Raw genomic sequence first — 144,179 nt, forward strand, 5'->3', positions numbered from 1 at the left:
GGGCAACACGAATAAAATAATGTGTCTATGACAAAACATAACATATAAACCCATAGACAGGGCAACACTAATACAATCATGTGTGTATGACAAAACATAACATATAAAACCATAGACAGGGCAACACGAATACAATAATGTGTCTATGACAAAACATAACATATGAAACCATAGACAGGGCAACACGAATAAAATAATGTGTCTATGACAAAACATAACATATAAAGCCATAGACAGGGCAACACGAATAGAATAATGTATCTATGACAAAACATAACATATGAAACCATAGACAGGGCAACACGAATAAAATAATGTGTGTATGACAAAACATAACATATAAAACCATAGACAGGGCAACACGAATAGAATAATGTATCTATGACAAAACATAACATATAAAACCATAGACAGGGCAACACGAATAAAATAATGTGTCTATGACAAAACATAACATATAAAACCATAGACAGGGCAACACGAATAAAATAATGTGTCTATGACAAAACATAACATATAAAACCATAGACAGGGCAACACGAATAGAATAATGTATCTATGACAAAACATAACATATGAAACCATAGACAGGGCAACACGAATAAAATAATGTGTGTATGACAAAACATAACATATAAAACCATAGACAGGGCAACACGAATAGAATAATGTATCTATGACAAAACATAACATATAAAACCATAGACAGGGCAACACGAATAAAATAATGTGTCTATGACAAAACATAACATATAAAACCATAGACAGGGCAACACGAATAAAATAATGTGTCTATGACAAAACATAACATATAAAACCATAGACATGGCAACATGAATAAAATAATGTGTCTATGACAAAACATAACATATAAAACCATAGACAGGGCAACACGAATAAAATAATGTGTCTATGACAAAACATAACATATAAAACCATAGACATGGCAACACGAATAAAATAATTTGTCTAAGACAAAACATAACATATAAAACCATAGACAGGGCAACACGAATAGAATAATGTGTTTATGACAAAACATAACATATAAAACCATAGACAGGGCAACACGAATAAAATAAGTTGTCTATGACAAAACATAACATATAAAACCATAGACAGGGCAACACGAATAAAATAATGTGTCTATGACAAAACATAACATATAAAACCATAGACAGGGCAACACGAATAAAATAATGTGTCTATGACAAAACATAACATATAAACCCATAGACAGGGCAACACGAATAAAATAATTTGTCTAAGACAAAACATAACATATAAAACCATAGACAGGGCAACACGAATAAAATAATGTGTCTATGACAAAACATAACATATAAAACCATAGACAGGGCAACACGAATAGAATAATGTATCTATGACAAAACATAACATATAAAACCATAGACAGGGCAACACGAATAAAATAATGTGTTTATGACAAAACATAACATATAAAACCATAGACAGGGCAACACGAATAAAATAATGTGTCTATGACAAAACATAACATATAAAACCATAGACAGGGCAACACGAATAGAATAATGTATCTATGACAAAACATAACATATAAAACCATAGACAGGGCAACACGAATAAAATAATGTGTCTATGACAAAACATAACATATAAAACCATAGACAGGGCAACACGAATAAAATAATGTGTCTATGACAAAACATAACATATAAACCCATAGACAGGGCAACACGAATAAAATAATTTGTCTAAGACAAAACATAACATATAAAACCATAGACAGGGCAACACGAATAAAATAATGTGTCTAAGACAAAACATAACATATAAAACCATAGACAGGGCAACACGAATAAAATAATGTGTTTATGACAAAACATAACATATAAAACCATAGACAGGGCAACACGAATAAAATAATGTGTCTATGACAAAACATAACATATAAACCCATAGACAGGGCAACACTAATACAATCATGTGTGTATGACAAAACATAACATATAAAACCATAGACAGGGCAACACGAATACAATAATGTGTCTATGACAAAACATAACATATGAAACCATAGACAGGGCAACACGAATAAAATAATGTGTCTATGACAAAACATAACATATAAAGCCATAGACAGGGCAACACGAATAGAATAATGTATCTATGACAAAACATAACATATGAAACCATAGACAGGGCAACACGAATAAAATAATGTGTGTATGACAAAACATAACATATAAAACCATAGACAGGGCAACACGAATAGAATAATGTATCTATGACAAAACATAACATATAAAACCATAGACAGGGCAACACGAATAAAATAATGTGTCTATGACAAAACATAACATATAAAACCATAGACAGGGCAACACGAATAAAATAATGTGTCTATGACAAAACATAACATATAAAACCATAGACAGGGCAACACGAATAGAATAATGTATCTATGACAAAACATAACATATGAAACCATAGACAGGGCAACACGAATAAAATAATGTGTGTATGACAAAACATAACATATAAAACCATAGACAGGGCAACACGAATAGAATAATGTATCTATGACAAAACATAACATATAAAACCATAGACAGGGCAACACGAATAAAATAATGTGTCTATGACAAAACATAACATATAAAACCATAGACAGGGCAACACGAATAAAATAATGTGTCTATGACAAAACATAACATATAAAACCATAGACATGGCAACATGAATAAAATAATGTGTCTATGACAAAACATAACATATAAAACCATAGACAGGGCAACACGAATAAAATAATGTGTCTATGACAAAACATAACATATAAAACCATAGACATGGCAACACGAATAAAATAATTTGTCTAAGACAAAACATAACATATAAAACCATAGACAGGGCAACACGAATAGAATAATGTGTTTATGACAAAACATAACATATAAAACCATAGACAGGGCAACACTAATAAAATAATGTGTCTATGACAAAACATAACATATAAAACCATAGACATGGCAACACGAATAAAATAATGTGTCTATGACAAAACATAACATATAAAACCATAGACAGGGCAACACGAATAAAATAATGTGTCTATGACAAAACATAACATATAAAACCATAGACAGGGCAACACGAATAAAATAATGTGTCTATGACAAAACATAACATATAAAACCATAGACAGGGCAACACGAATAAAATAATGTGTCTATGACAAAACATAACATATAAAACCATAGACAGGGCAACACGAATACAATAATGTGTCTATGACAAAACATAACATATAAAACCATAGACAGGGCAACACGAATAAAATAATGTGTCTATGACAAAACATAACATATAAAACCATAGACATGGCAACACGAATAAAATAATGTGTTTATGACAAAACATAACATATAAAACCATAGACAGGGCAACACGAATAAAATAATGTGTCTATGACAAAACATTACATATAAAACCATAGACAGGGCAACACGAATAAAATAATGTGTCTATGACAAAACATAACATATAAAACCATAGACAGGGCAACACGAATAAAATAATGTGTCTATGACAAAACATAACATATAAAACCATAGACAGGGCAACACGAATAAAATAATGTGTTTATGACAAAACATAACATATAAAACCATAGACAGGGCAACACGAATAAAATAATGTGTCTATGACAAAACATTACATATAAAACCATAGACAGGGCAACACGAATAAAATAATGTGTCTATGACAAAACATAACATATAAAACCATAGACAGGGCAACACGAATAAAATAATGTGTCTATGACAAAACATAACATATAAAACCATAGACAGGGCAACACGAATAAAATAATGTGTCTATGACAAAACATAACATATAAAACCATAGACAGGGCAACACGAATAAAATAATTTGTCTATGACAAAACATAACATATAAAACCATAGACATGGCAACACGAATAAAATAATGTGTCTATGACAAAACATAACATATAAAACCATAGACAGGGCAACACGAATACAATAATGTGTTTATGACAAAACATAACATATAAAACCATAGACAGGGCAACACGAATAAAATAATGTGTCTATGACAAAACATAACATATAAAACCATAGACAGGGCAACACGAATAAAATAATGTGTCTATGACAAAACATAACATATAAAACCATAGATAGGGCAACACGAATAAAATAATGTGTCTATGACAAAACATAACATATAAAACCATAGACAGGGCAACACGAATAGAATAATGTGTCTATGATAAAACATAACATATAAAACCATAGACAGGGCAACACGAATACAATAATGTGTCTATGACAAAACATTACATATAAAACCATAGACAGGGCAACACGAATAGAATAATGTGTCTATGATAAAACATAACATATAAAACCATAGACAGGGCAACACGAATACAATAATGTGTCTATGACAAAACATTACATATAAAACCATAGACAGGGCAACACGAATAAAATAATTTGTCTAAGACAAAACATAACATATAAAACCATAGACATGGCAACACGAATAAAATAATGTGTCTATGACAAAGCATAACATATAAAACCATAGACAGGGCAACACGAATAAAATAAGTTGTCTATGACAAAACATAACATATAAAACCATAGACAGGGCAACACGAATAGAATAATGTATCTATGACAAAACATAACATATAAAACCATAGACAGGGCAACACGAATAAAATAAGTTGTCTATGACAAAACATAACATATAAAACCATAGACAGGGCAACACGAATAGAATAATGTGTCTATGACAAAACATAACATATAAAACCATAGACAGGGCAACACGAATAAAATAATGTGTCTATGACAAAACATAACATATAAAACCATAGACAGGGCAACACGAATACAATAATGTGTCTATGACAAAACATTACATATAAAACCATAGACAGGGCAACACGAATAAAATAATGTGTCTATGACAAAACATAACATATGAAACCATAGACAGGGCAACACGAATAAAATAGTTTGTCTATGCCTCCGATTTATTCTATCACTTTAATATAAAAATAGCCAACATTCATACAAATGTATATAGAAATGTCCTCATAAAGACTAACAAGTTTACATGATGAACTTAATTCTACGACTATTGATTAAATTAACAAAAGGGAGAAGGTTTTGTACCATTAAAACGTTTTAATTCCGCTGCAATCATTTGACTGTCCAAAGTCAGAAATCTGATGTTTAGTAGTTGTCGTTTGTTGCTGTGGTTCATAAGTGTTTCTAGTTTCACTTTTTTTATAAAGAAAAGGCCGTTGGTTTTCCCGTTTGAATGGTTTTACGGGAGGCCTTTATAGCTTGCTGTTCGGTGTGAGTACGGTTAAGACAATCAATGAATCTACCTTGTAGACAAACTGTATTTTTTTTTTTACCATATCTGTGGGATAAAGACCGTACCTAGATCCTATAATTGTTTAATTTTATAAATCGTGACCTGAATGAAGAGTTGTCTAATTGGCACTCATATCATCCTATATATATATATATTTCGCTAATTTTTGGTTCTTCCCTCGCCGGGATTCGAACCCATGCTACTGTGATATCGTGACACCAATTCGCCTGCACTGCAGCCGTCCCGCTAGACCACACGACCACATGGGCTCTCATATATATATATATTCACACAAGGAAACAACCCAGTTATTGTTGTTCAAAATTAATACTAAAAACATCTTGTTTAAGCGTTATTTTTTATTGACCATTTACTATAATATAAATAAAACACACTTTGAAACACCTTTATATTTTCCTTCATTCATTTCACACTGAAATTGCCAATCTATAGTTTGCACTGTTTGTGTTGTTTTTTTGTGTGAAATCTATGTTGATGAACACCCGAAAACGCAAAAACATGTCTGAGATGAATATTTTAAAGTTTAAATCACAATTATTCGAGTGCAAGGCACTGGTGGAATATATTAGTCTAATATCGTGATATTTGTCGTTTACTGCATACAGTATAACCATTATAAGTAAATAAAAAAGACATGTCAAAATTTCCCATTTCTAACAAAAACTTCCTTTAAATAGATGTTGTAACTATAAAATAACATGTATGTCAGAAGGCAAATAATGGTTTATTCATTTTCAAACATTTGTATTATTAAAATATAATGGGCGTGTTCAATATTTCAATTTTGACACTTTTCTTCTAAAAATTACATCACCACACAATGTGTGAAAAAATCTTTTTACACAATAAAGAACTGTTTAAACTGTGCTATTTCTCTGCAGTGAGAAAACTTTTAAATATATATGTATGTACATATTTCTCACAATTATACAACTTTCGTTTGAAAAAAAATAAATATCAACCTTCAAGTACTCTTTAACGTATTTGTATAAGAGTAGAAATTCAATAAAAAAAATGCATTCAAGGAGTGAATATCAAACAAGTTAAACACCGTTTAAAGAATTTAAGTAGATAACAAGTATAAGTTGAGTTTATTACTGCACTGAGTAAAGAGACGGAAACAAGCTGTTAAATATTTGTTTATGGTCACTGCAATCAGAGTAAAGAACTGATTTATGAAAAGGTGTTTATTCAAACTCTTGAATATAATATGTAACAGTACATAAAAGTGCATACTTTTAGAGAAGAACAAACACATTCGTAACTAGATATAGAAAGGTGTGGTATGAGTGCCAATGAGACAACTCTCCATCCAAGTCACAATTTACAAAAGTAAACCAGTATAGGTCAAGGCACGGTTTTCAACACGGAGCCTTGGCTTAAACCGAGCAGCAAGGTATAAAGGGTCCCAAAAGATTATTAGTGTAAAACCATTCAAACGGAAAAAAACGGCCTTATCTATATAAAAAAAAACGGAGAAACGAGAAACACTTATGAACTACACGAACAAACGACAACTACTGAACATCAGATTCCTGAATTAGGACAGGTGCATAAATAACTGTATCATTACCACTGCATCACGAAGATTTATTTTCTCTAATTGTTTGGAAAACTTGGACTCACCCCGTGCAGTTTATCATTATATATAAGCAACGTGTGGTTGGTCTGATGTCATTCCTTCATTTTTGAAAATTCTATTATTGCGTGATTTATTTCTTTCCTCTGAGAAACAAATTCCACCACTATATCTCTTGCAACTAGCTAAATTCTAATTTAATAAAATTAGAACATTTGAATGAATCGAGTGGAGAAATTTCGCATCACACTTGATCTGCAATTGTTAACTCCATATCTTATATTATGGGATAGATAAACACTTCTAACATATACCGTCTTCTTATGATATATTACAGTTTTACACAATGACTTTTCAGTTTTATTTTATTTAGTATAGATAAAACTGCGCCGTTGGAGGTCCTGGGACGATTGCGGTAGTCAGGTCTTTGGGTTGTTTACTATTAATGATGGCACGAAATACATGTAAATAACTTAAAATTACTTCACAATGCCAAATTTGAAATTTTTTTTTTGCTATTCGCCATCGAGAACGTCCAATTGTGAACTTTCCATGTCTATTCAGCAACATTCCAGCAGCGCCATGGTTTTGTCGACTGCTGAGTTTGAATGTCCCTTGGTATCTCCCATCTCTTTTATAATACCTACAATTTATTTTATGGTTTCTGGATGTATGGATTCAAATTAATTCAATCCTCAAAGCGATAGACAATCTTGAACGAAAAACGTTTTAATTGGAGATGCAACCTCAAACAAATCAGAATAAATGCGAAATAGCAAAATGTCATGTGTTTTTATTTTTCTAATTATTGAAAGCAGTATAAGGCAAATTGATGGGTATTAAACATGTTTACATTAGCTTTTGAAAACTTGGCATAGCAATAATGCAGAATTTATGTTTCATGTTGTGCAGATGACAACTGATAGATTACATAGCTTGCTACAGTATGCCCTTTCGAATAAATAAACATATTTTAAGTTTCAACTAAATAAATGTTTCAATAATGATTTATTTTGTAACATTTTTAAATGGTTCATAATTTGATATTTTGAAGTAAAAACGAAGTTTTTAAAGGTCATATATATGTATATATGACTAGCACAGGGAAAATATTAAAATCACAGGTCTTCGTTTTTAAAAATGAATCGTTAGGTTCTCAATTAAAGATGCCAAATTCTTATCAGGAATGTTATGATTTAGTTTCCTATTTTTAAATCTTATTTTAAAAATGACTATCCCCTATGCATCGATGACTTATGATTTTCTGATTTACTTTTATCATTGGCATTCCTGTGGGTACGAAACCAACTGATTATCATAAATTATCTGACTTGCAAGCACCTCATTTATAATTGCGCTAACGTTTTTACCATTTCTGTGAACCCATTTATTCTGCACTGTTTGTTGTGTTTTTGTGTGAAATCTATGTGGATGAACATCAGTGTACTGAAGATAAAAGGTAACACCAGAAAACGCAAAAACATGTCTGAGATGAATATTTTAAGTTTTAATTTAAAATTATACGAGTACAAAGCACTAATGGTATATATAAGTCCAATATCGTGGTATTTGTCGTTTACTGCATACAATACAACGATTGTATAAGTTTTTTAAAAAAGACATGTCAAATTTCCCATTTCGTACAAAAACTTCCTTTAAATAGATTTGTAGTACAAGTAACTATAAAGTAACATTAATGTCAGAAGGCAAATAATAGTTTATTCATTTTTAAACATTTGTATTATTAAAATATAATAGGCGAGTTCAATATCTCAATTTTGACACTTTTCTTCTAAAAATTACATCACCACACAATGGGTGAAAAAACATTTTTCACAATGTAGAACCGTTTTAACTGTGCATATGTTCTGTAGTGAGAAAACATTTAAACCTATTTGTGAGCAGATTTCTTCTTATTATACAACTTTCGGTTGAAAAAAAAACTAAATATCATCCTTCAAGTTCTCTTGAACGTATTTGTATAAGAGTAGAAATTCAATAAACAAATGCATTCAAGGAGTGTATATCAAACAAGTTAAACACCATTTATAGAATTTAAGTAGATAACAAGTATAAGTTGAGTTTATTACTGCACTGAGTAAAGACACAGACACAAGTTGTTAAATATTTGTTTATGGTCACTGCATATAGAGCAAAGAACTGATCTTTGAAAAGATGTTTATTCAAACTCATGAATATAACATGTAAAAGTAAATAAAAGTGCATACTCTAAGAGAAAAACGCGCAAATGCATAACTGTATCTACCACTACATTACGAAGGACAGTAAGGCAATTCTATTTTCTCTATTGTTTTGGCCGACTTAAACTCCTCCCGAGCAGATTATCATTTTCTATAAGCAACGTGTGGTTGGTCTGAACTCACTTCTTCATGGATGAACCTTCTTTTATGGTGTCATTATATTTCTTTCATCTGAGAACAATTTCTACCACCATATTTCTTGCGAATAGCTAAATTCTAATTTTACAAAATTTGAACATTTGAATGTCTCGCGTGGAGAAATATCGCATCACACTATATCTTATATTTTTTGGACAGATAAACACTGCTAACATAAACTGCATTATTATAATATATTACAGGTTAATTTAATGATCCTTAATGACTTTTCAGTTTTATTCTCTTTAGCATGGATAACTCTGCCTCATGGGAGGTCCTGGGATGACTGCGGCAGTCAGGTCTTTGGGTTGTAATATATATTAAGATTGTAAGACAGATACATGTAAATAACTTTCAGTTACTTCACAGCGCCAAATATAAGATAATGTATTTGCTATTCGCCATCGAGAACGTCCAATTATGAACTTTCCATGTCTATTCAGCAACATTCCGGCAATCTTTCGACTTATGAGTTGGAATGTTCCTTGGTATCTCTCATCTATCTTTTATAATACTTCAAATTTATTTTTGGTTTCTGGCTGTATGGGTTCAAATAAATTCAATCCTCAAAACCATAGAAATTTTAATAGAGAAAAAGTCCTTATTTGAGAAGCAACCTCAAACAAATCAAAAGAAATGCGAAACAGCAAAATGTCATGTGTTCTTTTTCTTCCGCTGTTTGAAAGCAGTATAAAGCAAATTTATGGGTATTAAACATATTTACATTTGTCATGTGTTATTTTTCTTCTGTTTAAAAGTAGTATAAAGCAAATCGATGGGTATTTAACATAATTTACATTAGCTTTATAAAAGTACATGAAATCTTGGCATGATAATATTGCCGAATGTCTGCTCCATGTCGTGTAGATGACAACTGATAGATCGCCTAGCTTGCTACAGTATGCCCTCTCGAATAAATAAACATATTTTAAATTTCAAGTATATAAATATTGCGATAATGATTTATTTTGTAACAATTTAAATGGTACATAATTTTTTTTTTTTTTTAAGTTAACACGAAGTTTTTAAATAAAATTGAGAATGGAAATGGGGAATGTGTCAAAGAGAAGGTCACTATCATAGAAAAATATAAACTATCGCAGGTCATCGTGTTTTAAAATGAATCGTCTAACGGTTCTAATTTTAAGATAGACAAATTATAATCAAGAATGTTATAAATTAATTGCCTATTTTAAAACCTTATTTTGAAAATCTCTATCGCCTTTGCTTTGAAAACTTTTGATTTTCTGATTTACTTTGAACATTGGCATTCATGTGTATCAGAAAATTATTTGACTTTCAAGCATCTAGTTTACTGAAACGTTTTTACCATTTCTGTGTATTAATTTACCCTTAACAATAAACATGTAAAGAATTTATAAATACATGTAGTGTGTGTAGTGCAGCCTTGTTTCTGTAAATGGCATTGCTTAAAAAGTCCGACTGGTATTCATTTCCATTAAAAGGACCGAGTTTATAAATAAACTTTATTGTGCATAATTGAAACCTAACGATATTATAAATACATGGAATAAAATAATCGAAAAGGATCTTGTAAATAGAAAAGTATCAAATCTCAGGATTTCATCTCTGTCAAATATTCTACAATAACGTAATCTGTGCATTTGAATCATACAAGAACCAACATATTTGGTACTAAACAGATGATACTCTATTGGGTTCTGATAGTCAGTATTATCAACATTGTACAGTGTAACAAACAAACAATTATGCGTTGTAAAAATTTCCAGATAAATGGTAAGTGTTTTTGGAACACTTAAAAAAACGTTTGGAAACCAAATTAACCGTGGTGTGGTTATTGCAACGGACTGCTATCACAAAGGTTCCTGATTCGATTCCAGGTTGAGATGAAAAATTTAGGAACTGAATTTTCGGCTCTCCCTTGACATCATTTGCGAGTATGGTCTCGAGGAATCGATAAAAGTCCATCGGAACGAAAGATAAATGGCTGATCCGTGTAATGAGAGAGCCATATATTTTGCACCTAAAAGACACCCTTGTAGATTTCGAAAAAGAGCAGACTAATGCCGCTACAAGGTAGCACTCGCACCAGCAAAGTGGAAAGGGATTAATATAAGCTGCACAACTTGTTTCCAAATCCACTATAAATAAATATGTTTAAACTAAACTAACCAAATTAACTAGAAGACTAGTACATATAACGTAAGTGATGTGTTTTTATTGTATGTCAGAATCACATTTGTCATTTCCCAATCATTGTATACCAGAACGTATCTGATTCTGTACCTTCTTTTGTTGCTAGTGTAAGTTAGTTAAATAACGAATTTTACACTGCTGTACGGGTTTTAAAACGTAGTAAAACGCGACAGAGTGACTGGGGATAGCTACACGTTTAATAGTCAAAATCTATGTAGCACTACGTAGCAGCTACGATATTGAACGCGGCCCAGTTATCATTCTGTTTTATATTTTATATCGATCGTCCAAAATGTGGGGAAGACAATCAATCCTCCTGAATTGCATGCGTAAGCATATGAGGATTTAGCCTTTCAAAAATTAGGTTTTTTTTTCACTTTTTTTGTACTATTATTATCATTTATTTAAGCGTTTACTTTTCTACATTGGCTCGAGGTAAAGAGGGAGGGTTGAGATCTCACAAACATGTTTAACCCCGCCGCATTTTTGCGCCTGTCCCAAGTCAGGAGCCTTTGGCCTTTGTTAGTCTTGTATTATTTTAATTTTAGTTTCTTGTGTACAATTTGGAAATTAGTATGGCGTTCATTATCACTGGACTAGTATATATTTGTTTAGGGGCCAGCTGAAGGACGCCTCCGGGTGTGGGAATTTCTCGCTACATTGAAGACCTGTTGGTGACCTTCTGCTGTTGTTTTTTATTTGGTCGGGTTGTTGTCTCTTTGCCACATTCCCCATTTCCATTTTCAATTTTACAATATTAGTTCAAAAATAAGAGGACATGGAAATTATTTTAAGGCAAAGTGTTCTCATTTGAAAACTCATTTTTCTTCTAATATGTATTTTCCTTGCTTACAGAATAACCATTAACTCGACTTAATCGATGTGCAAACGTATCATGTTATATTTGGTAAAATAATAATCAGAGTTCAGGTTTGTTTATACTCGTGTTCCTGTGTGTCCTTCCACCTATGAATCACAATGTTTAATGTAAAGTAAAAACAAAATAGACAATAATCTCAAACCACTGAGTATACCTTTATATCCCTTTACATGGCCTCTTACCATTCAGTCCCAGCTAATTTTCAAAAGTATTAAGCGATAATAACAAGTCTTTAAGATGAAATTTTCTCTTTATGTCAACGCACATACGGTTGTTGATTTCAGTGTATATACTTAATAAATAAATTAGCTTCACGTGGACAGATAAATTCTAAACTGGGATAATTCAACTAAAATTTAATAGAAAACCCTAGTCACGCAATTCTGTGGTCACAGAAGAAAGTGTTCATGTTAAAACTCATAACCATAAACGTATTACCTAATTATTTCTGTTGACGGTTTAAGTTCATTATTTGAAAATTATAGTGATTTACTCTAAAACATCGTTTTTCATAAGGTAAGTTCGTTTTATTACCTTCATTCTTAATTTTTAAATATCTTAATTCTAATCAGTCAAAAAACGAATTGAGACGCTATTTAAATACAACTATACCATTCTTTTCTCAGATCACTGATAATTTAGTAGTTTAAAAAATAACATAATAACTGTTATAATTGCATTTCAGCATAAATTACTGCAATTAATTCACGATTTAAATGATTCCTTAAATTGATGAATAGATAAAGTAAAATCACAAAAATACTGAGGAACATTCAATCGGAAAGTCCCTAATCACATGGCAAAATCAAATGACAAAACACATCAAACGAATGGACAACAACTGTCACATTTCTGCCTTGGTATAGGCATTTCCAAATGTAGAAAATGGTGAATTAAACTTGGTTTGATAGCGCTTAACCTCTCACTTTTACGAAAGTATCATCAAATTCTGTTATATTTACAACGATGTGTGAATACAATAAATAAAAAAGACAAAAAATATGTACAGCAGTCATCCCTGTGTTACAATCTTAAAACAAACAATTTACAAAAAAGCACAAAAGCATCTATCCAATTAAAAACACATCAATTGCTTCGACGTCAGAAAATTCAGTGGTAAATGCATTATCACAGAAGAATCTTGATTTTTTTATCATAAGCTTGATACTATATGTACCATTTATATGGCTGTATCATTCATACTGCTGGATCATCTATATGAATGAACCATTCATATGGCTGCAGCATTTATATGGTTACCGTCAACGTACATATAAGTATATATGCCCTACGATTACTTAATAAACTTCTGTTTTAAAAGTTGTGACTTTTTGGCGTTGGTTCATGTCTGTCATATTTGTTTTTCGTGAATTGTTTTGTTATAATTTAGGCTTTTATTTTTCTGTATTGACTTGTTTCCTATTTTTCGTGTTGTGGACTTTTATAGTCGACTGTACTGTATTTGGTATTCTCATTGGTGAAGGTTGTTACTGTTACCTATGATTGCTTTAAAAACATCCACTCAATTTAAGCTATGGTCGATATCTGTTTCATAGATGTCACCATACTTTGTCTATTTATTTGTATATTAGTATTATTCAATGAATTGTGTTACGTTTTTTCTACAAATGCTCGAAATATGGGTTACGATTTCCAAAACCCAGTTCACTCAATAGTATCTCAATATTGTTATATGACTGTCCAAAATGATGTTAACACCAAGCTGTCTTTTCTATAGATGGTTCTTAATTTGTCTAGAATTTGATGATGGATTCCGATATGTGCTTTCGATTGTTAAATGACTTCGGTACTTTCTAATACTTGGAGTATATGTATGATAGAACGTATTTATTAGGTTGCATCTATAGAATTCAGTTATGATTACATTGCGTATGGCTGGTGTTTTATTGACGTTTTTTCCACATCTCCTTTTATTCTGTTGTTTGCTAAGCGTGCAGTGGCAAATTTTTCATCAAGTTTCGTTTAGAAAGTTTAATTGTACATTAAACAATATGAAGCATGCATGAGCTTAAACGGTTGATGATTGGGAAACTCGATCTGCCACTGAAAATGATATAATGTTGGATAGAAACAAATATTTTGCCTTTCATCAGGTCGTACAACGGATTCCTCTATGGGTTATTACGAGGATTGCAACTACCTGAACTAACGGCTATATTTCAATCGGACGTGGCTGTGTATTTCTACATCCAACATAGCCAACTCATTCCTACCTATAAGCATTGCGAGATGGAAGATGTCTAGTATGTTATAATATGTCTATACCCCAGTCACCCTCGATGTCTGTACAGAAAAATCTTAATACAGAGTTTGAATAGTTTATATTGAAGTTAGAATTATTCATTCCTATCATGTATAAAAAATGTAAATACCCAATGAATAAACCTAATGGAGTGACTAGTTATCCTCTTTTGTCTGATTACAATTTTTATAACTACTTTTAAATGCTTTTTTATATTAGATTTATTGTGTTGTTGATCTTTTCGCTCCATCAAAATCTATTTGATATAAAACCATTTATACAGATTAAATATAAATATTATTTTTTCCAGAAATATGAACATTTAAGGACATTTGCATAAATATCTCTATAACTAATAATAAATTGTATAGAATATCAAACCTCATTTGAATAAATGTATTTATCGAATGAAAATATGTGTCCATGATTTTATCTTTATTTGTCTAAAGATTTCATTTTTTTGTAACGCATTCTTTCCAAAACACTATTTAATGCACAATTATGCACAAAATTAATTGGAAATCATGGATATATGGTAGGATTTAAACGGGAAGATTTCTGTTGCTTAGTCTCGCTTAGATACGAAACTGAATCGTAAATAATTCAACAGCTTAATGTAAGTACGATTTGACTCTTGGCATTACATTTTATTATTTCTTATGCTGTGGAGGTTCAAAGGTTTTTGATTTTCCTTGAGAACTTATTTAAGCTCGAAAACAATTAAACTTACCTCACAAGAAGTATGGTTTGAAGAAGGATGGGGGGTATTGTTTATTCAGTGTATCAGCACATTCTAAAACTAGTTGAAATCGAGATGAGGGGAAGACACATAATTATCGGTGTAATATAATTTTCAATTCTGAAACTATATATAATCTGATATGCAAGTCAATATTTATGTAACCACTACAGCTGAGGTAAATTTGAAGTCTTATACCACATATGTAAAAATATACTAATGTGTTTGTTCGATAAGTTTTAGATATATACATTGAGAGTAAGAACAGCAATAAAAGTATTTGCTTTTCGTGACTGTTTAGCTGTGTGTGTACTGGTTTTGTTCCATTGGCATATGGATACATCATACCTTTGTTTTCCATGTATATTTGAATTTATGTTTTTGTGTTCCAGTCTGCATACTCATAGATACACAAAACAATACACGCTGCATTATTCTATTCTTACGTCCAACATGGAGACAAAAAAACTTACAAAATGAAACACTATGCCCTCGTCCTTGACATGCATGACATATTTGCCACTGGACGCTAAGCAACCACTAATCAATCAAACTTTAACCGACAATTATTATAAACCAATCAATTAACGTGTCTAGAAAACTTTTATAACCTGAAATGACCATTTAATGATCTTAAATATTTAAGCTGCACATGTTTTTTAAATGAAAAATATTTTCACTTATTTGCGATAATCCTGTATTCATTAATTTCTATTTGTAGATGTCATTTCTCTATATTTAGCTTACTAATATTTCAAAAATCTTAATATCTAAGCTGCACATGTTGTTTACAAAACGAACACATATTTTCACAATTTGTGGTAATACTAAATTCATTACTTTCTATTTTGTTTTTTATGCCCCATTTATTAGCATTATGTTGTCTGATCTGTGCGTCCGTTCGTTCGTTTGTCCGTCTGTCCCGCTTCAGGTTAAACTTTTTGGTCAAGGTAGTTTTTGATTGAAGTTGAAGTTCAATCAACTAGAAACTTGGTACATATGTTCCCTTTGATATCATCTTTCTAATTTTCATGCCAAATTTATGGTGGCCGGTTAAGGACATATCACGTTTTCGTGTTTTCGCGTTTTCGACTTTTCGACTTCGTGTTTTCCCATTTTCGATTTCGCCTTTTCGCGATTTCGCGTTTTTTTACTTCGCGTTTTCACGATTTCGCGTTTATAGAATGAGAGAGGGAGTTTTTACCCCAATTTCACGGTCCACTGAGCATAGAAAAGGATAATGTGATTGGGACATTCGTATACTATGAACACATTCTTGTTTCAAAACTCTTTTGCCATTGCGTTGTGAGTTATTCTGGATTTATGCGTGTGATTGTCCCTTTGGCATATTTTGCCTCTCTTTTCAACTACGTATTTTACAAACTTTTCCGAAATCTTCAGACTGATCCTTACTCAGTAAGATGTAAAAGAAAGCGTCTGTGGGTTTTTTTTATACACATTTTCCACGACATATACCAAACGCCGAAAAATAGAACTCAGTCTTGGAATCGATTAGTAATTGATAATTTAGCTTATAAAATCGTTGTTCGATTGAGCTAATTTGGAATTGTCTAACAATTGGTCTTTATAAGGCACAATAACTGGACCAAAGTTAAATATATTTGTTGTTAAAGATGATGTATAACATTATGTATGACTGGATGCCTTAGTCTTATGTAGACTCATAGGAACCTTCGAGGATGATACTAGCTTTGTTTTAAGTCTTTAATACTAAGTCAAAGTTGAAACATTTGCTCCAGCGATTTTCAAGTAGTTTGTTTAGCAATTTTTTTAATACTTATTTAAGTGGATTAATCTTTTAATCCATTTACATGTTGATTTAATGGAAATATGTGTCTAAAAGGCTTCGCCAATTTACCGTTTAACACAAAACTATTTTCAAATGAGAAACTATCCTTCAGAAAAACATGCAAGACTAGAACATTGATTTACTATTAGGATCAGGGATAAAAAATTTAATAGCAATAAATCGCTAACACATCGAACATCTACATTTTACGTCATTCGATTCAAAGAGTTTATGACTTAAAAACTATTGGAACCATGTCATGTGATCTGACGAAAAATTTTAGTCAAATGAGAGAGAATTTCTTCTACGAAAAAAAATAATCAAGATGGTCTTCTGATATTTACTGTCCATAAAAGTATAGTATACATTAAATCTGTCCAATTAGTATACTATAGGGCTGTATGGTTGTATATAATCTGGTATATCTCGAAAAATCTACTACCACATGACAGCTGATGCAAAGCAAAATCACTAGACGAATTTATGTGTAGGCTTCTGTCAGTTGATGGCGACTGGTTGAAAACATAACTGCCCTGGATCCTAATTAAAATGGGCAAATCATCAGTAGCCCTTAGTCGAACAGGGATTGATATTTCTTCCGGAGACCTCGTTTTTTTCTTATTTTTCTGTAGAGTATGAACTGTTGTTTGTCTGTTCGTGTTATGATTTTTAGTCTTTTAGTTATTGTGTTATTTGTCTTTCACTTTAGTTTAGATTGACACCATGGTAATAACTCCCGTTTTAATTTGATTCAAAAACTTTTCCAATAAATAATCTTTTCTGAGGTTAACGTTTTTAGAATAATCATAACAATATATATACAGCTTTAATCTGTTTTATCCCTAAGGTTCACGACATTTTCTTTCGCCCTATACATTGTACGTGACAGTTTCCGTTTAATAGTTTAATGCACTCATTAGCCATTCGTAGTCTCTTATTAGAAAAATAGATTCGGATTACGTTGTGCTAAGTTTTTAATCCATTCCAATACATTGAAATACAATTCAAGGCCATGATAATCAATATAGAATCGGAAACAGTTCAATGATACGGAAGTTGATCGGTCGATTATAACTACTTTCGTGCTAAAACACTTTCGCAAAGGAAAAATATAATATAACAGAAAGAGCTACAATCATAAACTTTTTGGTGAGGTTCATATGTTTCAATGTACAAAATATACTATTACTTCATCATATGTTCATCGTGAAATGTATTGATTTCAATTGAAAATAGCAGACAACTTAAATAAAATAATTTACATAGTATATAGGAGATTAGTTTCACTCAGATGAACAAACATAGCAGTTTCCATAGAACCAATGGATATAACTTAAACTGTTTAAACGTGAAGTAGTCATCGTCTGGAGTCAATTTAAAAGCTATAAAATTAAATAGAATTGACCATTTGCTCGTATAGTTTAAACTTTTTCAGATCTGTATCAATCTTTTCATACTCGTCATTCATTGCAAAATGCAATGTCCATACTGATATTTTTATTCGTGAAAAGATAACAGCGAATGGATCGCTTAGGGGAGAGGGGTGTGTTTACACCATGTACAAAAAATTTCCATAGCAGAACTTCATATTCCAAGAGATGTCCCAATTCTGGTGTTTGGTAAAAGCATAAAACGAGCACGAATACTTGATTTTAAAATATCTATCAACATTATTTTTAAAGAGTCAAGTGTTTTGTTTGTAAATTAAATGATTTATTTTTGTTAAATAATGTATTCAATGGTTAAACCCTAGAGTTTGTACGATTAGAGAATAAGATTTAAAGCGTCTCCTATTAAAATAAAATTTCTGTTGAACTTTTAAGGTGAACCGATATTAATTTAAAACGAACTTGAGAATAAAGGACAGATTTTGAATTATGACCAATTACATACGTTCATCCAAAAACAAATCTATTGACGAGGAGAGACAGAACAATGCCAGCTGAAATTATGTTGATGTACTAAACATATCACTAACATTTTGAACTCGATATCTCAGTGAAACCATCGCATAACATATTTAAATGTCATTTAAAGATGGGATGGATGAACGCCTCCTAAATTTCAATGTTTGTTGTTAATTGTTTGAAGGAAAAACAATTTTGATAAAATATAGTGAAGTTAAAAAATCAAAACTATTACTGTTATTATAAACATCGTATTGGACTTACAAAATGGATCCAAATATAGACAACTATTCCGTAAGTTATATCATGTATGATATGGGCATGTGATGATAATGTTATCCCTTGTATAAAAATGCAATAATTTGTTCTGAATGTGTTCCTTTACCTGTAAGCAATGGATTCTTTTTATTTTGAAATCAAACATCTTAAAAGAATCTTGGTATGAATTTTAATACTAAAGGACAAGAAGTTAGACACCTATATTTTTGTTTATCATTTGATTTACTATTTGACAATTAAAATATTTCATCATAAAAAATCCATCCTCGTGAGGATATGTTTTACTGTTTTGATAATCAGTTATAGGAATAAATTAGCCTTTTGATGATATGTTTCTGTAAAAACTGTGACAATTTGTGTTTTTGTCTTTTCTCTGGATCCTGTTGATATATATATATATATTTAGAAATGGAATAATTTACACTCTTTAAACCTGTACTGAGTTCATCAATTATTACAGATTCAGACTATTTAACATCCTTTAACATAAGTATGTTTTAACTTCAAAGGACATAGCTTGTTTAGATCGATTCTTCACTAAAATAGATCTAAAATAAATCTAACGGTTCACACAATCGCTAAACATATTTATAGAAGAGTAAAACATTATGATGTTTGCTCATACTTGTGCTTCAAACAACGTATACTACAAATACATATCAAATTATCGTACTTGAAACATATGGCATTATAATATATAGTAAGTTCGTTATTGAAACATAAATAGTATTCCACTTTTACGTGAGGTTTATATATAGTTACAATTCAACCTTTCATCAACTTCATCAACTTTATACACGTATACGTATGTAAAAAATATAAGTAAAATATCAATGATGGCTACAAGCTGCTACAAGAAGAGATATTCCAACAAAATGCACATGTACTATTCTCTTAACGTTTGTTATGGCTGCTTAAAGGGACACAGGCTGTCAAATTCATATTCACCAATCTAACTCAAATTCTCATATTTGATTTATAACATTATTAAAAGTATATCCTAATTATAAAAAAAGTCTGAAATAAACAATTGACGAGGCATGGGCTCGATAACATGTTTCATCTTTTCATGTGTCTAGCCGTCATTAAATAAACTATTGTGTTGACCTCCGAAGACTGCCGACGTTAATATAAGTGATTTAGACATAAATACAGTCATATATAAAAAGGTAGCGAACTCGTGCATTTGGATTTTCTAGGTCTGTTTAATTTTATATCATAGGTAAAAATATATGTTTATCATCGTTTAACCTGTATAAGAATGTGAATCAAATCAGTCAACCAAATGATTTACCTTTGTTTCAATGTTGACATTCTTTGTCTTTTAATAACTGAACCAAATAATCCATGCACAATCCAGCTCTAGATAAGGGGTTAGATTGAAGGTTACATTAATAATGATTCAATGAGATCCAATTATTCACTTATCTTATTTTGAAACATTTGAATTATTATTTCACTATTTCACTTTCACTAATGATTAGGGAGGGGGTCGCTTTTCATATATCTCGTAACTAATGGCCCTTCACAGACGTAGCAAAATTATTTTAGTTTAAATTCAACTTGAATTGTATGGTATAGGTAGGCGTAAAATATTTACAGGTTTGAATAAAGAAACTGTTTATTTTTTTACGTGGAATACCTGAGACGAATGAAATTTTAAATGATAACATATTAACTGTTTCATAACCTTCTGTGTATTAAAGGGGTTCATATAAAAACATGTTAATTGCTCAGTTGACATTATAACGGCGATATAAATCAATAATAGTTTAAATGCGCACTTCATTTCTTTCGGATGTGGCAGTTTTATTTGCATGTTATTGCATGTTGACAAATAAGTCTACTTTTTATGTACTTCCAATAAGTAGATGTTCGTAGTAACATCAATATGATTCTTCACCACAGAGATGTAACTATTTGTTTAGAAACTTAGTAATGTACAATCTTAGTAACTAGTGACATATCTCCGACCCCCTAGATAGATGTCATCATGTTGCATATCATATATACATATTCATTTCCAAAGATCCACACGACCCCTCCCCAAGAAAATACAACGGCCATCTCTGTAATGCTTTATGAAAACCACTATTTTGCTTGTACTAAAAACGAATGCATAGTTTACCTTAACGATTCTAAGAGTTTTATTAAGTATCAATAAAGTGACAAACATTAGTTTTTTTTTTATATCTCTTCGGTTTTTTTTTAAACTAACATAATATTCGTCTAGAAAACCAGTCATCATTTGTATCAAGAGTTACTAATAGTTCATTTCGTACCTGAATAAATATAAGAAAGTACAAGTTCAAACTCAATATTTTATTTTACTGAAAATGCAAACATGCACAACTTGAAAGTAATCCTTTAACAATTGCTATCGAAAAGACATTATCTTTTCGTTTAAAACACCTCTGCACTAAAGCAGGATTCGAATAATTTGTTAAAGTGTAAAAGGATTTTTTCTTTCTATAAGTAAAATAGACGTAGACTTAAGCTGAGAAATGTGAAGAAATTCTGTATTCTAAAAGAGATCATGTTGGAAGACGGATTTTATTTTTATTAATATTATAGCCTGATAGAAAAAATGCTGTGTTAATTGTTCAATTATTACAGTATTTCTCTCTGAATATGTTTTATTTATGATTTACGACTGTTAATTCAACTGAATCTTATATAAAAATATCCAATCCAGTATAACTTCTTCTGGTATCATATATCAATATAGAAAACCCTCTTTTACTATACCATCAAACATGTCACGTGTTCATTCTGTATCAAATGTAGCAATGTTTTTGCTTCATATATATTTGACATCAAACATAGGACACTAAAAGATATATATATATAGTCTTCTCTGAAGACTCGGGTATTGGTGTTGTAAAAAACCAAAGGGCTGAAGTATCCATCAATGACACAAAAAAATGGACAACAACAATTTGCATGATTTTTAATTTTAGTTTTTATGCCCCACCTACGATAGTAGAGGGGCATTATGTTTTCTGATCTGTGCCTCCGTTCATTCGTCCGTTCGTTCGTCCCGATCCAGGTTAAAGTTTTTGGTCGAGGTAGTTTTTGATGAAGCTGAAGTCTAATCAATTTGAAACTTAGTACACTTGTTGCTGATGATATTATGATCTTTCTAATTTTAAAGCCAAATTAGACATTTGACCCCAATTTCACGGTCCACTGAACATAGAAAACGAAAGTGCGAGTTTCAGGTTAAAGTTTTTGGTCAAGGTAGTTTTTGATGAAGCTGAAGTCCAATCAACTTGAAACTTAGTACACTTGTTGCTGATGATATTATGATCTTTCTAATTTTAAAGCCAAATTAGACTTTTGACCCCAATTTCACGGTCCACTGAACATAGAAAATGAAAGTGCGAGTTTCAGGTTAAAGTTTTTGGTCAAGGTAGTTTTTGATGAAGTTGAAGACCTAACAACTTGAAACTTAGTACACATGTTCCATGGCATATGGTATGATCTTTCTAATTTTAATGCCAAATTAGATTTTCTACCCAATTTCACGGTCCATTAAACATGGAAAATAATAGTGTGAGTGGGGCATCCGTGTACTTAGGACACATTCTTGTTTCATATATTTCGGAGTTAAGTATGAAGTCCATTATCACTAAACTAGTACATATTTTTGTTTAGGGACCAACTGAAGCACGCCTTAGGGTGGGGGATTTTCTCGCTGCATTGAAGACCCATTGGTGGCCTTCGGTTGTTGTGCGCTCTTTGGTCGGGTTGTTGTCTCTTTGACACATTCCCGATTCACATTCTCAATTTTATGATAAACGTTTTCAAGTCATTAACACAAACAATGAAATACACGAGTATCATTTTCCATTGTTCTGTATGTGAATGTGATAGACGCTTTACTCATGTTGCTATCGATTTTTAACATATTACATCATGAGTCCTATAAATCTTATGCATATTGTATTCGTATGAAGAATTTCTGTATTCAACATAAGTCGAATTTATCAGCTAATAAAAGGGGGAGATCTTTAGATATCAAACATTTGTCATGACTTTAATCCCCTATGACACGGGAAGCAATGTATGTTTTTTGTTCATTCTTATCAATCATGTATCTTCCTTTATTATATGTGCAAATCTTTATTGATAAGTCTTAAACCACGATTTATATAATATTAAAGCTTCTTAACAAAATATCTTATTTATCATGTTTTTATACAAATAAAGCGCATCTCTATATGCATATATACAAAAGAACTTTTTGATACACTTTATATAGGACTAAAGTATAGATCTTTTTAAAGAAAAGAAAATATTTGCTTTTTATATCTCATTCATGAGGAAGATAATTGAACGTTAGATTAAATCATCTAGCATATAAATACATATATAAGCTGTGCATTTATTAGGACTAAATTGTTAGAAATAATCTCATATACTATTACTTTAAAATCTGATTGAGGTTGTGAAATGACCATACATAATTAGTTTCGTACAATCTAAGCTGTGACATGTGTCATTGTGTTACCTAAAGAAAGTTGGTCATTAACCGTGATAAACTTGCTATTGGTTACTGTTCACGTTCAACACAAGACAAGTTGTTCTGTGACAAATCTTACCAGAGGAATCTCAAATACTTAACTCAATAAAAGTATAACTGAAGTGTGATAAACAGTCGTAAACTTAATTGTTCACCATAAGGAGCTCAACTATGAAGTACACATATGTCAAAGGCACCACATATTTCCAATATGCCTATTTTCAGTCAGAATCGTCCTGACAAGGCATGAAATATTTGCCATTGACCGTTAAGCAACAATCGAGCAATCAATCCAAGTTAAGAACTCAGTAATTGTCTTTGATATATTTTAAAGCTTTCTATATTGGCATAGGTTATTAACATTTATACATTGTGAAGATCGTATGCCTGACTCTAGATTCTTTTTTCTTATGTTGACTCGTATGTATATCCAATCCAATCATCCTTAAACGTGGAAGGGTGCGTGCTCAGTCTCTATTCTTGATCATATTATTTTGGGTTTTTTTAGATTGTTGCTGGTCTTTTTGTCATTTTTCTTTCTCTCCCTTCGACTTTTGGGTTTGTGTTTTGTTTAGACTGTTGTTAGTCTTTTTGTCATTTATGTTTTCTCTCCCTCCGACTTTTGGGTATGTGTTTTGATTCTTCCTTCTGCATCTTCCGTCTCCATTTAATTTAAGGCACTTGATTAAATAGTTATGTTGCTTTCAAAGACGTGTTGGAAAAGATTTTACTGAATGTATCATTCCTGGTCATCTTTGAGAACCGGTACTTTGACAAGGTCAACCTTTAGAAATAGTTTCTGTAAGTTGGTTGGGTGTGGGGAATCATTGTTTTTATTTCTTTACAACTTATTTTATTTATTGATAAATTATCTGACTGTTTGTTTGTTTGTTTGTTTTATTAGTTATGTATTTATCGCTTTGACAAGAACTTGTAAATTTTCATAAATATTTTGCTATATGGCTCATTCTTCCATACGGTACACTATATGTTCATGGATTCCTCATGCACACAATTTTTTCTTCTTTTCTGTAAGATTATGTTTTTTTTCTACATAAAGTTTTCACAGTAGATAAAATGAATATCACTGTCACAACTATCGTCCCGTATGGGCAAGAATATTAGCAACTAGACAAACAACAGTCTTAACAAAATTCAATTTTCACAAACCAATAAAATTGCGTTGTTGTGAGTCTACCAGGACTCTTGAAATTGGGATATTTTTTTCGAGCGTCAATTGTACATAAAAAAAGTGTTCAAAGATTTTTTTCAACCTATATCATATACGCATATCACATACTAGTACATAATATGTACATTCATAGATTTTCAAATTGATTTAAAAAACAAACCCATGAGTAGTAACATAATAATGAGTAAAAATAATTACAAATATAATTCAATGTTAAGGTCGGGATATATATAGTTTTAATGTATTATACATAGTATCGTATATCTATTGATATTCATCAAATTAATGCATGTCATATTCATTTATAACTTACTGTGCTGTAAAAACTTTAAGACATTCAATAATTAACTGATGGTCGTAAAATAATACATAGTATTTGTGTTTATCAGTACAAATGCACCTGTGAAGATATCAATATTTCAATCAAGTTGGAGGTTTCAAATATCTATTTAGACAGGAACATATATATAGATATATTGTTTCCAGATTTAGAACACAACTTGGACACAATATCAATATCATGACTTTTTAATTCATTTAACGACAATAGAGCGTGTCTTTAGCATGCTGCAAATAAATTATAGTTCCGTAACAAGTAATTTGGTAAATCTTTATTGCCGTTGTCGTCTTCTACAAAAAAAAAACACTTAGGAATAAAGTAAAATGGTCAATAATTATATGCTGACATGAGAATCACACATTTGCCATTCTAGATGAATGTATCCGCCAATTCCATGTTTCACCATATAAGGCTCGTTATAATTCCATTAACTGCTTGTAACGTTAACATCTCTGATCAAAACAGTCTTAAAACGGAAACCAGGCGGCGGTGTTAGAACTGTTACTTTTCAAGTTCGTTAAGTTTTGGCTATATCATTCTCCTTTAGTAAGGAGCCAACATCCTGAAGTTATTTCAGGCATGTTCATGGTCATACATAAACTGAATATTTTCATGAGTTTTGTTATTAAAATGAAAGGCAGGTTAAATGAAAGCTAGTCTCTTTTAGAAGTGATTTGTATTGACTAAAGGTAAGTAACATTTTGTAGAAGGACTTTTCTAACTTAGTACATTCTCTCTCTCTATATATATATATATGTGTGGTCTAACGGGACGGCTGCAGTGCAGGCGATTTGGTGTCACGATATCACAGTAGCATGGGTTCGAATCCCGGCGAGGGAAGAACAAAAAATTTGCGAAAGCAAATTTACAGATCTAACATTGTTGGGTTGATGTTCAGACGAGTTGTATATATGTATAACTGGACTCTCATAAATTAAACGTCGGAAACTTTCTGATATTTTGGTAAACGAGAGAGAAAGATTGAAGATTTATGGGAACAATAAAAAAAAACGCAAAAACTATTGAGAAACTGACAGCACAATGGAAAATAATGATAGATGGCGAAAAGACAAACAAGACAACACCACAACATGAACAACTTAAGATTGCGCAACACGAACCAAACTAAAAACCTTAAATAAAGGGGTGATTTTAAGTGCTACTAAATGGTAAACAAATCCTGTAGCAGATGTGACACCCGTTATGCTAGTCATTGAAAGAATATTTTAAATTAAGTAGTTAAAAATCGAGGAAAAGAGGAAGGCATTGTGGTTACGATATTGGGAAATATCCGTGATCATCTGTAACACAAATATTCTATAACGGTCAATCAACGTGTGCTGGAGTTTTGTTTTTTAATTTATCTGTGTATAGCTTTAAATGGACATTTGTCTAAACAAATTAAATATATATATATATAACACTCTACTTAACATTCGCAACATTCTATTATCAGAGACGACAACAACATAGTTAAACTCTACAAATTAAATTGGAATCCAATTCAGGTTACATAATCTGCTTATGTAGAAATATGTTTTTCTTTCTTTCTATGGGATTTATCACTACCTTCTCGGAGCCAAAAATATACCCAGTAAATTGGAGATATTTATGTTTCAACTGTTGCATTTTATCGGCTCAGTTGGCTCAACTTGAATTGAATTACGTTTCAGGAGAATTTCATACTATTTGAATATAAATGAACTTGTAGGACCCTCTCAGCTTAATATATTATCTTACCGAATACGCCGAGTTTCCAAACAATTGATCCCTATCACTGTTCCAACAATTTTCCAGAGCCTATGAACTTATTAATGTATTATTATTATAAGGAGTACCATAGATTTATCTTAACATTATAAGGCTGCCTTTATTTTTTTGTATACAAACTATGGCAGTCTATATTTATTATAAAATTACGTCTAACAACTTAACATCTATTAATATTATGACCGTAGTACTAATTAATTCATATGTTTGAAGCAACATGTAGGTGCTGGATTTTTTTTTTTTATTATTATTACCTCTACTTGCCATGTGCGTTCTACTCTTATCTTAATTGATAAGGATTGTCAATTTATTGACGAAGATATTTGGTTTTCTTTGGCTTAAAGACTGACAGCCACGAAAAAGTTAGTATTAATGCTGAACGTTAAAACACCTAACAATAAATCAATTAATTTGTCATGCTTTTGTAAACAATATTCTACTATAAAATCATTCATTTTAGTTGATTAACATCTATCAAATCGTCTCTTGAATGTTTTTATACATGAATAATGCAAAAGCACTTTAAAGCTATTACAGTTATTCCAGAGACATGTAGTAAATCTCTTCACAATAATTCCCTGTAACCATTGTTCGTTCGTGGTTTCATGAGAATCGACGATATATAACTACAGCTATCACAGCAACAGTGTGTGTGTGTGCTTATATTTAAAAATGCGAATAACGTGGGAAAAATAGACAGAGTTGTGGCTATGACATATGCATGAAACGAATCTGACAAGTGTGACCATTTATGCCAATTTGTTTTATAAAGGTCAACTAAGGTCAACTAAATCATGATGGCAGCTTTTTTGTAATATGGCTTTAACTTTAAATTTAAAGTACCCTTGGATCAAAATCTGCGATGGAAACATCACACTTTCAATTAAATACCGAAAATCTAGTTCTATAACGTTAGAATTTCTGGCAACTTTATAATTTTAAAACTCGCGATTTAATTAAAGTTGATATTCCTCATATTGTTTTCACACTATAAAATAGAAAATGGCTTTCTTTTACTCAAGGTGTTACATTTTCATTTATATATATGTCAGTACCAAACCAGATTAAGTACATGACTCGTAGCTTTTATATATTGGTCAGGATTATGCCAATATACTAACGTTAACGTAGTAATGATTTAATTGGTTCAATGCGGCGGAAATAATTTCCTTAAGTTTTTATTCAATTTACCAATTATTCCGAACTATTGATCCGTTATAATTTTTCTATCTGGAAAGATTATTTAATGAATTTGATTAAAATATCTTGTTTATTCCACTTACATTTGAATTAGACTGGTTTAATTATTGTCGCTGTTTTTCACGTCTCTTGACTGACTGAATAATTAAATGATTATTTCAATCTAACTTGTCGGACTATCAGAACAATTGCATATTCTAAAATGAAGGTATGATTTTTTCACTATTACTGCATTTTCTTTCTAAATGAAAGAAAAAGTATTTCGTCGCAGATTTTGGCACTCATACATAATCAGGCAGTTATTTCTGCAACTTGAACTGAATTCAGATGTAAAATGACGCAACAAAGACAAAGTACTAAATTCACAGTCAACTAGCTAGTACTATTTCAGAAGCATTTCATTTATAACAATGCTTTCTTATAAACGTTTAGCTAGTGTAAAATAAGGTTTTCATTTGCACTATTTTCCTTTTGACATTGAGCAGTCATTATCACTATAAATATACAGAGGCAGAAAAGTGCAATATATGGTGTGAGCCACGACTCCATATTATATTAAAGACCGTACATTGACCTATAGTTGTTACCTTTTTATACTTTGTGACTCGGATGGAGAATAGTCTCATTGGCACTCATACCTCATCATCTAGTTTATATTGCTTGGTTATACTGGTATATCTTTTTTTTTCATATAGATAAGACCGTTGGTTTTTCCGTTTGAATAGTTTTACATTACTAATTTTTGGGGCCCTTTATAGCTTGATCTTCGATGTGAGCAAATGTGTTGAAGGCCGTACCTTGACCTATAATGGTTAACTTTTAAAAACTGTTATTTGGACGGAGAGTTGTCTCATTGGCACTCATACCACATCTTCCTATATCTATATACTTTATGAGACAAAGTATAGAAGACCAATAGTCCTATAAGACAGATGGTCTTTTGAAGCAGGTTAAATGTGTCTCAGATTATTTTGTATATAAGATGCGCTATACAGCGGGACTTTACATTAATGCTTTATTACACATGTTTGTTTTTTGTTGAACACCAATGATTTAGTAATTGTTTCATTCTTTCAGAAGGAATCATCGTCATCGCCTGGTGAGAATGTTCCTGTGAAAGGACTTGGTAACAGTGATATAATGCGACCGACAGATCTCGCTGCCGCTCACCATTATGATAAAGTTGTCGGCGTAATAACTAAGGAACCATGTGAAAGGTCCGATGCAGAGATTATTCAAATAAAATCATGGTTTCAAAAGAAATCAGATTTATTTAACCAGTTAAATGATGGTAGGTTTAAGGAAGATTATTTTTTTCTTTTTTTCTTTCTTTTTTTTTTTTTTTCTTTTTTTTTTTAAATTTTCTACTTTTTTTAATTCTTATTTCACTGCTACAATATATAAAAAAAAGAAGATGTGGTATAATTGCTAATGAGACAACTCTCCACAAGAAACCAAAATGACACAGAAATTAACAACAATAGGTTACCGTACGTCCTTTAACAATGAGCAAAGCCCATATCGTATAGTCAGCTATAAAAGGCCCCGAAAGTCTGTTAATTATTCTACTAGTCAGTTGGTTTATTATACTCCCAGCGACCTGGTAGTATAGAATGGTATTATCACTCAACTAAAATGCTTCTCATAATAATACAAGACGATTTGTGGTTCCTAGTGGTATAGTCTAGTTGTCAGTGCATGCATTTTTTTGTACTAATACGGTTTGGCATCCCCTTTGACAGATTATTGGTATATATGTGTAGTTTAACTTTGCCTTATGAATGAGTTTTGCGAGTCAACAGACTTCCGTTTACCGTTGCTATACTGAGAATGCAAAGTTTAGCAAGGTATGTTTTTAATGCCATATTTCAAAACTAAACTATCCTTCCAAAACAATAATAAAAAGATTAATGTTACAAAGAAACATGAACATAAGGTTAAATTTTTACTCGACAAAAACACGATTATGAAATTATTTCGGATATTTTAGAAGTTTTTATAAAAAATCTATATGTTGCTCAAATGTTTTTATTCAGTATATAATATGACTTTTTCAATTGTATTACATCAGTAACCAATTATCCAATTTTCTAATGTTTCGCACGTTATGTTGTCATTCATATCCTGTCGAGCTGAATGATGACATTTCGTCCCCAACCATTGTGTGTCAATCTCCCGTTGTTATCTACATTGCTATTGACTTTCTAACTATTATGTTTATTGAGCATCATTGAACACTTGTCAAGTTTCAATATTGTTCAATTAATCATAAAAAAATTGATTACGCTTTTCAAAAACATCACGAATTTCTCTGATTCTAGGAAGTGAAATGGCATCTATCGTTGTTGCCTGGCAACCAAGCTTAGGGATATCGAAAATGGATATAAAAACAACATTATTTCTATATGTCACTGTAGATTAGTAGGAAAACTATTGTCTGTGGTATTTTGTAATACAAAACTTTAATTGTTCGAAGTTCCTGTATAACAACGTACTTAACAAGTTAAACGAGCTTCATTCCATTATCATGCTATCGTCCCGTTAATGAATTCTGTTTGCAACAAATAGATCAAAGATTGTTTTCAGCTTACTTTGATGTTCACAGTCATCTTTATGTTGTATTTCAATGCATCATACGATCCTTCACAGCTAGTATGTGTGTTTTAATCCGATATTGTCTTTGATATGTTAGAACATGTTCATTTTTACACGACTTGACTTTGGTATATGGACTGGAGATTGTTCGTTCAATAATGTTTACTAGTAAATATATTGATAGGCAATTATCACTGCTACTAAACTTGGCCGTGCAAATAGTTTAAACATAGGCCACCCATCGCCTAACACTCACATATATACATGTATGAATTTAGATTATTGACTGATATTTCACTGTTTTTAATTTTACTATAAAAGAGTCCAGTTATAAATGTATTAAAGACTTTGACATGATCTTCAGTGGTGTTTATTTTATCACAGGTTTAACTTGTTATTGGGTTATGAATTGTTTCGAAAATGCATCAACCACAAACCAAAAACAAGAAGAAGCAAAACTATATCGATATTTTTGCAGATATAAATATAATAATGAATACAATTAACTTCGGAAACAAAAATACCACTGTTACAACATCTCGTTACATACAAAAGTTGAAGTACATGCTTTTGTATTATAATAATTAGAATTTTTATGCTTCTATTTCAGAAATAATTCATGACTTGATAAAAAATTGTGAGTTTATGACTGTAGAACGAGACTTTGTTGTCATCAAACAAGGCGAAAAGGGAGACTGGTGAGTTACTTAATATCTTGATTGATTGATTGATTAAAATTGAGAATGGAAATGGGGAATGTGTCAAAGAGACAACAACCCGATCATAGAAAAAAACCAACAACAGAAGGTCACCAACAGGTCTTTAATGTAGCGAATAATTCCTGCACCCGGAGGCGTACTTCAGCTGGCCCCTCAACAAATATATACTATTGATTGTGATTGATTGATTGATTGATTGATTGAGCACAACATTATAAATGAATATATACGTAGTTTTTCTTTTACTTTTATTAAACATTAACTGAATGAATCAACTAGAATCAACTCTTATAGACAAAAAGGACATATTTTATTGTAGTTTTCTTCTATCTATTCCCTTCATTTTACTCCAATAAAATCTCTTAATGTATTGATTTGAAATCATGTCGGAAAAGAATGCCAAAGACGACCCAGAGGTATACCTACCAGAGATCAAAATGAGGTTAAAGATAGTAAAAGTACTTCTCCGTCGATTACATGAATATATGTTGCAATATTCCAACACCGTAACAAGGAAAATAGATTTTTTATTCGCAAACAGTGATAAAATGTAGGTAACTCACTTGAGACAGATTTTAATGACGTTTTACACTTCTTTTATTGGTGTGCATAAAAGAAATACAAGTCAATAGTAGTGATTATATCTTTTAAACAAGATTTTATAGTAGATTGATTATATATATATATAAGTATAGTACGCGAGGCTTACTCCTAACTTATTGGTATTTATCTTACTAACAGTATAGTAATCCGGCTGGCGACGCCTTAAATGTCAAACTGCAAGATATAAAAGTGTTAATTCAAGTAAATGTAATTAGCGATACCATTAAATGCGTTATGTAAATATTTGTTAAAAAAATGGATTTATTTCATTGGAAAAAATAATTATGCATTAATGTTAAATAACCGAGAAAAACTTGTAAATCATATTACTAAGTCAGACACCAAGGTTAGAATAGGGTTATATATCAGGTGATTAAAAATGTAGCATTTTTAAATGTTTATAAAGCAAAATATAGAAAAGACATAGTAGCACGAACCTAATCCACACTTACATTTTTTGGTTTTTTTTTAAGAATAAATATTAGCAGGATGAATGAAAGATACGTCAATGAGGCAGCAATCTAATTAGTTTAAGTTATACACAAATAAGAAGATGCTTTAACGTTCAAACAAGCATTTAAAAAGTGCTCGTTTGAAAACAAAATTTAATACTTATCGCGTTATCTGGGAATGTGAGTGTCTTTAAAGATCCAATGACGTCTTGAAAATTGGACCTCGTTTGAAATAAATTAAGGGAAAATATATTTCTAGGTTTCTTGTAATTTCGGGGACTTTACAATAGCTGAGTATGCGGTATAGACTTTGTTCATTGTTGAAGGACGTACGGTGACCGCTAGTTGTTAATATCTGTGTTATTTGGTCTCTTGTGGGGAGTAGTCTCATTAGCTGTTACATTACACCACAACTTCTTTATACATTCACAGTCAATGTAGACTTATTTTCAATGGCAGTGCCCTATACATATAAATTAGTGACAACGAGCCTATGTCCTCAGTGTATATATCGAATAGCATATAACATCTTACAAACTATATACACTAAAAAGATAAAGTTAAACCAACTAGTGATCGACTGACAAAGGTCAGCATAACATTTTATCAATCTTTGTAGTTTATGTTTAATAAAACTCTTCAAGTCAACCAAACATATCTTAAAAAAGGATAAGACATATTTTGTTTTATACCAGGTCAGGAAAGGAAATAGATAAAAAAAAAATATATATATATATATATATATATATAATCCTGTGAAATGAATACAAATCATAAAATCTATAATTTTGACTGTATATTTCCCCAGTTTCTTCATTATCCTGAATGGATCTGTTGCTATTCATATCAATACGACATTGGATCTGGAGGATGACCGACAAGAAACTACAGATAAATCAGATCCATTGAAAGAAAGACGAGATAGTAGAGAAAAACAAGATGAGGAAAAACCAAAAGAATTGGATAGATCAAAGTTTGGAATATCTGTCGGAAAGATAGGTATGACACTTCTGTTTTCATTATATGATATACTTGGTCACTATACCTCTGAAAGATAGGTATAGGACACTTCTATTTTCTATATATGATATACATGGTCACTATACGTCGGAAAGATAGGTATGACACTTCTGTTATCTTTATATGATATACATGGTCATTATACGTCTGAAAGATAGGTATAGGGCACTTCTGTTTTCTATATGTGATATACATGGTCACTATACCACAAACATTGCAGAGAGTTTAACTATACCATTGAAATCAGAGGCGAGTCCAGGGTCAAGGGAAAAGGGGCGTAAATGTCATGCAAGAATGGTAAAGTAGTGCTGAGCGGATCAAAGGAGCAGTTTGGTTGACGAATTTAAGCTAACAAATTTTATTTTTCATCAAATGGGAGGGTGTGTGCCATTTGTGCACTTCCACCAGCGTAATGATTTTCTTGTTTTTTTTTATTCTTGAATTAGGAATGACATCATTTCTTTTCGGCTCGATCCGTTCTGTTCCGTGTTATATGTGGAAATAGTTTTATCTTAATATTTAAAAATAATAAATTAAAAATATGCACTACCACTATGTAAACATTTTTTTTTGTTTTGTTTACTATCACAAATATGTTATATTTCACTGTATATATATCTTCACAAAGCAATGCGCAGTACAAGTGACGTAAACTTCACCGTGTTACATAGTAGAAGTAGAAGAAGAAGAAGTACGATACAATTTCTATTTATTTTTTTTACTTCTGTTGACATTTAGTCGATTCTAAATTTTCTATTTCTATATTTATCAAAAGTATATTGTATGTGTTACAATAAATACAAAAACAGTTCGAATTTTGTTTCCCATTTCAGAATCTGGTAAAAGTTTTGGCGAGCTGGCTCTTATTAATACTGATTGTGTCAGAAATGCGACGATCATTGCCGACGAAGCTGTAGACTTAATTGTGATAGACAGGGATTTATATAATAGATGTATCAAATTGTTTCATGCAAAAGAGTTTGCAGACAGAAAACGTTTTGTTGAAACAAATCCTCTGTTCGATAGATGGCATCCGAAGTATAAAAAGCAAATGGCTATGAGTTTAAGAAAGGAGAAATTAAATTTCGAAAGCGTCATTGTAAAACAGGGAGCTATGTTTGATGGTTTACGGTTCATTCTGAGGTAATTTGTTAATATGAAGAGTCACTGTGTATTATCAACGTATTTGTAGATCTATCACTAACTAAAGGTGCTAATTATTTTATCAAAAATACTAAAGGTTTTTTTTGGAATACATATAGTAGTACTTCCAAGCTTAAGTTTCATTTATACAATCACCAAACAGATAGGCATGCAAGAGAGATAAGAAGTTCTGATTAACTTCAAAAACGTTCAATATAACAAATTCGTCTACATTTTAAGTGACTTATATCGCCGGGGTAATTGTTATATTCTTAATAAAATGGGTGGCTTAATATTGTGACGATTAAAAGTTGAACATTCCAGTATCTGAGAAAGTTATATGTCACCACGCACTAAATCCTTTTGAAACAGTTGTGTTTGTCGTAATGATATATATCTGCCTATGCATTTTACAGTAGTCAGACCAAATTTTGTGAATGTCGTAATGGTATATATATATCTGTCTATGTGTTTTACAGTGGTCAGACCAAACTGACATCGGATCCCTATTTACACTCTATGCAGTACCCTGATTATTATCCCTTACCAGATGTCGAAGACCTCGAGAGAGTAGAGGCACGAGAATCACTAAGAAGGTATAAGTTATAACATTGCAAATCATGTCACAACTGTATGTCCGTTACAAATTTCCATGAGAAAAGGCCTTGACAAACATATTGATATCCATAAAATATTCCAGTAAATGGTATCCATGACAGTTTGAGAAGCATGTTTCATTTTATATATTCAGTATAAATAATATCAAAATAGACAAACTTGATAGGGATTAAACAAACAGCACTGTATCATAAAATTCAACCAATTTACTTTTTGTAAGGAAATAAAATTGAGAATGGAAATCGGGGGAATGCGTCAAAGAGCAAAAAAAACCCACAAGCATAGTGAGAAAAAACGCACCCGGGGGCAGGCTTTATAGTTGGTCCCTACTAAGTTCAGTGATAAGACTATAATTATTAACATGATATCATTACAAGTATGAATTATCAAATACTAGTACATATTAGGATGTTTATGATATCAAGTTCAGATAGAAGAATCACATCTTTCCAAACTTTTCTTAAGATAAAAGTTAGGACATCAATGTAAGTTTTCAAGAACCAATAGAAAAACGGAAATAAAAGTGGAAAAATTTAATCTATTGATTGATTGATTGATTGATTGATTGATTGGTTTGCTTGTTTGTTTGTTTGTTTGTTTGTTTGCTCGTTTATTTGTTTGAATAGGTAAACGAGCCAAGTAGTGTGAAGTAATTGGTATTTTAAAACAAATGTGATGTTCCTTCAAAATCATTTCAAGAATATATGCTGGAAATGAGTCATATATGTTATGGATGATTTGATATCAAATCTTTCTATCGTCATAGGGAATTGAGCATGCATTCACAGAAAATGGATGAATACAAAACACTGGTGCCAAGTCGTCAGAAATATATTACACAAGATACTGGAAAGAACGGCAAACGATCACCCAAATTCATGAGTCATCGACAGATAGAACTCTGTCTGATTGGCTCGGAAGAAATTGTTGGTAGGTTGAGATACATTTTTATCTATATCGATTGTCACTTCACGACTCATGAAAATATCAAAGAAAGACAACTCCTATTAGTAGTGTAAAGCTAGGGGACCAATCGTGCGCTTTCTGTCATTTCGTCGGTTTTTTTCTCAAAAAGTTTAATCTTTACTACAACTGATATGTGTCAGAACGAAATAGGACATGTTTATAGTGAAAAAGACATACAATTAAGTCGAATGGCTATTTCGTTTCAAGTAAACCCTTTTAACAGTTATTTCCATGAAATGTCTATCTATTAAATGTATTTCATTTAAGTATTGAATGCTTCTTTTTGTAAATTTATTGGGGTGTAAAAGCGTTGACCGAAGTACATTTTGTATGAAGCGCGGCTTCATTCTAAAAATGTACACACGGTCGCTTTTACAACCCTATAAAGTTACAAAAAGAAGCATTCAATACTTATAATTACATTTTTTAGCTAGGATCATGAAAACACGATTTTTATCCAGTTTTATTTAATTCACCTGTGCACTTTATTGTGGGACCTCGTGTCATCATGTATGATAAATTTTATTGTATAATGCAACTGTTTACGGAATAACATGTGATGTGCAGTTAGCCAATCAGAATAACGTATTATAATGAAACTTACATCTAATGTAATTATTTTCTATTATTCAGTCATCATGGTTATTAAAGTTACATACATATATATCTATTTCTATATCAACAGTTGTCTAGGGGAAGTAAAGCTAAGATAAATAAATCTATTTCAATCTTAATAGATGTACCTCTTCATGTTCTTGGCGCATGAAGATCACTTTATACTGATGCCCTTTTTAGTCAAAAAGGCTTCGGGTTGGGTTTAGAAAAATGGTAAAATTTTAAAATCTGAACCTCTTTCTCTGTCAAAATGCCACGGTTTTATCAAGGTATGATTGCAGTCGTAATTAAATTATTAGTATTCTAAATTATTAGCCGTTTATTTAGTGTAAAAAAGTCTGACTTTTACAGGTGACATGGAAGTAGCTATGGACTTAATGACATACTCCTACTCAGTTACATGTATACAAGAAACGGAAATATATGTGTTGGACCAGAAGAATTACGAAAGGTTAATAGAAAAACGTAATCCACAAGTTGTTGAATTGATAAGGAATTCAGTGCTAGAGAAATACTCGTTAAGACTGTCTTGGATGCAAGACAAGAAAGACCTACCTCTTTTTCGTTATTTTCTTTACAAGATTGGAGAAAATGAGCGAAAAAAGAAATTAAAGAAAGAAGAGTTAATGCGACAGGACAAGGAAAGAGACATTACGGATGATTGGATGGTGTCTAGTCTTAAAAAGGGCCCCCTAATAGATATGTTTGGACCTGGAAGTGTGTTCTATTCAATTCGAATGAAAGCTAAGCAAAGAGAAATGGAGAAGTTAAGTTATAAAGCGCGTGTTGATAAAAGACGCTTACTTAGCGAACGCAAGTCTCCGGCTCAAAGTAAACCTGTTCAAGTACAAGGTGCTCCCCCAACAAGCTTTGTTACCCAAGCTTTCAAAAACAAATACGACGTAGATAGTGGTGCTTATGATTTTTCTAGTGAGGATGATGTTGAAAATGATTCAGTTGACGGTAATATAAACCGATCACAATTAATTTGTGACAAAAGTAGAAATGCACATTCTGTATTAAAAGAGACACCAGAAACAGACTTTGAAGACTGGGAATCTAGTGACGCTAATCTTTGTAAACTAGAAAACAGGTTACAGAATTGGTATAAACATTTTGGAGACAACGAGAAGAAAAGAGATGTATCCATTGTGAAATTACGTAGATATCAAACAGAGGTATGTTATCAGTTTTGAAATAACGTAAACATCATTTATAGATGTGATATCAATATAATTCCCTGTAACCATTGATATTTCGTGGTTTTATGAGAATCGACTATATATCTACAGCTATCAAAGGAACAGTGTGTGTTTTATTAGTTTCCAAATTATCATGATAATTATGACCAATGATAGTTATTCCTTTCGACATTTTAATATTATACAATACATTAATGATTCACCTATCTTTTTATTACGTATAGATGTCAATCAGAAGTAGATTAAACGAAGTTAAATTTCATATTTTATCAACGTCGTACTATACAAAAAAAAAAGAAGATGTGGTATGATTGCCAATGATACAACTCTCCACAAGAAACCAAAATAACACATGAATTAACAACATACTAGTAAGATATAGAAGTATGAAGCAGTTTTAAACCATGTAGAATAACATAAATACCAATTGAAAAACAAAACACACAAACAAAAGTACTATCATTAATTTATAAATTTAACATTACAAATTAAAATCGACATGAACCGATACTTTAGGTATGTAAAGTGTCTAATGTCAATGACATGGGAACCTTTGCATAAAGAAGTTTATATTACACGACACCTTGATCTATTTACAAGGCGGCAGGACATGATAATGTCTGTTTGTTGTCCTTTTAGGTCCTAGCTATGAAGCAGTTGAATTGTCTATTGACTGTAATTGTACACATTGATCTGTGAATAAATAAATATCAGGACACAAGCAATAAATACAGGCTGCAAAGGACAAGAACCTATTTGAAAAATATAGATATTTTTTCCGTTAATACATTCAGCTTGAAATAGGATCTTAGCATTGAATCCTAATAAACTGAATTTACATATGATTTGATACAAAAGAACATTGCTAACATTTCAATAACATTTTTTTAGGACCCAGGAAAGCCTCCCTTGCCAGGAAAGAAAATATTCATCAGAACAAAAGCAAAAACCACCACAGCATACTTAGATTCTCTGAAACATACTTTAGATGATGACCAGCATATATCTAGAATGCACAGGTATAATGTTCACCATAGTTGAATCAATAGGCACGTCAAATATATGTACGAAATCTGTCAAGCAGCATTAAAATTTAAAGGCTTTATTTCTGATCAATATGAAGTTAACATAATTGCACGTGTTTGCATGTGAAACTCATTACAATATGTATATTTTATGCATGATAATAAGCTTGCTGAAATAATTTTCTCCGTTTATAGAGAGTATATAAAATGTACAGTTCTTTCAAAGATCATTATGGAAAGTTTATTTCCGGTAGAAGTAAACAGTTTAAAACGATATATGAAGACAACTGTGTTGTGGAAATGTTAATACTCATTGTGTTGTGATTTTGTTTTTTTGTCAGCGCTCCAGCTAGGGTAAAATGTCATAGTGCACCGCCAGTTTTTAGACGAGGTGCGAGGTGTCAATCATAGTGCTATAATTTGCACATGGCGTGTTGACAGACCATTGCAGTAATAGTTGTACGAATTATTTTCATCCCGACCGAATTAAAATTTATCCCGACCGAAAAACTTATTTACATAATTACTTTGCTTTATTAAACATTGTATGGTAGTTTTTTTTCCAACTTGTTTTGACTAAATGCTTCTCATTCTTGTAACAGATACTTTTGAAACTTATGCTGTTTAAGTATATTTTTTCTTTGAAAGCATCGACTGTTGCATTTAAGAATAACATGCATGGCATGTTCAAGCATTGGCAACTTACAAGTCCATTTGAATTAAGTCGTCAATCAAAAGTCTGGTTCTGTTTTTGTTTTTGTTTATGAAGATCTATTTAAAACATAAATTACTGAAATTGCTTTGCTTTGAAATGGGTTTTAATTCTATGTCTATTTTACCCGAAGCAACCTTTTTTATCTGTGAAATTTCAATGTAAATTGGAAATACAAGGTTTACCCATATTCCTATTATATATAGGATAGTGTGGTGAATACTGCTGTCCTAAGTTAGGTTGAGTAAGCGGGGTTTTGTTATACCTTTGTTGATTTTTAATTAATACTACATGTTCGTCCTCCGGTCTTTACTTTCCAATTTTTGACTTGTGATTTTGGTTGAATCATTAAACAACCGAAGATCAAATATTATAAAACAAACCAAAACAGTATATCAAAATTCCAGAAGATATACTGCATTCAATTGAACTGTTTCAGCTATTAGAAATGAATATGACGATACAAGTTACTGCTATAAGTTCATGGTTTTGACACTTGCAAGCTAAAATTATCACATCTGAAATCTCAACTAACAAATTGTGTTTTTCCTCTCTTTGATTTCAGAACTATTTTTTCTTCAGTATTGACTATATACTTTGTAGATACTCTTGAAAATATTGATCTCACTGAAAAAGTTAATGCTGTTTTATAGAATGGTGTAATTCAGTGTAGAGATGCTTTGATAAAAAAAATTTGACTTGATAGATACCGTGAATATTCTTTCAAATAACTATTCATTCATGATTTGCTCTCTGTTGCTTATTTAATTATTTAAAGCATAAAGTTGTGAAAATCATGTATATTAAATGATTTAAAATATTTGGGGATTGGGTGGGGTTGGGTGGGGTTTGGAAGTACATTAAATCACATTTTTTTCTCTCATTATTTCAAAGAAACGTATTGCAATTACATTACAAAACCAATGATGTACAAGTACTGCAATGGTTTGTCTGGTGTATACCAACCATAGATCTCTGAACTGGGTCTTTTTGCTTTGTCTGGTGTATATAAACTATATATCTCTGAATTGGTTCCTTTTGCTTTGCTGAATCTATATCTTTAAGCTGGATTATCATAGAGCTCTCTATATATATCTATTTATAATAAATGCTATTTCATACAAATATATACTTGATATTTAGTGTAGATTTAATATGTAGTATAAATTCATATTGGAAGAAATGTATAAATGAATCTTTTCGAATACAGTGCTGTTTCGATTCCATAGACAATAAAGCATACAAACTCATTGATATAAATTTTATAGATTACTTTACTAGAGGAAAATTTGTAGACATAATTATAATACATGTTTAGAATTATAAATAATCAGTTGAAGTTTTTCGACAAAAAGAAAAAATAAAGCGACTAAAGAATAGAATGGTTTGACCTAAGTGAGATGTATCTTTTGTTTTAATTTTCAGTGATAAATGTAATTAAGTATTTAGTTGTTCCACGAGTATGAAAACAGCGAAGTTATATCATCTTATTTTTAATAGAAAATTTAAAGTAACTGTTTTAAGTTGTTCTTCGACTTTGAAATCGTCCAAATTGATTTGATTTTTCCCCTTCGAAATCAATTTGATAATGACTATATGAAAGTATTTTATTGCCATTTTACAGTCTGTTGTGCAGAGACGATGATGGACCAAAAACCCAAAGAAAAAAGACCAGCGTCCTCTTATAGGTCTCCTTTGACACCAACTCTTTGTGTCCGGACAAAAAGGGTAATTTATTCCTATAGATCTTCTCTGTTCAACATGTTTTGTTCTGACGAAAAGGGTTTTACATTTTTATAACTAGCGTACTCTTCTGACAACTGCACAAAAAGGATAAAAAATTCATAAGTCCTTTCTGACACCAACACGTTGTGCCCGGCGAGAAGGGTAATACTTAATTATAATCAGCGCTCTCTTATATGTCTACCCTGACATCAATTCTTTTTTTACGACGAAAAAGGGTAGTGATTTCTTAGTATATCAAATTTAGCAGTATTTGCTAAGGAAGGACGGTATGGTAGTTCGAAGAAGAAATCGTTAGGTTGCATTCAATACTGTTTTGAACACATTGAAAAATAACACGAATTTGTAAATAGAGGATTTTTAGAAATGCATTATCATGTTGTCCTGAAAACAACAAGTTTCAAATACGTCTAGTCTTTTAGTATATTTTAGTCTTTTATTGCTGTTGTTACTAATTATGTAAATCAATTGTATCTGATTTTATGCCCTTTATGGGCCCTGTAATTTGTGAAATAAAAATATTCTATTCTATTCTATCCATTTTTACCTTAATATTATGAGCACGATTAACGAAAAGCGTCAAGATCTCTTTTCCCACTCTCATTGTATATTGCCCACTTCTGCACGTTAGACAAAAATAAATCTAATATGCATATACATTGTTATTTTTTTCTGATGTTTTAGTTTTTTGTCATTGTAGCCCAAGTCAGCTCATCAATACACAGCTCAAGAATACGAAGCTCTGAAGACTGAAATGAAACAACGACAACGGTCTTATAGAACTATGTACTATGACCGACCAATGTCAGCTTATTTGTAGAAACAAAGAACGAAAACCCACCAATCATTTAGATTTTATACAACTGCCTCTAATCTTATATATCATCATGCTCAGATAGATTATTTTTCAAATACGGAGTCATAATAAAATAAATAAAGATTAAATATATACGACTTTGATTTGTTTTTATTGTATCCCACTCCAAGAGTGGGCTTTGTTTGATTCACCTTATATGTGTATCCTTTCTTTCGTCAGTTCTTCCAACAAATATTTTTGTCACACTTTACACAACATTTACCATATAATAGAGCTGCTTCATATTTGTTCAACAGCTTAAGGTAACACGATACCGAATGACGTTACGCCACGAGTTATCGTTCCTGACGTTATCGAATAACGTTCACACATACAAGCCAATGCATCAGGTTTTGCAATCACAAAGTGATAAAAAAAAATTAAAAAATGGGGTATTTATGTGACATTTTTAATGGTAACTTTTTCTGGATACTTGATGGAGTAAAGGAAAATAGATCCGGAACGGAAACGATTACTGTACGGAGTTTGACTAATGTCCTGACAACCTGACAATGTCCAGACAGAAATGAAAATGCTAAATACTTTTTTAATATTGGAAGGATTTACTTGAAATTTAGAACCAAGCAAGATGAGAACTTATATTTAATAAATAAAAGGGGAAAAAATAAAAAAAACATATTTATAAGAGTTAAAAAACTTGCCCTGACCAAATTGACTGTGAAACTTCTTATGTCCTGACAGCTATGAACCAGATATTTGTTTTATTATTAACAGGATAGACTTCAAATTCAATACCATGGCAGATTAAATTATTTAATACAATAATACAAGAATAAAAAGAAAAGAATGTTTTTTTTTAGAGTTAGAAAACTTGACCTGACCATCTACATCCTTCCCGTGACTAATGTCCTGACCGATGTAAATTGTTTATAGTTTTTTTTTCCTTTGAAGAATCGACTTCAAATTTGATATCAAGGAATATTCTGACATAAGATATAGAGATATAAGAAACGGATCATTTAAAAAATAATAATTTAAAGAGTTAGAAAACTTGACCTTACCAACATCGACTCTGCCCAGACTAATGTCCTGACCGATGAAGAAAATGTTAATAACTTTTTTCATTATTGCTCAATTTAAAATACTTTTAAATATTCTGTTTCTTTAAAATTTAAGCATCTGAACGATTTATATACATCTAATAGACTGTGTTTTATCACAAGTCTTTATTCTTGATATATGTTTGCAATAAATACTTTTTCATGATGAACGCCGTATTCCCATGAAATTTTGTGTTAAAATGGTCGTCAAAAACACCGCCCGGGCAAAATGGAAACATGAAATTTATCTGGATGAAAATACGGATAGAATTAGGCGATAATCCACAATACAAGCAGACTTTGCAACTCATACAAAAATAGTTTGTTTGTATGGAATGTTAAGAAAGTGGTTTACTTGGTTATTTTTCCGAATATCCATTTCTCATATCTCTGAGGAGAATAACGTTATATTCTTTATTCAATAACGTCACACGTTTTCGGTCAAATTCTAAGGGTATCAATCATTTTTGAAGCCATTTATCTCAAAAACAAGGATGGTGACATATGATTTTCTATACATGTATGAATTCAGTTTGTAATTCTGAATATTATGTTAGTTTTTTGTTGTTCTCCGTATATAAGAACATAGCCATCCATTGGAAAATCTAAAAAGGTGAGCCGAAAAACAGGCATTTCCCCTATATACCTAAGTAAATTTGTCGCCCAAATCGACGTTTTCCAATAAAAATACCAAGAAAACAAAAATGGTGACCCCCATTTTTTATTACATATTTCGATGTAACTCGGTGCAAAGAACGCGTATGCCAAAAAGTTTGGAAATCGGGAGATATGCCATTCGGTATCGTGTTACCTTAATTAACAGTGATGATATGTAACGTGGACCAACTTTTCCCATAACTCACCGTGATACATACTTTCTGTTTACAGAACTATTTACTCAGTGTAAAAAAAAATAGAATTTCATTCAAAACATTTTAAAGTAAGCGAATATCAAATCCGCTGGAACAGATATTTGGATTTGTATCAGTGTTCAAAGACAATCCCTTGAAGAAAAGGAAAACAACACAGTATAAATTCATATTACATATTTCATACGTCTGAACATGCTGAAGTGATTTTCTTAATTTCCCTTAAACCGGAAAGCTCAAAGCCGAATTTCAAAGAAATAGATGTACAAGAAACAATCGTAACAGTTCAAGAGCTATATATATGACCAAAAAAAGACCTAAAAAGATATCCAAATCCATCCACGGTCAACGTTGCCTAGGGCAGGTGAGACCTGAGATTTCTAACAGCAAAGATGCAACAAAAGAGATTTAGCTTGAATAATAAGATTTATAGAATAATTTGACTATCTTTTACCATGATAACGAAAACAAAATTTAAATATACACCTGTTTCATTTATTTACAGCACCCTCAAAAACTCTGTATGGTTTGATCACAGCAACTCGTTATAGACAGTCAATGTGCAAATAGACTTGATAACGGACATGGGGAGTGTGTCAACGAGACAACAACCCGAACAAGAAAACAGCTATTGAAGGACCAATTTTAAATATTTTAACATAAAACAATATCTGTATTTTATTATGATATGTAAGTGAGCGAGAGAATGGTATAGCTAGGTTGTTGAATTGCAATGATGCAAGTGAGGAACAGCACAGTTCATCGATATTATTCCAATAGCGTTTAAATAGATCTGGAAAATAAGAACTAAGAAAGATGGAAAACTTGAACTCTTAATACTGAACAAAAAAATGTCGAAAACAGCATTTAAAGAAACAACAGCATTAATTTCACATAATTCACATTTATTGAAAGACTTATAACAAGTTTGTTGAAATTATGAGTATAACTTTATATATATACAAAAAGATATTAGAAAATATGTATCTGAACTAGTCATTACAACATTATAAGCTCCTTTCACACTCTGATCGATAGATAGCCTTGTGCAATCTGTGGGTTAATTGTCGACTAAATGTTAGAGACAGGACTAAATCTAAATTGGGATACTAGCATGAGCATGAAAATTGGAATGCCCTACAACTGTAGTGTAAAATTCCTTTAAAGTCAATCTGCCTGAAGGAGTCAGAATCTTAGATTCTTTATCATGTATTTCTTGTGAATTTGGTAAAAGTTTGTTGTAAATCATGTCAGTATTAAGCATTGGTTCAATGTGGTTGATTCAACTATTATGTTCAAAAAAGGATAACTCCAATTTTAAAGATTTCTTTAGGACAAAGGAATCATTAATTTGGAACAGATATTATATTCCTCCACCTTCCACAAGTTGTGTAATTTTCTTCACAGGTATAACATCATTTTGTAACTTGAATGTCTGAGCATATATATTTCATTGAAAAATTTCTGAAAATCTTTATTTTGTGTATCTCAGAAATAATGATAGTACTTGGAAGATTTAAATATCAAGTCAGTACCATAGGGTTTAGATTGCATTTCATGGTTGACTGATAAATTATGGGGAAAATTCTACTTTTTCAATAGAAGACACATTCAAAAGTGGTGCATAATTTATTTGAAATGTAGTGGATAGTTTTCTCATTTGCAATCATACCACATCTCCATACTTTTGTAATTCTTTTGTTCTTATCCCATTTTCAAGCTGTATTTATCAATATTAAATGTCATATAGTTTATATAATAGTTTGGCAGATACTAAGTCATCTTCATTAGGTCTAAGCCTTAGACTCTAAGGATCAATTGCAAGGTGCACACATCAGTCTATCAGGAGATAACATTCTTGATGAAGTTTATATTATACATTGGCCCTTAAAATATTTTATGTTTTTTTTTTAATCATGTCACCACAACATGAAAAATAAAAGTGTTTTTTTTTTTTATCATAATTTTCATTTGAGGTGCACCCGAGACATACTGGCCGAGTTCACTTGAAACTATTCAATCGACTTCAGAGTTAATAGATTATCATGTGAACGCACTAGAGTTGATATTCGGAACAACTCTAAGTAACTCTAGAGTAAGGCCCCAACCAAGCATAACAAAATAAAATATATTCTCATTGGTTTGACGTCATTCAAGAGTGTCTCGAGTTTAACCCTGGCTCTGCCAAGATTAGAACTAGGGTCCGAGGGGTTAACTCGAGTGGTTTAACTTAAATCGTTTCGTTGAAACCCGAGTAAGTAAAGTTAACTCGAGAGTTTAAATTAAACTCGGCCACTGTTTTGTTGAGAAATACATTTTCATTTGAGGTGCACCTGAGACATAGTCTGTTTTGTTGAGAAATACAATGGTATCTATCTTGTTCAATTCTAGGTCTATATCAGGAAATATGTAATTAAGTAAAATTTCTCCTCTGCTCAGGGAATTGCAATACAATAAGATATTTTTCATGACCAAAAGAGATATATCACTATTAATACAAAAAAAATCTATTCGATCTATAGGGCAGTACCGCACCTCACTTTATAAATTACTAAAGAATTACCCTTGAAGTATGCATTATTTGTGTTTTAATGTCAGTTTTAGTCTGGGTTTTTTTCTCCATAGCATTTAACATTTTTCAGGCTTCTTTGGCTGCCAAAACTGATTTAGATAATTTTTGTCTAGGGATTCAATATAAATCATAGCTTATTTTAGTTGCAAAACATTATGATTTTAGGTTGTAGCAATGGTTTTCCTAAAGCCTTTAATTTTTTTTACCTGGCACTGGCATTAAGGCTTTTAAAATTGATGCATATAAGACCAAACTGTTAACTTTTCATATTTTATGATAAAGTAGAAATTCAATGCCACATTTAGCTAAAACGTAAATATTTGCTCTTTTGTGGGAGAGTATAAAAACAAAAAGTGGCTTTTGGTCTTCTGTGTCACTGCATCTTGGTTGCTGTCTAATTGCAGTATATAACCCACATCTGCATGGTAGATGTGGGTTATATACTACCATGTCTAGGTTCATTCATGTTTCCTACTAAGTCAGTATTGAATGACTATCATGTTTTAGGGTATACATTTACATTTATTTACATTATAGACAATATGGTTATGTACAGTGAAAAAAAGTATCAAATGTCTTCCTTGTATTTCTTCTGATGGTCCATTCTTTATTCTTCAATATAAATGTTCTTCTAATAATTGAGTTAAAAGTGGAGTCACTGTCAACTGGATTTCTGCAAAAAAAAAAGAAGTGAAAGACAGATAAAAAAAAAAAGTTTTAAATTCAAGTAATGACATTGAAACAATTTTATGCTCAGACCATTTAAAAATATTTGCTTGTCTCACCTATCATTTGTAATGTAGTTCCAACTAAGGCTCTGTACTGTTCTGTTTTCAAGAAAGTTTTTTTTATTTGCTTCAATTTAAATACCTTTACATGTCATGCATGTACCAAGGTTGCATTTTTTAGGCAAATTGGAGTGATGGCTGGTGAGGGTTCAATACTAAGCCCCTGACACATTTTAAAGTTCAATTTTTTTATTTATAACCTGTATTTTATTTATACCACAAAAGCCATATATGTAAACAATTATAATTTCTTATATCATACATGTTTTAAAAAAAAAAAAAAAAATATTTCTGATAATTTGTTTAAATCGTCATGATTATGAAGTCTAGATCTTGTCCAATCTTCCCTGTTTACAATAAAAAGTATTTACTACCACATATGACACACATATATTTATGGTTATGATTTTCAGTTTATGCGACCTCTAAAGAAAATGGTATGTCTTCTTAAAATTAAATAAATGGGGAAAGTGTTTATGGGACACAGACGATGATGCCCCTGCTTGCATACAATGTTATGAAGGGTCATACATTTGTAACTCAAGAACTGTAAAAGTAGTAATAAGTATTGTGTATCAGTTTCAGAACATTTGGTAGGGACAAACTTTAAAAAAGAGAATGGAAACGAAAAAATCAGCAATTTTCCATTTGTAAAGTGACATATTAACTAAAGAACAGTAAACATGGTAAAACTGTAAAATGGTTACTTTTTGGTAAATAGCATGGTGCATATATCTTTCAAAACATTTGTTTGATAAAACCTTAACATATATATAGAGGATGCAAATGTAAAATTCAGCAATTTGTCCATTTGTAAAGGGACATAACTCTAAAAATAGTATAAGTCATGTAAATGACTCCCCCAAAATATAAGCATTGTGTTTAAGTTTCATAACCTTTGGTTGAGGCACACTACAGTTAAAGAATGGAAACCAGTTTCAGGGCGTAAGGACCTAATCTGGATGTACAGAATTCAAGATTGTTCACTAAAACCAACATATTATTATTGTTGTCCAAGGCTTCCAAAAGATTTAGAAAAGCCATAACCAAGTAACAACTATAAGTATGATATAATTTAATGTTTTTATATCTGGTAACAACTTACATATGTATCTTGAAAAAGTATTTGAGGCAATAGTTTGTGTATTTTTCAAATAATCTTCAATAACTTATATAAATATAATCTAGTAAAACACTGAGATCTGTTTTCTGTTACTGGTTATCCTACAAATATATATATATATATACATTAACCCAACAATGTTAGATCTGTAAATTTGCTTTCGCAAATTTTTGGTTCTTCCCTCGCCGGGATTCGAACCCATGCTACTGTGATATCGTGACACCAAATCGCCTGCACTGCAGCCGTCCCGCTAGACCACACGACCACCTGGGCTCTCAAAACTAGAGGCTCTAAAGAGCCTGTGTCGCTCACCTTGGTCTATGTGCATATTAAACAAAGGACACAAATGGATTCATGACAAAATTGTATTTTGGTGATGGTGATGTGTTTGAAGTTCTTACTTTACTGAACGATTTTGCTTCTTACAATTATATCTATCATGAACTTTGCCCATTAGTAACAGAGAACTATATTTGGTAAAAATTTACATAAATTTACCAAATTAATGAAAATTGTTAAAAATTGACTATAAAAGGCAATAACTCCTTAAGGGGTCAATTGACCATTTAGGTCATGTTGACTTATTAGTAGATCTTACTTTGCTGAACATTATTGCTGTTTACAGTTTATCGCTATCTATAATAGTATTCAAGATAACCAAAAACGGCAAAATTTCTTTAAAAATTACCAATTGGAGGGCAGCAACCCAACAACCAGTTGTCCAATTCATCTGAAAAATTCAGGGCAGATAGATATTGACTTGATTAACAATTTAACTTCTTGTCAGATTTGCTCTAGATGCTTTGGTTTCATAGTTATAAGCAAAAAACTGCATTTTACCCCTATGTTCTATTTTTAGCCGTGGCGGCCATCTTGGTTGAATGGCCAGGTCATCGGACACATTTTTCAAACTAGATACCCCAAAGATGATTGTGGCCTAGTAGTTTCAGTGGAGATTTTGTAAAAGATTACTTAGATTTATGAAAAATGGTTAAAGATTGACTATAAAGGGCAATAACTCCTAAAGGGGTCAACTGACCATTTTGGTCATGTTGACTTATTTGTAGATCTTACTTTGCTGAACATTATTGCTGTTTACAATTTATCTCTATCTATAATAATATTCAAGATAATAACCAAAAACAGCAAAATTTCCTCAAAATTACCAATTCAGGGGCAGCAACCCAACAACCGATTGACCGATTCATCTGAAAATTTCAGGGCAGATAGTTCTTGACCTGATAAACATTTTTATCCCATGTCAGATTTCCTCAAAATGCTTTGTTTTTTGAGTTATAAGCCAAAAACTGCATTTTACCCCTATGTTCTATTTTTAGCGGTGGCGGCCATCTTGGTTGGTTGACCAGGTCACGCCACACATTTTTTAAACCAGATACCCCAAAAATGATTGTGGCCAAGTTTGGATTAATTTGGCCAAGTAGTTTCAGAGGAGAAGATTTTTGTAAAAGATTACTTTAATTTACGAAAAATGGTTAAAAATTGACTATAAAGGGCAATAACTCCTAAACGGGTCAACTGACCATTTTGGTCATGTTGACTTATTTGTAGATCTTACTTTGCTGAACATTATTGCTGTTTACAGTTTATCTCTATCTATAAGAATATTCAAGATAATAACCAAAAACAGCAAAATTTCCTCAAAATTACCAATTCAGGGGCAGCAACCCAACAACCGATTGACCGATTCATCTGAAAATTTTAGGGCAGATAGATCTTGACCTGATAAACATTTTTATCCCATGTCAGATTTCCTCAAAATGCTTTGGTTTTTGATTTATAAGCCAAAAACTGCATTTTACCCCTTTGTTCTATTTTTAGCCGTGGCGGCCATCCTGGTTGGTTGACCAGGTCACGCCACACATTTTTTAAACTAAATACCCCAAAGATGATTGTGGCCAAGTTTGGATTAATTTGGCCAAGTAGTTTCAGAGGAGAAGATTTTTGTAAAAGATTACTTTAATTAACGAAAAATGGTTAAAAATTGACTATAAAGGGCAATAACTCCTAAACGGGTCAACTGACCATTTTGGTCATGTTGACTTATTTGTAGATCTTACTTTGCTGAACATTATTGCTGTTTACAGTTTATCTCTAACTATAATAATATTCAAGATAATAACCAAAAACAGCAAAATTTCTTCAAAATTACCAATTCAGGGTCAGCAACCCAACAACCGATTGACCGATTCATCTGAAAATTTCAGGGCAGATAGATCTTGACCTGATAAACATTTTTACCCCAGTCAGATTTGCTCTAAATGCTTTGGTTTTTGAGTTATAAGCCAAAAACTGCATTTTACCCCTATGTTCTATTTTTAGCCGTGGCGGCCATCTTGGTTGGTTGACCGGGTCACGCCACACATTTTTTAAACTAGATACCCCAATGATGATTGTGGCCAAGTTTGGTTTGATTTGGCCCAGTAGTTTCAGAGGAGAAGATTTTTGTAAAAGTTAACGACGACGGACGGACGACGACGACGACGGACGACGACGGACGACGACAGACGACGACGGACGACGACGGACGACGACGGACGACGGACGCCAAGTGATGAGAAAAGCTCACTTGGCCCTTCGGGCCAGGTGAGCTAAAAAGAGCAGTAGCATGGGTTCGAATCCCGGCGAAGGAAGAACCAAAAATTTGCGAAAGCAAATTTACAGATCTAACATTGTTGGGTTAATGTTTAGACGAGTTGTATATACATTATGTACACAGCCATGTATCACCATCATTGATGGCGATCCGATGGATACATCTGTTGTAGGGTTGTCACTGACTCAGACGTACTTATGTATATATACATTATATATTTAAGGCTTCATATATAGTATTGTTAAGGCATTGCAATAACCTACCCTGATATTGGCTGTTTCCCTCCGTAGTTCCTGTATAACAAGAGCTAGAGCCTGGGGATTGACACCATTTTCACATAGTCTCACACATGTAGCCAACTGTTCAGCATCCAAACCAGTGTTTAACAACTTGGATATCTCTAGAAGAGCTGAAAGTGAAAACATACATGACAAAGTTTATATAAATATTTCCAACCAAGAAATATCTGTAAAATATTAAGCTTTTTGACCCTTAATTTTCTGTAAACTTCACACTAGTCTAAATGACAAGTTGTCCAAACAGCCTTAGCAGGCCTTAAGAATGAGGATTAACAGGCCTTAAGAATGAAGTTTAACAGGTCTTAAGAATGAGGATTAACTGGTAAGTACTGTGAATAACGGGGTGCTTAATTTTAACATGATAAAGACATTATTTTTTAGTCACTTTTAAATGAGGGCAGGAGCTGGCATGTCAGTTATTACTAGTAGACTCAGGGGTTTCACTTCATTTTGTTTGAAGGGGCCAATTAGAGATTTAAGCAGGCCCAAACCTAACAGGGGGGGGGGTTTGGGGGGGCTTGCCCCCCCCACGATTTTTTTAAAATTAGACGCAAAATCCTGCATTCTGGGCATTAAATTATAGTTCTGAAAATGTCACTTTTACCACTAGCCCACCTCAAAATTTTAACAAAAAGGCTTAAAAACCTGCATTCCTGGCATAAAACTATAGTTCTGAAAATGTCATTTCTACCACTTTCCCCACCATCAAAGATTAAAAAAAAAAAATAGACACAAAATCCTGAATTCTGGGCATGGCAGAAAATTATAATTGTTCTAAAAATGTCACTTTTACAGTACCACTGTTAATGTACAGTAGGCAACCTAAAGTTTTTCTAAGTAAAAAAATTGAATTTAAATATCTAACATCACTAAGTCAGAAAGTATAATATTGAAATATTTTCATTTATATCACTTCACTAAGAGATTAATTATTAGAATGATTGATGGATACAATTCAATGACACTTATGTATAAAAACATGTTATTCATGCCAAAATAGAGTTCACCAGCAACAATCGTCCTCAAAATCTGATCATCCTCAGAATAAAAAAATACTACATTGAGCATCATAATTTATTTCTGGCTATATAATAATTGTTGATAAAAGGTTACATGTAGTAGCAAAAACTCTGAACCTGAAAAGAGGTTTATTTTATTTAAATAGGGACATGGGACAATAAGAAAATTATGGTGCTATTTACATTTAAAACCAGATACTTGTCCTACCTTTGGGGACCCCTAAAAAACTTGAATTTGGACAGCACTTCCCCTGCACGCAGCAGTTTTAAATATCCCCCTTCCCATTATCCCGGTGGTATGAAAAGATGTGTTAAGAAAGAAAAAGAAGAAGTGCTGGCCAGGCTCATTTATAAGAAAACATGAGCTTCCACTTCTTCTAAATTTCGTTTGATAGCTTTTAAAAGGGTTACATACCTCACAACTGAAAGTATTATCACCAGAAATATATCTATGATTTGGAACGGGACCAGAAGTTCTGCCAAAGCAATTTTTCATCGATGTACCCTGCCCCCTTTTCGGATGCTTTGTAGTTGCCGGCAGATCGACGGGGTCCGTTGTAGATCACCTAAACAGTAAAACTATGTATGTATGTACGTAGATCCCTCCGTTTACGGAACACCCCATGAGAGCTGCGAGGGTACAGTGGAATCCGTGTACATTACTATTCATTCAATCATAACAACGATAAGCACGTGTGTCAAACAGGAAGTCTGAAATAACAGCCAATGAAAATCGTCGTTGCAACCGCATGTCGGTTTAAAATATAAACACAAATCTTCGAACTCCGTTGTCATGATTTTAATATAAAAAGATCTGATAAAAAAAATCGGACTTTTTTTTTTTTTTTTTAAGGACAACTGAACCGGCCAGAAATTGATTTGAACAGTTCAAAATGGCCGGCGGCCGGTTCTTAATGAAAACACTGAGTAGTCCTTTGTTAATTTATGTATCATTGTCATTTTGCTTAGTTTATTTTGATACCTATTCTAATATTGGACTCTGCCTTGGAGTTTTACTGTGTGTAAACTGCAAATGAACTGTACATTTGCTTATTCTAAATTGGCTTCATGTGTAAAGGCTAGGGGAGTTACTGATGAGATCTTAAAAACATGTTTAACCCTAGCCTGCCTCTTTTTTTGCAACTGGCCCAAATTAGAAGCCTCTGCAGTCAGGCCTTTGTTAGTCTTAAGGTCAAGGAACAGTGAATGGGCTATGTCGCAGATTTTGCTAAAAATGTACATACAACCTTGGCTTGTTGAACTACAACTGAAAATCGAAAAAATAATACATTTATCTCTTTTATTATCTGAAAAATTGCAGATTGATTTCTTTTAGTATGGGTGAATATTTGTATAGAAAGCACATAAAATCGGCGAATAACCTTTTAAAATTTGTCTTAAAATCACCAAATCTCTAATTCCACTCCATAGATTTTTCTTAAAAAACTATATATTGTACATGTTTACACATAAATTTTTGTTTTAATGATATAAAATAATCATAGGGTCACCGACTTTGATTTTTGTCTAATAATCAATTTGTTACCTTGTTGGTAGTGAAAAACGTCAAAAATTAACGTTTTACGGCCTGCAACGCGATAACGTTACGATTATTTCGACGTTTTGTTGGATTTTTTCACAAAGAACGCAACTTTAAATGAAGTATACCGTACAAACGAAGTCGGTGACCCTATCTTTATTTTGCATCATTATATCGGATTATGTATCAACAACATAGTTTTTTAAGAAAAATCTATGGAGTAGAATTAGAGATTTGGCGATTTTAAGACAAATTTTAGAAGGGTTTTCGCCGATTTTATGTGCTTTCTATACAAATTGTCACCCATTTTGTAAGAATTCAATCAATAATATTTCAAATGATAATTTAAATAAATGCAATATTTTTTTCGATTTTCAGTTGAAGTTCATCGAGCCAGAGTTGTATGCCAAATTTTATTGAAATCTGTGACATAGCCCATTTACTGTAACTTGACCTTAAATGTTTTTTAAGTTTTAGTTCATTTGTGTTTTTGAGTTTCATTTGTATTAAAGTATGATGTTTATTTTCAAGTTCAGAACTACATGTACAAATTTTATTTAGATGCTAGCTGGGACCCATCTTCTGGTGCTTGTTTTTCTTGCTTCATTTGAAGCAAACAGACTGCAAATATGGGGAGCAAATCTATTTGATTTTGATAATCATGATAATAATTTGACTTAAAAAAATGCACACCAAATTTATCTGACGATTTAATACTTTTTGGAGGAAAATGGCTCAATACGTAGATATGGCAGTGAATGGATGGTGAATCATTCATGTGTCATGCATGGGATTGCAATTATCAAAATGTATGCTTGAACTTATTAGCTTTCATCTTTTTTGTCCCATTGGAAAAATTAAATTTAATCTTTTTTTTCCCTATCAGCATAAATTGGAATACTAGCATGACTAGCATATATTTTATACACTTACAACATAATACAAGAAAGATTTTATTTGTGTTACATAGTAGATATGACAAACAAAGGTTTTGCGCTATATAAGAAGGTTGTAATGGGGGTACTTGCATGACAAACAACGGTAAAAATTCTTGCCAAATGACAGTTATGGTAATTTTTTGGAGTAAGATGATAAAATGTACACTTTTAAACGAAAAAACACCAGCTGATTCTGACAAATCACGTTATTTGTTTTCCCAAAAATGATGGTAACGGTAAATATTTGACAAATGTTTGAGACCTCTCATGAATCAGGGTAAGGCTATTTTGACGACTCAAGGTAAAATTTTAACCAATTTTATGCTACATCATGTACATATGTACAGTATCGGTAGCCGAAAATGACTGTTTGATGCCTGACGTTAAAGGGCATTACTACCCTCATATAAGTCACAAGTGCAAACAGAGAATATCTTTCACTGTACCTTTGTTTATAAATTAAAAAAAGAACTAGTCAACTTGCATACTCATCAGAGTCAAACTCTATATAAATGTTGGTATTGATTTGGTTCTAACAATACTTTATTCATTTAAAGTCGAGATGGCACATTTGAATGGTTTATAAATTGAGTTGTATCGAATCTGAATCTGTGTACAAATATATCTGCACTGAACATGCTGAATCCTTTACAAATCGCCCCACTGGCAAATCACCCCACTTTTTCACAAACTCGTCCCACTTTCTAAAAAAACGCCCCACTCTTGTCTACCAACTCGTCCCACTTATGAAAAGGGTAAACTCCCATTGCAAATAGGTATGAAGGCATGCCCCCTTATGAAAAGGGATAAAATCCCGCTGAAATACGGTCTGTCAACTGGCCCCACTCATGACAAATAGAAACCACTTATGCCCTGCCCACATCAATACCTTTGAAAACCTAAGTGAAGTGTTATAAAATCAAATTGCTGTTAAAAACTCTGTTTTTGCAATAAAGTTATATAAATGTTAATCACACATCAATTGTATGATTATGATACAATTTATAAAAGTTTTTTTTTCAATTGTTATACAAAAAACTAAGCTTACAATTATAAAGTTATTCTCCAATAATGATACGAAAATGTAATTGCAATTATATTTTAAGAATGTAAAAAAAATATTTAATAAATTTCCCGATTTTTTTTGTTTGGATTCTGGGTAGATTGCAAAAATCAAAATAAGTTTTCATTTAAGCACGGCTAGTTGATAGACCAAAAAAGGTATATAGAAGCTGAGACTCTTTTTTTTATAGTAAAGTGAGGCGATTTTTTTTGAAAAAAGTGGGGTGAGTTGGTTTAAAACCAGGTTGGAGCGATTTTTATTAATTTTTTATTAATGGGCGATTTTGTGGAAAAAGAGGGGCGTTTTGCCAGTGGGGCGATTTGTCCTGTTTCCATCTGCACTGATTGAGAGGGCGAACACGAACAGGGACCGAACTGACCACATTTCATCTTATTTGAGAAATAGATGCATGCCAAAGATGTCGTATCTACATATATGTAAGAATATTTTTTTTAAAAACTGTCATGTATTTTTAATGTCTTTTATCCTCTAACATTAACGTACTATCCATTGTTTCCCTGGCTGACGAACTTTTCTTTTTCCCTCTTTCCGCCATGTTTGTATTTTCGTCAATATACAACACAAATATTATTTAAATATATTTAATTCGTAAAATTTAAAATAATTATTACAATCCAATACTTTTCAAATTAATACTAAATTTTATATTTGAGAAAAAAATATTTATATTACGAATAATACTTAGTATTTTATTTATTTGTATGGTGATTCTCAAAACCGGAAAAATGTTTTTATTGGTGTTGCAGAGGCGGGTATTTGAAACTTCATTTGTACACACTCTGCAAGCCTGAACATGTCTTGTTTATATACACTACGAAACATGCAAAGAGAAGGTACATACAAATGATCAAAATATCAGTAAACAACATTTCATTTTTTTTTATAAATATAAGATATATATATCGATCGATAACACAAACATTGTCAAATGTTTTGAAAAAACAAAATATCAACATCAATAAATTTATTTGGACTGTCCATACAATACATATAAGTCAAAACGATGTAGAACTGTGGTAGGCAGAGTAAACGTAGGAACTCAAAAAACTGCACACGTAAGGTTAAAAACCTTTCTTACACATCACTTGTATGTCTAGTCGTCGAATACACTTCCCCTGCCTGCCTGCCTGTTGTACAAAAAACAACACATCACTCAGGTTGAGCAGGTACAGCGTAAGGCAGCCAGGTTTGTCTTTAATGATTATAAAGACAGATCACCTGGAGCAGTTTCAAATTTAATCAAATCATTGGAATGGGGAAATTTAGAAATAAGAAAGAAAAAGGCTAGAATAACTATGCTGTATACAATAAATTGGGGGTTAGTTGAAGATCTCAGGACAATTTAACAATGTCTGATAGATGTACTAGGGGGAAACATAAATTCAGGCAAATATCAACAAATAAAGATTTCTATAAATTTTTATTTTATCCTCGCACTATTTCAGACTGGAACTCACTTCCTGAAGCAATAGGTATGTCTGACACCCTGGAATCCTTCAAATGTGGCATATCCACTCTAACATTTGAAGGATCCACAGCAACTTATATAACTACAAAGCCACTGTACATAATGTAAACATGTTATTGATACCAATTTTTCTTTGTCATATTATTTTTAAATTAAGTCCATATGTTACTTTGAACATAGCACACAAGTTCCGGGAAGTTTTACACTCCTACCTAGGAGTCTACTCTCATATTCGGAAGAAGAAGCACAAAGAACTGTTTGGTCTATCTTAATATTGCAATGTAAAGTTTTATACATATATATGTCTTCATGGACATTATGTAGATGATTCTACATAAAAATTGTTTACAATATCATCTTTGTCCCAACTGATAATCAAGCCCAAAGACTGGTGTATATGTACAAAGTGGTTGAGGGTTAAATCTGATGAATTTTTGGTAAAAAGCTAAACCAAAAGGATAATGAAGCCGACACGCTTTGTGGACTTTAATTTGACAGCACAAATATAGTTAATAATTCAGTAAAAAACAACTCAAAGGCAATCAACTTCAAACTGTAAAACTGAGCATTTTAAGAACCCATTATTTATCAAGACTTGATTCACCATGTTCACTTGAACCAACATGAAGAAAACATACATGTAGTGTGCGCCAAGTCAGTTGAGAGCTTCAAAACTGCTCTCCAATTTACCAATAGACACTCTCTATCCCGTCGAGTTAAAGCCAGTATTGGTACATGTACCTTTGATGTACAGATACAATTACCCAAAACCTTTGTGTTACAAGGCAGCCACTTTACAAATGCCTTATGAACTGAGCTCAAGAAGTACTTCACATACTTAAGAGTGTACTCAACTTGCATGTATCAGCCGTGTTCTCCCCAGGATTTTTGGATAGCACCAGGGTGACGCGTGACGAAATGAATTTTACAGTATTTAGTGTCATGTTGTGTCGCTTATTTTTTGGGATACGATTGCTGTCAAGCAATCTGTAGACTTTTACCGTTGACCCTATGATACACTCCCTCACGTCATTCGTTTTATTCTAAACATTCAGAAACATCTCAGATTCTTATGATTGTCTTGCTTTAAAAGGTAAAAACAAGCAAAACAATTGAACATAAACAACTTTCCTGTAATGTTTTACTCATAATCTTCATGTGTGATATTTTCCTTGACTTATATGCGTGTTTTTAACAATACGGAAAATCAGAATTAAACAGTATTTATATTTAGTGTTTTTATAAATTTAGAAACACGTCAGAGGGAATTCCCAAATTTTGATAACTTGCGAGAGTTCTCTGAAAGCCGATCGATAATTAGAGACAAAAAGAATTGTAGAGACAAAAAGCGTCAAGAAGCGACAAGAAGAATAATATTAGCAACAAGAAACTATTGAGCGACAAGAAAACATTTTTTTATTTAAATTACTTATTCGAAATAAATATTGAAAAAAATATGCAAAAGAAATCGATTTCAGCGACAGGAAAGTTAATTTTGATAGGGAAAAAAATGAAACTTGTAAATCTAATTCAGTTGCTACATTTATTTACATGATATTTTATAAGGTATCACAGGAAGTATTACCTTTACCCTGTCGTTTTATGGTATTACTTTTACTTGTGTTTTAGAACATGTAGAACAATAATATATTTTTTCTTTTTATTTGTTTTTAAAACTATTTTTGTACAATATATTATTAACTTGCAAAATGCACTATTTGTGCATAATTGTCCAGAAAATACATACACAAATTGTGAAATACAAATTAAGAACTGAAATCAAACAAGAGGAACACATAATTAAAATGTGAATATTTTTCATCATTTTATTTAGTGTATTGTCTCATTTAACGATGTTTATCATTTTTATGCATATAGATTGAAGATTAAAGGAAACTGATGACAATCTTGAGTTTTCAACAGGTGTTCACTATTCGGTACAATAATTGTATATTCTGGTGCGTGTAATTGATGAAGGTGTTAATGGATGTTATTGTAGCAATAAAACAAAGGACACACACCTAGTTAATCTCATTTGATGCTCTTAATTGTGTATTACCTTAGAGTGAGGCCACAGCTAATGTTGGTCCTATCAGGAAAAATTAATTGTACAGTTAGGAAGCAAATTATATTTCATGTTTTTGTTTTATTAAATCCTTCAAAAGGAAGGTGACAAATCTTTGTTTTTATTTTCATTTTATAGCGTTTACATTTCCTTTGCTCTTACACATGTTTAATTTCTTCATCTATCAATATGATAATAAAAAGTACACAATCTCTTCCTCTATTTTTTTTTATTTCTTCATCTTTCAATATAATCCTTAAAAATTATTTTGATGTATGTGATCACAAAATGTATTCTTGTCGCTAATAGCTTCTTGTTGCTTTTTGTCACTAATTTTTTTTCTTCTTGTCGCTTCTAGACGCATTTTGTCGCTAATTAGTGAGACCCCACATGCGTATAGTTTTCCTGATTTCAAGGGGTATCATATTGAGTGATTCCCCGCTTCATTGATTAATTTGAAACTCATGGGATTCTTTCTATGTCTGTCTGCATATGGAGGGCTATTGTTGTTGCATAATTTAAATTAAAATAAATGTTTCATCGTAGAAATTACCTATAACACACCTTCAGCAGAAATGGAATCTTCCATATTATCGTTTCGAGTTGTCTCTCTTTTGGAAGTATTCGTCAAGAAGAATTAACTCGTTAATGCCGATAAACGTCGTATTAAATTAAGAACGATCTCAATGTAAACAAAGGAGTGTGTACGGAAAGGAGTCATGCCCTCTGACCCAAAGAAACTTCAATAATTAAAGAGTAAGAAATGGGGTTCCTCCTAAACTGGTCAGCCGTTCTATATATATATATATATATATAGCATCTCACCGAAGGTCAGTGTAGCGATAAGTGAACACAACAGGGGTCCAGTTTAGGGTTCCTCCTAGAATTACGGTGATGAGATACGGAAGCAAGTTAACTCGTACCACGGGATTGGAACCAAAAAAAGTTAACTTGTAGTACTGGGAAGTCGTATCATTCATTTTTATGGGTTTCTGTTTGTAAACTTAATAGAAATAAAGTTGAATTACTTGAATTTTACACAGGAGTTAAATGAAAACTTAGACAAAAATCAAGAATGTTTTAAAGCATTAATGTTTCAACTGATCTTTCAAACTAGAACATAGGCGGATCCAGGGCCCCCCCCCCCTTTTTCGTGGAAAAGATTTGGTTGATTATAAAGGGAATAATTGAAGCATGACTGGAGCGGGCCCCCTCTTAGGTCAGTCAGCGGGCTCCCCTTAGGAAAAGTTCTGGATCCGCCACTGTAGAACTTAATCCAGAGGAAAGTTAAAACATTGCTTTAACTGTACCTTATTAAAATGGAACATGTTGAATATATATATATCCAATTTAAGTTATAAATTAAAGCTGTAATCCATGATCACAAATTGAATGCTATGTTTACAATTGTTGAAAGCCATGTGCTTTTTTTGCGGGGGAAATGCGAACCCCCTTAACAGGAATCAGTTACATTTCATTGTTATTTATAGACAATCATTTTGACTAACTGCTAAGATTTAATTATTCATGAAAAATTTTCTTCGGGTGAAACTGTAAATACTTTAATTATCTACATCTGCCACAGTATTGTCTATCCAATATACAAGGAACATTAGCTACAAATTGGTCATTGTACTTTCAAATTATATACATTTTACAGACTTAAGAGGTATTGGGTGAAAGTAACGTATATCATGTATATTCATCATTTAGCAGCATTTGAATGCATTTAAATAAGTTGGTACGAGTTAGCAATGGTGCGAGTTTGCATTGGTACAATATTTTTTTAGTGGTACGAGTTTACAATGGTACAGGATAACTATAATTCGATAAAACACAATAAGTACATGGCTCATACACTTGTAACGGGGATTGACTATTCTTTAAGTTGAGTGACTATTCAGATTGTTACATTTTGCATGTGCAGTTGAATTAGTTTAGAGAATAATACTATCCAGCTGTACCAGGGTTACCGGCCAAAAATGCTTGAGACTCCCGCATGTTCATGCTTTTTTGCGGCAGTATTCTTGGATCTATTTTTTTCCTCTTTAATCTTTTCATTTTTGGCCAAATCTCATGCATTCGTTTAATGAAAATTTGGCAGAACTGCTATACATGTGTCAATGAAAACTATGGCAATCGTATCCCTCAGAGCATTCTGCTCTTTGATTTCTTGTTACTTTTTATCATTACCTGTTTGCCTTTGTTTTGTTTACTGTGGTACTGTGTCATAGGACTTTGCGTCAGAAAATTATTTGTATAAAAAAGTAAATCAATAAACAGTTTGTATACTTTAATATCTTTGAAGAATAGATAAAAGAAAGCACAATTAGTCTTTTAAGCTTGTCACTTCTTATGTTTTGATCAAGCCATTTTGTCCCGATACTTGTAGTTACACTACACACTCCCCCATGTTAGATTTCACCATAACAATGAACTTTGAACAAGATTTTGATACAGAACCTTCAGTCAATTAAAAAATATTTTCCATAGTTTTAGACCTGATTGTTTTAAACAACAACATTTTTATTTTTATAGTTTGTATGCAATTTATATGACATAATGGAAAATGTTATAAAAGAACCCAAGCAGCATGTTCCTCAAATATCAGGCAATTTCATTTTAGTTTTCTAGTATGGTGTTTAATAAATTTCGAAAATGGCCATGATGGAATAATTTAAACCTAGGCTAAATTACAAAAAAATAAACATGACAGCATAATTTCAATGCAAGCCCATCATTTTATGTAAGCTATTATTTTCTGTCTCTGTATGGCATGTACATATCAAGATAACATTAACGTTTGCAGTCTGTACCAAGATTACATAGCATTTTCTCTTACAACCTTGTCGGACTTCAGATATGAATTATATGAATTAATATTTAAGTTAAGATTAATCCCTCAATTGAGTTTCTATCTATATTTGTGCAAATGTTAACTCATTTCTTTGTGTCATAAAAATTTATTTTTTTATTTTTTTAATAGATTAAAATAAAAAGAAAATGGATTCTGATGTTTCATCACCGGTTAAGCCTTTACAGACCCCAAGTAAAGGTCTTAATAATATAGAGATGATGTGCAGTCCCATTGCATGTGCAAGGTCAAGGACTCCTGGAAGTTCTACTAAAAAATTAGGTCATCCTTTGATGATGTCCAGGTTTGTATACATGTACATGCAGTACTCTTAATATGCATGAAATATTTTCAACTTGACATTGAGTAAAGAACATCAACAGTGATCAATATAAATATTTTTTGCATTAAATTTTTCATACTGAAGACTATGAACTAAGTTAGCTCATTTTGTTTTTTAAACAGTAAAAATTCTACAAAAGAACAGTGTAATATTTTTAAAAGAATATCAAACATCATGAACATGTCAAATATAGAAAAAAACAAGTCATAAATGATGACAATCATGAATGAAAAACAATTTGACATGTAACATTATGATTCATTAACACTTTTGTATTTTAAAAATTGAATTGAAAGTTTACATTCAAGTCATGACGATTAATTAAATAATAAGAATCTTCATGACATTTAAGAGAAAATACTACGCTGAATTCTATCATCATTATAAAAACATATATATCAGAAAATGCTAAATGACAGATTCAATCTTATCCATTGAGTTAATTGTGATAAGTTGAAATCATTTTGATTAAATCATTGATTATTGAAACTTTCAAAACATAACATGTTAAAAGAAAAGAATTTTAATTGTGCACTGCTATTGTTAAATTACTTTGCAACTTCATAAAAATCGCCAATGTAATGAAATTATATTTTTCAGCCCAAGTCCAGCTCATAAATTACCTGGCAGTAGTACTAGAAATGAATTATACCTCAAAAGTGTGCTGAGTCCATATCACAAAAACTACAACCCTCTGTCTGCCACTCCCACAGGGTTCACTCCAATGTATAGAACACCAGGAAGAAATATTGGTAGTAGTCCTATTGTCAAGGAGACACTAGAAACAGCCAAACAACATCATTTTGTCACACCTAATAGACTTGGGCCAAAAAATCCATTTGAATATGAGGTGGAACATTTAGAAGGCAATGTCTTTATGAGTCCTGGTGTATTCTCTCTGCCAGGATCAACTCCTGCTTCTGATGAAAAGGTATTGCTTCAATTATTTGAGGCTATATTTTTGATTTGCCACTGGACGTTAAGCAACCAGCAATCAATCAATCTATATATTTGTCTTTAATTGACACACTGAAATATTCAAAATTGATACTATTCATTAAATCTAATGGAAGGGTATTTCAGCATTTGATGGAGTTAAGGTTACATTAAACTGTGAAATGTGTACAATATTGTTCAGTATTTTAGGAAAAGCTGTATACTTTCAATCTGAAGGCACTAAAATTTTGGGGTGAACATTGACATGACCAAAAGCAAATATTAGAGATTTCTACTAGTTTTACATAGCAAATGCTATCATTGAGTGTGTTGTCTTTAATCCCTAAGTTTCTCAATACATGTACATTGTATTTTATCAATTTTCAAAATAGCTTTCAGTCATTTTAGTGCAAGAAGAAACAAATGAAGATATTTTTTTTATAATTCTGAAATAAATCTGATAAATAGATTTGAAGAGCACAATTTTGCAAGAGATATATAGAGAAAATGAAAACAAGAACTACGTGTATGCATTGGTTCAAGAATTGGAATAACAATATTTTTCACCAGTCACTCGTTTACTAACACAAAGGTTCCTGGTTCGATTCCCGTTAGGGATGAAAATTTCAGGAACTCAATTTTAGGCTCTCCCTTGACACCATTTGCGAGTATGGTCTTGAGGAAACGATGATAGTCCGTCGGACGGGGACGATAAATGGCTGGCCCGTGTTAAGAGAGCCATATCTCTTGCACGTTAAAGACACCCTTGTAGATTTCGAAAAAGAGTAGGCTAATGCCGCTACAAGGCAGCACTCGCACCCGCAAAGTGAAAAGGGATTAATATAAGTTGTAAAACTTGTTTCCCAATCCACTATAAACAAATATGTTTAAACTAAACTATTAAGAACTACGTGTACTATTAAAAAAGATATCCGACATATTTTAATTTGAGTATATGTTTAAAACTATCATTTCGATAACCTTCAGAAGCACAATGACTTAATGATGCAGGACCTAAAATCTCCATCTGAATGTAACTACAAGAAATTCTTTACTAAGTCTGGTTATATGACATGAATTAAGGCAATAATATATAAGAATATTATGATGACACCTAAAAAATTTATTGTAAAAAAACCAGTGCAAATAACAAGAAACAAATATACATTTACTACTGTTTACATTAAACTTCATTCATGGTTTAACAAAGCTAGAAACTATTGGTAGTAAGTTTGTTTCTGTTTACAAACAAACAAACAAACAAATAATTTATTAGAGTCTCACCTCTTTAAAACATTTGATATACAACACAATATAATATTAACAATTTATAAAAGAGCCACTCTAAAAAGAGTTATGAGAGACTGTAAAAACACAGATTAAAATACATTTATATTACATCTATTACATATATCAATATATCTTAGCATAAAACACCATGTTATTAAAAACACTTATACAAAAGAAAACAAACGTCAACATTATAATAACTTATTACGAGTATAAAATACACTTTCTCTTAAAAAGTACTTCATGGCAGATTTTGGCTGTAAAATAACAAACTCTATCATCATAAAACATAAATAAAAACTTTTCTTCATTACTTAAATTACTAAAACAACTTTCTATATTACATACACTGTTAAAAAATATCGTTCGCAGATCTGCATATTCTGGGCATTCTAATAAAACATGTTTTTCATCTTCAATTATATTCAAATTGTTTTTCTTACAATTGAAACAGAACCTTTCATTTACATCTATACCTTCATATCTGCCAGTTTCAATTTTAATCGGAGCAACACCTGCTCTAAATTTAGCATATGCACTTCTATATTTACCGGGCATAGTAATACTTAAATATTTTTCTGTACAATAATTTGATTTAAATAACCTGTAAGTACGCAATTTACTGCTTTCATTAGCTAGTAAATTTAAATGCCAATTATTCTGGTACATAATAAATAGATTGTTTTCAATATCTTTAATAACAGACTTGCTCAAAATACATTCAATATTACAATACTGATTAAGATCAAGTTCTTTAAACTTTGTATTCACTCTACAGTTCCAATTTTTTACTTTATTATAACTGATATTATTACTCCAAAGAAAAATTTTCTTATTAAGTCTACTATTAGACATCTTACTTAATCGTGACCATGTCCTAAATATGGAAGACCATTGTTTAACAATACATGGTTTCCATCCCATATCTCCATAAAGTGCTAAGTTAGGGGTATATCTACCCACTCCCATAAAAAATCTCATAGCCTTATGTTTTACAGCGTTTATACATGAAAATTCTTTAGTACCCCAAATAGAGGCACCATAGTCAATCACTGACCATACAATTGAATTGAACAATTTTGTAAATACATCATATTGAAAACCACCATGAGCTTTACATTTTGCTATTAGTAACCCTAACGCCCTACTGGCAGATTTGGCAACTGTTTTTGCCATTTCCTCATAACTCAAATGTTCGGTTAATAATAAACCTAAATATGTATAATTTGATACTTTATCAACACATTTTCCATTAAAAACAAAAGGAAAATTAGTACTTGGCACAGAAGGTGTTCTAAAATGCATAACTTTTGATTTTTCTAGATTAACCTTTATCATGTTTCTATCACACCAACATTCTAAAGTATTCAAAATGATTTGTAATTCACTTTCACTTTCTGTTAAGAAAACTACATCGTCTGCATATAACATTATACACACTTTTTCTTCACCTATGCTAATACCAACATTTAACTTTTTGACTTCATCAATTAAATCATTAATGAAAAAATTAAACAATAATGGTGAAATTATACACCCTTGTTTCAAACCAGTATTAACAGGGAACCAGTCAGATAAAATACCATTCAACTTAATACAAGATTGAACATTATTATACAAAGATCTTAATGCCTTTATCATTTTAGAACTAACACCAAGTAACTCTAATTTATTAAATAACAATGCTCTATTTATAGTATCGTATGCCTTTTTAAAGTCAATAAAAGCAGCATATGTAGACTGTTTACGTAGTTTTCTGGACTCTATTATACTAGTTATAGATAAAAGGTGATCAATGGTGTTACGATCTTTTCGGAAACCATTCTGTTCATCATGGATACTGTCCGATGCATCAAACTTTTCCCGCAACCGACAGTCAAGAACACCACAGTACAACTTGTAAGTAGCTGGAGCCAAAGTTATTCCACGATATGAAAGAGGATCTCTGGGGTCAGACGAAGAACATTTCGGTACTGGTACAATTACACCTTTGGCCCATAGAACAGGGACCTTACCCGTATTGTAACACACATTAAACAAACGAACTAAAAATGATAAAGCAGTTTGGTTTTTCAACACTTCTACTGGTATCTCATCAAGACCGGGCGCCTTCCCATTTTTAGCCTTTTTTATTACTTTAAATATTTCCTCACTTGTAATTTCACAATCCAATAAATAATCACATTTCTCTTGATCTTTAGAGTCGATATTTTCAGAAGGCTGTATACAATTTTCTACATTTAACATTGAAGAAAAATCATTTTTCCATTTATTCAAAACTGAAATTGGATCTGTTGATACCGAACCATCTTCTAAATTTATTTCCATTGGTATGTTACGTTGCCTTTCTGCCCCTATGCCTATCTTTCCAATTTTTCGCCAAAATTCTTTCGGATTATCACATGAACTGGTCAAATCATCCTGCATTTTATACCAATAACGACGCTTTGCCTGTTGTACATTTTTGTCAAATAATTTCCTGTTTTGACAATATAAATGGCGCAACTGTTTTTTAGAATGACAACTTTTGTTTTTTAGATACATAGTTTCCGATTTGCACACCTCGTTCCAAAGGTCTGTTAATTCTGTACTCCACCAAGGTTTCTTGATTCTCCGATGCTTATTACTGGAACCGTTACTAATTTGAATGATCTTATTAGGGATTTTTTCCGTGCGGAAATGACTTGTTATCATTTATTATTGACATCATTGATATCATTTAGTTTTGACACAATTGATATCATTTAGTTTTGACATAATTGATATCATTTAGTTTTGACATAATTGATATCATTAATTTTTGACATAATTGATATCATTAGTAATGTTAGTTTTGACATAATTGATATCATTTATTTTTGACATCATTTATATTATTTATTTTTTGACATAATTTTTTATTATTATTTTTACAGAAAGCCTTCAGATGGTCTATAGAACATTTAGCTGTCCTTCATCCTGCAGATATTGATGAAATGCCACATCAACAAGATCCACATCATGGGTAATAGAATTTGTTTGGTAGTGTTGTGTTTTAAAATATGTGTTTTTCTATTGGCTAAATCATATGATGTCACAACCTTTAATATCTGTGAACATGCGAATTTTCCTTTATTATTTTGTATTGAATAACACAATGCTATTTTACATTTGCTATAAGTTTTCCATCTTGATGCTAATATCATGTGAATATATTAAAGTCATAAGAAACCTCATATAAAAAAAAATACTGCATATGTTTTTTAATAACTCAATGAATAGTTTTCTTTATAAAACTTACGTACATATTCTTATTTTCTGAAGAAAATTCTTTAATTTGTTCATAATTAGAAGAAGTTTACTTTATTTTAATTGTCCCGACATATTTTCTGTATTCAAAGGGAACTCATTGTGATCCATATCGTAAAAATCCGATGATCGCAATATGCATGGATGTCCTTAAAATAAATTATATTATATGATTATACATGTTAAACCCTTGCTTAATATACATGCTTTTAGTTGATTGTTGACAAACAGGTGGCAATCGTTAAACTTCAGCTTCAAAACACTAACATTAATTACCTGCAATATTTTCATAACTGACCGATTGAAAAAAAAATGATGATTATATGAATTTTATGTGAAAAAAAATGATAAAATCTTGCACAGAGGACTAAATTTATGATGTTTGTATGCATTGGTTCAAGAATTGGAATAATAATATTTTTCACCAGTTACTCGTTTAATTTGACTTTAATTCACATTTACACATATACTGAGGAATTATTTATTATACCCCTCTTTAAAAAAGGGGGGTATACTGTTTTACCTCTGTCTGTCCATCCATCTATCTGTCAGTGCGTCTGTCCGTCCAATGAATAATTTTGTCTCATTCTTCTCAGGATTTCTGAAATATGGTTTCAGGGTTTATATAAGTCGACTTTACCATGTGAAGCATTTTCAGATTCATCATTCATTAGCTTCCTGTTTACTGAACACTAGTATCAATTTGCACATGAGAGCCAAGTTGAAAATTTTCGCCACATTTTTCTCAGGAACTACAATACAAGAATTTCTGAAATTTGGTTTCAGGGTTGATATATGTCAGCTTTACTGTGATGCGTTTTCAAATTCATCACTTTGCAACTTCCTGTTTACCAAAAACATGTATCATTTTACACATGAAAGCCAAGTAGAAATTTATGTGACATTTGTCCCAGGGACTACAATACAGGGATTTCTAAAATTTGATTTTAGAGTTTATATTTGTCAGCTTTAGGGTGTGATGCGTTTTTAGATTTATCACTCAACATCTTCCTGTTTACCAAACACTTACATATTTTTACACTATTAACATTATCCACTCGCAGCAGAGGTATCATCAGTGAGCAGTAGCTCAGCTCACAGTTACACTTGTTTTTGTCAGCACCAATTTGAGGAAAATTGAGGAAAACTTGCAATTTCGTGGATGTTTGATTTTATGGTTTTCTAAGAGACTGCATAAAATCATAGAGCAAATTTGCAAGTCGTTGAACATTTAAATTCATGGTTTGAAATTTCCCTGTACTCACAAAATCCATGAAAATTGGTATTCAACAAATAATAATGTATCCACAGAAAGAATGGAATACAAATTGTTATAGGCTAAAAGTAGATTAGAACAATCAAGATTATTTCTTCTGTGCATTATAAAAAGCATGCATGTACATAAACCTTACAAAATATGCTTTTAAAAAAAATTAAAGCGATGTATAAGGAACATGAGGAAAGACCATATTTGTTCTTTTCTGTCATAGGTGCAAATATGTTATTGTTTGTACATGTACACATGACAAGTATTGGTGTGGATATTAGCTAGAAACTTTTACAATAAAATAGTATAAGCATAATCCAACAAGAGATTGGTCTGTGTACTATTGTTATAACAGCAGCATATCATATATCACTCATATACTTGGAAGATTAGAACTCCAGTTATACATGTCTTTGCAAAGGTGAAAGATTATGCTAGGCTAGACTAAATAATATTTCTATAAGAATATAAGAAAATGTGGTATAACTGCTAATTAAACAACTCCACAGAAATCAGACAACATAAAGTTTAGCAACTAAGGTTGCTAATATCCTAAAAAATATTCTGAGTACAATGTACTACTAGACCTATTAATCTGATGAATGTTCATGTGTAAAGTATGTAGGTATACAGATTAGTTTGAGCGTGTTTACTGTTTAATCTATATTACTTATTGTTTCAGACATGACAGAGAAACAGAAGAGAAAGCACAAAGAGCCATAGATACCTTTTTCAGCAATAATCTTGTTGTCCCTTCTCCTGCAACAGGACTAAAAGCAGCTCCTAGTTCAGGTATTCTTCTTGATTTATAGACATACATGAAGTCAATACCCAACAGACACCCATTCTGCATAAGATGGAAAAGATCCTTTGTACATTCATGATTATTATCAGTTTTTAATTCTGAATTGAATTTAAATTCAGAACGTACATTTTTAGCTCACTATTTTCTATAATAGATATTTTGAAGACTAAAAACTCCAATAGAACTAAATCAGAACAAAAAACGCACAGCCACTTGTTTATAAGATAAAAGATTTAACTGCCCCTTTCTCAGAGTAAAAAAAAAAAAATTCACATTTGGTAACTGTGATCCAATTGACAGCCATTTTGCTGAATTATATATATGAATATCTACTTTTCAGGTCAGAGGCTAGGATGTTTGCCTGAAGAATTGCAAGGTTCAATAAAGAAGCAGTTACCAGGAACAGTTCATGTAGACAACAAAAAAGAAGGTATTTCTAAGCAAGTGTATGATATCAATTAATGTGTGCACTGGACACATGTTTCTTGAAAAAAAATTTTTTTGTAGATTTATATGCACTTTGTTAAATGATTCTGATATCAGTGGACACAGCTTAAAAATCTGTATTTGTTAGTATTTTTTAACAATTCATTAAAAATACAAAAAAACAAGCATTCTACCGATTAAAACTTCATTGTATTGGAACATATTCTAGCTTGATCTATAACTTGTCATGGTATTAACTATTTAACAAATGTCAGACAATATCTCTAAGCTTGACGGAAAAAAGTGTTGAAATCGTATTATTTAAGTGAATTTTTAAAGTCCAAGGACATATTTCTGCACAAAATCATCGAACCAAAACAAAATTCTAACTTGATCTGTAACTTGTCATGAAAAAATTATATATATAACAATTTCCAAATCAACCTTTTTCAAACCATGAAGAAAAAAGTTCAAAAAACGGATTAATAGTGTGAATTTTGAAAGTCCAAGGCCCATAATTTTTCAAATTTATCAGACCAAAACAAAAGTAGAACTTGATCTGTAACTTGTCACAATAAAACAATATACAAAACATCAATTCAATATTATCAAGCATGACAAAAAAAATACTGAAAACTGTTTATTTGAGAATGTTTAAGTCCAAGGACCATAACTCCTCAGATCAGGACTAAATTCAAACTTGATCTGTAACTTGTCATGATAAAAGAGTAAACTAAATAAGCATGAAGAAAAAAATTCTGGACAACTTATTTGCCAGACTGAAGGATGGACAGACAGACAGAGAATAAACTTAAACTTTAGGTAGGGGACTAATTATATTGAAATCTGTTATCAGGAAAAGAGGAAATTGTTTTCTTAAATATATATCTTGAATTTATGTAAAGTTTTTTTTTTCTATACATAACACCTTTATGTGCTTCCAATTTATTGTTAAACTTTCAGGATAAATTAAAATCATAAGGCATTTTTATAATCTGAATATTTTGTATAGATTTTATAAAACTGCATAAAGTTTATTGTGCTTCTGGTTTTTCAAAAATTTTAAATGTCACAGTATTAAGTATTACCAAACAAAATATATACTTGTTTCCTGCTTTCTGTTAGAAATAGAATACATTAATATGGTAAGACACATTTTTTTATAATAATTTACATACATGTAGGCATGTATTCTGGAACAATACTTTAATGAAAAATGAATGTTTTTTTTAACAGTGCTCAGCAAAATATTCATAAAATGTAGAAGAGTAGGCATGACAATCTAGGTCAATTAGAGAGGCCTGCACCAAACTGTATATGTTTTACCTTCAAAATATTGATTCTTATGCATAAAACAAAGTAATTTTGATGTTTTTTGCAGTATCTTGTCAAACAATGCTGTCATTGCCTGTGGATTTTGACATTAACAAAGTTTTAGGTAAGTATTTTTGATTTAGAAAATTTAGAGGTTGAAATTGAGACCACGAATATTCAGGGTGTGTCAAAAAAACTTCTTGAAACTTCTGTTTACCATCGTATTGACAAAGGTTTATCAGAATTAAGATGTATATATATATATAGAAACACAACTCAATCTAGAAGTAATAAATGGAGAGAAAAGAAAACTGACATTCTCGATATAAGATGAAAAACCGTGTTTGTTTTTTTTGCAATCTTTCAATTGTATCACAAAGACATGAAAAAAGGACTTCAGTTTCAGACTTCAAGAATAAAAAAAATAAGTGAAAAAGAGTATTTGAAAAAATGTAAATATAACTAGTCAAAGGGGATATTGAGAAATGTAAATAAGCTACCAATTGCAACCAAACACCAAGGAAACCAAAAGTTCCTAAATCTAAATTAAGCTATAAACCAAATTTAATTCGGATGCAAATTTAGCTGTGGCTTAGTATCATTCCATAGTACTGTTAATGTCGAAGATCTATCGTCAAAAATGAACAAAATATCCAACATAAATCTCTCATTTGTCACATTTAAAAAAATAGGCTTGTTTAATTGCAGTAAAATTTCCAGGCTATGTCTTTGATACTTTATAATATATGATGTATATAGAATACATTGAAAAGTCAAATTAAAGGCAATGTAAAAGACTATTTTTTTACAAAATTAAATTAAAGAAGAAAAAAAAATTGATAGCAAGAAAGAAACACATAGAAAATATAAATTGAAAATAATTTTAATTTTCTAGGTCAGTTTTTACAGAATCAGCCTGGGCAAGATGACAATCCAGAAATGTTGAGCACATCTTCACTAAGAAGAAAACTTTTCTTCCAGGGAGATAACTCTGGAGTTGCTATTAGTCCTGTCAAGTAAGTTAGACAAATTACTTTAGAAAATCTTTTTGATTCTCATTCATGTCTTTGTCTACATTTATCATTTAATAATTTTAGATTGAAGCATTTTTTTGTAAAAAGAATTTAAGTTAATATTTGTAAATATGTTCTAGAAAAGGAACAATGTAAAATATTCATCCATAAGCATCAAGTTAAAACACATTGAAAACATTGATTGAAGGGGATTCTAGATTCAATCCCAAGTCTGGTTAATCCTTAAATATCTCATCTAAAATGAATGATGTTACAAATTATGTTATCAGTTTAGGGCTATTCCATTTAAACATAGCTCAACCCCAAGGAAGGCACCTGAAATTTCAAGGTATCCCCCATAGAAGTGATATTTTTCAAGTTCGGCAATGGTAGAGAAGTGTTTTTTTCTGTTCCACCACCACCAATAGAAGTGGTTTTTTTTTTACATGCAGACACCTCCTACAGAGGCAATTTTTTTCTTTATAATTTACTACCACCAACAGAAGCAAATTTAAAATTCTTAATTTATTTTTGTAAAGGCAAAATTGGAGGGTATCAAAATTAATTTAATTTTGAGATGAGAAAGGTTTTTTTACAACAATCACTGTCAGAAACCTTTTGCTGGGTATATCATGTTGTTTTGTTGGTTATATCATGATGTTTTGTTGGTTATATCATGTTGTTTTGTTATATATACTGGGATGTGGAATGGCATAATACACTGTCCGAATCGTGTGAAAGTCAAGGGTACAAGTTCACTATTATTTTTTTCAGAGGAAAGGAAAAAGTTTCAAGATCCAATTTATGGGAAGAAGCAAAACATAAATTATTTTCAATTCTAACGACAGAATATTGCTGATATCTTAAACTGCATTTTGTAAAATTATTTTGTCATTTTTTTTGTAAGGCAATACAAAGTATTCTGTTCAAATACTCCATGTATACCTGTATATTTTTGTTATCACTTGTTCAATGAATTTATGCAACTGTTTGCACATCATGATTGGATTCAATTGAGTTGTTTGTTAAAATCACATACCCCTGGTTGCAATCAGAGATAGATCAATGATTTGATGTTGGGGGCAATGGAAGGCTAGGCCTAAAAAAAGGGAAAATGGGCTAAAAAAGAAAAAAATAGTGGAGGGGTGGGAGCACACATTTGTTAAAAGAGATCCTGGTCCACCCCTGGCAAGCACACTGAGGTTTGATAATAAATATTCATAACTTGAACTTTTAATCAGTATTAAGGCAGTCTTTCAATATTAAAGAGATCTTAAAGTTATGCATCTTAAAATTTCTACTTGCACAGTTCACAATCATATAAAACTGAAGCAGCTGTGAATGTGTAAATTGAACTTTGACCTTGAAAATCAGAGAGATTGCTACGTATATTTGTGTTAAATAAAAAATCTTGGAATGTTGCAGGAAAGTTAGGCCTACAAAAAATAATGTTGTGTTTCCAATCACCCCCTTGAAATTTTGAAGGGATGGTAGGTAGTTTTTTTGTTTGTTTTTTTTTATATTATTACCAACAGTGTATTACATAACATTTCATGTTTCTACTGTATATATTTTTTGACTTTTAGCTTGACAAAAATAGTTGACGGACAGATAGACAAAGTGAAAAGTATAGAGCTCCTGCATCCTTGATGCAGCAACTGAAATATAATACAGCTATAAAAGCTAAATCAAACCCTAAAAAAGGGGCAGCACTTCCCCTTAGAAATAAGCTTAAGTTATATAAAACTCAATTTCCAGTTACCAGACACAAGTTTGGAATTTAATAGAAAGAGATTGATTATATTAACCCACTTCCCGAGATAACTTTTAGTTTACCCCTTTTAAAATCCCCCTGAAATAACTTTTAGTTTACCCCCTTTAAAAATACCCCTTAAAAAAAACTAAGTCCAAACCTAAAAAAAATTTGGGCAGCACTTCCCCCAGGAAATTAGCTTTTTAAACCCAATTCCCCTATTTCAGGACCAAAAGTTTGGGATTGTCAGAGAAAGAAATTGAGAAGATGTGGGGCAGATTCATTTATAGGAACATGAACCAAACATCATCCCAAACCTACAGATAGACAAATATATTATGTACACTGTACCTGGCAGGACCAAAATTTAAAAACAAAATGTTTTGTTTCAGGTAGCCTGACTGAGACGATTGAGAGCCTCCCGACTGTAAAATATTTATTGAAAAAAATCGTAAATTTTTACGATATCCGGAGTTTTTTCGTTTCTTTCCCGTATCCGGTTGCCTTTTTCTCTTCTACTTTGATCCCGGTCGCAAATGCGCTTTGAACTAAACCTGGAATATACGTGGTTCAAAGCGGTAAACTGATTCGGATGTCAGATGTTTTGTATAGGATATAAAGGGTGCAATCAACAGTTTTTTTCTATGACGTCACATTTTTAGGGACCATGCATAAGTGACCCTTAGTGGTGGACTGATTAATAAAGATACTTGTATAAAACTTGATATCACTGGAATCAGAATGTTCTCTAGTTTATAATGAAATAAAAATAATGTGTACTTTTAATATATTAAAAACATTCCATCCAATGAACATGGGGGAAAAAAGCTCTAATTTTGACAGAAAAAACTTGAAACCAGGTCATGTGCTCAGACATGAAGACATGATCCATGCACATTTTTCATAATCAAAACTGTATGAAATTTGTAGGTTTTGACCTGGCCTTTCAAAAAAATCTTGTTTCAGGGTACGGTTTCCTGCTCCGAAAAGAGCTACAGTGGCTGCAAATAAGTTTTCAATTTTCACTGCCAAAAAAACAGGATGTTTACAAAGTTGTCTCCCCTCAAAACATGTAAAGTTAATTTAATTTTTAAAAATATTTCAATCATTCAACCTGTTTTAATTGAAAGCTAATTAACTATTTTTTACAATCAAACACAAAAAACATGATACTTTTGTACCAATTGAGTTAATAAACAGGGGTTTCCCTCCATGGTTATTTTTAGTCAGGGAATAACCCCTAGTTTTTTATACGAAACTGTTTATAGCACCCAAAGAACTAAATGGTGGCCCCGTTGCCGGCAATGCTATTTTTAGCAATTATCTCCTAATAAGGCGTTTTCATTAAACTAATTATGGAAAATCTGTTGTTGTCTAATTGAAGCTCTATATCTATTTGTGATTTTACCGCACTCAAATATATATGGTCCCATGGCTTTTCTTGGTGAATTTTGGGGTTTTTCACGATATCTGACGATTTCGCAGAAAATTTTCCCTAATTTTGAGCAACATAAAAAAAATATTTTCGGCATTTCATACTATACATTTTAGGACAAATTTGTGCTTGCATGAAACTTCATTCATAATGCTATCCAGAAGAAAAATTTATAAAAGATATAACAACCAATCACAGAGAGCCATCTATTTTTATCTCTATGTCATGTTCCCTTCATAAAATGGCTGCGCCCATGTAATTTTATTTGGTACATTGTAACCTTTTGGCCGAAATTGTCAAACAAACGCAAAAAAAACAAACACAAATGATTCTCTCACCACTCATAAAACAGCCCCCAGAGAAGCATTTTCATTCAAGCTAACAATATCCATGTAGAGATGCGTTTTTTATTAATACACACACCTGGATAGAAGCAATTTATTTCAGACAACAGCCAGGGATAGAAATTTTTTTCTTTGCCGTCCGTGGGTATGAGCTATGTTTAAATGGAATAGCCCTTACAAAAGAAGTACCTTTGGGTTTACAACAAAATGAGACTTCATATTTAAGTTTCAAAGTGGCTAACATTATCTGTTTTTATTTCAGAGTGTTTTTAGGTAAAGATGAATCAAGATTAGCTGGTGGTTGTGCTTCACCAGCCATTCTGTCTTCTAAAACTCCACAGAAAACAGAGAACCATGCTACTCCACTTAAAACTCCTTCAAGGGTAACATATTCTTTTTCACACATGATGATAATTCTCAAAATTTATGCTTCTTCTTCTCAATGTTTGTCTTTAGATCAGTGCATATTATTATATTTAATTAATTCTATAACATTGCATGGTTAAAGTTATTTTAGACCTTCTATGATATAATGTAAAGGATGAAAATTTAGACTACCTTAGATAGGTAATATGTCAAAACATAAATTTCTTTTCTTAATATTTTCACACGACAATGCTTATAACATTACTATGAATTTTGGCTTGTATAGTCTGCATTTTTTCTTCTAGAATAAGATAAGAAAGAAATAAGAGATTATTACATTGGTTGCAATGAATTACATTGATTTCCCAGTTAAATAAAAAATTGATAATTTCAGATGTGAAATAAACATGGTTATTTCACTCTCTGACGTCATACAACAATAAGCGTTGTCAAGACGTCGATAACCTCGGATCAAAACAAACTGTCAATGCGTAGGAAAAAATATAGTTCCTTACATTTTCTACATTAATTTCATAAAAAAGGCCATTTGCCAATGTAATAAAAAGAATAATTAATCGCCGTATTTGAATATCAAAATTAAGACATAAGAGAAAAACTTGATTTTGCAAGGTTTGTTATAATTCGGCCATCATACCTGAGCACAAATTGGTAATTATTGTCCAGATAAAAGTTTTAGAACATGTAGAAAGGTTAAAAATTTATAGAAAGTTAAAATTACCATTTTGACTTTTGTAGCATAGTTATTAGTATTTATAAAGTAACAATCACATGGTACCATGCATTTTAACAGTGAAATTGGAATTTATCTTAATGACTTTTATGGAATTTATGATCTTTACAGTTTTCAGGCAAACCTTTATTACTAATAATACTTGTATTTGTTTTCAGAATCAGTTTTCTTCTAGTCCTATTAAGAATGTAAGAGATTTACATACACCACTGTATAAAAGGACACCAGGTGAAAATTTTCTGGACAACCTTGACTTCTCACCTATAGTCCACGGTCATCTGTGTAAGTTCTGTATAATAATTTGACAATGTTGTTGTTGTTAAGTACCAGTCTGCCAGATAATCAAGTTGTTATAAAACAGTTTAAAAAAAAAAACTTTCATGACTTAAAAACAAACAAAACAAACAAAATTATCCCTATTTCTTTATCTAAAAATTAAGTAAAAGAGGTAGAATAAATCCTTATCTTTTCTTAATCTGTTAACTGCAAACATAAAGTAATTTTAATTGTCTCATAAATCAACTAATAATGGGATACAACTTTTAGTTAAACATAAACCAGATAACAATCACTGACATACTATAACAAGTAACCAAGAATGATTAAACGAAAATTGTCTAACCCAGGATAAATCAATGGTTAGATTTAATAAGAATGTTAACAGAAGATTGAAGTTTTCTTAGTATTCCCATCCTGTTATGAAATGTAGCGCTGACAGTTTACAAAGGTGTTTACTTGTACGGATTGTCCGTATTTTACACGGATTTTTTAATAAAATTACTCAGTACGGATTTGTCATGAAAAAGTACGGATTTTCTAACAACCCGGAAAAAAATCATAATTGCTTCTGTTTACGACGATCGGTATCTAAAAGGCGCTTTTCTGAATGGGAATCGCTGCTCTTTAAAGCGCAAAATGATAGCGATCAAGTTTACTTCATGGTCGGCATGGATCAGCCTCAGAAATCAAAAACTCAAAAACATCAATGAAAGTTTTGAACAAAACCAAGCGCCTAAGAAGAACAAAGACTCGTACACTATTGAAATGAACCATCAACGTGCCACCACTATTGTAGAGGTTCAAAAAATGTGCGAGTTGATAGCAGAACTTAACGGTAACCTCCCCCTGTCATCAACAAAGCATTTACACTGATGTTTCCCGATTCTAAAATCGCAGGAGGTCAGTTTTTATTCTTTTCTCTATGTAGGCAGGAGATGTGAATGATCCATTTCTTATAAATGGATCTGTCCCACATGTCTCTTATTTTCTTTCTTACAAAACCCAACTTTATATGCCTGGGCATTTAGGGAGGGGGTAATGAAATGTTAAAATCCTAGGAGGGGTGCTGCCGAAATTTTTTTAGGGTTGGACTTAGTTTTTGTGGGGGAGGGAGGTAGAAGGAGGTCCTGTACTGTAGTGTTTTGAAATGAAATATTCCAGACCTGCAAACATGAGCTCAACTTTTTTTCAAATCATGCAAATTTTAGGTTATAATCTTTGTTGCAAAAACTATCTGATTAAGGATGTTTGCTCGTTTACTTTTTGTTTTTTTGCCAAATTTTCAGAATACTCTGATTTTATCCATGTATTAACATTGAAAAAAAATTGCCCACTTACCCCTACTTTTCTTTTCATATTTTTATAATTTATTATTTATAAAGCCATATTTCAAAATCTTATTAAATCCTTGTTATTTTTTCATAGTTTTTTAAACAAAAAAGGTGCCAATGTATAGTGAAAGAAAAATCTAGAGAGAATTATTTCCCGCCAAATTTTTAATGACTTATATCTCGAAAAAAAGAACAAGGACCCTCCATTTTTTTCTGCTTTTTTTAGTTTCTTTATTTCTATACTTTCAATTTATAACAGTCTTTTAAAAAACTTGTTATTTTTAAACAGAATAGCTAACATCTTTAAGACTGCAGATACTGTCAGAATGCAGGAAATTGCATCTAATTTTTCAAAACATTTTTGGGAGGGCATGCCCCCAAACCCTCCTAGAAGGTTCGTGCCGCTTTGCGGCACTCAGCGAGAGTATTACTGACAACATTGCTAAACTACTGATAATTATGCTGAGAGACATCATGGTGGGTAAACAGGTCTGAGTTTATCAAGTTTACCAATTTCAAAGCAATGAATGAAAAAACTGGTGTAAAATATATTCTGTTTATTATAACAAAAATAAATGTAAAATGTATTGCAATTTACAATAAATAGTATTTAAATATTCTGTACGTATTCAATTACCTGTAGAAAAACTCATCTGTGAAGTTTCTGAAGTTCGTTTCTAAACAGCTGATACTTGGCAATCCAAATTTAAAACTGACTATAGTTGACCTAGTTTACAAAGTGAATACACAAAAATAGATATTCCCTACTTCTGGTTAACGGTTACAATGTAAATATGAACGCTGTGTAGCAAAAGGCTACAATTATGAAAGATTATTGTTATAAATGAATGTGTAAAAGGTAATTCCATACAACTTTAACATATATAAATGATTTGTTATGCAGTTCCTATGAAAATTTCTCCGCATAACATCTGAGTCGCAAATGACAACCTAAAATGTGCTACGAACTCCCAGTAAAATCATTACCAAAATATTGCGGGAATTACGAAATATAAAAATGAACTACACAAACTCTTTACATTAAACAATGTAATAACTTCTATCACGAAAATAAATTAAGTTAATTAGCTTTGGCACAATTAGACAATATACGTATAGTGTCTTGAAATATGAAATTTATTTGTATGAGGCTTAGAAACGGGAAAATGCGAGGTTCTACCGAGCATTTTCCCGTTTCGTTCCGAATACAAATAAATTTCATATTTCAAGACACTATACGTATATTGTCTTTATACTGAAATCGAAAAAAAATATTTAAAAATGAAAAAACTATGTTAAAAAATTGTTAAAAAAAGTGTTTAGAATTTCCCTCTTGGGGTACCATTTTGGGGTATTTCCCTATGAGCGTAGTCCAGGCGGTAAAACATTGACATATTAAGGAATTAGAAAGGGAAAATGAACTTAATTAATAACATTTGATAATCATGATATATAAATAACCAATTTGCAGACATAAAAGTTTAAATTCATAAAAGTTTGACCATTGTTACTTTACGTTGTCATGGTCGTGACGTGATGTTGTTGATGAAATACAATAAGGAGGCGGGGCTTATAGGTTAGTTGGGGTCATTGACGTATAAAGCTAACGTTTATACGTATAGCTTTATCTGTATAGTAAAATAGCTGATTGCAGTATAACATGAAATATAACACAGTTATGGAATAATAAAATTATATAGCATTATAATTTTTATTCTAAATCTTCAGAAACTACTTTGAACATGTTTTCTGTAAGTGCAACAATCTTTAGTATGCTTTGTCTTAATGTTACTGTTTAACTTGCACGAACAGGTTTCTTGTCTGTTATTCCAATTTACTTTGGAGACATTTATTTTAGTGGGTACCAATTTTTCTGGTTTAAGGAAAACTTGAATGTTCATGGAAATTTAGTTTTATGGTTTTGCTGATTTCTTCATACAAGCCTATAGAAAATTTGTTATTTGTTAAACATTTAATTTCTTGGATTGTCTGTACCCACAAAATCCATGAAAAATTTGTATCTGACCAATAATAATGAATCCACAGTAGCTAACTATCTATTTTATATTTTACAGCTCGAGTTAGATCATCAGGATTATTTAATCCACATAATGGCAGTTTTGTAGAAGATGAATATTCTCCTATTAAAGATGAACATTTAGCTAGACCACTGGAAAGTCCAGAGATATCACCAATCAAACCAGCAGTGTTACTGAAGACACCGTCCATATCTAACAGTGCTATAAAACCGTCCTTCCATAGTCCGGGTGTGTCACCGATAGCTGTTGCATCACCTGTTTTGTCCCCGCCACATGATGGATCATTTATACAGACTCATGGTAAAGTTAAATCCACTCTTTTATGCTTTTTTAAAAAGTTGCACATGGTGTTGTCATTTTGTGTCACTTATATGCATGACTGCCCATATCTATTATAGTCTTTATTATTGTGGCATGACATACTGTTGTTAAGGTACAATTTCAGAGTTAATATTACATTACTGAAATTACTCTCTGAAAATTTGTTTGTGCATTCTTGAAAAAGCACAATGATAAATGGTTCAATAATTTCTTAATTTAAAGTATTAAGGACATCACAAGGGACAATTTTGACTGCCTCAGTCTTGCTTGCGACTTCTAATGTACTTTTCATAAGTCTTTTAAGGGGAAGTAACAAATTACTTATTTTCAAATCATAACCTGACACAGTTGGGATTAACACCTACACTAAAGGCAAACACACTAAACATTTTCATAAATATGCATTTAGAAATATATTTATATTTATATAGTTTATATATTAGGATGATTAAGATATAGTTTATTTATTTTTAGAATGTTCACCTGATGATTCTGATGAGGATATGAAAACTCCTTTACCTGCTGAGGTTAATGAAGATAAATTAAAAAAGGCGGAATCATGTCGGAAAGTATCAACTCTGGGTCGCCATAGACAGAGGAATATATTCCCAGAATTTGACGACACAGCAATGGACTTTGAACCTGTGCCTATTCATAAAAACTTGAGATTTGCTGATGTTGATGATATAAAAACATCAAGTTTACTAGTCAATCGTGATACCTCTTTCGGTGATATGGAATTAACCAATGATAATGTAATTCAGCCAAACTCCACCAGTCAGGATACAGGTTATCAAACAACTAGCTTACAAATGACCAGTCAGGACACAGCTAGTGGGTCAGCCTCAAATTTGACTAATCATTTTCCAGTTAACTCAACTGGTATTTCAAACTCTGATGTTGTATTTTATGGGCGACCATCTACAGTGTTTTCAGATATACAGCATACAAATTTAACAGCTCAGTTTGGCTCTTTGCCAACAAATTCTTTTTATTATGAGGGTGATAGTGTATTAGACTGTAATGATCACCCTATGTCTAGTCCCAAGGAAAATTTAGTACACCATATCTTAGATATAACAAATCCAGAAAAGTTTGGCCATGGACCTTATTCAGAAGAAGAGATTATAGATAGAGCAAGGAAAGTTTTACAGCTAGCCAATGAAATGTATCCAGAGTCAAATCAAAGTAATGAAAGAGAAGTACAAGATATTTGTGATAAAACAGGGTTATCTACCTTGCATGAGCTAGAAACAATTGTATCACCAGAAAAGGGTATCTATACCCAAGTGCCTTTTAAATCAGCCAGTAAGTATGAGTAAGATAGTGAATACAGTCTCTATGTTGTTTTAGTCTTAGGATATAATGCCAATGATTTTCAAAATTTAAACATTTTTTTTATACCCTGATATAAATAGGTAAACACATTATAAATGATATATATATATAGCATTTGGAATACAATAATGACGATTTCATAGATAACAAAATGTGCATTACCGGTTTAGCTATAACCTGTTTATGATTATGGTCAAATGATTTTTTTTGCTGTCATATCTATCATTGTCTATCAGTGTAAACAGTCTTGCAATGAATTACCAGATTCATTTTTGTAGTTGGCATTCTTCATGTTCTTATTCAAACATTTGTTGTCAGACTTATTCAATCATTTGTTGTCAGACTTATCATGCTTATTCATTCATTTGTTGTCAGACTTATTTAATCATTTGTTGTCAGACTTAATTTGTTGTCAGACTTATTCATTCATTTGTTGTCAGACTTATTTAATCATTTGTTGTCAGACTTATTCAATCATTTGTTGTCAGACTTATTTAATCATTTGTTGTCAGACTTAATTTGTTGTCAGACTTATTTAATCATTTGTTGTCAGACTTATTCAATCATTTGTTGTCAGACTTATTTAATCATTTGTTGTCAGACTTATTCATTCATTTGTTGTCAGACTTATTTAATCATGTGTTGTCAGACTTATTTAATCATTTGTTGTCAGACTTATTCAATCATTTGTTGTCAGACTTATTTAATCATTTGTTGTCAGACTTAATTTGTTGTCAGACTTATTTAATCATTTGTTGTCAGACTTATTTAATCATTTGTTGTCAGACTTATTCAATCATTTGTTGTCAGACTTATTTAATCATTTGTTGTCAGACTTAATTTGTTGTCAGACTTATTTAATCATTTGTTGTCAGACTTATTCAATCATTTGTTGTCAGACTTATTCAATCATTTGTTGTCAGACTTATTTAATCATTTGTTGTCAGACTTATTCATTCATTTGTTGTCAGACTTATTCATTCATTTGTTGTCAGACTTATTCAATCATTTGTTGTCAGACTTATTCATTCATTTGTTGTCAAGACTTATTCAATCATTAGTTGTCAGACTTATTCAATCATTAGTAGTCAAGACTTATTCTATCATTTGTTGTCAGAGTACATGTGTAATCATCTTCAGTTAAGGAACAATAATAGGTTTCAAAAATGCATCTGTGAAGTTTCCAGACTTATTTTAACAAAATGTGATCTTTTCAGATTTAGATCCAAAAAACTATTAATATTTGATGTTTATTCTTTTAGGTGATCAAGCAATGGAGATTTTACGTCGAGCAGGAGAAGACCTGGCTAAATTTGGACATTTATTATCATCAATCAAAGCTTCAGCAGAGAAAAGTATTCTGAACTTATGATAGTTATTGTATAGTCAATCTTCTATGCCTTACCTTATCAGTATTTTATTGTTACAAAAATCTGATGTGATTTTGTTTTTATTTGAAAGATAACTACATCATGAACATGTAGTTTGTATTTACACTGTGGTCAATTTCCAGAAATCCTATGTAATAGATAAATACTTGTTTACTTGACTAAGATTAATTTGGCTCATTAATTTTCATAGAGATACATGTATGACATAAGACACTTTGACAAAAATATAAATACTTGTTTACTTTCAAGAATAAGATTAATTTTGCACATTCAATTTTCTTAAAGCTTTGACAAAAGATTTAATTAGACACTTTGACTAAAATATAAAAATTTGCACGACACCATTTAGCAGTTTGACAAACACTAATTTTGATCATTGATAAGCTTAACAATAGAAACACGAAGAACGTTCAGCTTTTTTAACAGAGTTATCTCCCTGTATTATCATATACCTTAAATAGTACAAAACATTTCCTAATCCTGAAAATAAATGATACCACAGTTCTCATGATGTTTGGTCATTGTTAATTAGTTTGCATCTATCTGAGAATATTGTAGATTATACAATGATTGATCAACTGATGTTTAAATTTTGAAAATTGAAAACATTGTAAATGACATATAATTATATGATAGCAGAGCACTGTATTCAACTTGATAATTGCATAATATGTCAGAGATCGGCATAATTGTTTTTAATTAGATATAGAAATTCTTTTGGACAGTTTTCTTTTGCAATTTATCATCATGTAACACTAGTTATGATTGAATGACCATTCTCTCCTTTCCAGGATTAAAAATCAAATTGTTTAGAATCATTGTTGAGAATTAGCAGTCACTGTTTCAAATTTATTTAAATGATTAATATCAAATATTTAACATGTATTGCATTAGAATGAAAATGGGTAATATTTTTAAAAACATACAAACAAAGATTTGATCGGGGCTAGCAACAATGAAAAATCAACCAATGGTTGGATAAAATGTCCAATTTGGATCATCATGATCAAGTGGAAATAAACATTTAAATTACCTATATATATATATATAGTTCTTTAATGTCAGAAATGGTGAGGGCTTTTCCAGAATTAATTGTATGGGGGTGGGGGGGGGTGAAGTTACTTTAATAAAAATTTGATGGGTGGTGGTTTTTTAAGAAAGATTGCTTGAACATTTAAACGAAATGTCCAATTTAAAATGTCAAATAAAAAGTGCTTTCCTTCCCCTCCTCAAATATATTCAAATCTATTTTACCATTAAGGGGGCTCACGGTTATAAATTATTATTTTTTAATTTAGGATTTCGTGATATTTTTCTTAAAAAGAACTTGATATCATACTCAATAGAAAAATAAAATTATAAAAATGGGGTCACCTTTTATTTAAGCTAACAATCTGCCTTCAAAAGAAGCATACCAGTACATTTATGTAAATGGCACTTTTTTCTTTTGAACTAATAGGAGAATTGGAGGTATTTTCGAAATAAAAAATGAACTTAATTACAGAAATTGCTTACATTATACCATAGTTTAGTTTCAGTACAGCTTATTTGAAAATAATAAAATATATAGGTCACCAATGAGTTAAAAAAGATATTTCAATTTTAATTCCCAAAAATGGCATTTTTGCACCAAAGGGATATAATTAGGAGCTTTTTCAATGATGTATACATTTTAAAAGTCATCTTGGGTTAAAATGTATTGATTTATTGGTTGATTTTTGTACGATATAATATAATAATAACAAATCAAGTAATAAATAAAATTTGTAATGAATAAAAACTGTTTGAATTTTTGCTGACATTTTTGTACCCTTGAGCCTCATTAAGATTGGTCTTCCAATTTTTTCGCTATTTCCAAAATATAAACAGATCAAAATTTATACTCATTGTATGTGAAAAAAAGTAAACATAATGATAGGAAGGCATAATCACAGAATTGTTCAGATCATCCAATTGGACGGCATTCTTTAAGGGCTATTCATTTTAGGTCCTTATGGGAAACAAAAATAATTTTTAAAAATTCAGGGACATAATAGAAGTAAAAAATGGGTTTTGGGTAGTAATAGTCATCATATTATTAAACATTAAATTTGGAGGAGTTTATTCTAATTGTTATGTTAAATTAGAGTTTTGACCCCAACTTCAGGGTCCACTGAACATAGAAAGTGATAGTGCAAGAGGGCCAGGCATCTATGTACTATGGACACATTCTTGTATTCATTCACTTCACATTTAAGACAGATTTGTAAATGGCTCTTAAATTACATAGAGGTTTTCATAGATTTTTTTAGTTGACCAATTGTTTCTTGTGAATATTTTGTGTATTGTAAGACCAAGGTTTAACCTTGAATTGTTGAATTTTAATAATGATGTGTACATGTATTGTTTATTTTAATATGCATTTGATATTTATTATCGTATTCATAATATAATTATTTTATATATTCAATTTATTAAAATAAAATGTTGAATTTCTTTTGTAAAATTATGTTGCTTTGGATGGAAACAGAACGGGAAAAGATACCAAAGAATAAATCATGAAATATTTTGTCTGGTTATCAAATAATTACAAAAAAAACAGCCAAGTGATCACATCAACAAAAAGTCCCGGAGGAGGGTCATTGTAGGATGTGTCAATGTCAAAGATTCTAAGTCAAAGATTTCAGTATCAGTCCCAAGGAAAGCAGATTATAGTTGGTATGATGTTAGAGTGGTGAATACATTTCAGACTCATTTCATTTCCTTCAGTTGTGCACCAGTGCATTTCAAGGTTTCTGGTTAGGATACACTCCAGTGTATGTCATGTTATAATGAGGATAAATAAAAAGGGCAATATACTGTAAACCAACTTATTTTCGTGGATACTTTATTTCGAGTTTTTCTCTTTCTAGTCAACTTCACGGCTATTTAATTTCGCGATTTTCTAATTTACTTGATGTAGTTTGGTATGGGTAGATCAAAAATTTATATGTTCTCGACAATTTAATTTCGCGTTATTTTTCTACTCGCGAAAATAAATTGCTCGCAAAAATAAGTTGGATTACAATAACAATTTTACACATGCATGTAATTTATTATTAAAAATTTTAAAAAAACCTAATAATTTATGTACATTTACATTTTCCACCACAATAAAGTCACTTGCAGGCTTAATATCTGTTGCCCCACAGTGCCAGGCTGGTGGAATTACAATGGTGCAAACTATTTATCCCCTCCACATACTTTATGTGCCTGTCCGGTACCTGTAATTCTGAAATAATTCAGTGGTCTTCAAGTTTCTGTATTTAAATTTTTGTTTTTGTGCATCATTTTGTACACCAGTCAGGACATAAGTTTCTCTTTTGACTGACTGTTTTACTTTTGTCACTTTGGGACCTTTTATAGGTGACTATACGGTATGGGTTTTTCTCATTTTTGAAGGCCATACAGTGACCTATAGCAGGTAACTTCAATGTCGTTTGGTCTGGTGGAGTTATCTCATTGGCAATCATACCACATCTTATTTTTTTTATAACTAAAGTAAAAGGATAGATATTGAGCTAAACTGGCCATGTGGGCTGCACTTGATATTTATCAATTTCCTAAATAACAAAATGTCTTCTCTTAAACCACTTGGCCCACAAAACAATTTATCACAATATTCTATGTTGATTTTGAACTGAGAAAACATGCATATTAAGTATAAATATAAAAACATTTATTTGTTGATGAAATAGAAATCTCTTCATATTTACTGCTACATATCTGATATGAACAACAAATGAAAACATTCCATACTCTCATCAAGCTAAATATATATCCTCTGAAATCACTTGCAAATTTACAGTATTGGCCAAAGTTGACCAACATTCAAACAGTGTCTTGTTAATAATACAAGTAATAATGTAAATGCAGAACATGACCATAGACAGAATAAGTGGGTTAATTGTATATAATTTGCAATTATTATTGTGCTGAATTTGTCACTTACCAAATGACATAGTCCCTTTTAATCTTAATTCTTAGATTTGAAAATTAAATAGTTCGAGTAGCTTTCAGTGCAATTATCAACACTACATAAAAGATGTCTGCCGTGGCAAAAAAAAACGAATTTTTGATATTCTTTAAATAATTTATAATTTTATAGATAATTCCGTTTGACTAAATGATGAAATGTTTCTCAATCAGAAATAATTTCAATTGCCTTTTTCCTTATAATGCAACATGATCATTATTATTAATCAAAAGCAAATTATCTCCGATAAACATTACACAACTGCCACATGCATCACATAGGTTTGCACTTTTAAAAGTATTTCACCTATGCCTGCTTTTACATTAAATATCAAAGGAGTGTGGTATGATTGCATGCAAATGAGACAACTTTCCACCAGAGTCATCGGAAGAGCTATCTTGAAAATGTTTGTTACAGTTTATAAATACTATTTCTAAGGCATTCAGTCACTATAAGTTGTTAAATCAAGATGAGTGATTCAGACTCCAAAAAATATCTCAAATATATATTTTAAAATAAGAAAATGGGGTATGATTGCCAAAGAAACTCCACCAGAGACCCAATGACATGGCTGTTCTAGCGTTTAGTCTTACTTTGTTGATTCATACAACAGCATTAATTCATTTCCAGTGAAATTACAGTAAAGCAAAATATAAATAAGTTGTTAACATCCTCGTTCTTAATTGGCCACTGGTCAAATTTTGTCTCATTTGCAATTATACTAGTACCTCAACTACTTACTTCTATTAAATGAAAAATATATTATATCATGGAGTCATTGATTTAATAATCTAAAAGATGAGTAATTGATTTCAAGTAAAAATAAATATAAGTTATCATTTTGATTCATGAACAGGTACAAAATGTACTAGTATTCCTGGTATTTTTTCAGGGATACATCAACAGTTGAACAGGAACGCAAAGCTGGAGTAGAAACTGTTCCTTTAAAGTCGCATACCTGAATAAGCAAAATCTTTCAATTTAAAAGATAAAAATCTACAGCCTTCAAAAGCACTACATTAAAATCCATAAAAACGAAATGCAATGAATCATAAATCTGTTCTTGTCAGTAATTATAGGCCACACTTTTGGTAGGGTTGTTGCCTCAGGCTTTACCCATTCCTCATTTTCATTCTCAATTATATGTTATAATTAACAATTCATAACATGTGCAACTTGCAATTGGTTTATAATAGTAAATTAAAAAAACACTCATCTGTAATTTACCCATACACAATCGGTGCAAATGAAGATCGAACATTTCAAAATCGGTGCAATTGTCATATGTCCGTCAATTGAAGCTTCCCACATGTTAACTGAAGATTATTACTTAGAGGCTCTCAAGAGCCTGTGTCGCTCACCTTGGTCTATGTGCATATTAAACAATGGACACAGATAAATATTCATGACAAAATTGAGTTTTGGAGATATGTTTGAAGATCTTACTTTACTGAACATTCTTGTTGCTTCAATTATCTCTATCCATAATGAACTTGGCAAAGTTATTACAGTGGAAAACATTTCAAAAAATTAACAAAAATTTATGAAAATTGTTAAAAATTGACTATAAAGGGCAATAACTCCTTAAGAGGTCAATTGACAATTTTGGTCTGGTTGACTTACTTGTAGGTCTTATTGTTCTGAACATTATTGCTGCTTGCAGTTTATCTCTTTCTATAATAATATTCAAGATAATAACCAAAAACTGCAAAATTTTATCTAAAAATTACTAATTTGGGGGCAGCAACCCAACAAGGGGTTGTCTGATTTGTCTGAAAATTTCAGGGCAGATAGATCTTGATCTAATAAACAATTTAATCTAAATAGATTCGCTTTAAAAGCTTTGGTTTCAGAGATATAAGCCAAAATCTACATTTCACCCCTATGTACTATTTTTAGCAATGGTGGCCATCTTGGTTGGTAGGAGGGGTCAACAGACACACTTTTTAAACTATATAACCCAATGATGATTGTGGCCAAGTTTGGTTAAATTTGGCCCACTAGTTTCAGAGGTGAAGATTTTTGAAAAGAATACTAAAATTTTTGAAAAAAGGTTAAAAATTGACTATAAAGGGCAATAACTCCTTAAGGGGTCAGCTGACAATTTTGGTCAAGTTGACTTATTAGAAGATATTACTTTGCTGAACATTATTGCTGTTACAGTTTATCTCTATCTATAATAATATTTAAGATAAAAACCAAAAACTGCAAAACTTTCCTTAAAATTACTCATTTGGTGGCAGAAATCCAACAGCGGGTTGTCTGATTTGTCTGAAAATTTCAGAGCAGATAGATCTTGACCTAATAAACAAATTTACTCCATTTCAGATTTTCTCTGAATGCTTTGATTTCAGAGTTATAAGCCAAAATCTACATTTTACCCCTATGTTTTATTTTTAGCCATGGAGGCCATCTTGGTTGGTTGGCGAGGTCACACCACACATTTTAAAACAAAATACCCCAATGATGATTGTGGCTAAGTTTGATTAAATTTGGCCCAGTAGTTTTAAAGAAGAAGATTTTTTTAAAAGAATACTAACATTTTTGAAAAATGGTTAAAAATTGACAATAAAGGACAATAACTCCTTAAGCGGTCAAAGGACAATTTTGGTCATGTTGACTTATTTGTAGATCTTACTTTGCTGAACATTATTGCTGTTAAAAGTGTATCTCTATCTATAATAATGCTCAAGATAATAACCAAAAACTGCAAAATTTCCCTAAAATTACTCATTTGGTGGCAACAAACCAACAATGGGTTGTCTTATTTGTCTAAATAATTCAAGGCAGATAGATCTTGACCAAGTCGTCAATTGTACCCCATGTTAGATTTGCTCTAAATGCTTTGGTTTCAGAGTTATAAGCCAAATTCTACATTTTACCCCTATGTTCTATTTTAGCCATGGCTGCCATCTTGGTTGGTTGGCCGGGTCACGCCACACATTTTTAAAACTAGATACCCTAATGATAATTGTGGCCAAGTTTGGTTAAATTTGGCCTAGTAGTTTCAGAGGAGAAGATTTTTGTAAAAGTTAACGACGACGGACGCCGGACGCAAAGTGATGAGAAAAGCTCACTTGGTCCTTCGGGCCAGGTGAGCTAAAAATGTGTTTATAACATTAAGATTATGGAAACGAGGAATCATATGTATTTCAAAAAGACAACAACCCGACAAATGGACGTGTAAACCAACAGAAGGCCACCAATGGGTCCTATGAATGCATTAACTTATCCGAAACACGTCTTTTGGTTAAGCTTTTGCAATTTCGCCAACACTTCTTCTCTAGACGTTTTAGCTTCTACATGATCCATATCAATCAATTTGGTAAGCATGGAAATAAAAATGATATAATACATTTTTTTCTCTCGCAAAGTTCTGTTGGTATAGGAAACAGAAGGGTGTGAACAGTATGTGAATGCATATACGAGTATAATACTATGGTCCGATGAACATTTGTGGTAATACTACACACAATACATATATATTCAAAATTCCTCAATTCTTTCATTAAAATGTATCTTTTTTGTACTTTTGTGCTGTGTTTTTTCATTAGAATCTTTGCTATTTAAGGCAAAAATAGCGACTTATGAAACTATTTAAGATAGCACATATACCACTCCTATATGTATAACTCAAACTAAAGTTCGGTATATATGTTCAATTCTTTGTTTACACTCAGTTACAAAATATGTGTTACATGAGGAGACAAATTACAAATCAAATACAATAAATGACAGAATAACAGGTAACTAATAACATAAGTGTAATTTCTAAAGATTATAAAACTTGCAAGATACATGCATCTTTTCAAATAAAGGTAGATAGTTTCTTGATAAATATAGCTAAAATATACAATAACCTATATGTATAGCGAAAAATTATTTCTACGGTAACATTGTGAAATAAAATTCTTTGCAGTGGCGGATCCACTGAGAAATGTTCATAAGAGGAGACCCACTGACTGCCTACGAGGGGCCGTTCCAGTCATGTATCAGTGACTCCCTATATAATCAACCGATTCCCACAAAAAAAGGGTGGTCCCTGCCCTATAGATTTGCCTTCATCGGGAAAGCTCAAAGTCGACACCTGACCCGAAACAGTTGAACAGCTGTATGACCTAGAGATATTATCGAAACTCGTCTAAGATTTACTTTGTCTGTTTGTTATACTATAGTAAATCATGTCAATACTGACTACTAGCCGATGGTGTCAGGAAATATAGAAGTTCCTTCATTATATAAAATCCAAATTGAAGATATATTATTTCCTCTGAAACCAAAATAATAATAAAAAAAACATAGGCTGCAGGAAAACACTTAAATATAAATTCTGAAATTACTTTTAAAAAAAAAACATACGCAAAAAGTGCAACAGCAATATAATGAAAAATTTAATTATGAAAACAAAGTCACAGGGTGTTAAAATCATATTACTGTAGATCGAAGAAATTAGTTTCATCAATGTATGTATTAATGAACACCTATTGTGTGCAAAGTTAAACATTTCCAGTTTCCAAAGCCCCCCCCCCCGGAATTTCAAAATATTGCCCCTTACGTTGTTCAAGCTCTTATAGTTGCAACAAGAACATATACTTTGTTATGATGATATAGAGTAATTTTAAACATTGAAGGTAAAACATTAAAAGTATGGGACTTCTCTTGAATTGAATTTTAAACTTGTACTCATTGTTATGCGTTTACTTTTCTACATTGGCTAGAGGTATAGGGGGAGGGTTGAGATCTCATAAACATGTTTAACCCCGCCGCATTTTTGCGCCTATCCAAAGTCAGGAGCCTCTGGTCTTTGTTAGTCTTGTATTATTTTAATTTTAGTTTCTTGTGTACAATTTGGAAATTAGTATGGCGTTCATTATCACTGAACTAGTATATATTTGTTTAGGGGCCAGCTGAAGGACGCCTCCGGGTGCGGGAATTTCTCGGTACATTGAAGACCTGTTGGTGACCTTCTGCCGTTGTTTTTTCTATGGTCGGGTTGTTGTCTCTTTGATACATTTCCATTTCCATTCTCAATTTTATGCAATCTAATCATCAATTTGAATCTATAAGTAAGTATAAAAAATAAGATGTGGTATGATTGCCAATGAGGCAATTGTCCACAAGAGACCAAAATGTCGCAAACAATTTACAACTATAGGTCACCGAAGGGCCTTCAACAATAAGCAAAGCCATTGATATTTCAATAAAAAAAATAATGATTGCAACTTCCATGCATGCTTTCAACAATTAACGATTTTCATTGTTCTTTCAGTAAACCCAGATAACTAGTATACTTGTGTTATAATAGTCTCAATGTTAAAGTTCTTTTGATCTTTTGCCCGAAGTGCTCTTTTGTTAGATAATTTTTTTTCGCCGCGATTTAAATAGCCTTCCTGGCGTGAAGCGGTGTAAAGCAACCACTAACCAATCGGGAGAAAACCGTTTGTGCCAAAAGTGCGCTAAAACTTTTTTCTTATCCTACGTTTGCGCCACGTGTTTTATAATTACTAGTACATAGTATCATTTGCGCAAAAAAATAAGATATATACAATTGTGCAATTAAAAGGAAAATCAGTGAGTTCCCTCTTCCCTATATTTTAAGTCATTTAATAGAATTCTTAAAAAATAATAATATGACAGTCGAACAACATATACAGTAAAGGCTCGTATTCGAAATTTATTGCATACACAACGTCTCTGCTGCGGAGTTCTCCTGCACAAGTTCATGGAATGGATACATATGAACGGCAGATATTTCTTTTACTGAAACGTCCTCTTCTAATAACTGCTGATGACTGCAGCTGCATGGGTACTGTATTTTATTATGAAGAAGCTTGTTGCTTCATTATTTTTTCAAAAATACATGCGTTGAACGATGAGACCCCGTGCATAAAACAGCTAGTTCATCACATAATTATTTTGGAATGTCTCTGCTCCATTATAGGTAGTTCTTGGAATCTCCTACCTCAGTCTCCTACTAATTTTTAATTTTATATTCTTCACTGAACACTTTTAATGACATTAATTAAGTGTCCATCTGTTGGTTTGAAAACATTCCTTTAGTATAGACATTAGAGTAACAATTATTTCCATGAATGATATTTTATAAGCCAAAAATAAGTTTAATTATAATTGATAGATCTGTACATGCATGTCCATGTAAATTGGCGCAAATGAGTTCCGAATATTGGCGCAATTGATCCATTTCAAAAAGAAAATTTGGCGGAAATGCTTGAAAACAGTAATTGGCGCAAAGGGACTCCTGTCAACCAATCAATAGAACCAATTAATCAAAAACGTAGTTTTATTGCAATGGCCTAACAGAGAATGAACCAATCACATTCAACATCCGGTTTAAGTTGTCACGCGCCAAATGGCGAAATTGAAAAAGCAGACGATGTAGAAATGAACATGGCCATGAAATGAACATCAGCGATCTCTTTGAAATCTTTCTGACAGCCTGACTTTTGTGTACACACTGAAGCTTAGTTTTACAACCTGGTTGAACAATATGTAATGCTGACATATTCATGAAATTGTTTTGATCATACATCAAAAATTTAATATCAAGGTGAAATTGATATTACAGCAGAAAAGGGGTGTGTCAAGTTAACACGAAATTAGCAACTATGTTTTCTTTTGGTAGTAGAAGGCTACCACAGAGGTCCCCATGTCTGCAAAATTTCCACAAGAGACGGAGAAGAACCCGAACTTCTGATAGGTTTATACATGTTTATGCAGCCTCCTCTGCAGAAACACAAAACTATCAGAATTATATGAGAAGTGACCCACATAATCTAGCAGACGTTCCTGATCCTTATTTGATTGAAGAAATAGATGGAGTTCAGTTTTATAGGACAACTGTCCCAGTTGTGTGTGAATCTGTCAAAAAGAGTCTCATGTCATCACACAAAATGAAGAAGGCTATCAAATTCAGAGAGCAGCCCACAACAATAATACTTCCAGAAAACAGAAACCAACTAAAACTAAGGGGAAGAAAGGGCAGAAGACTATTTGACAAAAGAGAACCAAACTCATTCATTTGTAGAGAAATATCTTCAGGTTACTATGCCACATACAGTTTAGTTTTCATTTAATCTACTTTACTTTAATAGCTGTCTTCAGTATTTATATTTTTTTTTAATATTATTTTATTTATTGAGTTGATCCTTTTCTTATTTTAAGAGTTGTCCTTCAGTGGTAACACTGTGCTTGGTCATCAACTGTTAGAAAATAGAGTGACAAATTTTCTAAGCAATTCTGATTGAAAATATTATTTTATCTTGTTAAAATGTATCCCGTATTTTTTTCTTGTTAAAATGTATCACTTATTTAGTCATAGTTATTTTGTTCTTTCGGTTTAATCTTTCATACAACAAAGTACTCATATTGACTATTTTAATATAACAGAGATTTCCTTAATAAAATATTTAAAATTTAATCCATTAAAACTACTAAACCAATTAAAAAGCAACTTGATATGAATAAGTTTTATTGTATGCCTATATTTTAGTTTGTGAATTATATTATATGTCAACCAATAAGTAGCCATCCTAAATAAAAAATATTAAAACTGGTCCAAGGACACAGTTATCGTCCTTTGGTTTTTGTTGTCTACGAATATAGTCCTTAGTGTAAACAGTGTATAACTTGCATGTTTTAATTGATACACTTTCCCAAAATTTCTTGATATTAAATGCATGAAGTATTAAGTAGGGGATGTTATTACATGTTAAAAAAATTTGGGTGTTGAATCTTTATGTTACTTGGTCCAGTGTTAAAAGGTCAAATTTTATCACTCTGAAGCTGTCAAACTGACTTTTACACCCCCTTAACACAGAATTGTCAATATTTTGAGTTAGAGTAATTTGAATTTATTGTCTAAAAGAAATGCACTATGAAATAACTGTGTTCTCGGGCCAACTGCTGCTACATGATGAAGATATTTGTTTTGGTATTGCTAGAACTGCATAATAAAGAACAGTTGCGTAGTAAAAAGTTTTAAAATAGACATTCCATTTGATTTTCTATTGTTAGTAAATCAAAATTTCAAAGACAATTCAGTTATTCCCCTTTAGTTTATTAATGAATTGTATGAACTTGAAATACCTAAGTATCTCATTTTCTTTATATAAATTGTAAATATATTGCTTAATTAATGAATTTGATTTTTAATTTTAGGAGAGGAAAATGAAGAGAGAAAAAGAAAAATTTTAGACAAATTAGAAAATGATAAGGAAAACCCATTGACAAGAGTAAGTATATATGTACATAAATGTCTTAAAAGAGAATGCTTTGACTTGTATAACAATTGAAATATACTCAAAAATGAATAGAAAAAGTAGAATCACTGAAACCATTGAAGCAAGTTATGGTAGAATAAATCTTTTTGAGTTACATTTCTTGTTATGGAAAATTGATTGAACAAGAATTGACTTTGTAGGGGACTATGAGGTATGGGCTTTGCTCATTGTTGAAGGCCGTACGGTGACCTATATAGTTGTTTATTTCTGTGTCATTTGTTCACTTGTGGAGAGTTGTCTCATTTGCAATCATACCAAATATTTCTTTTTTATATTTAAGCTTGAAAAAAACCCATATGTTACATGGTTAACAGTTTAGTTATATTACAGTTACTGGATACTAGATTTATTATGTACAAATGTAGTGTCTAGATTAATAATTATATTTGAATTATTTTCATTCCTGAAAATTTGAAAGGCATGTCAAAACGATTGATTTGATAACATGTAACTTTAAATACATGTACACTTAATATAAAAAAAACCTTTTTGTTTATTTTTTAGACAGAAGAAGAAAGAATTCATGAGAGAGCTGAGTTTTTTTCGATGTCTATAAAACCTGATTTGAAATACCTGAGTTTACCTGAGGATTTTAGTCACAGAGATGATCCAGCTTATGCTGCCAGTATGTGTGGACAACAGTTAGAATATCCATTACCAAAGAAGAGGAAGAGTCGTAACTTGTACACAGATAGCTGCTATGTGTCCTATCACTCAGATGATGATCCATATGATAATAGCCAAGGACTACCTTGTGGTATGCTTTTGTCCTAATTTCTTGATACTACTGTAGTTCCCCTCTAGTAATGTAAAATACAGAGTGGTACAATTGACAATGATAGAAATACTTCAACAGATTGCTTGTTCTCCTTAAAAGGTCACCTGTATCATATTATTGTAATGAATAAAGGAAATCTGTGGAGTAATTATACTCCAAGTTACTTATACCCCACGCAAAAAATATTGACAGGAAATTACAATTCAATTTTTTTTCTAGGAGAAAATTATGCCACTTTGAACTTATTTGTTTCAATATACTTCTGCAACAGTTTGTCATCGCAACGCCTCTGAAACCACACAACAGAATTTCATGAAACTTTGTAGACAATAAGGACATACTATGTAGATGTACATATCAACAGGAAATTATGGTTCAAATCTTTTTTCAAGGATTTATGCCCCTTTGAACTTAATTTCTTCAATATACCTCTGCAACAGTTTGTCATCGCAACTCCTCTGAAACCACACAACAGAATTTCATGAAACTTTGTAGATAATAAGGACATACTATGTAGATGTACATATCAACAGTAAATTATGATATGATTATTTTTTTCTTTCTTAGTTATTTTATTTCTCAAGTGACAATGTGGAAACGTAGGGTATGTGAGTGTGCTCACTAAGGTTCTTTAATTATTATTGAAATGAGACACTAAATCAACCAAAGAAAAATTGATTTTTTAAAAGTGGATGTTTCAGAAACGTATTTGAATCAGTACTTTTAGAATCCAAAAGCTTAAATAATAATTGCCTTCATATTAAAAAAATAGTTGTTTTTATTATTGAGATGTTTGAAGAATGGTAAAAATAGGAGTTTTATTATTGTGATTTTAGGAAAAAAGCTACATAAAGATATATTATTGTGGATTTAAAAAAAAAAACTTTAGGATTTTATTGACAAATTAACTATATTATATAGGAACAAGACTTTACAGACCACCAGACAAACTAGTAGAGTTAGTTGCTGATGCCATAACAGAAAGTCCAGATGGCATGCTCCAAGTTCCTCAGATATATACGGTTCTTATGTAAGTAACATGTGAGCTACATCAGATAGAAATCAACCTTGTGCAAGTTCTCACACCCATGTACATGTATAAGACTTAAAGTGATTTTAGAACATACAGATACATCAACCTTGTGCAAGTTCTCACACCCATGTACATGTATCAGACTTAAAGTGATTTTAGAACATACAGATACATCAACCTTGTGAAAGTTCTCACACCCATGTACATGTATAAGACTTAAAGTGATTTTAGAACATACAGATACATCAACCTTGTGCAAGTTCTCACACCCATGTACATGTATAAGACTTAAAGTGATTTTAGAACATACAGATACATCAACCTTGTGCAAGTTCTCACATCCATGTACATGTATAAGACTTAAAGTGATTTTAGAACATACAGATACATCAACCTTGTGCAAGTTCTCACATCCATGTACATGTATAAGACTTAAAGTGATTTTAGAACATACAGATACATCAACCTTGTGCAAGTTCTCACATCCATGTACATGTATAAGACTTAAAGTGATTTTAGAACATACAGATACATCAACCTTGTGCAAGTTCTCACATCCATGTACATGTATAAGACTTAAAGTGATTTTAGAACATACAGATACATCAACCTTGTGCAAGTTCTCACATCCATGTACATGTATAAGACTTAAAGTGATTTTAGAACATACAGATACATCAACCTTGTGCAAGTTCTCACATCCATGTACATGTATAAGACTTAGTGATTTTAGAACATACAGATACAAAAGAAAAGATGAAATTTGCTTAAAATAAGTAGGATTCTTTTATCAACTCAATTTTCGAACAATTACAGACTTTCCATCAAGATTTTTCAACCCAAAGTTAGTTCACAGATGCATTGATATTCATTTGTATCTGACACAACTTGTTTGTTAAAATACAGTTAGTACAAAACAATGTACATGTGAAACTATCGAAACAGAATTTCAAATATTCTAGAAGCATACAAAAACAGCATACTTTATTACTTAGTACTTACTAAAATTTATGATTAGCTTGTGAATTGTTTTTCAGAGATCAACTTATAATACATTTTCTGAAGAACGAATTATCATACAAGATATATAGGTTTTAAAAAACTCTGTTTGACATTTAATGGTCAACTGAAATTAGGAAACATATTTTGTGCTTTTCTAGATTTACCTTTTTTCAGGAACACTCAAAGCTGAAAAATTTAAAAGCCAAGGATGTATAAGAACTGAAACAGTTCACGAGTGAAATGGCCAAAAAGGACCTAAAAAAATAGCCAGATCCATCTGAACCAACTGAAGCCAAGGATTCTTTTGGGTTTTCCATAACAAAAAACACACCTATAAAGCCTATAAAATTTAGAAACCATAGAAAGCTGAAACCTGTTAAATATTATGTACATCATACAGATGAAAAATAATGAATAGGTATTGTTATTTTAAGCAATGTTTCAAATCTTATTTTCCAGGAATAAATATCCCTATTTTAGATACATGGACAAGTCTGCAGTCACTAGTTGGCGGGTAAGGTATTATAATAACCTAACATAATGATTACAAAAAAGGAGACAATATAATAACAAAAAAAAGTAACTTGTCACTCAGTGAGTTAGTAAATAAATGGGGAATTAAACATTAAATCTTTCAAAAGATGTAAAATATGTTTATTGTTTACCTAAAATCTTTTAAAATTGAATTTGAAGCACACTTATTTTCAAATCACATCAATAAGATTGGATGAACTCATTTAAATGAGCTTTTTAAGTTAAAGGTGTACATTTAAATATAGATACAAGGATTCAAATCAATGAAAAAGCAATATATTTTTTTGCATTGAAGAAAAATCAGTCTTTGAAAAATAATGAGTTATCTCCCTTCACTACTGAAAGAATGCTTGTATACATGCACATTATCAGAATATATCAATAACAAAATTGTTTAACAGGTTAAGATATTGCAGTTTTTATTTTCTTTAATATTTTTCTTTCAATCTTTCAATATTTTTATTATGTTACTAAAGTTCTTGTCTGAATCAGTCTCTCTTATATTATAAAATGAGTTATCTCCCATTTCTGTAAATATAAATTAACTCTACATATTTGTTGTTTGAATAGTTTTCCATTTACAAATGTATTTGTAAACTATTACTTGATTTTATTAGGTCTGTTACCATTGTAATCTTTATTAAAAGTGTCAAAAGTTATGATAGTCTTTTTTTTGGAAAATTAGCCGAAAATTCCGGCTGGGGTCATACATTTTACCATTTTTACCCACTTTCCCCATAAAATACAAAAGAAGACTTTGTATATGACTTAAAGTATACATAGACAATACTAAAAACACATAAATTAATTCTGTTGCAATTTCTTTGAGGTTTAAGTTTTTTTACCTTTAGATTGACTGGACTAATATGAATCAGAATGTATTCAAACTTAAACAATTTCAAACTTTCCCGATTAAAAAAAAAATATCCTGCTTATATATATAAGTTTACCCATGCTTTTCAGTAAATTTGTTCATTCCTTTAGTCTGATTTTACTTTTCAGAGTTCTGTAAGACATGCACTTTTCCAGAAATGGTTTAGGAAAGTTAAATTCACAACTCCAGAAATAAGCAGTAAAGGATGTTTTTGGTGCATTAATACCCAAGTAGATTATGCAGAAATTTGTGCTGCAAGAACCAAAAAAGGTAGGAAAGTTTCTGTGAAGTCTTTAATTGTGAACATATCTTTAACCTGGGACAAGTTACTCTATTGTTGTGAAGAATATGTTAAAGGATGGTGAAAGATCGGAGCAAGACTTGATGGTTCAGATAGTAATTTAATAATGGCTACAAAATATACAATTGGTATCGCTGTAGCGACGTTACGTAACAAGTAAATGTCCCGAAGGTTTGTGCGTGACGTTCCCGGAATAATCGCAGATATTACATTCCTCCTTAACTTTGAATTAGAAAATGACTTTATAAATGTAAATTAAAATGTGTAAAATAAAGTTTGATTACATTAAGTAAATTATCACAGTCTCTGTTTTGTTCACTATTAATGTTTTGTAATAAAAATAAATATTGATGTTCACTTTCTCTCAATTTGTATAAATTATAATAGTCTCTATAATTTTCACTATGCATGGGTCTCCTGGTTCTTCTGCTTTATGTTTCAGTCCTGGTTTCCTGACCTTTCCAAAGTTCTCTTTATCTGCCCCCTCCTGCGCCTGTCTTGCGGGGGGCCCATAATTTTGCCTGTCCACTGCCACCTCCCGCGCATGTCTTGCGGGGGGCCCATTTTCTCCATCTTCTTTCTGTTTTCAGCATACCCCTTGATTTTGTCTTTGGGTTGTCTGTTTCTTTTATTTACCTCCTCATAAACATTTGAGTGATATCTTCTACTAATCTCCTGCTTAGCTGTTTTAGTGTTGTTTTTCTTTTTTAACTTTGTAACTCGCTCTCTTTTGTTGATGGGTTTCGTAAATAAATCATCTTCTTTATTTACTATTTGGCGTCCTGGTGTGACTTGGTAATTTTTCTCAGAGTTGATAGTTGGTGCATTGTCTTGAATTCTCAATTGATTTTTCTTTACAAAAGTACCATCAGTTCTAATTTGTATCATCCCTAGCTCAATCAGAGTGGATTTACTAATTAATGGTGGAGAATTGATTTTTCCTTTTACAACAATGAATTTTGCCTCTGTGCCACATGTTTTGTTTCTTATGATAGTTGTAAATTCTCCCTTGATTGGTAATGAATTTTGCAGTGTGCTCAACTTGATTTTACTCTTTTCTAATACTGGACTGCCGTATGTTTTGCTTTTAAAATTTACAAATTGATGTTCATCCATACTAATTCCATCCATTCTTCCCAATGTTTTCCTGTAGATATCTGATCATCCGACTGTATAAACGGTTGTGATCGTAAATTTCTAGTTTCCGTAATTACCGTTATCTGCTGGGGCTCTCCTCGGTCCATAATCTTTATTTTATCAATATCTTCTTTTAATTCCTTGTTTTAGCACTTTCTTCTTTCAATTCTGTGTTCCGGTAAATTTTCGCTTTATTTACACTGCTAAACACTGCTTTCTTTTTTGTTTTTAATCCTCGTCGCCATTGAAAGATCGGAGCAAGACTTGATGGTTCAGATAGTAATTTAATAATGGCTACAAAATATACAATTGGTATCGCTGTAGCGACATTACGTAACAAGTAAATGTCCTGAAGGTTTGTGCGTGACGTTCCCGGAATAATCGCAGATATTACAGATGGCAACTGCTAACAGCAATTTGTAGTGTAAATGTAAGGACAACATTGTGAAACTAATTGAATTATTTAGATTTCCATTTTCACTGGTTCTTTTTTAACAAATGCATCCCGTTAGGCTGGGAAGAGTAATGCCCTGCCACTGAATTTTAACAGAAATTGCTTCTACCCTTTGGGACTTTATTTGGGAAAATGGACAAAAGCATCTTAGACCTTGATTAATTTGATAACTCACATAACGCACCAGTAACTTGCTGTTTAGAAATTAAGGGTACTGGCATTTTTAGAGTAATTGTTTAAGATTTCTCGTTATTGACATGTACCATGTAGTTGAGGTATTATTATCTTTTAAATTTGAGCACATCTTTTTTACAGAAGAAAATACAGAAGATTTAGACATAGATCCCAATCTACCAGACAATGTTATAGCATTACTGAAGGAAGAGGAGAAAGAATTACAGAAGGTTGTTGTCAAAGTAGAGGTAAAGAAAAAGATTTATTTCATTCTATTACCATGAAAGGCATGATTAACCTGTAAGATAAAACATCATTTCACATTTGAAATAAATTTGAAAATCACATCCCTATGAAATATCATACAACTTAGGTGATGTCAATATATTTTTGATGACATTACATCAAAACAAATTGAGAATGTGTAGATGAAGGTATAGTTTTTTTTTGCATTTTGTGTACATGAATCTGATGAGTTTACCTTTGTTTTTGGTTTCTCTCTGATTTTTGCTTGTTATTCTATTTTTTTTTTAAATGATAAGAGGAAAGGTAGCCATTATTACAGTGTCACAGTCATCTCAGTATGTTTCAAGTTATAGAATAGTTAAAATACTTGACTAAATGTTGTTGTTTATTACTCATTTTCGAGTTAATGTCTTATCCCCAATGAGTGAGGGCTTAGTTATATATTTATTTTCAGTATTCTTTTCTGTGGTTGGCAAAAAGTTGAATCTGACAGATCAGTTTCACAACTGATAAATGAGTTGAATATAATATCTTGTTGCTGAGCATGGATCCAAGTTATTCTGAAAATTCTTCATCTCATGACCTAAGGATGATGCAGATGTTTAATTCAAGTTCAAAGTTAACAAATGTATTATTGTAGGAATATTTTGTTTGCTTTGATCCAAATATCTGTCTTATGACTCAAAGTCTAAATCTGGGAGGTCAAGGTCACTTCATTTATTCACCTGTAATCAGGTTATTCTGCTATCTAATAATGATTTAAAGTTGTATAAAAACTAGGAGCCAATTGAGGTTACATCTGTTAGGTAAAGGTTATACAGTTATAACCATGCTAAATAATTCTTTTATTTTAAATTCACTCCGAGGTTGACACTTAGTGACCATTGGACAGTTTTATTTCATCATTGATTTATTTTTATTTCAGGATGCAGGTTTGGTGAGTTGTTCTACTGTCAAAGTCCCTGCACATCTAATCAATCAAGAAGCGGATCATGATCCAATACTAACAACATGTTTCACAACACCAAAGGCTGGTTATTACTGTAAGTCTGTCAGTATTTAGATACATTTAATGAAATTATCTCCCCTGCTTGACAGCAGACATCTGTCTCATCCACAGGCCTATGTTACACAGGTAGACCTTTGAAAAATAGATTAAATCAGTACTATTCAGCAGTATTTGCACTGAAAATGGCTATAAGTACAACAAAAAAGAAATTATTCATTTATCATATATAATTCAGCATGGTTATCTATACTATTAAACGAGAAGACCTCATTTTGTGTGTCACTTTTCTTCCTTCCACAATAAACCAATCATCATGACTGTGGGTCCTATGGGTACCATGGAAAGTTGTATTTGTCATCCTTTCTTTTGAGTATTTAGTTTGGGTTATTTTGGGGAAAAAATGAAAATAAAGGTGTCCAGATATTGTTCCGTCATTTGGCGGACTTTTAAGTCATACACAAGACTGTTTTAAATCATAATGATTTTCATAATTACTTAGGGACAGGACAATTACTTTGCTTTTTTCTGTATACTACGATCATACATATACTATAAAGGAAATGTATTTGCTATTTACTATCAATTCCAAGTTTATATCCACGACTGTCACAGATATTTTTTATATAAGGAGTCTCTATAATGACTATATTGCCTAGGATAGTAGACTTGGAATGAATAGTAAATAGAAAATACACTTTTTATAGTATATGTATGTTCATAGTATACAGAAAAACAGAAAACAAAAAATAACAGACTTTGAAAAAGGGGGAGGGCTTAAAAATTGTACTTTCACCAAATACCTATTTCTTTTTATACCTTTCCTGAAATTGTCCAGTAAGAAAATCTTTTAACAAAAAATCATACTTCAACACTACATACTTTCAACCATGCTCTGAATGCCAGTGATTTCCTGGGTGTGTTCTAGTAAACAATAAAACTATTTAAAAAAAATCTAGGACTCAAAATGATATTGGACTATTCGTAACAATAATTGAATAAACAAGAGTTTAGGGTGTTCCCAGTCCCTAATCTTGCATTTGATTTTTTGTAAGATATTCCTCTGGTTTTATCCATCATTTCCATGCAGTGCCATGATATGTTTTGCCTGCTAACAAACAACTACTGTTCTTTTCTTTATTTTATTATACCCCAGCTTTAAAAAAAGGGGGGTATACTGTTTTACCTCTGTTTGTCCTTCAGTCAGTCCGTCCGTCCCATGAATATTTTTCGTCGCATTTTTCTCAGGAACTACAATACAAGGATTTCTGAAATTTGGTTTCAGGGTTTATTTAAGTCAGCTTTACCGTGTGATGCGTGTTCAGATTGATCACTTGACAACTTCCTGTTTACTGAACACTTGTATGATTTTACACATGATAGCCAAGTTGAAAATTTTCGTCACATTTTTCTCAGGAACTACAATACAAGGATTTCTGAAATTTGGTTTCAGGATTTTACTGGTTACATAAAATTTTAAAGTCAAATTTTTGAAAATCTTTGTAATGTTTTTGCCTCTTCCATAAGCAACGGGGGATTATATGTCACCTTTGACCATTCATAATTCATTTTCACACTTTTTATCATTTTTTTTAAAAACTCTCACACAATGCAAAGAAACGAAAACTCTCTATGACGCTTTTTTTTAATCCACATTTTATGAACAACGCTGAGAACCACAGCATGCAGACTGAGTCAGTGACTTAAAAAAAAAAAGAAATCTGCTTTTTAGCTCACCTGGCCCAAAGGGCCAAGTGAGCTTTTCTCATCACTTGGCGTCCATCGTCCATCGTCGTTCGTTGTCCGGCGTTGTTAACTTTTACAAAAATCTTCTCCTCTGAAACTACTGGGCCAAATTAAACCAAACTTGGCCACAATCATCATTGATGTATCTTGTTTAAAAATTGTGTTTTTTGACCCGGCCAACCAACCAAGATGGCCGCCATGGCTAAAAATAGAACATAGGGGTAAATGCAGTTTTTGGCTGATAACTCAGAAACCAAAGCATTTAGAGCAAATCTGACACGGGTAAATTTGTCAAGATCTATCTGCCCTGAAATATTCAGATGAATCAGACAACCCATTGTTAGGTTGCTGCCCCTAAATTGGTAATTTTAAGGAAATTTTAATGTGTTTGGCTATTATCTTGAATATTATTATAGATGGAGATAAACTGTAAACAGCAATAATGGTTAGCAAAATAAGATTTACAAAAAGTCAACAGGACCATAATGGTCAGTTGACCCCTTTAGGAGTTATTGCCCTTTATAGTCAATTTTTAACCATTTTTCTTAAATCTTAGTTATCTTTTACAAAAATCTTCTCCTCGGAAACTACTGGGCCAAATTTCACCAAACATAGCCAAAATCATTATAAGGCTATCTTGTTAAAAAATTGTGTTTTGTGACTGGGCAAACCAACCAAGATGGCCACTACGGCTAAAAATAGAATATAGGGGTAAAATACAGTTTTTGGCTTATAACTAAAAAACCAAAGCATTTAGAGCAAATCTGACAAGGGTTAAAATTGTTTATCTGGTCAAGATCTATCTGCCCTGATGAATCGGACAACTCGTTGTTAGGTTGCTGCACCTAAATTGGTAATTTTAACGAAATTTTGCTGTTTTGGGTTATTATCTTGAATATTATTATAGATTAGAGATAAACTGTAAACAGCAATAACGTACAGCAATTTAAGACTCAAAAATAAGTCAAAATGACCAAAATGGTCAATTGACCTGACCCCCTAAGAAGTTATTGTCCTTTATAATAAATTTTTAACAATTTTCATAAAATTTGTAAATTTATACTAACATTTTCCACTGAAACTACACTTTTTCCACTGAAACTACACTGACAAGTTCATTATAGATAGAGATAATTGTAAGCAGCAAGAATGTTCAATAAAGTAAGATGTTCAAACACATCACAATCACCTAAACACAATTTTGTCATGAACTGTCTGCTTCCTTTGTTTAATTCACATATACCAAGGTGAGCGACACAGGCTCTTTAGAGCCTCTAGTTAAGTTTTAGCATTTGAGAAGCCTCGAAATGAGATTTTTGTAAAAATGATTATTGCAAATTTTATGAAATCACTGACTTAAAAATGCTCCAAGAACTGATATTTTTGGGCCGAACAAGTTCATTTGGTAGCATTTCAAACTAAGAATAATTTGATGTCTTATTTGTGAGGGGACACAACAAATAAATGCTGTATGTCTGTCATGGTATTGGAAGTCCTCTTGTACAATTCTTGAGGGATTTTTAGCTCACCTGGACATTAACTTTAACAAAAAACTTTTCCTTTTAAACTGCTTGACAGAGTTAAAATCCCCCCTCCCCCTCCCCCCCCCCCCCCCACCTTTTGCCAACCAGCATGGCTGCCATGGCTAAAAATAGAACATAGAGGTAAAATACAGTTTTTGGCTTATTTCTCTTAAACTATAGCATTAAGAGCAACTCTGATGTGGGGTTACAATGTTTTTAAAGAAGATATCTATCTGCCCTGAAATGTCAGAATCATATAAATACAATAGAAATGAATGCAGCAGGCTAATGGTAAACACTTAAAGTAAAAATTGTAAATATGTACTAATGTGTATAAACATGTTAAAATGTTGCATGTGTTCTATTTCCCTGATTTTTATTTCCAGATGGTATACATAGTGGATCTGTTTTTCCTGCCTCCACAAGAAAAAAGGCAATATTGCCAGTCTCATACATGAACAGATGCCTTACACCATCATTGATAGGCAATAGAAGCTTGTCTCCATTAAGTGACAGCTCAAATAGTTGTTCTTCTCTAGTCAGTCCACTACTGAATAGTGTTAAAGCTGATACACTAGGGGTTGACTCTCAGACAAGTCTTGGAAATTCTTCCATTAACTGGGCTCCAAAGCTACCATTTGATCAGTTTCTTGATGGACCAATCACACCATCACAAGAGTTTTTGCCAGAAAAAAGTGAAGATATACTATCAAACTGCCATTATCTAGAAAACGATGACATTGTTAGAAGCACCTGTTCAGATCTGAGCAGTGGGAAAAGTTCAGTGTATGGGGACTGGGAACCAGGGTATGAGTTAAAGGAAAATGATTTGTTACAATGTTTGAATGAAAATGTGAATACCTCTATGAACTTTAAGTCTGAGGACAATACAGAAATAGGCTACATTATACCTGATGGTGTGAAATGGGGGTTTATTGGAATGGATGAGATGCCCACAGCAATATTTGACAAGGATGTCATGGCTTCATCTCCAGAGTATCAATCACTTAGTCCTGAATCTAATCCGGAAATATAGAATTATTATCATAAGAACATTATTCCACTGTTTTTGGAAGAAAAACAAGAATTATATTTGAAATTTGATCACATTAGAGAGACATTCTGTTGTAAGAATGAAAGGTTTTTTTATAGGATGATAAAATCAGAGCACTAAATTTAGCAGATTATTAATTATTGTTATATACTTTGGACTTATTAATATAAGTTGGGTACCAATTTGTTTTAATCTCTTGTGAAATTAGACAAACACTATGAACTAAATATTGAGCAGAAAGTCATATCTCCTAAGGCTTGTATACAAACTTTGGGGTAAAACCATAGAATCTAGTATCCATGAAAAATGGTACCCACGAAATTAAATGAATCAACAGTAGAAATCAGTTTCTTTTGAGAACCATCTTTTTTAACACATCTTTTGGTGTAAGTTGTAAATGGTGTGAAATTCTTGGAACAAAAACAAGTATCAAGTCAAATTTCATGTTTTAACATTAGATAACAGATATTGTAAAAATATACATTTCATATAGTCATTCATTACAATGAAAGTATGCAAGGTGTTAATTTCAAATCAGGAATAATAATTTATTCTACACAAATCATAATTCTGAAGTCAAAATATGTCGGTGCAATTTGAAAAAATAGTATAAGTATAAATATTTGTATAGTGCATGCTTTAGATCTTAGTACAGTTCAATGTTATTTTAGCATTTTATTTCTATCAAAGAAAATTGCATGGAAATTAGTTTTTTTGTTCTTTTCTGCTATTTTCTATGTCTTTTTCAATCAATTGTACAAAAGTAGACACTATTATTTAATTCATAAAATTTTATTTTGACTCTCAAGACTTGTGGAACATGCATGAACTGTTAATATAGAGTTATGTCCCTTTCCAGTTATAAGTATTATAGTTTATTTAAACTGAATGTGAAAAAATATTATGATCAAGATTTCATTAAAGAATTTCAATTCATTAAGGTTTATTAATTTGATATGGTAAATAAATCTCAAATTCTACTGTAAGGCCATCCATAAATTTTTGTTGGTATTTTAAACTGAAATTTTGGAAGAACTTTGTCCTCAATTTTTAACTTTAAAAATCAGGAAATTTTGGATATATGTTCTCTAATGATTTTGCATGTTAACTTTCTTATGATTTTCCTGAAAAAAAATATTGACATCTAGTTAAGCAAAAGACATGTGAAAATTTGTTTCTACTTGAAACATTCAGAATTTTGTCAATGGAAGTAACATGCCATAAAACAAATAAAACTGATTATAATACTTTATAAACCTTTAAATGTTTACAAGTGATTTAAGATTGAATAATAAATCATATGAAAGGAATAAGTGCAAAAATATTAAATATAGTTTTGTGTGATCAACATAAAAAAAAACTTGGGTGATTAAAATTTAGTGAGTATTTAACTTTATTTTGTGTTTCACAAGTACAAATTATGGTATTTAAGAATCCAAATACTTATAAACATTAGTTAAATTCATGACACACCCTTTAAATTCAGGATTGATGGTCTCAACATTTGTCAAATACAGTTGTCACAATTTGAATTGCTTTTTTAACCAAATAACAAACAGGTGAAGATCATGAAAGAACATAAAAACTGCATTGAACTTAATGTTTCTTGCAGGAATTATGGTACATTACCTCATAAAAAGGTGAAACTTGACCATATCATTAGCCCTTACTTTCAAATGAAATTTTGGATAAAAAATAATAATAGATTTATAAATCCTATTTTGAATTGATATATCAAGCTTTCTTAAAACATTATTCGCTGTTAAATAAAATGGACAATAATGGATTGGTTATTTTGTCTCTTTAAACTTAAAAAATGAAGAAAAAAAATGACTGACAGTAAATTTGGTTTATTCTATGGGGTTCAGCATTACCTGATTATGTGTAAACTATTATAAGCTAGGTAGTGCTGAACCACAAATTTTAAAGGATTATAAAGACTTATAGATGTGTATGAAATTCAAGAGGTGTGAATGTTGTTTTTTTGTTTCATTTCTCTAATGTTCACTTTAACATCTCCTCAGAATTAGCATTTTCTGTCTGTTTTTTTTAAAAGGTTATCCAAAGGTTAAATCATCTAGCAAATTAAAGTGACAGTGTTAAATATCTTGATAAAGAACAATATGATACTCACACTTTTACACGTACACAATTTTTTTTCCAATAGTTATCTTATGCACTGTGAGCTTAAACTTTTATTGTGTTTTGATGCATGAAAATAAGTATTTATTAAATACTTCTACTTCACAAAAGAGATATAAATGTGAAAATCCAAGAACCAATGGATTATTTCAGTGTGGCCTAGATTTCAAAAGTTTTGTTGATGTAGAAACAAACTGCTTTAAATCAACTTTTATTCTATTTATTTATGTTTTAATGTAACTAATTGTTTTGTTTATTGTTTTGATTGTTAGATATTTATTATATTATGGATTTTAATTTAAGTTCTTCAAATATGCAAGAAAGAATTTGTAATAAAGAAATATGAATTATGTCTTTACTTTTTGTAAACTATAATGGGGTGGTTTCTTGAACACATGTAGTTATCTCAACCTGTCATAGCTTTTCCAGGCTTTTTCATTCAAGTCATTTTTTGATACTTTTCACAGAGGTTTAGTCACAACTGATTATATTTAGATGGTCAAGGTCATAGGCAATGCATGTATGTACATGTACTCCAAACAATGACATGACCCTATTTTTAGCTCACCTGGCCCAAAGGGCCGAGTGAGCTTTTCTCACCACTTGGCATCCGTCTTCGTCGTCGTTAACTTTTTACATTTTGAACTTCTTCTAGAGAACCACTAAATGGAATTAAACCAAACATGGCATGAATGTTCCTTATGAGGTACTGACCAAGTGTTGTTACTTTGTAGCCGATCCATCATCCAAGATGTCCGCCAGTGGGGGACATAGTTTAACATAGGACCCTATGGGAAATGCATACAAATGACTTCTTTAAGAGAACCACTGAATGGAATGAATTAAAACATGGCATGAATGTTCCTAATGTGGTGCTGACCAAGTGTTGTTACTTTGTAGCGGATCCATCATCCAAGATGGCCGCCAGCGGGGGACTTAGTTTAACATAGGACCCTAAGGGAAATGCATACAAATGACTTCTTTAAGAGAACCACTGAATGGAATGAATTAAAACATGGCATGAATGTTCCTAATGTGGTGTTGACCAAGTGTTGTTACTTTGTAGCCAATCCATCATCCAAGATGTCCGCCAGTGGGGGACGTAGTTTAACATAGGACCCTATGGGAAATGCATACAAATGACTTCTCTTAGAAAACCACTGAATGGAATAAAACCAAACATGGCATGAATGTTCCTTATGAGGTGCTGACCAAGTGTTGTTACTTTGTAGCCTATCCATCATCCAAGATGGCCGCCAGCGGGGGACTTAGTTTAACATAGGCCCCTTAGGGAAATGCATACAAATGACTTCTTTTAGAAAACCACAGAATGGAATAAAACCAAACAAGGCATGCATGTTCCTTATGAGGTGCTGACCAAGTGTTGTTACTTTGTAGCGGATCCATCATCCAAGATGGCCGCCAGCGGGGGACTTAGTTTAACATAGGACCCTAAGGGAAATGCATACAAATGACTTCTTTTAGAAAACCACTGAATGGAATAAAACCAAACATGGCATGAATGTTCCTTATGAGGTGCTGACCAAGTGTTGTTACTTTGTAGCCTATCCATCATCCAAGATGGCCGCCAGCGGGGGACTTAGTTTAACATAGGACCCTAAGGGAAATGCATACAAATGACTTCTTTAAGAGAACCACTGAATGGAATGAATTCAAACATGGCATGAATGTTCCTAATGTGGTGCTGACCAAGTGTTGTTACTTTGTAGCCAATCCATCATCCAAGATGTCTGCCAGTGGGGGACGTAGTTTAACATAGGACCCTAAGGGAAATGCATACAAATGACTTCTTTCAGAAAACCACTGAATGGAATAAAACCAAACATGGCATGAATGTTCCTTATGAGGTGCTGACCAAGTGTTGTTACTTTGTAGCCGATCCATCATCCAAGATGGCCGCCAGCGGGGGACTTAGTTTAACATAGGACTCTATTGGAAATGCATACAAATGACTGCTTTTAGAGAACCACTGAATGGAATGAAATCAAACATGGCATGAATGTTCCTTATGAGGTGCTGACCAAGTGTTGTTACTTTCCAGCCGATCCATCATCCAAGATGGCCGCCAGTGGGGGGGACTTTTGAATGAAATTAAACATAGCCGGAATGTTCTGATGTTCCCATATTTTGACTATTTTATTGATTGTGACTGTTTATTTAACGCATCATGTAAATGTAACGGAATTTGATGAGACTGTTATTAAAGTGAGAGGGTTAGCGCTATAGAACCAGGTTTAATCCACCATTTTCTACATTTGAAAATGCCTGTACCAAGTCAGGAATATGACAGTTCTTGTCCATTCGTTTTTGATGCGTTTTGTTTTTTGATTTTGCCATGTGATTATGGACTTTCCAAATTGATTTTCCTCTGAGTTCAGTATTTTTGTGATTTTACTTTTTCCTTTCCTTATGAGGTTGTGTTGTCACTTTTAGCCAAATTTTATATTTTTTCATATGATTTCAAAAACCCAAGTAGAATCAGGTGAGCGATACAGGCTCTAGAGAGCCTCTAGTTATGGTCCTGACCACTTTATAAAGATTTTTCTTATCCATTATTATGCAACAAACAGTTATAGACTTTTTTCTAAACACCTTCAGTCCTGGTATCTATGATGAGTTTATTCACATATTGAGCTGAGTTTTAGTATGACTTGACTACACTGAGTTACAGGTTTAATTTATATTTCATTCTGCTCAGCTGATTTGCTCCTTAATAAGGTCTCTGGACATTGAAAATAACACTTATACAGACTTTAATTCTCTAATTTCCACACCTAAAAATGACTCAAGTGCTTTTTGTGATCTGGGCCATTAGTTTTGTTCCCACACATCTAGTTCTTAGTACTTGTTTGGATCAACAACACACTTTACACAATTGTTTTTCCTGACTTTACAAACATACATGTCTTCTATGGTCGGGTTGTTTGTCTTTGATACATTCCCCATTTCCATTCTTAATTTTATTTACTTGTATAAAATTGTGTCAATAAAATATGGTTCAGTCTCCTGTCCCTTACCATTTTTACTGCTTATGATTTTTTTTAAGGAAACAAGATTATACATGTTTTTTTGGCCTAACACAAATTAGGAGACAGCAAAGCCTGTAAATGGAATTGCATTTAACAAATTTGGTACATATACTTCCTAAACACAAATATACATTTGAAGCAGGCTATCATGTTTCATGAATCTTGATAACTCCAAGATGAAGTATGGGGATTAATGAAGTCAATAGAGCAAAGATAGGCAGATTTGATTTGGATAGTTTCTGAGTAGTAGTGAGACACTTTTATCATGTTGCAGTAGTGAGTCAAATGTACAAATGGGTTACTTGGTTGAACAAAAGGTTTGATTGGTTTTGTTGATTTGACAGGAGTTATAGAAAAGAAGAACTCAACAGACCTCGTTATCTTGATCCTACATGAGAAGAAGTGTCTTATTTGACAAATGTCATTAATAAAGCCATCCATATTGGTAATGCTCACTTGGAGTATATCATTATTAACTCTTACAAAACCATGGGGCCAAATATTTCCAAATTTTACCTAAATGCTCCCTTTGTTATATAGTGTAAAAACTGCATCTGGGGCTTTGATTAGAATGGAGGGTATGGGTGAAATGCAGTTTTTGGCTTAAGTTTTAAAAAAACAGGAGTTAGAACAAAACTGATATTGGTTTGAAATGATCTACAGTTCACTTTCGTTCTTGTACTTCCAAAAAATAAATGGGACTTTCATTTTGAGTAACTGTCTGTCCCTGAAAAGTAGAGCTTTAGAAAAGATCACAGTTTGTAGCCTATACTTCTAAGGGATTTTATAGTGTGCAATGTAACGTTGTGATGTTACACTACTGTTGCAGGTAAAGGTGAATGTTGGTACCTATTTAAACGTTTAAATCCGCTGCATTTGTATGCTTCTATCCAAAGTCAAGAATCTAATGTTCAGTGGTTGTCGTTTGTTGATGCGGTTTATAGGCGTTTCTTGTTTCTCGTTTTTTTTTTTTTTTTTTTTTTTTTTTATAGATGAGACTGTTGTTTCCCCGTTTGAATTGTTTAATACTAGTCATCTTTGTTGGGCCCTTTATAGCTTGCTGTTCAGTGTGAGTAAAGGCTTTGTGCTGACAACCGTACTATGACCTGTAATGGTTTACTTTTAAAATTGTGTCTTGGATAGAGTAGAGACATATATACACATATTTCTGCTCCACCCAAGTCACAATTTTAAAAGTAAACCATTGCATATCTGAATATCTTGTTATCTAAAGTGAATGCATTTTTATGTATTAAAATGTTGCAATTGACTTCCAGAGGGAAATAAAGGTGATAAATATGATTTTTGTTTCACCTGCTTCAATTATCAGCATTACAAAGAAAACTTTCTTTCTTCTTATTCATAATGTCCAGTGACAAAAAGTTCACTCATACTCATTTCTGAGTACGATCATTTGCTGATAAGATATGTTTACGATACAAATACAGAAATAGACCGACACGTTGGGTTGGATGTCACAAGTTAACGCGGTAGCCCATACTTCAGTCCAAATAACATATCATCATACCCTGATGCATTATTCTGTGTCTTAAATCGGTACATTTCGTATGCTTGTCGATCACCCAATATGTAGTTTGGCGTGTCACCAGGTTTAATCCATGAGTCCATACACTAGAGGTAAAAATTCGACAAAACAACCAAGTTCTTCAGTTGTTTTTATCTTTTCATGGTGCGAACATGTTTAATAATATTTTTCAATTTAATTTAGATGAAATATTTTTCTAATTTCCGGACAAAAATTTATCTTGGTATTTTTTGTCAATAGAAAATAAGAAACGCTTGACAACAATTTATACAGTCATCCTGTTAACATGGTCGTTAAATTTGATACCAAGTTTATTAAAATCCAGCTGAAAATTACCCCAACAGTTGTTTTCCACAAATAATCGTAGTTTTGATTAAACAATTTATAGAGACAAATACTTAAAGCCATGTACTGTGTTCGTCGAATTTTTCAAACGGACCACGGACATCTTCTTTTTGTCATACATGACATAGCAAAATGAAGCTGTGTTCATTGTGTTGTTTAATTAATTTTTTTTAATTTTGGTTTCTATTTGCATTTCTTATTACTAAATATTAGTTAACATGTTTGGGTGTGTTAATTTGAAATTCTCAGTTGCGACATTGAGTGACATATTTTCATTTATTACCTAATTAGTAATCATTTACATTATTCATAAATGTACATAAATGGTAATATACATGGAGATATGGGTGGAAAACTACGACCTGTAAAACAATGGATAAGTGTATTAAGACACTGGACAAGATGGGCAAATATATGAGTATTTTTTGAAGTTTCAAATGGTCGAAGAAGAAAGCTAGGGTAAATAAGAATCAATACTTGGGACCATAGAGTTATGGAACAAAGTAAAATCTAAAAAATACAGAACGTTCTTGCTGAACACGTTTTCTATTTAAAGTCTCTATCTTTCTACTGTTTATATTATGAAGCGATTGCTGTGAGTCCTTTTTTGTGTTTTTTTTTGGTATTTATCAATTTTTGTTTTACCATTGTTTGCATATGATTTTTTTAGTGCCTAAGTGTTCTGAATATTTTTTGTTCAATTTATCAACATTTTTTAACAACAGTGTCCAAATAATGACTGCCAATTAGGGGTTTTGTCCCACTGCTCACCATATTTTAAACAGGATTACACCTTACATCATTGTCCTCGCGCATTTTCATCAACCTTGAAATCCGTTTTATATCTACAGTTAATATATGGATCATTGATTAATTCACGAAACACAGATGTAAATAACATTTTGTCATCACACATTAAACGAATTGAACTCAACTGTCATATTCCTGACGAGAAACATTCATTTCTGTACGTAGAAAATTGTATTAGATCTGTTTTTATAGCTAGCTAAATCTCTCACTTGCATAAATGCAGAACAGCATTTTTTTTTAAATAGTTTCGTACTTCATGTTCTTGCATCAAACTTATTATATGCACCTATGTACGTTATTTTTTTGAACGTCCTGTTTTGTTCGATGTTATAGGTCTTTCTGATAGTGTTTTACTTTGACATTACATGGTTTACTCTTAAATAATTATGACTTAGATGGAGAGTTGTCTCATTGGCATTTCTACTACATATTCTTATATCTACTTCATTGACGTTTTACTTTGAAAATGTCATTGTTGGTTACGTATAAGTTTCAATGCTACATAAACATGTTAACCTTGATATTTACATGAACTGAACAACAGCAAAATCTGTTTGAAAACAAAGATAAGCATAAAAAGCAAAGTTAAAGGATTTTAAAAGATATTAACTGTTTCTTTCACGATGGTCGTGAAGTATGAATTCTTGGTACTGACGTTGTTTATCATCTTAATACCTTCTTAATGTATTCTTTTATTTGTCTTTGTGAATATTTATTTTACTGTTTAGTCTATTTTTTATGAAGTGGCTCGGTGCTTACACATATTGCCATTGTGTTTTTGTGCAATTGTGTATTTTTGTATTCTTGTCTTTCATTTTTGATGATGTGCTTTTACTATACATACAATTTTTCAGTTTCTTCGTTGACATATTTATATATTTTTATAGTGATGAAGATTATAACACAATGTTGACTGCTGTTCCCCTATTCTTGACATTTTTACAGATTATGTGTTTTTGTGTTGTTCACACATTGTTCTCAATATAATGGAATTTTAGCCAGTGAGAGGTTTAGCTAGCTATACAACCAAGTTTAATCCACAATATTGTACATAACAAAATGACTATACCAATTCAGAAATTGTTATCCATTCGTCTGATGTGTTTGAGCTCTTGATTTTGTCATTTGATTAGGGCTTTTACGTTTCGAATTATCATCGTTGTTTGGTAATTATCATTATTTTGCTTTTTACCTCACATGATTTAAAAATTCCTTTATTTAGCCGATGCATAAAAGGTAATTTTATATAATCACCCAGTAATTCTAAAATCTTTTGAAATAAGATATTAGTCGATGACTGGTTGATATTAATATTCCGTACCATATTACAATACCATTAAATTATTTATGAATAAGTGATCACGACCGTACAAATTATTCATGTTTATGATCATCCAGTTATTAATTCATAATGATTGATTGTGCTGTTCGAGACAACTCCAGACTGACAATGCAATGTAAGTAAATGTGCAGAATTTTGTTTTATTGTTTTGAAAAAAAGCAAATGGACTCAAATCTTTGTAAGATTTCAAGTTAGCTTTTAATTTGGTTAATATGATTGTATTGCTTTTAAAAGTAATGTTATTGTTTAATCTTTATTTCAATTTTAGTCACCCTTTTTATGACTTGTTTTTATTCAAAAATATGTATACGAAGTTCAATGATGTTAAACTATAATAATGGTTTGCTTAAATATCTACTATTTACAATAGCTAAGCAACCAGCCATGTTAACTTGGTAACTGTACAAAAATTCACAGGACATCAAGTCACAAATTTGAGAGGACAAAAAGTGACAAATGTTTGAATTTATAAGAGAAAGATCTTGAATTTTTTTATTGTATTACACATATTCATTTACAACTTCAGGAAACTGTTAATTAGCCTTTATAAATGTAAATTTATTAAATTTTATCAAAGCAAAGGATATATTTCTTGGCACCATGAGTTCGTTTAAGTAATACTCGGGCTCGAAATTTTGTATTACTATCAATCATTTGATCTTTATTGATATTTATTAAATAAATTTTAATTACAAAGTTGATAAAATTAAGAATGGAAAGTGCGTATATGTCAAAGAGACAACCCGACCAAAGAGCAAATGTATATATAATAGTGTTTGAGAAAATAAATTTTTTTTGGTACTAAATATGTGTTTCAAAACAAAATAAATATGATGACAAGGCTACGTTTATCTTTACAATTTTTTTTATAATAACAATTTTATGCTGATCACTATACTTCATCGATCGAAATTACAAAAAGGGATAATTTTAGCAAACAAAACAAAAAAACAACACAAACAAATGTAAAAATGATTTTTTATAATCCTTATAACCTTAAATTTACAATCATGTTACAAAACACGTTTCATTAAACGACAAAGGATATTTTGAAGATAAATTAGTTTTTGTATGTGTAGGTTTGACTTTCTTGCTTTTTGAATTCATTAGTTACAAATTTTACTAAAATAGAGAATTGAAATCGGTATTGTGTCAAAGAGACAACAACCCGACTAAAGAGTAAAATACAACCGAAGGTAACCAATGGGTTTTCAACACAGCGAGAAAATTCCCCAACCGGAGGCGGACTTCAGCTGGCCGGCCCCTTAACAGAAATGTGTAATAGTGGTCGTCATACTAACCTCCAAAACATATCCGTGTTGAAGGCCGTACTTTAACCTATAATGGTTTAATTTTTAAATTGTTATTTGGATGGAGAGTTGTCTCATTGGCACTCACACCACATCTTCCTATATCTAATCAATGCACTAAAACTAAAAAAAACAATGCAAGATCAACAAAAGCCAGATCCTTACATGGGACAGGCGCAAACATGCGACGGGGTTAAACATGTTTCTAGAGATCGCAACCCTCTCACCGTACCGCTAACCAATGTAGATTAAACATACACACAGCAATACGCACAGTTAAGCTCAGTTAAAAAGAAGTCCGACCGATGTTAGAATAGGTAACAAAAGAAACTTATCAAAAGGACGATGATACATAAATAAGCAGAAGATTACTAGCAGTTACTGACATGCCAGCTCCGTACCACAATTAAACTGATTGAAAAAATAACGTCTTCATCAAGCACAATCCATCTCGTTAGTGGTTAAGTATCATAAAATATGTTTTAATAACATAATACGTATCATGCAAACAATTGTTTATGTCACGTGATTTATCTCCGAAGAAAAGTCTCTATAAGTGAATCAATGTTAATACCAAAACTTGTCATCTTGAATGGCCTGACTAGTATCGTAACTATATCTCTTCTGAATAAGTATGTTTAAAGTTTAAATCCGCTTTTGAGTTGAATGCGTCATTTGTGTGCTTTGTAGAGAATATTACCATAGAAGAGTGGATGTAAATTACCTGAACCTGCTATTATAATAAACAATGTTGTTTATCATTTCTATTAGTAAAAAATAAAGGCTTATTTGGTGGTCAGCTGAACACAGTAATGAACAGTTATATGACCTTTTAATGCATGATTCAAAAGCATAATATGACATTAAATGTATAAAAAAAAAAAAAACTTGTGGTATTATTTTGATATTTGGTCTTGAATGATATCTGGAATGATTCAACCTTTATTCACAAATATCAAGTCCCTAAAATACGATTGAATACCTTATATATTACCAAAAGTCGAGTCAATTTATTTTGAGTTAATTGATATTGAGTCATATCTGAATAATTTTTTCTGTTCCAAGTTTACTCCTTCAATCTCATGCATACGCTTTTGACTACTTATGCATATGTGAAATAAATGGAGAATCTCTCTGCTTCAAATGTTTAAACGAATTTTGATTAAAATTTGAAATACATTTAAATTTAAAAAAAGGTCAAAAGTCCACACAGCCCTCGCACGATCGCAAAAAGTCAAGACAATCGATTGTTGACTTTATAAACCCGTTTAATTTTTTCAAGTTTATAGTTTAAAATATATTTGTGTATACATTAATCTGAAAATGAACTGTGAACATACATAAAAACGTATATAAAAAAATGAATTTAAAGCTCAACATGAACAAGTATCATACTAATAATTGTAAAGATGTCTATCTGAAATCCATATCCCGATACTTTTGTACGTGTGAGATAAATGTCAATAAACATATGTTACAAACTAAGACAAATTTAACATGTTCGCTCATCTTTAATAAAATCCAAGGTTATAGTAGTCTCGTATACAATTGATGTAATAATTTGTAATTCAAATTGAGGAATAGAACTGTGTAGGTTAGTTTAAATAATATGATAATATGCATAAAGTTGTATATGACGTTTAACGTTCAGTGGCAAATATTATCGCTATTTTACGAAATGTTCATTTGATCGTACTGACTGCATGATAATTTTCTTTCTTAGCACAGCAGGGTGATAAAAAATATCCGCTATAAATCATGGGCATACTTGCCTGTTGTCATTCAAATTAAAATCTTCGTGATGGATAAAAGAAACAAAGACCCCCATCGTACCGGCTCAAGCGAGAATATCAATCTCGTTGAGATGATAAACGATAATCTATAAGTATATGTCTGTAAAGACTAGTGATATCAAAAACAATTAATAGTAAATATGGTAAAAAAGTTTAATAGCATTTTAATATTCAATATTTCTAATCATGTTCTTCATTTCATATGTTTCAGTCCAGTGGTGTGACTGTAAAAGATGAGACAGACGAAATACAAAACATTGAAAACTTTAGCTGTTTTATTAGTGGGATTAATGATGGTTAAGATGTTTATTCCTGAAATGTATGTACAAATGAATACAAATACTATTAGTTACACAGTGTAACCTTACACGATATATGCAGGGTCAATTAATTTCATAATGAAAAGCTCAAGCCCTGTGTGGAATTAACAGTCACTGTCACTGTAGATATCATATTTGGTCACTACCACAATGTGTATCGAATTTATCTAACCGACTATGTATTATAATAAATACGAAAATAGATTAAATGGTTGTAAACTTTGACAATTTTAAAACAACTTTAAACACGAGCATCACTGAAGAGACATGTATTGTCGAAATGCGCATCTGGTGCAAGAAAAATTGGTACCGTTAATTTTATTAAACAGAACATTCATTTATTTTCAGTGAAAAAAATGGTCTCTAAGACATGATTTGTTTACAGCATGAACATGTACTAATTATGTATTTTTACAATAACAGTGACTTTGAGAACAACACCGTTTTTTATAGTTAAAGTCGAACGTAACTCTACCCCTCTCCGTGCATTAGTTTTATAAAGAGACATCCCACAACTAATAAATAAACTCATCATAGATACCAGGACTAACTTTTGAATATACGTCAGACGCGCGTTTCGTCTACAAAAGACTCATCAGTGACGCTCGAATCCAAGAAAAGTTAAAAAGGCCAAATAAAGTACGAAGTTAAAGAGCATTGATATATCCGTGTATTAAAATAAAACACGCCCAGTGACCAAAAAAGAAATATACACGATCTCCACGTGTATGTTTTCCCCCTAACGTGACATATTCCTGAATATGACAGCTTTACCGAGTGTGAATAAATTTTCCTTGATACACGACGTTTCTCGGTCCTTTGTACATCCAACATTCATGTATTTATTTTTTATGTTACTGTTATGAAATAATCTTACTGTAATACATTTTTTTTTTAATAGCATCAACACTGTCAACTTCATGTTCACCGACTTGATTATGATGCATTTCGTGCGTATTTTGAAACTAGGTCTGTTTAATTTAATTTTATATCTGAAACATATGTGTATCATAGTCTTTCCTCATTGTATGATTATATTCTTTGGGGTTCATTTTCAGTCAAAGAAATTTAATTTATTTTCTAGACATAGTGCACTATATAACAAAGTTGTTGGAAACCAAAACTTTAATAACAACAGTCACAAACAAATACGGGAATATGAAAGGATTAAAGATCGGATAAAAGAAAACAGCCGTAAGAATTTTAAGTTTTTTATATACGACTTACCTTCTTCACTTAATAAAGACATATTACCATGCGTTATGAAAAGACTAGGACAGTGCTATGGCTTGCTCAGCCATGGGTTTGGAAGTGAAATGTTCCGAACCGGAAAACATCAGGATATATCTGTGCGGAGCACAAATCAATTTAGCCTTGAAGTGGTCATGCATAACAAACTTCTACATAATCGTTTACGTACCATGAATATGTCTGAAGCTGATATATTTTACATACCGGCCTACCTAGGATTGATGTCTTTCTGTAACAGAAAAGACACTAGAGATAGAATTCAAATATTAAAACAGTTTCTTGCAAAAAGTGATTTTTTTCTCCAAGGACTACCGCATTTTTCATCAGCCTCTAAAATAGAGCGTGAAATGTATTTCTATTTTAATGAAGGTTTTACTAAAAATATAACTTTTCTTGGTATTGAGAAGCAAAGAAGTCAGATTGAAAAAACTCATGTTATTGCTGTTCCGTATCCATCCTATATGCACCATGACATTGGGAGTCAATCGTATTTAACAACAGAACTTTCAGAAAGAGATATTTTTATCCTGTTAGCAGCAGGAGAGAGGCGAAGCAATCAAGATCGAGCTAAACTGATGGATCAATTTGAAATAACTACTAAAATGTCTTATTTTGCGTTCAAAAATAAAAAACGGAATAACTCATCAGATATGGTTTTGTTCTATACGAACGAATGTAGTGCTAGGGCAATAGAAAACACTATACCCTGGATGTTAAAATCTGTATTTTGTTTGCAACCGCCAGGGGACTCGCCGACTAGAAAATCATTCTACGACGCTTTGTTAAGTGGATGCATACCTGTCATATTAACAGAGGGACAATACAATCCGTACCCTTTTCAAAGATTTTTGAAATACGATGATTTTTCGGTGTTGATTCCCTTAAAGAACATAACTTCAGAGAATCAAAGTATTTATACCATACTTAGAAGGATTCAGAGAAGTGAAATTGAAAGATTATACAAAAACATTCGCCTAGTCGCTAGATTTTATCAATATTCTTTAATAGGAAGAGGACAACTCAATGAAAGTGACGCTCTTCAGCCTATTTTTGCGGAATTGGCTCATGTCTATAATCTTAACTATTCTTCGGACTAATAGGTTTATATAAAAATAAAGGTAAACATCTGATTATAAACATTCTGAATAATGCATAATTTGACTGTTTAGAAAAAAAGATCTAAAGTTAAAAAGTAAAGTAGTCCTATTAACTCATTAGATGATCAGTTTCACAAATCACCTCAACTGTTATTAAAAATGTTAAGCCGCATGTAGTTATTATGCTATTAATATATAGCAAAAGCCCTAACAACAAACAGTATTTATATTAAGGTACAAGACTAAAAGGAATGTTTGGTAAACTTAATGATAATTTTATGTATCTCAAATGATTTTGGTTTTCCAGGAGGAAAATGGTTAGTTTAAGGTAGCACAATACAAAGATTTTATAACTCCAACTCCTAAGTTTTAAAATGCTGTAATTTTCTTAATAATGCTTGAAAATTTATAACAGTGGTAGTTATGGATAGCTAACTGATTACTCTTTCAAATTAAATCAATGTTAGTATTATGCAACAATTATAAGTGCAACAAATACGACGAGTGCCGCATGTGGAGCAGGATCTGCTTACCCTTCCGGAGCACCTGAGATCACCCCTAGTTTTTGGTGCGGTTCGTGTTGTTTATTCTTTAGTTTTCTATGTTGTGTCATGTGTACTATTGATTTTCTGTTTGTCCTTTTCATTTTTAGCAATGGCGTTGTCAGTTTGTTTTAGATTTATGAGTTTGACTGTCCCTTTGATATCTTTTGTCCCTCTTTTATGTAACCAATTGTGTCTAAATTCCACTTTTAGTTGAAATTAGCTTCTGCATAGGTATCCCTAGAGGATTGGTTTTATTGTATGTTGTTCCTATGGCCATTATCTACGAAATGTTGTCTCAGATTTCAGATAGAATGTATAGAACAAATTTTACATCTAATTTAACATTATCATCTTTTATATGGTTAGGATGTTTACACTAATTAGAGATTTATGAGAGAATGGAATACCATAGGGACAATTTGAGACATCGTTTTGAAGCCCATAATGTGTTGATCAAGATTTGGTTAAAATTTTCTGTATAGTTAAAGAGATGATGGAGCTAAATTCATTTAAGTGAACTGACCGCGATTTTGCCACTAATTACATAATAATTTATTACATAATAATTGCATAATAAAAATATAGCATTCATTTAAAATATTAATCTTTTATCTATCAATATATACCTCTTTTATTATTTTTTCTGCATTCATAAGAAAGTTGCAGCATTTTAAAAGTTAGTAATTGGAAGTAAACAAATCTTTGTATTATGCTACCTTTAAATGTTGACCAGTAAATTATTATCAAACACATTTAAAACAGTCATGAAAAATAAATGTTTTTTTTCCAATTTTGATTAAAGTAGGTATGTTAATCACTACTGACAAGTACTATCAACTGATGATCTTTGATATATAGTTTTGGAGGCCATCTTGAATCTTATTGATTATGAAAAAAAGTATCTCTAATATATCATAATTCGATATTTGTATCGTAATTTGCTATTTACTTTTACACTAATGTTTTGATGCACTTACAATTAGTTTTTAAAATCATTTTTATAGAAATTTTGCTATTTTTATTATTCATTCACCATGTGGTTAAAATTGTCATGCACATGTTGACAGAACATGAGAGGATTTACATAACCCTGCACATAAGAAAAGAAAAGACATATCCATTGGTTCTGGTAATGAGTTCCGTTGATTCAAGAATAAAAAGGTTTTGCTCATGGATTAAGTTTTCAAATCACTCTATTTGGAACAGATGAATGGAGGTCATGGTTTACATTCCAGTATCGCTTAGTAAAATGGCACAAAACGCATTGAGCAACTTTGAGTGTCCATAATAGGAATGATTAATACAGCACATCTGAACAATTAGTTAATAGCTGCCATAGCAGATCTGCAAGCACACAATCTAGGTAGAGTTGGTCTTGAACAAGCCACAACTGAGTCATGAAGATGAGGGCATTATCATAGCCAAGGTAGCGAAAAAAAATCGACTAAATATGCCTAATGCTATAAATAGCTTTACAGAATTCAACAATAGCTGTCAATATGAATAAGTTCCATCCACCTAGAATAATTCTTACTAAGAAGAATAATGTTTGTGGAACTGATTTAAGTTGACAGTTGCCATTGAATATACTGATAAAGATATTCTTAGAATTCTTAGTATGAAGTATACATCATCAAACTATTTTTACTGCTTTTGGCTATGATGATGACGGCATCGTCACGAATAAAAAATAATGCATGTTCCAGAGCGTCACTAACACTGAAAATGAGGCGAACGTTTCACCTTGCTTGTATGCCTGCAGTTCTGCTATGGTGACAAGTATCCGATTTTTCCAATGTATTGTATGATAAAGGTAACAGTAGTATACCGCTGTTCAAAACTCTTAAATCCATGGACAAAAAACAAAATCGGGGTAACGAACTAAAACCGAGGGAGACGCATTAAATATAAGAGGAGAACAACGATACAACACTGAAATGTAACACACACATAAACGGACCAAGCATCAGACAAAATCCCACGAGAATAACAAATATAACATCAAAACCAAATACATTCATTCGTCATTCGTCAAAAACAATTCTATTGAAATCAGAGTGCCTTCCTGTTAATATTTTTGTATTCTAAAATATTACTCATTTTATGTTATTTAAAATTATTGAGGCAAATCTGTTAGTCATTAAAATGATGCATTAAATAAAACCATTTCGTCAACATTTGAATGACTTTTTTGACCTTTTTGAATCATTGAATCATGTTGATATTGACACCCAATGTACTGTGCATATTAAGATGAATGCCATGACGATATACATGTTTGTCTTCATTTATAACAGCAAATTTATTGAATGTTCATTGCATCTGCCGATAAATATTGAGACTTTGTTAATGATTTATGGTATATTCAATATATTGGACATTTTTTGTTCTATTTTTGTTTGTTATATATATCTTTATTTCTGAGAAAATCATACCCAGTAGATTGGTACATTAAACTCAATATTAGAAGTCAATGAACATGAAAGAGATTTCAGCCCGGATTAAACAACAACTGTGATACATTCGCAGAGTTTCAGAAGTATCGATATTCTTTTACAGGTCATCAAATCCTTGAAGTGAATTTGGACGTTATTTCGAAGTAATAAATAATGTTATGAAACTCGTCCTTAATTTCGGTCAAATCGCATAACGTGCAAACTATTTTCACGTTGGATATTTTGCCATCTTCCCTATTCAATGGGTAGCTTGTGGTTTTTTTTGGAATACACTTGCAGAGTTCAATTATTTCGTAATTTTCTAAAATATGAAGATTATGCTCATATTTTTTGTTATTAAAAAGTAAAATCACAAAAATACTGAACTCAAAGGAAAATTCAAAACGTTAAATCCCTTATCAACAGGCAAAATCAAAAGCTCAATCACACCACACGAACATATGGTTACAAACGAGTTATCCATTTCACTATGCCGCTTTTCTCATGCTTTGAGCGAAAGTGTTTACAAACCCTCCTTTATTAATAATATTTGTGTGTTCCATACATCACAACCACAATTGTCGAGTATACTCGTTATGCCTAATAAACACGGAGACCCATTATTATTACTTAATGTTCAATTGATTAATCAATTTATATGTTAAAGAGGACAGTTTCGAACTTTTATCGTCGATTAGCAATTGTTGACTTTATTTATATTTAGAGAGTACATATATAAGTTCGACATAGACCATTAAAGACGATTTCAGTTTTAAAAGTTTAAAAAAAATTCCAAGTGAACCTTTAAATGATACTGATCTATATAAAAAAAACGAGAAACGAAAACACGTATAAATTACATAAAAAAACGACTACTACTGTACATCATATTCCTGACTTAGGACAGGTGCAAATATTTGCAGCGGGATTAAACGTTTTAATGATATCAATTGTATCAATTGGCAGGCTGAACTCAACCAAAAAAGCGTAAATAAACAAAATATGAACGAATAAATTTGATCTGAGACATTTGAATGCAAATGCACAGTAAATAAAATATTAGGGACAAACATTCAAGGCCAAAAAGCAAACACACAGGTCCAAATAAAGGCAACAGTAGTATACCGCTGTTTAAAACTCTTAAATCCATGGACTTAAAACAAAATCGGGGTAACAAACTAAAACAGAGGGAAACGCATTAAATATAAGAGGAGAACAACGACACAACACTGAAATGTAACACGGACCAAGCATCAGACAAAATCCCACGAGAATAACAAATATAACATCAAAACCAAATACATGAATTTGAGATAGATACTTGTTTTGTATACATTCACATGTTTTTCCCATCTATTCACCCACCATGCAATTTCAACTAAAAGCTAAACAGCAACAATTTCGTTTATAAAGGAGGGTGGGGTTTAATGTCTTTTCAAAGATGATTTTTTACATGAAGCTGAATATTCGCAAATGCACTGTCTGTTAAATCCCCGAGAGTCAAACCTGTTTCCAAGTACAAAACAACCCCACAATAACGCAACACATTATTAGCCGAACACGATGTCGGATTCTCACAAGGTCTCTCTACCATATCTGTACCAAGGATTTCCCTAGTTCATTAAGTGTTGTACATCTGGGCTATGTGTGGTCATTTGTTCGAGTTACAAAGGCCAACACATGTAAAATGAGCTTCTTGGAGTCTAGTGACATTGCTAGACATAGAATAGTGTTAATTGACTATTAAAATAATCTGATAATTCTCACATAATGAGGTTGAGTGTTGACATTTTAACAATATGTTTATCGGACAAAGCATGACATCAAGCGAAAATAACACTTTAGGAAATGCCGTGTGTCTGACTCCCTTTTATGGATTTGCCTCCTGCAGCTGGAAAATTTAAATCGCATTTTCTGAAAACCAATGATGTACAAGTACATGCATACGTTATGAGCTATTTAACAACTATGACAGGGACATACATATGATAGCCAAATTCATATATCATCAACTTTCCCAAGGAATTGTAACCATGGTTTTTTAATAATGTCTTCTTTATTCATGAACGGTGAATCTACGAAGGTATGCAATGAATTAGTCAATAAATCTTAGTTCTAACCTTTTTAAATTATTCATTAATGACCTCCCTGAAATATTTGATAAAACTTGTTACCCAGTTCAACTTGACTCAATTCAGTTGAACTGTTCAATATATGTTGATGATGTAGTTTTGCTGTCTGAAACTGCAGAAGGCTTACAAAATAGTTAAGATAAGTTATGCCTGTACTGTAATAAATGGAGATTAGAAATTAACATTTAGAAGACATAGTTTGGTTTTCAATAGTACAGGAAAAATAAATCACTAATCTTTTTAATTGAAGAATTTTCTTATTGAAAAAGCAAACCAGTATACATACTTAGGGATACGCTTCAGTACCTCTGGAAGCATAACAGAGTCAAAACATGATATAAACAAATGAGGACTCAAAACTTCAAAATTTAAAAAATATTCAAAGGTCATAAACTCAACATTAAACCTTTACTTCATATATTTGACCACACAGTGAAACCAATTTAAACTTATGGAAGTTAATTTTTGGGCGCTTTAGATTCATAAAAGTGAACTGAAAAAGGAGATTTTTGGTTTGAAAAATTATGTAAATTACTGTTCATTCAAAGCTCTGTAAATTATTACTGGGAGAAGGAAAGAGAAGCACAAACATGGCAGTGATAGTTGAGCTAAGTTATAGTTAATATGTTTTCATACGTATCACGTTTAAAATGTAAAAATGATTGTCTGAAGCTCTCCTTGTAACAAAATCCTTATCAAACTATTGTAAGAAAAGTTGGTATAATTCTAAGAGATCATTAGCATAATACTTAAACATAGATTTATCACAAGTTTTTAATATGAAATCAAACTTGAAAAGATTTATTTTAAACATACTATAATTAAAGTATAATAAGTTGTGGTATTCTTCTTTAAACAATGACATAATTGTGTCATTTGGAAATAAACTGAGAACATACAGACTTTTTCAGAAAAATATAAATTTTGAACCTTATTTGTCTATAGGCAATAAGAATCCGAAAATTCAGATGACAAAGTTCAGAACTATTAACCATGATCTAGAAATAGAGTTTGGTAGATACAGGGGACTTCAGGCAATGGATAGAATTTGTAATCTTTGTAAGAAAGAAGTGGAAGATGAAATCCATTTTTTAAATAAATGTTCATCTTTATAAAGTGAAAGAGTTTCCATTATTTCCAACATGATAGTTAAAAGTTACAAAAAAAACCAAAATTTAAACTATCAACCACACAATTTATTTGGTTTATGTCCAATGAAGATGGTAACATTTTAAATCAAGTGAGCAATTTGATTAATAATTTAAATGTTGTTCGAAAACAACTTTTACAAACTTTGTGAAATTATAGATTTTACTGTCAAAAAGACAGAGGCATAATGTAGATATATGTAATTCTAGATTATTATTGTATGCTTATAAAAGCACCAGGGGAAAACCAGAATATTGAAAGTCAGTTTCCTATATTTTTTAGGATCACTGTATTTGTCAAAGTTGAAACATGCAATATTGTTTTATAAAGAAACATTAGTGTGTGTCTATTCTTTTCTCTTCTTTTCATTGTAATCATAGATTTAATTGTATTCATTTTGTAATCATTTGAACCAAGTTTAACTTGTGATTTTTCTGCCTGTAATTGGCGTCTTTAATTGACAATAAAATATATTTGATTTGATTTAATTTGTCAATTTAAGGCGATAAAGTCCTATCATCAATGTTAGCATTGTTCTTTCAAAAGTTGAGAGGGTCGTTCAGAATATAACGATGCTACTTTCAGTCATGTGAAAGGCATTCCAATACTCTTACATCTCCGACCCAAACGCTGTCAAATCAAGAACATTACTGTTTAAATAGGGATTGTTTTCTCACGAGGCAAACACAATACTACCGTTTGTCGTTTTTGAATGAGATGGGTTCAAATCTGACCAATGACATCTTCAATTACGAATATTTCATTGTCGATCGATTTGAAATAGCCGCACATTTTCCCTACGAAACCTTACAGTAAGATGTGGCCATTTGATTGGTCATTGGAACATAGTGTTGAAAATAAGCAGTCTGCGTATCAAGGGTTCGTACTCTTTTCTCAAGGCTATCAGGCAAACAATGAATAATATGATGCGATGTTACAAATTCATGCAGCTTGATATGCCGTGTCAGTGATTTTTCTTTTTTTGACGTAGTGTTTCTCGTGTCAGGCCTAAACTGCTGGAGTTTGTTGCATTCCGCACACAATTCTGCGTATGATAGTATGATTCATCATGGAAGTGACTATACATATATTATAAGACTGCTTACAACAGTACTTCCAAGCAACTTTCCAACGTTCGATTATGAGTAATGTTTGCCTTTATATACTGTATACAATGTATGGATATGGTAACTCAATCACATGAAAATGATCGTGTTCATATTGTCGCAATGAGTTACCCGCAAAAAACGGGTTTTAACAATCAAAATTGTATCATTTACATTTAACCTGTATATTGCAGTTGCAAATAGTTCCCGGGTCTAGATGTAACTCTCTGATTTTTATAATTGTTAACTTGAATTTTCTAATACATATTGGTTGCCATTAAAATTTAAAGTAAAAAAACACCAATTATTCTATTCTGTTGTGTGCATTCAAGTTATTTTAATTTTTAGTTTATAAAGAGTCATTATCATTGCACACATTTGATATTATTTAAATGTTTTCATTCATCACACAGTTTATCATTTTTTTCTTTTATCGCAATTTCATTGTCAATTTGGATTTTTGATTTATGAGTTTGAATATTTGCTTCTCTTTTAGTTCAATTAAAGATGCATCTTATTAATTTTTTCTAGTGTAGTATGAACAGAGAATCTGTGTTGCTCAGTTTTTCTATTTTACATTTTTTGTAGATTATTGAATATCGTTTGTCTTTTAGTTGAATGTTTTTGATTAATTTTGTCAGTCGCTCATCGAGTAATAAGTCTTCTTTGGTATTAACGGCCATTTTTTATGTGCCTATCTGATAAAACTTTAAATATCTTCTAAATGATTCTTAAATGAAATTAAAATCTTGTTCACAGTTTGGATAGTTGTTGAAGACAGTTTTGCTACAATATCACACATTGTAAATTTTTTTCTTAAATTGTGACCTGAAGGACACCTCAAGCCAACGCAAATCAATTAGTATCAATATCAAAGACATGTTCCGTTAGAACGTTGATATTCGTAAGGAATTTGACTTATGAGGTAATTAAAAACAAGATTGCTATAATTTAAGATTCGATAAATTTTTAGCCTTTTGAAGATTTGTAATGTAGCAAAATAGCAAATACTAATAAAAATCAAAGTTCACCGATGACGCCATCATAATAAACATTTAAGTAAAAAATGGAAGTCGTTTTGAAAATGGCACTGACTTGAAATCAATTATATGGAAAATAAACCTTCATCTTTTAACCAAAGAATTAAAAATTAGATTTAATACAAAAATATAGTTCCCTAGTCTTTTCTACATGAACGTTTTATCACCTACAAGAATCTAATCATAAGATGCCTAGAGTATAAGTCACAAATTTATTTAAATTTATCCTGAATTCAAAATATTGGTTATAGCAACAACAACAGAAATGTATATAATTTGTTAGTAGACTAATTTAAATCTAAAGTTAGGAAATGTCTTTTTTCTTTTTTATATTGATTATGTCCTTAGATGGAAAAACATACATAACAAATTTCGTAAAAATTATAAAGAAAAGCACCCGTCTACTGAACGAAACGTAGCTTTATTTGACTTTTATAACATAAAACAGCAACACAAATAAATATTCATAAAACATTTGCAATAACTCATATCTCAATCATATTTCGTTTAATTTCCACCATGGATTGATAAAATATGAAAAAATGAAGAATTTGCAAACTTCCAATAAAACAGCTGTATCTTAAAACATATTTTTATTCATATCATAAAACATTTTAAATTGTGTAGTCCATTTTCTTCTTTTTTGTATCGTGTTCTGCGACTATGACTGTGACAGATGCTGTAAAATAAATTCAAAATTTCTATGATATTATTTAATTTTTTGCAGTATCTCTGAATATCAGTAATCGCTTGATACAAGCAGTAGCAAATACATTAGTAAATGAAACTCAAAACATCGGAATATTGAAATGATATCAATCATTAGTGTTGGCGAACTATACCAATTAATAACTGCCGTTTCTTTTTGTGAATAAACATCAACAAGATAATAAACATATGTATTCTTGTTTGATAAAAAAAACTTTCTTTGCATTGCACCATGTTATGTCTTCCTGTAGTAATCATGATAGCAACAGAAGTAATTATAGTGTTTTACGACTTAGTTTTATCTGTCAACATTTGATAGTTTTCAAAGGTACCAGGATTATAATTTAATACGACAGACGCGCGTTTCGTCTACATAAGATTCATCAGTAACGCTGAGATCAAATTAGTTATAAAGCAAAACAAGTAAAAAATTGAACAGCATTGAAGACCAAAAATTCCCAAACGTTGTGCCAAATAGGGATAGATAATCAATTTCTAGGATAAGAACATCCTTTGTTTTTCGAAAAAAATTAAGTTTTGTCACCAGGAAATTTATTAAAATGACCATATAATTTATATTCATGTTTATTGCATAGTAAAATAACATAAACGGGACAAATTTTTCTGCATGTCGACAATCAATGTCTCGTTAGTGATGCTCGAGACCACACTGTTATATTGAGAGCTCTGATAATGTAAATGTCATATCGCCCAGCAAGGGACCATAATTGGTTTGATATTCAGTCTTTTTCTAATTCTTATCTTATTGAATTAAGATTTTCACACTTTGATATAATAACAAGCAGATGGGCAATACAATAACTCTCACCAATAGACCAAAATAACGTAGAAATTAACAACTATGTGTCACCATAGTGCTTCAACAATGAGCAATACTCATAACGCACATCAAGCTAGTGAAGGCCTCAACATGACAACTATAAGAAATTTTAACAGGAAAAGACTGATTTTTTGTACAAAACAATGAACGAAAAAAAAGATACTAGACAGCAACAAAAATATTATTAAGACACCTGTTCATGGTTAAAAATCAATCACCTTTACCACAACTGTACAATTGACTGTTTGAAAAACCTTTACCACAACTATACAATTGAGCTGTTTGAAAAATTGGTTGTCAAAAGCATAACACAATGCAACTAACCCTTTTAGGACATACAACCATTGTATTTAATTATCCTCGTTTTTCAAAGATTTATGTTTGGCGTTCCTGATGAATGTTAATATAAAAGTGTGTATTTCATAAACCATGGTTGTCATAGTGGAACATTCATTTTTTAAATTATAGTAATCTACTGCTATTTTATAAAGTTAACACAATTTGTTTGCTAGTGAACCATAAGTGTGAATTTGGATTAAGTAAGTAAGTTTTGTCTATGATTATACATTTCAACCTTCAGATGTAGTTTTTTCAAAAGCATAATTTAGAGTCATTTTTGTAACGACAAGACAGATACTGATGTTGCGATTTAATGTATATAATTTAGTTTTTCAGTTATATTATTTTACATCAAGCTGTGATTAACTTCATAAAAAGAAGTAAAATTTAATAATAATGTAACCAATATTTTATAAATAATCAAATTAATCAACTAATAACTAATATAATGAACTTACCGTCCATCGAACAACTAGTATACTTTGACTGACTTTGACTTTGTTTACGTCTAGTACTCCTTTTGCAGCAAAGGCAGATGAATATAGTACAGACAGAAAATGCAAATGCAGATATGATGATGATTTGCAACCAAATTTCCATTGGAAATAAATATCTGCTATGCAGTTTTCAAAAGATTTTTAGTTGGAAATAAATTTCTGATATAGTGTTATTGTGGTAAAAGATTTTTGTATTTATACCGCGTACAGACGAAATTTTGACGTCATTTGTTTTAGTGTGAGATTCAGTATTTAACATTTTAACATTTATTTTAGTAATTCAACATTTATTCCAGACTTCACACTACATGAACAGCTGACCATGCTATTTTTGTAAATGAAGAAATACAAAAACATTTGTTATGCATTTGTTTTACTTTTTATCTCTGCCTTTTATTTTTCATTCTAATTGGTCCTGCATTTTTTATTTATTATTTTATTCTATTTTTTTTACACAAATTGTCATTCTGCCTGTTTTTGCTCATCCTGCCCTTCTTTTTTTCTTTTTTTTTTTTTAACCCAAAACACATGTTCTGCCATTTGTTTCTTCTAATTTCATCCTAGTAACTCATATAAATCAAATGGTAGCTCCCTAAAGTCAAATTGAAAGGCCACGTTATGTTCAAATGTGAAACAATCGAAAAGAAAACAATTAAAGAGAAAACAATCGTTCGTTATATATATAATATGACGTAAAAGACAGCAGAAAACATTTCAATGATGTGTGAAACAGTATTTTTTAATGTTGACACAACTAGCATCTGTGACGTACTGTTTTTTTTAATTTACAAACACGTCTAGAAAGAAACAGTAAATAAACTAAAAAAATAACACAATGTTTACTTTTTTCTAAATGTTTTTTTTGATTTCCGCATTGTTGAAGGCCAAATACTGATCTGTAGCTGTTTTCATACATGTCCTGTGGTCCGTGACTGTAGTTGTCTCATTGTCAATTTTCCCACATTTGTTCATGTCTACTGTGCATTTGTATTAGAATATTTTTAAAGTAATAAACAAAATATCTCATATGTTTCCCCCTATGCTGTCGTTCCCACAATCCCGTTAGCTTTTTTTCGAATGTGACAGTATCAAACTTGTACTTACACGAGCAACGGGATGAAGCAATTTTTACACAACCATCCTTCAATCAAAATATTCTAGTCAGTATATAACATGAGTTAAATCAATTCATCGTTTCTAAAAACAAAATGTGGCATGATTGCCACTGAGACAATTTGCCACAAGAGACCAAATGAAATAGCAATTAAGAAATATAGGTCACCGTACATCTTTCACCAATAAGAATACTTTACACAAGAGACCAAATGACATAGAAATTAATGACAATAGGTCACTGTACGGCCTCAAATTACATAGACAATAAAATTTACATGTCATTGAACGGCCTTCACCAATGTGACAACTTTCCACAAGAGACCAAATGACATAGATATTGATAACTAAAGGTCACAGAACGGCCTTCAATAATGAGTAATAGTCTACGTGTTACTGATAGCTGACTTATCTCTCAGAAGCAAATGCTCATTATCAATTTCTTAAAGCATAAATTTAATCAGTATTCCAAAATAGCCGCTACCAGTTAAATAAAAGACACCACCAAGGAAGAATTAAGTAAACTTCCCTATTGTCATGGTCATAAGTATAGATCCATTTAATATTCATCCTTACGTCAATAAGTTCTAAAAATTTTATTAGCAAGAAAATGCTCAAATATGAATGATTGCACTCAGATGATTGCTCTTAATTCTAATGACATTTGTTTGTAACGATTATTTTCATTGGACGTTGAAAAATATTTTGAAGGGTTAAATTCTACGTTAAACAGTACCTAATTAAGAAAGCCATCATTTTTAGGTATGTAATTTGTCACAAGATAAAAAAGAAAGTAAGATACGTGACTATAAATACGTCTAGCGTTTATGTTTGACATCGTGTTTATATACATAAAGGCAACAGTAGTATACCGCTGTTCAAAACTCATAAATCCATGGACAAAAAACAAAATTTGGGGTAAGAAACTAAAATATACATGTGACGACCCAATTGATACGATATTCCCAGACTTGTATTTTCTATCATGATTTTCTTGATAGAGGATTGCTAATCACAAGGAAGCTATTAAATCAAGATTTTGAAATGGTGAAGTTGAAATCATTCCTTCGTAAATTTTACGGACGCCATCACGAGTTGATAGACCGTTATGGAATAACCATTTCACAGATGATATCGGATATGTTCCTTATGTCGTAACTACACTATTTTTCCCTTTTCACGAATTTGACCTACCGAATTAGAATATTTACCGGATTCATAAAATATAAGGAACACGACGGATGTTGCATGTGGAGCAGGATCTGTTTACCCGTCCGGAGCACCTGAGACCACCCCTACTTTTTGGTGGGGTTCGTGTTGTTTAGTTTTAAGTTTTCTATGTTGTGTCTTCTGTACTATCATTTGTCTGTTTGTCTTTTTATGTTGAGGCATGGCATTGTAAGTTTATTTTTTTATTTATGAGTTTGACTCTCCCTCTGGTATCTTGCATTCCTCTTTAGTTTAGATGCAAGAGTTCTTTTTCATTTATGTCATTTTAAGCCAAAATACTTATAAATAGGCTGCATTTGAATGTAGGTAACTGTATTGTATTTTAAGCTCGGTCTTCGTAAAACCAGATGTTTACTTGATTTTACACGCCGCTAGGTTAACTCAGTTTGCGTTTTACGAAGGCCAGGCTTAGAATAAAATACTGTTATCTCCTAAATAATAACCGGGTCCTTCTCTTCAAGGGAAACTCCCATTACAATGTTTGATTTTTTTCGAATAGTTTAATTATGGTCAATATAGATATAATTGATTGAAATATGAATAAATATAACAAAATAAAATTTTTATGCATAAGCAAATACATCAAAACAACCCATTTTGTTGTTTGGAATACGTGTCTTTCAACAACAATATGTCTTCCTATCGGAACAAACTGTTCCCCTTTTTTAACCTATTTGTTAGAAAAATTTCGTATTAACTTAAGATCACGTAACTTTATTCATTTTCAAAGCGAAACAGTAAATATGTTGGCTATAATTGTGAAGTCTTAATGTATTCACGAATGTCCCTTTTTAAGTCTCCTTTATGAACTAGTATACCTCTTTCATCATTTGACCAGTTATTATCGTTTATAGAGTCTATTGCAATGTTTTAATGTCAATATCATAAATCAATGATTGTTGTTGGACAAAAAACTTAGTATTGCGGTATTGTATGACGTATTTTCTTTAAATGTTAAAGTGCTATTACGATAAAGTTGTTTTGATTTATAAGAAGATAATACCTAACCACCACAACACATATCATTTGACCAACATTACCCTCACAAATATGTTTATACTACAGAGATGATTATAACTAGTCATAATAATATCTTGGTCAGATACAAATACAACTGATAATGCAAACGGGGTATGTGCCAAAGAGAAAACAACCCGACGAAAAAAGAGCGGAAATAATCCAAGATTAGCAATGATTCTTCATCAAAGCAAACAATACCGCTGGCATGCTTCAGCTGACTCCTCAACAATATTGTGTTCTAGCTCAGCATAAGGAGACGTCACACGTATCACCGAAACATATAAATGAGCAATCTAGTCGTCGATAACAATAAAAACATCTACTGTTATAAAGTTTACAAATAAAATCGTTGGCATACCGAGAAATGTTTAACTTTCCTTTTCCAATTGAAGATATGAAACAAATCTCCCAGTCGAGCTTTGGAGTTAGATATTGTGTTTGTAAATGTGCATATTACACGATAAAAAACCGTCATACTTCTGGGAGGATTATCAAGATATAAAACTAGTTGCAATCTATTGATTTCTTCAGAAATTATCAAGCCAAGTGAATCTTACAATTGGTTTTCCTTCATTTCGTTGATGGTATATTTGGATTGATGGACCATTCCTTTTTTTTTATTTTTTTTTATTTGAATTTTTTGTTAATTCTTCTTGCACTAAATATAAGTTACAATACTTCACAGAATCCTGTTTTGTTTAGCCAATTTGACAAAAAATACCTACTGCCGTATACACATCTTTAAAATGTTATAACGAACAATGGTTTTTATATTGAATTGTTTCACATTTTCGATACTTTACGTTAAATGTTAAAATCATTCTTGAAGGTCGCACGTTGATCTTTATCTTAATCCTTCGGAATGTATGCACTATTGTTTAATATGCAATCCTAAATATTATCAAGGAGAAAAGCGAACAGGAGACACTTATCAATTTTAAATTTCATATAACCAATTATAAGCATTAAGATATTTTTAGATATTATTTAAAAAATAAGTATTGATGTGTTTTTTTTGGGTATCATTGGCCACCAGACAACCATCGACCAGGGTTAAACTATCTGAGATATAACAATTATAGGTCATCCAACGGCCTCCAACAAGGAAAATGTATAGATGTATTCTCTAACTTTTCATTATCAAACATCAAAGATAATCCATTAATGTAGTTTGCCATTTTGTCTAAATGTTAAAATTTAAAAGGTATTGTCCTTAGACTAAACTAAATATTCGTCTAATAATGTCATTTCGTTTCTAAGCGGTATAAATACAAATTTAATTTTCCACAGTAATTGTATATCTGACCAATATCTAACAAAATCTCCTCCTAAACTCTACAAAGCATATATATATATATAGGGTTTGAAGCACATGTAGATATTAACAAAACCATCGGGGAAATACAAAATCAAATTATGAATACAAAATAAACCAATGTTTGGTCGTTAAGATACTTATTAATTCGCGTTGACCAAGTATGTCCTTCAAATTTAAATTGACACTTATAAACCAATGTTTGGTCGTTTTGATACTTATTAATTCGCGTTGACCAAGTATGTCCTTTAAATTTAAATTTACACTTATATATGATCAATGTGCGATATTTCAAATCTTTCGTCATCAACAAATTAAGTGCTGAATAACATATATATTGAATAATGATGACATAGTAAATGATAATTGTAACGGCTCTTGGATAAAACACCAAGAGAAAAAAAACAAATTATTTTTCAGGGCTTATTTTTGTGATAGTTTGCACGCATTTAATGCAGTCTTTCACCATTTCTCTTCACAACAAATCCAAGGGTGCCAATTATTCTGTTTCGTTGTTTCCAAAGCAAGTGCAGCGGATTTATTCCACACCAAAATACAAAAACACAAGCAAATTTGAAACTAATTACACCCGTAATATGTGTTATAATTTCCCATGAGACTACTATCAACCAAATTTCACGAGTAAGCAATTAAAGGCACTTGCACGACAGTTAACTTTGAGAAAACACACATTACTGTATTTTCATCTCGAATAGGCCGCGACATGACACATTTGAAAAAAATAAAAAATTGAGGCAATTCAAGTTCTAAGTCATAACAATTTTTATGAAAAACAAATATAACAAACATTCGATTTAGTCAATGCAGTAGCTTCCAGTTTGAGTATCTTGGAAGTTTTCTTTTTTAAACAGACAACTCTGAAACTAAAATTAACAAATATGATTATCATTATGCTAGCAAAATGAGATACAGGACACGGCGAAATAATTAGAAAATTGCTTTCAGCAAGTGGTGAGATGAAACAAATAAATCACTATTGAATTCAATACACAGACAAAGAGTTTGACGGTCTTAAAATCAGAACTTGGTAAAATTTTAAAAACAAGTAAATCCAATAGAACTAGTGATAATACTCGAGGGTGTCATCAGCTCAGCAATTAGTGATTTGGTATTGGTATGATTTAAAACATGCCTTTCTTAGACTGTTCGTTAACAAAATTATTTTTACAGTATTAAGAAACTCGGGCTTCTATTCATTTAGACAAAGTCCATCTAAAAGATGAATATGACTACTAGTTTTAGAAGTTGGAGCCATAGTTTCCTAATAGGTTCTTAATTAATCAACAGAAAGTATAAGAGTTATTTTATAAAACGTGTCAGTACAAACCACTGACTTTTAAGCGAATACTACATTCAGAGAAAAACAGCTAATCAGAACAGGTATCAACTTAGGAAACGAAACTTTGTACAGAGAATAGCAGTTTTCGTAGAAAGAAATAACTGTATGTTAAAATGATATAAAAAATTTGGACGACCGGTCGAAAGGGTTAGGACTATCACTAAAAAAGAAAAGAAAAACGCTTTCTGGTAAATGGACAAAGGTTAATTATACGTGGAGAAGAAAAAAACATCCTTATGATTTTGTGTTAAATGGAATGTTTTTTTTTTCTTTTATATCTAAAATATATTATAATAAAAAATATATTGTCTTACAGTATTTATAAACTAAATCAATTTTCATCAGTATTATATATATTTACTAGACCGTAACAAAACGTTGGAAAGATAAAAGAAATATAAGCGTTTTCTTCTGCTTAAGGGGACATTCCTCAACTGCTGATAGTAGGGGGAGGGATAATTTATATACCAAAAAAAAATGACAAAAATACCTGGTTGATAGTTTTTTACGTTTCATCTACACATCCCAAATAAGACATGCATGTACAAGCATCACCAGAGGCAGACTTGGACACACATGGATCAAACAAATGTTATGAACTGGAAAGCAAAGACAAGTGCTCTAATATAGTGACATCTGAAAAAGAGGAAGCTATCTACACAGCAGTGGCTCTACCTATGGAACCTCAAAAATACAATGCATATATCCAAACAGTACAAGTGGTAAGTTATAATATCATGTGTAAAACCATTAAAACGAGAAAAACCAACAGTTTATTCCATATAAAAAAGAGTAACGCGAAACACGTATGAACCACATCAACAAACGACAACCACTGAACATCAGGTTATTAGAAGAAATCACAACGTCAACGATCTATGCAAGTCATATAAAAGGAGGTTAACACACTCATTTCAATATCATTTCATAGACCCTCACACAAATACAGATAGATATCCAGAGGGCAACAAGTAAAAGAAAAGGAAAAATAAAGTTGTTCAGAAAAAAATCAAATTCCTCAACAGCTGTTGTTTGCCTGTCTGCCAAATAGGTGAAAGGAATATACATATATTCAATATCAATATACAGTCACGCACATTTCTCATATTCGTATTCAGAAAATGGAAATGAAATAAAAGTTAAAGCCAAAATAAGAAGACATCACTCCTTGGCGTATTAATTAATCAAACTAAGGTAAGTTATAGTTTCTGACTCCTTTTGTTATTTTGTTGTATGATCTCAAATACCCTAGATTTAAGATATTCAACTGTGGTTCCTTGAACGGTTTCATAACAAGAAATGATCTTTATTCACACCATTCTACTCAAGAGAGGGATATGTATTTTTCGTTGTATATATAATACACAATAGCAGTAAAGTTACAAATATAAATAATTCAGCACCACCGAATTCAATATTTCCAAACTTATTTGCGAAAAAAACATATGTCTCGATACCTCTAGTTTCAATTTATAATCCTATATATTATTTACATTATATCTCATTGCAGAATTAACATGAATTTACCATTAGTAACAATTGTACTAGCAACTGTTGTTGTAGTTGTCAAAAATCATGCATGTAAAGACTATGACTTGTCAGCATCAGACCAGTCTCTGATAGATATGATGAAACATTATCTCCATACGTCAAGGAAAGAAGAAAGTTCACATCAGGCAACCAAACCTGCTAATACAGGTTATAATATTTTATACCAAGATTAATATATTTGCCTTTTAATATAGCCATGATAACGTTTAAGGCATGTAAAAAGTAAAACCACAAAAATACTGAACTCAGAGGAAAATACATTCGGAAAGTCCATAATCACATGGCAAAATCCATTCATTCTTGTTTCTTGTCCATTCGTTTTTGATGCGTTTTGTTTTTTTATTTTTGCCATGTGATTATGGACTTTCCAAATTGATTTTCTCCTGAGTTCAGTATTTTTGTGATTTCACTTTTTTCAAATAACAAAACGCATCAAAAACGAATATTGTTATCATTATAAATTCAAAAGATTCGCAATAATAAATTAAGTCATCTCACAGTCATCCAGTTTTTTGGAAAGTTTAGTGTTAACTCCCAAAACCGGTTTGGCCACAACATAAAATTTCAAGATTATTCACTATTTTCACAGTGTGTATATTTTAAATATGTTTAAATGAAAATGTTTATTAAAGTTGAAAAATACAGGCAAAGATTAGATATTGCTGTAGTGCCCTATATTTTGACTTTAGTGGAACCTTAACAAATGTTTATTGGTTTTTATCGTAGGAGTGACGTACGTGCATTGGGGTAAGAAAAGTTGTCCAAAAGGAGCGGATTTAGTGTATACAGGTAATGAACTTTATATGTATATATATATTGAACAATAGTTTTTTGTTTAATCTTAAATATCTTTTTCCATCTTAAGTAATGTTTAAATGAAACAACTAATGTTTTTTTTTTTACTTCAATAGAAATAAAGATGATGTAAAACAGAAATCCTACAAAACAAGAAGTTAAAAAAACATATTTTTCGGCAAGAAAAATGTTATAACATTCATTTCTACGCTATAGTAGAATTTGTCTATAATGTTTTTGCGTATTTAAGGACAGGTTGGTGGTACTGATTATACCAGTAAAGGAGGTGGTGTGAACTATTTGTGTCTCCCTGTTGACCCAGAGAATGGACTGCATCAATCATATGGCAATTCTCAAGTATACGGTAGTGAATATGAACTTGGTTCATCATACAAGCCATCCGGATGGTCTGAAAGTATGAACAACAAGGAAGTACCTTGTGCTGTATGTTACAAAAAACACAGATCAACGGTCCTGATGATACCAGGTAAATCCATGTTATAAACTGTGATCAATTCGAAAGGATTTATAATCAATTTGATTATGAAAAAAACCAAGAAGACGTGGTACGATCGTCAATAAGACAACTCTACACTCGACACAAAATGACGTACACATAAGCAACCATAATAGGTCACCCTCTGGTCTTCATGAATGAGTAAAACTCATACTATACATCAAGCTTATAAACGGTTTCAAAAAGACAAATGACGAATGCTAAGTTTGTGTGTATGATCATAATAAAAGCAACGCCACTTTGACT

The 144,179-nt window shown here is 31.5% G+C and overlaps 5 protein-coding genes across 10 annotated transcripts in view; all 5 read left to right on the forward strand.

Moving 5' to 3' along the window:
• The first annotated feature begins 12,861 nt into the window (after positions 1-12,861).
• On the forward strand, positions 12,862-42,822 carry LOC134685037 (uncharacterized). Of its 4 annotated transcripts, none has more exons than XM_063544402.1 (12): positions 12,862-12,976; positions 29,563-29,776; positions 31,691-31,778; positions 33,663-33,853; positions 34,708-35,017; positions 35,497-35,613; positions 36,402-36,565; positions 37,568-38,394; positions 39,310-39,437; positions 39,785-39,834; positions 41,780-41,883; positions 42,599-42,822. In XM_063544402.1, exons 2-12 carry the CDS (start codon positions 29,626-29,628, stop codon positions 42,716-42,718), a joined length of 2,250 nt encoding a protein of 749 aa, XP_063400472.1. In that variant the 5' UTR covers positions 12,862-12,976; positions 29,563-29,625; the 3' UTR covers positions 42,719-42,822. The 4 variants fall into 4 exon arrangements, with proteins under 4 accessions (XP_063400472.1, XP_063400469.1, XP_063400473.1 ...); XM_063544399.1 differs by lacking the exon at positions 12,862-12,976 and adding an exon at positions 19,177-19,473; XM_063544400.1 differs by lacking the exon at positions 12,862-12,976 and adding an exon at positions 28,570-28,693.
• A 14,547-nt stretch (positions 42,823-57,369) lies between these two features.
• On the forward strand, positions 57,370-85,290 carry LOC134685038 (protein aurora borealis-like). Its single transcript, XM_063544404.1, has 13 exons — positions 57,370-57,494; positions 63,181-63,352; positions 63,992-64,322; positions 68,533-68,621; positions 70,855-70,964; positions 71,318-71,407; positions 72,785-72,841; positions 73,613-73,733; positions 77,525-77,645; positions 78,538-78,661; positions 82,065-82,328; positions 82,824-83,657; positions 84,950-85,290. Exons 2-13 carry the CDS (start codon positions 63,198-63,200, stop codon positions 85,057-85,059), a joined length of 2,406 nt encoding a protein of 801 aa, XP_063400474.1. The 5' UTR covers positions 57,370-57,494; positions 63,181-63,197; the 3' UTR covers positions 85,060-85,290.
• Positions 85,291-95,432: 10,142 nt separating this feature from the next.
• Positions 95,433-110,209, forward strand: LOC134685039 (uncharacterized). Of its 2 annotated transcripts, none has more exons than XM_063544406.1 (9): positions 95,433-96,131; positions 97,251-97,324; positions 97,877-98,129; positions 99,072-99,180; positions 100,645-100,699; positions 101,722-101,863; positions 103,804-103,907; positions 104,831-104,948; positions 108,567-110,209. In XM_063544406.1, the coding sequence occupies exons 1-9, from the start codon at positions 95,699-95,701 to the stop codon at positions 109,214-109,216; spliced, it is 1,938 nt and encodes a 645-aa protein (XP_063400476.1). In that variant the 5' UTR covers positions 95,433-95,698; the 3' UTR covers positions 109,217-110,209. The 2 variants fall into 2 exon arrangements, with proteins under 2 accessions (XP_063400476.1, XP_063400475.1); XM_063544405.1 differs by having other exon boundaries at positions 103,801-103,907; positions 108,567-110,207.
• An 11,574-nt stretch (positions 110,210-121,783) lies between these two features.
• On the forward strand, positions 121,784-124,749 carry LOC134683529 (uncharacterized). The gene is made up of 2 exons (XM_063542838.1): positions 121,784-121,891; positions 122,977-124,749. Exons 1-2 carry the CDS (start codon positions 121,806-121,808, stop codon positions 124,238-124,240), a joined length of 1,350 nt encoding a protein of 449 aa, XP_063398908.1. The 5' UTR covers positions 121,784-121,805; the 3' UTR covers positions 124,241-124,749.
• Positions 124,750-141,403: 16,654 nt separating this feature from the next.
• Positions 141,404-144,179, forward strand: part of LOC134683531 (uncharacterized) — a 4,250-nt gene continuing 1,474 nt past the window's right edge. Inside the window, exons 1-5 of one of the 2 annotated variants that reach the window (XM_063542841.1) lie at positions 141,405-141,792; positions 142,189-142,264; positions 142,581-142,768; positions 143,348-143,410; positions 143,667-143,903. In XM_063542841.1, the coding sequence (XP_063398911.1) occupies positions 142,588-142,768; positions 143,348-143,410; positions 143,667-143,903 (481 nt within the window). In that variant the 5' untranslated portion in view covers positions 141,405-141,792; positions 142,189-142,264; positions 142,581-142,587. Of the gene's footprint in view, positions 141,793-142,188; positions 142,265-142,580; positions 142,769-143,347; positions 143,411-143,666; positions 143,904-144,179 lie in introns of both variants that reach the window. The other variant, XM_063542842.1, reaches the window with a different exon arrangement.

This window comes from Mytilus trossulus, chromosome 9 (genome assembly GCF_036588685.1).
Source record: "Mytilus trossulus isolate FHL-02 chromosome 9, PNRI_Mtr1.1.1.hap1, whole genome shotgun sequence".
NCBI classification, from domain to species: Eukaryota; Metazoa; Mollusca; class Bivalvia; order Mytilida; family Mytilidae; genus Mytilus; species Mytilus trossulus.

Coding starts and splice junctions, on each gene's coding strand:
- LOC134683529 (XM_063542838.1), top strand. CDS start 121,806: ATGAGACAGACGAAATACAAAACATTGAAAACTTTAGCTGTTTTATTA. Junction 121,892..122,976: donor AAGATGTTTATTCCTGAAAT/GTATGTACAAAT, acceptor TTTATTTTCTAG/ACATAGTGCACTATATAACA.
- LOC134685039 (XM_063544405.1), top strand. CDS start 95,699: ATGTTTTCTTTTGGTAGTAGAAGGCTACCACAGAGGTCCCCATGTCTG. Junction 101,864..103,800: donor TGCTGCAAGAACCAAAAAAG/GTAGGAAAGTTT, acceptor TCTTTTTTACAG/AAGAAAATACAGAAGATTTA. Junction 103,908..104,830: donor AGGTTGTTGTCAAAGTAGAG/GTAAAGAAAAAG, acceptor TTTTTATTTCAG/GATGCAGGTTTGGTGAGTTG.
- LOC134685038 (XM_063544404.1), top strand. CDS start 63,198: ATGGATTCTGATGTTTCATCACCGGTTAAGCCTTTACAGACCCCAAGT. Junction 63,353..63,991: donor CATCCTTTGATGATGTCCAG/GTTTGTATACAT, acceptor TATATTTTTCAG/CCCAAGTCCAGCTCATAAAT. Junction 68,622..70,854: donor CAACAAGATCCACATCATGG/GTAATAGAATTT, acceptor TTATTGTTTCAG/ACATGACAGAGAAACAGAAG.
- LOC134685037 (XM_063544399.1), top strand. CDS start 19,447: ATGGATCCAAATATAGACAACTATTCC. Junction 19,474..29,562: donor CAAATATAGACAACTATTCC/GTAAGTTATATC, acceptor TCATTCTTTCAG/AAGGAATCATCGTCATCGCC. Junction 31,779..33,662: donor CAAGGCGAAAAGGGAGACTG/GTGAGTTACTTA, acceptor ATATTTCCCCAG/TTTCTTCATTATCCTGAATG.